Raw genomic sequence first — 144179 nt, 5'->3', positions numbered from 1 at the left:
ATGTTGTATGTTCTTTTTAGTGTATTGCTGGATCTGATTTGCTAATATTTTGTTGAGGATTTTTTTTTTATTGCTTAAAGTATTACAAAGAGCATTACATATGTCTTTTTCCCCCCCGGCCCTTGACAATCCCCTGGCCTCCCCTACCCCCCAGTGTCTTATGTCCATTGGTTATGCTTATATGCATGCATACAAGTCCTTTGGTTGATCTCTTACCCACCCCCCTCCTGCCCTCCCACCCTCCCCGGCCTTCCTGCTGTAGTTTGACAGTCTGTTCGAGGCAGCTCTGCCTCTGTATCTATTTTTGTTCATAAGTTTATAATGGTCTTTATTATCCAGAAATGAGTGAGATCATGTGGTATTTTTCTTTCTCTGACTGGCTTATTTCACTTAGCATAATGCTCTCCAGTTCCATCCATGACGTTGCAAATGGTAAAAGTTCCTTCTTTTTTACAGCAGCATAGTATTCCATCGTGTAGATGTACCACAGTTTTCTAATCCATTCATCTACAGATGGGCACTTAGGCTGTTTCCAGATCTTAGCTATGGTGAATTGTGCTGCTATAAACATAGGGGTGCCTATATCCTTTCTGATTGGTGTTTCTGGTTTCTTGGGATATATTCCTAGAAGTGGGATCACAGGATCAAATGGGAGTTCCATTTTCAGTTTTTTGAGGAAACTCCATACTGTCTTCCATAGTGGCTGCACCAGTCTGCATTCCCACCAGCAGTGCACAAGTGTTCCTTTTTCTCCACATCCTCTCCAGCACTTGTCGTTTGTTGATTTGTTGATGATAGCCATTCTGACAGGTGTGAGATGGTACCTCGTTGTTTTGTTTGTTGAGGATTTTAACATCTATGTTCATCAGTGATACTGGCCTGTAATTCTCTTTCTTTGTAGTGTCTTTATCTGATTTTGGAATTAGGATAATGCTGGCCTCATAAAAAGAGCTTGAGAATATTGACTTTTCTGGAATAGTTTGAGAAGAGTAAGTGTTAATTCTTCTTTGAATGTTTGGTAAAACTTTCCTATAAATCCATCTGGTTCTAGACTTTTGTTCATTGGCAATTTTTTGATTACTGACTCAATTTCATTAGTTGTTATTTTACTTAGGTTTTCTGATTCTTCCTGATTCAGTTTTGGGATATTGTATTTTTTTAGGGATTTGTCCATTTCATCCACATTGTTCAGCTTGTTGGCATATAGTTGCTCATTTTTCATATAGTTTCTTACAGTTCTGTATATTTCTGTGGTGTCAGTTGTTATATTGCCTCTTTTATTTCTGATTTTATTTATTTGCGTCCTCTTTGTTTTTTTGTTTTGTTTTTTTTTTTTGTTTTGTTTAGTCTGGCTACAGGTTTATTAATCTTGTTTATCATTTCAAAGAACTAGCTCTTAATTTCATTGAAGTTGTGTATTGTTTTTTTTTTTAAATCTATATGTCATTCATTTTCATTCTGATCTTTATTATTTCATTCCTTCTACTTACTCTGGGCTTTCCTTGTTCTCTTTCTAATTATTTAAGTGGTAGGGTTAGATAGTTTATTAGAAATTTTTCTTGTTTTTTTTTTGAGGTAGACCTGTAAGTGTTATAAACTCACCTCTCAGGACTTTTTTTTGCTGTGTTCCATAGATTGTAGGTTGTTGTGTGTTGATTTTCATTTGTTTTCAGGAAGCTTTTTATTTCTTCCTTGTTCTCATTAGTAACCCATTCATTGTTGAATAACATCCTATTTAGTCTTCATGTGTTTGAATATTTTTGAGTGTTTTTATTGTAGTGGATTTCTAGTTTCATTCCATTTTGATCTAAGAAGTTACCTGATATCATTTTAATCTTCTTGAACTTGTAGGGACTTAGTTTGTGTCCTAACATTTGGTCTGTCTTTGAGAATGACTCATGTGCACTTGAGAAGAATGTATATTCTGTAGCTTTAGGGTGAAATGTTCTAGTAAATGTCAATTTTTTCCTCTGATCTAGGGTGTTATTTAAGTTCTCTTTTTCCGTGTTGATTTTTTCAGTTGCTGCTTGTGGGAGCCTGGCCAGCCCTATCGTGCCTCTGTACTTCCTACCAGTCTTGATGTGGCTTCCTTTTTATGTCCTTGGTTATAAGGGTCCTATACAACTAGTCTTTAGTTGGTTAGTCAAGATGATTTTTCTGTATTTTAGTTGTAAATTCAGTTTGGTCCTGGGAGAATGTCAGTCTTACTCTGCCATCATCTTGGAATCTCACATTGTGGTTTTAATTTTGATTTCTGTATTAAATTGTGAAGTTGAGCACTTTTTAATATGAGTATTAGATACTTGGATATCCTCCCTTATCTGTTATTTTATGTTTTTTTAAAAAAATATTTTCAAATATTTTTCTGTTGAGTCATCTGATTTTCATTGTAGAAGCTTTTTTATATCCTTTATATGAGTCTACCTGTATTATAGCATATATATATTGCAAATGTCTTTTTTCATTCTTAGGTTTGCCTTTTTTTACTTTAATTTCTTAATAACAGCTTTTAAAAAATTTTAATTTTTTTTATTGTTGATACTATTGCAGATGTCCCTCCTATCCCCCTCTATTTGGTCACCTCAACCCCAGCCTTCTTCCCTACTTTCCTTCTTCCCTCACCACACTATTATCTGTATCTATGGGCAATGTATATATGTTCTTTCTTAATTTTAATCGAGTTCAGTTTTTCAATATTTTCTTTTATGGCTAAAATTTATTTTAAAAATATTTATTTTTTCAGGGTCATTAAGATAGTCTCATATCTTTTCTAAAACTTTATTATTGCCCTAACCGGTTTGGTTCAGTGGATAGAGCGTTGGCCTGCAGACTGAAGGGTCCCGGGTTCAAGGGCATATACCCTGGTTGCGGGCACATCCCCAGTGGGGGGTGTGCAGGAGGCAGCTGATAGATGTTTCTCTCACATCGATGTTTTTAACTCTCTATCCCTCTCCCTTCCTCTCTGTAAAAAATTAATAAAATATATAATAAATAAGAAGGAGAGAGAGGGCAAGATATTGAAAACCTTTTTGAAGAAATAATGACAGAAAACTTCCCCTACCTGGTGAAAGAAATGGACTTACAAGTCCAGGAAGCGCAGAGAACCCCAAACAAAAGGAATCCAAAGAGGACCACACCAAGACACATCATAATTAAAATGCCAAGAGCAAAAGATAAAGAGAGAATCTTAAAAGCAGCAAGAGAAAGACAGTCAGTTACCTACAAGGGAGTACCCATTCGACTGTCAGCTGATTTCTCAACAGAAACCTTGCAGGCCAGAAGAGAGTGGCAAGAAATATTCAAAGAGATGAATAGCAAGAACCTGCAACCAAGATTACTTTATCCAGCAAAGCTATCATTCAGAATGGAAGGTCAGATAAAGAGCTTCACGGATAAGAAAAAGCTAAAGGAGTTCATCACCACCAAACCAGCATTATATGAAATGCTGAAAGATATTCTTTAAGAAGAGGAAGAAGAAAAAGGAACTCTTACCATTTGCCACAGCATGGATGGAACTGGAGAGCGGATAAATACCACAGGATCTCACTCATTTGTGGAATATAATGAACAACATAAACTGATGAACAAGGACTGATCCAGAGATGGAGAGGCATTGATTGGACTGTCGGGCCTTGGAGGGAATGTAGGGGAGGGTGGGGGCAAGGGGGAAAGATCAACCAAAGGACTTATATGCAAGCATATAGGCCTAACCAATGGACACGGACAACGGGGGGGTGAGGGGATGAGCGGGGGGGGGGGGGTAGAGGGTACACATATGTAATATCTTAATCAATAAAAAATATTAAAAAATAAATAAATAAATAAATAAAACTTTTAAAATTTAGATCGATGGTCCTTCTGAAATTGAGTTTTGACCATGAGTATCCAATTGAACCAACAAGAAGTCCTGAAAGACTATTTTTAAATATGTTCATGACAAGTACTGATATTTCTTTTCTTCTAATATTTTATCTTTTTGTTAGCAAGGTAATTATGGCATTTAAAATCTTTTGAGAAGTATTCTCTCTTTTATTTCATGGAATCATTTGTTTAGATTTGGCATAATTTCTAGGTTGTAATTTTAATGATGTGTAGGATGTGTGCATGGTTGCAAACTATCTCCCCACAGAATGCTTATTAATTTCCAGAGAGAATAAAATACAACATAAAATAATTTTATAGGAGAGGAATTGAACAATACCTTGAATAAGTGATCAAAATTAACATCACCAACAGGTTGAGATAGTGTAAACTTTTAGATGTGAAACCCTGAGAAAGGAATATCACCTATGCAGTATTATAGTTGAGAATGAATAATCTGAATTTAAATTCAAACTGAAATAAGGAGCTTTCTATTAAAAACAAACAAACAAACAAACAAAAAACAGTGGGACAGAGGAACAATATTCTATTAAAATGCTGATGTCCAAAAAATTATTTTTGAAGAAATTTATTTCCCTGAGTTGTTAATGTTATTAGTATAATGTTAATAACATTTTCTTATTATCCTTTTAAGGTCTTTTGGATCTGTAGTGATGCCTCCTTTTTTATTTCCCAGGCAATGAAAACCAAAGTACCTTTTAATTCCGTTTTCTTCACCAAATTCCTCTAATTTGTATGCCATCTATACATCCTTTTTAAGAGTCTCATGCTCTACCGACTGAGCTAGCCGGGCGCGGTATATACATCCTTTTTAAATTCCATATATTTGATGTTATAATTATTATACACTGTCAAAATTGAAGTAGCTTGACCTACATATTTACCATTTTTGCTTTCTGTTTATGCCTTTGACATCTTTGCTCTTTCATGTGAGATTTTTTGTTGTTGTTCTGCTTGAAAATACTTCAGTATTTTCTTTAGGTCTGCTGCTTTTGAGGTGTCTCAGATTTGAATATATATAACCTTTGTACTTATAGAATATATTCCCTTGGCATAAAATTCTAATTTGGCAGCTATTTTATTTCAGCAGTACCTAATGGTTTCATTGCTATTGAAAAGTCAGCTTCAGTCTAATTATTGCTTCTTTAAAGATAATTGGTCTTTTTCAGGGGAAATATCTCAGTCTTTACCTGTTCACATGTTATTTCTGTCTTGTCTCTCTCCTGAGACTCAAGTTTTATCTATGTTGGACCTTCTTACTATGTTTTCTATTTCTTCCCCTCTCTTATTTGTTTTCCATTTTTTTGTCATTCCATGTTCCTTCTGACTTTTTTTCCAGTTACTTTTTTTCCCAGCTGTATGCAGTTTGCTATTGAATACATCATTGATGTCTTAGTTTCAGTTGTTAATTTTAAAATATTATCCTTAATATTGGGTTCCTTTTCAAAAACAGAAGTTTTTTCATTTAGTTCCTAAAGTTTTCAATTTGTCTTTTATGCCTTAGAGTCTTTAATTGTTAATGTCAGTATCTGGAACTCCTTTGTCTGTTTCTATTATCTGTTAGTTCTCTGGCTTCAGTGTTGAGAATATATTGGATTGATGGATAGTAAGAGTGGAAATAGGCTTACGAGGCTGTGGCAGTAATCAAAACTAATAGTGGTAGCTTGGACAATGGTACTGGCACTGGAAAATGAAAGGGGCCAGAACAGCAAGGTTGATGATGAACACACTTCAGAGACAAGTGAGAGATATATGTAAAAGATTATTAAGTTCTCAAACTGCATAACTACATATTGGTGGCATTATCTTTCACTGGAGAAAGAACAATTGAAAAGGTTCAATTTTTGTTAGTGGGGATGGGTAATTGTTTAGGAAATATTATGAAAGTTTTTAGCTCAAATTTGGTTATAATAAAGTTGAGATAATTGTGAGAGATCTAAGGGGAGGTATGTAGTAAGAAGTTTTCTTGCAAGAAATAGTTGACATGTGTGTCAGAGATCTGCATTTATGATTTATATGTGTATACATATATTTGAAGACTTGGGTATGGATTACGTTATCTGGGGAAATATTGTACATGTTGAGGAGAGAATAATTCTTAGAATTAAAACTTTTATTTTTTTAAATTTTGTTTTATTGCTTAAAGTATTACAAAGAGTAGTACATATGTCTTCATTTCCCCCCCTTGACCTTCCGCTGGCCTTCCCTAACCCCCAGTACCTTGTGTCCATTGGTTATGCTTATATGCATGGATACAAGTCCTCCAGTTGATATCTTACCTCTCTGCACAACCCTTTCCAGCCTTCCTGCTGTAGTTTGACAGTCTGTTCGATGCTACAGAGGCAGAGAATTAAAACATTTAATATTTAGGTAGAGGTAGAAGATCTGACAAAGGTGATAAGAATGAATATGGGATGATAGGAGAAAAAAGGAGTGGTGTTCCCTGGAAGCCAAGATGAGACTTTCAATAGGGAGGTGGTGATCAACAACCCGACATACTTTGGAGAGATCTACAGTCAAACCTTGGTTCTTGAACATCTCCCTTCTCGAACAATTTGGTTCTCCACCAGGTTGTTCACAGAACAACTGTCTCAGTTGTTGGGCAAAACTTTGGTTCTCGACCTTACATACTGATACTGTATCTATATCATCAGTCATGAGTCTCTCAGGAGAAAAAGAAGCGAATGTTCATGTATGAGTCAGTTTACCACTAAACCTTGCATTGTTAACATCTCAGGAAATTGTGCTATGAATATTTTCATGTTTTTTTCTTTTTTTTGCTTTTGTTGCTTCTTCTTATTAAATACATACAGTAAGTCACTATGGGTCCTATGAAGGTTATTGATAGCAGCAATGAGAAGAGGAAAGTTGTGAGAACAAATGATAGAGCTTAAAAATAAATAATTGCTAAGTATGATAGAGGTGTATCTGTGTCTGATCTGGCTACTGAGTATGGCATGGTGAAATTCATGATTAGCACAATTTTAAAACATAATGAGGAATCAGGATGTGATATTGCTAAGGGTGTGAAAGTCCTCACTAAACAACAATTACAGGCAATCGAGAAAAGATAAAATGGAATCATTTGGGGGTTTGGAATGGTTAATTCAATTTACATTATTTCTAATTGGAAAAATGATTTTTTTTAAGGAACAGCTTCTAGAGCATCCTCTGGAACAAATTAAGTTAGAGAACCAATCTTCCACTGTATAAGGAAAGTAAGACATTTAAAAAATCCAGTTGGATTTAGTGACAATGAAATCATTGGTAACTTTGGAAAGAAACATGAACATTTTATTGCTGGGTTTTAGCCAGTATCCAGATTTGAATAGGGTGAAGAGTAAAGTGGGAGGTGATCAAAAGAAGACAGTAAACAGTGGAGACAACTCTTTCAAGAAATTCTTCTAAGAAGAGAGAAATGGGTGGTATCTGGAGCAGGTTGTGAGGATGAAGGCATATTTTCTAAAATGACTGAGACCTATTATGTAAGAGGGAGAAGTTGAGTAGATGAGAAAGAGAAAGGGCATGGTAGAGCTAGGGATCTAAAGCCTAAATAGAAGGAATGGCTCCCTGTTACCACACTATGAAAAGAACATCAGGTATGCAGAAGTGGTGGATTGGTCTGTTATACAGCAAGAAGACAAGAGAATTCTACCTGATGGCTTTAATTGTTCTGTGCAGTGCAGGCCAGTCATCAGCCTAGTGAGAGTGAGATGCAGATGGAAATGTTAGAGGTTTACGAATATAGGGAAGAGTTGATATAAACTTCAGGAGGTGTAGGACAGTAATTGAAAAAAACCAAATCCACTAAACCACATTCACAGACCATTAGAAGTTGATGTATATTGGTCAGGACTAGGTACAGTTGTGAATAGCCAAAAAACTTAAAACATCAATGGCTTTAAAAGCTGTAAGTTTATTTATCACCTATGTAAAAGTCTGAGGTAGACAGTCCAGGCCTAGAATCATGGCTCTGCTCCAAGACGTTTTTATTGTTTGCTTTTTATTGCATTTATTTGACATATAACATTGAGTAAATTTAGGGTATACAGCATTTTAATTTGAGATCAATGTACCAAATCACTACAACATGATTACCATTGTAGTGATATTTAGCACCTCTATCACATTACATAATTATTCTTTCTTTTTAGTGGTTAGAATAATTAAGGTCTAGTAGTGTCTTAGCAAGTTTGATGATTATAGTACAATATTGTTGTCTGTATTTATTATACTGTGCATAAGATCTCTATGGCTTGTTTACTACTTGTTGCAAGTTTGTACCCTTAAACAATATCTTTTGTATTCCCCCAAGAAGTTTTAGGACTCAGACTACTTCTAGTTTTCCACTAAACAACCTCAAAATGTTGTCCCCATGGTTCAAATGAGGCAGTAGCCGTTTACAATTTCAAGAAACATGATAGAAGCAGAGGACAAGAAGGATTGAAGAGGATAAAAGGTTATTTTAAGGAATCTTCCTGGAAATTGATATTGATATTTCTACTTCTATTCCATTAGCCAGAGATTAGTCACATGGCCATTCTTAAGTGCAAGGAAGGCTGGGAATATTTTCTTTATTCTAGATAGCCATGTGCAGCCAAGTAAAACTCTGAATAGAATGATATATTGGGATAACAAATTGTTCCTGCCAAAGTGATTATTAATTTTGAATGAATTTATTTTGTCCTGTAAATTGTTCCTTGGTACAAGGTACAAGAAAAGTAGGTTGATAAATTCACTCAGTATTGCGGTTTGGCCAAGTGAGTAATGAAAAGAAGCAAGGTAATGAATTTGTTTCAGGTTAAAGCAAACAAATAAACACCAAGACCAAGGAAACAAACACTGACTCCTTAGAAATAAAAATAAAATAAAATAAAATTCTTCCATGTAACAAGTAGGTAGGTAAAGTACCCTAAAGAATTTTGAAAATAGTGAAAATAAGAATCCTATGTATGTGATATAGTTTAAGTGATACTCAGTGGTAAATCTGTATTCTTAAATGCATTTACTAATAAATAAGAAAGAAAATAAATGAACTAACTGTACCCCTTATTGTTAACATTTTTTTTTCATATTTTATTTGAACTTCACCATCCCTTTCCCCCCCTCTCCCCGCCCCCGGCATATGTGTTCTCTTTCTGTTTCAGAATCCAGTCCAGGATATTACATTGCATTTAGTTTGTATGTCTTCCCTGTCTCTTCTGGTCTGTGACAGTTCTCAGTCTCTCCTTGTTTTTCTTGACCTTGACAGGCTGAGGAGAAGTGTCTAGGTATTCTATAGAATGGCTCGCAATCTAGGTTTGATGTTTTTCTTACTATTAGCCTGGAGTTATGGGTTTGGGGAGGAATATCACAGAAGTGAAGTGCCCTCTGGTCATATGTTAAGGGGCCTATGATAATATTATCCTTCATTACTTGGTTAAGGTGGTGTTTGCCAGTGTTTGTTTTTCTGCTGTAAACTTATTTTGCTTCCCTTTCCTTACTCCTGTCTTTGGAAGTGAGTCACTAAGTATAGTTCACTCTCATATGTGGAGAAGGGAGGCAAAATTAAGCTCTACCTCCTAGAAGATGGAATATATATACACTATTTGGGATTATTCTATAAAGAATATTTCTCTCTTCTCCCTACTTATTTATTTATCCAATGATTTGTGTGGACTTACGTATATTTATCTTATACATTGTATTGTAATTTAGTTGTTATGTTATTTACTTGATAACATAAAGGAACCTTCCTGGAAGCTGATATATGATATTTCTACTTCTATCCCATTGGCCAGAGATTAGTCACATGGCCATTCTTAAGTGCAAGGAAAGCTGGGAATATTTTCTTTACTCTAGATAGCCATGCGCACAGCTTAAATAAAACTCTGAAGAGAATGACACATTGGGATAACAAGTTGTGCCTGCCAAAGTGATTATTAATTTTGAATGAATTTATTTTGTCCTGTCATTTTTGCTTGGGGACAAGGTACAAGAAAAGAAGGTTGATGAATTCATTTAATGTTGGGAGCTCTTTAAGATTGACTCCTTTGACATACCCCATCCTTTTGTTTTTTTCAGCACTACGTTACTTAATTGCATTACAAGATACTCCAGGCTTATGTTGCATTTTCCCTGTCCCAGCCCTATATTCAGCCATTTCTCTAAAGGGCTTTGCTTTCTTTTATTGGAGAACTAGTGGCATAGTGCATGAAATTTGTGCACAAGAGGGGGGGTGTCCCTCAGCCCGGCCTGCACCCTCTCCAATCTGGGACCCCTTGGTGGGTTGTCTGACTGCCAGGTTAGGCCTGATCCCTGGGCCTAAACTGGCAGTCAGACATCCCTCTCACAATCTGGGACCACTAGCTCCTAACTGCTTGCCTGCCTGCCTGATTGCCCCCTAACTGCTCCCCTGCCATCCTGATTGACGCCTAACTGCTCCTCTGCTGGCCCAATAGCCCCCAACTGCCCTCGCCTGCTGACCTGATTGCCCACAACTGCCCTCCCCTGACGGGCTGATCATCCACAACTGCCCTCCCCTGCCGCGCCCCGCCTACTCTGCCAGGACCTGCCTCCTCCACGCCATGTGGAGCTGTGGGACCCCCTCAGCCCGGCCTGTGCCCTCTCGCAGTCTGGGACCCCTCAGGAGATAATGACCTGCTGGCTTAGGCCTGCTCCCGGGTGGCAGAGGGCAGGCCCAATCCCTAGGTGCAGCCCCTGGTTGGGCTCAGAGCAGGGCTGATTGGGGAGTTGAGGCGCCACCCCGTCATGCACAGAGCAGGGCAGATCGGGAGGCTGCGATGCCACCCTCAGTCACACTCAGGGTAGGGCCGATTGGGGGGTTGGGGCACCGCCCCCTGTCAAACCCAAGGCAGGGTAAATGGGGAGGTTGCGGCGCCACCACCTATCGCGCACAGAGCAGGGCCAATCAGGGGTTTGGGGCGCTGCCCCCTGTCACTCACAGAGCAGGGCCCATCAGGGAGGTTGGGGCTCCGTACCCTGTCATGCACAGAGCAGGGCCCATCAGGAGGTTGGGGAGCTCCCCCCTGTCACTCACAGAGTAGGGCTGATAGGGGAGTTGGGGCACTGCCCCTGTCACACACAGAGCAGGGCGGATCAGGGGGTTGGGGTGCCGCCACTGTCACACTCGGGCAGGGCCAATGGGGAGGTTATGGCTCTACCCTGTCACACACAGAGCAGGGCTGATCAGTGGGTTGGGGCGCTGCACCCTGTCACACACAGAGCGCTGGGCGATCAGGGGGTTGGCGAGCTCCCCCCTATCAGGCACAGAGCAGGGCTGATCATGGGGTTGGGGCGCCTTCCCCTGTCAGGAACAGAGCAGGGCGGATAGGGAGGTTGTGGCCCCGCTCCCTGTCACACACAGAGCCGCAGGGTGATCAGGGGTTTTGGGCGCTGCCCCCTGTCACGCTGATCCCGGTGCCGGGAGGCCTCGCGGCTCCGCTGATCCTGGTGCTGGGAGGCATGTTACCTTTTTACTATATAGGATAGAGGCCTGGTTCATGGGTGGGGGCCAGCTGGTTTGCCCTGAAGGGTGTCCTGGATCAGGGTGGGGGTCCCGCTTAGGTACCTGGCTAGCCTGGATGAGGGGATGATGGCTGTTTGCAGCTGGTCACATACCCTTCAGGGTGGGGGTCCCCACTGGGGTCCCTTGCCAGTCTGGGTGAGGGGCTGAGGGCTGTTTTCAGGCTGGCGGGTGACTGAAGCTCCCAATGGCTCCTTTTTTTCTTTTTTATTCTGGGCCAGCTTTAGCTCTGAGGTTTGGCTCCAGCTCTTAGGCCTCGGCTGCTGAAAGCAGGTATCTGGTTTGTTTGGGTTCTATAATCGAAACACTGTTTCAACTCCATCTCTGAGATCCCGGTGGGCTGAAAGCAGGTTTCTGGGGTTTTGTTTAGCTTCTATATTTGTAACAATGTTTCAAACTGCAAGCTCAGAGGCTGGCAGCAGGAGGTGGGGAACGTTGGAGTCCTCTATCACTGAAGCAAGCAAGCCTCATGTTCGCTTCAAGCTTCCTGGCTGCTGGCCGCCATCTTGGCTGGCAGTTAATTTGCATATCCCCCTGATTAGCCAATGGGAAGGGTAGCGGAGGTATGGCTAATTACCATGTTTCTCTTTTATTAGATAGGATAGTATTTAGAAACTAAGATCTGGGTATTGGGCATGTTTTTGCTATTATAGTTTCATTGTTCCTAGGCTTTGGATATTTCTTTTTAATATGTTGAAAAGTAATCACATAGTTTAATGGAATCAATATTTCTTGAAAATCATGTAAGAAGATAATGAGTTCTGGAAACTAACAGAAGTAACCAGTACATTAAATGCTGAACCTGTGTCAAGCACTGTACTGAATGCTTCATGCCTGGGCTGACCGGCAGGTCCTGAGTGATGGATGAATGATTACTCTGACACACATCTGTGAAAGAGAGGCTAAGGGGCTGTTTTGCTTTAGGAACAAATAGCCCTGTTCACCTGCCTCCTTAGGCTTTTACTTGAACAACAGCTTGAACTAAAATTAACCTCTAGATACAATCAGCAGGGTAAGTATTGCTTGAGAAAGCACCTGCATCTGTAGTGTCTTTCAAACAAGGACCTTTTGAAGTCTAAACATAAAGATTTTAGTAAAACACCTGGGTTCTCAAACTTATTTGGAAAAGTCAAGGCAGAGTCTGCTGCCTTCAGCAAGGTCCCCCAGAAGCCTCTGACTTTTCAGAGAATCCTCCTTACAGACATTACAACCAAGTCCCATGCTTCCCCACAGCTTTACCTTTAATACCCCATTTAATAGTAACATCCTTGTGTCATAGGCACTGTTAGTATTTCTGTTCTATAGATGATGAAGGTGAGACATAGAGAGATTAGGGAACTTAACCAACATGATGCCACACATAAATGACAGAACTACAATCAAAGAGGTGAAATGAAAGTATGAAATTACAGTATGACCACTGGAAATGATTATGTCTAAAAACCAAGAGGAAGGTTCATAAAAATTGTTTGAGTTGATCAAACAGTAAATTTTGAGGAGACTGAATTTATCTTTCATGCTTTTTGTGTACTAAGATGTATTTGCATAACTTCAAATTACAGATACTTTCTCCTGTTTATTTTTACAGTTTTCTAGCTTTGGCTGTTACATTTAGATCTGTGATTTATTTTGTTTCTTTTCTTAATGGTGTGAATATAACAATTGTGCTTCTTTTTATTTCATGTGGATATCCAGTTATTCTAGCATTACCTTTTAAACATCTGTACTTTCTCCATTAAATAATCTAGGCATCTTTTCTAAAATCAATTGAATAAATATGTGTAGAATTATATCTGGAAAAATTATTCTGTTCCATTGATCTATTCTTATTCCAGTGTCATAGCATCTTGATTAATATAACTCTGTAATAAGTCTAGAACTCAAGTGGTATAAGCCCCCAGTGTTATTTTCTTACAAAATTGTTGTTGGTATGATAGGCCCTTTTGCAGTTCATATACATTTTAGAACTAGCTTATCTGTTTCTAAAAAAAAAATTCTGAAGGAATTTTGATTAAGATGACATTGAATCTATAGATCAGTGTGAGGAGATTTGATGTTCTAACAATACTAGAGGCCCTGTGCATGGATTCATGCACCAGTGGGGTCGCTAGGACTGGCCTGCACCCTCTTGCAATCCGGGACTCCTTGGGGGGATGTAGGAGAGCTGGTTTCAGCACGATCCCTGCAGGCCAGGCTGAGGGACCCCACCCGTGCACAAATCGGTGTACCGGGCCTCTAGTATGCATATAAGATCTTTGGTTAGTCTCTTCCTGTCCTTCCCTTCTCTCCTCCCCCCTTCTCTCTGAGATTCATCAGTCTGTTCCATATTTCCATGCCTGTGGTTTCTGCTCCACCCTGGTGGTCAGTGCACATCATAGTTACCGATCAGCCGGTCGAATGGTCGGTCAGTCACTTAGGCTTTTATATATATAGATTAAGCCTTCCAATATAAAGACAATATGTAACTCTCCCTTTATTTAGATATTTCTTGTTTATTCAGGTTTTTATTTTTTAATTTTTAAAATTAAAATTTTTCTTTATTTTTCCTCAACACGATTTATTCCCCTCATGACCTCTTCCATCTCTTCACAATCACCACAACAATCCTTTCTAATTTTCAGTGTTAGGTTTTTTGCATTATTAAATTTTTTAATTTTAATTTAGATTATAGATTTATTTACAAGTATTTAGACTTTTTGCATTATTAAATTTTAATTTTAGATTTTTCCCTGCTAACATACAGTAATACAATTAAGAGTTTTATACTTTTTTCTTTAGCAATAATTTTTTCTTTTCATTCTTGCTTCACATTACTGGCTAATACTATCTTAGTGAAATGTTGGAAAAATGTGGTAAGAGCATACATGTTTAACTTGTTCCAGACCTTTGGGGGATACTTCAGCTTTTAAATCTTAAATATGTTGTTAGTCATAGGTTTCATGCAGATGTCCTTTATTACAGGAGAGGATTCCCTTTAGTTTGTGAGGTGTTTTTTTTTTTAATGGGAATTGCATTTTCTCATTTTTACATCTGTTGAAGATGATTATATATATATATATATATACACATCAACACTAATAAAAGAGAAAAATGGTAATTGGCGTACGACGATACCCTTTTCATTGGCTAATAAGGGCTATATGCAAATTAACTGCCAACTATGATTGGCAGTTAACTGCCAACAAGATGGTGGTTAATTTGCATATGTAGGCACAATGCAGGGAGGCAAAAGGGAAAGCAGGAAGAAGCCCCCTGCCACTGACAGTGATCGGAAACCCAGGGGGGAGCTAAGAGCTGGAGGGCAGGGCAAAGGCGGCCCTGGGGCCGCCTTTGCCCTACCCCCCAGCCATGATCGGAGAATCAGGAGCCTTTGCCGCCCTGGCCAGTGATAGCAGGAAGTAGGGGTGGAGCCAGCGATGGGAGCTGGACACGGTCAAAGCTGGCAGTCCCGGGAGCTAGGGGTCCCTTGCCTGGGCCTAAAGCGGAGCCCACGATCGTGGGGCCGCTGCAGCTGTGGGTCCCCGCTGCCCGAGCCGGCCGCCTCAGCCAGAGGCGTTAGGCCTGGGCAGGGGCGGAGCCTGCAACCGCGGGGAGCTGGGGTCCCCTGCTCAGGCCTGACACCTCTGCCGGAGGCCTCAGGCCTGGTCAAGGGGCCGATCCGGTGATTGGTGATCGGAGGGTGATGAGGGTCAACTCCTCTGGCCGAGGCATCAGGCCTGGGTGGGGGGCAGAGCCGGGGATTGGGGGGATATGATGGTCCCCTTGCCCAGGCCTGAAGCCTGGGTCAGAGGCGTCAGGCTTGGGCGGGGGGTGGAGCAAGCGATCAGAGGGAGATGGGGGTCCCCTGCCCAGGCCTGATTCCTGGGCCAGAGGCCTCAGGCCTGGGTGGGGGCCAGAGCCAGTGATCGGGGGGAGATGGGGGTCCCCTGTCCAAGCCTGACACCTCTGGCGGAGGCGTCAGGCCTGGGCAAGGGGCCAATCAGGCGATCAGAGGGTGATGGGGGTCTACACCTCTGGCCGAGGCATCAGGCCTGGGCAAGGGGCAGAGCCAGCAATCGGAGGGGTCTGGGGGTCCCCTGCCCAGGCCTGATGCCTGGGCCAGAGGCATCAGGCTTGGGTGGGGGGCAGAACCAGTGATGGGGAGAAATGAGGGTCCCCTGCCCAGGCCTGACACCTCTTGTCAGAGGCGTCAGGCCTTGGCAAGGGGCCGATCCTGCGATTGGAGGGTGATGGGGGTCAACGCCTGAGGGCTCCCAGTATGTGAGAGGGGGTAGGCTGGGCTGAGGGACACTCCCCCCCCCCACACACACACACCCAGTGCACGAATTTCGTGCACCGGGCCCCTAGTATATATATATTGATTTTAAGTATAGTATTATAGTGAATAACACTGATTAACCTTCAAGTCTTAACCAACTTTACATTCTTGGACGAGCCCTATTTGGTCATGATGTACTGTCATTTTCATATATTTATGGATTTGGTTTGCTGACAATTTTAAAGGATTTTTGCATGTTTATCCATGAGAGGATGTTGATCTGTAGTTTTCTTCTAGTATGTTTGATACTGTATCAAAATAGTTGTTAGGAATGGAAATATGTTCTCCCAAAATTCATATGAAGTCCTAATCTCAATGTGACTACCTTTAAAGAGGTTATTAAGGATAAGTAACTTCTTAACGGCAGGGGCATAATGTAATAGGATTAGTGTCCTTATAAGAAGAGGAAAAGACATGGTGGGTGTGCATGCACAAGGGAAAGGCCACATGAGAAGCAACCATCTAAAAGCCAACACAGGGGAGTTTTACCAAACATTCAAAGAACTGAAACCTATCCTCCTCAGACTATTCGAAAAAATACAAGAGGAAGGCACACTTCCAAGCTCTTTCTTTGAGGACAGCATTCCCCTAATCCCAAAACCAGATAAAGAGATTACAAAGAAAGAGAATTACAGGCCAATATCTATGATGAACATAGATGCTAACATCCTCGACAAAATTCTAGAAAATCGGGCCCTGACCGGTTTGGCTTAGTGGATAGAGCGTCGGCCTGGGGACTGAAGGGTCCCAGGTTCGATTCCGGTCAAGGGCATGTACCTTGGTTGCGGGCACATCCCCAGTTGGGGGTGTGCAGGAGGCAGCTGATCGATGTTTCTCTCTCATCGATGTTTCTAACTCTCTATCCCTCTCCCTTCCTCTCTGTAAAAAATCAATAAAATATATTAACAAAAAAATTCTAGCAAATCGGACCCAGCATTACATTAGAAAGATCATACACCACAACCAAGTGAGATTTATTCTGAGGATGCAATATCCACAAATCAATAAAAGTCATATATCACATAAATTGAGAAACAAAAATCACATAATCATACCAATTGATGCAGAAAAAGCATTTGACAAAATCCAACATCCTTTCTTGATAAAAACTCTCAGCAAAGTGGGAATAGAGGGATCATACCTCAACATAATAAAAGCCTTCTATGATAAACATACAGCCAACATCATACTCAATGGGCAAAAACTAAAACCATTTGCCTTAACAATCAGAACAAGTCAGGAAACCCACTTTTACTACTCCTATTCGACATAGTACTGGAAGTGCTAGCCATAGTGATCAGACAAGAAGAAGAAATAAAAGGCATCTAAATTGGAAAAGAAGAAGTAAAACTGTTGGTTTCACAGATGACATGATATTGTACATAGGAAACCCTAAAGACTCCATAAAAAACAAAACTAGACTTAATAAATGAATTTGGCAATGCAGAAGGTTACAAAATTAACACCCAGAAATCTATGGTCTTTTTATACACCAATAATGAACTCACAGAAAAAGTAACTATAAAAACAATCCCATTTACTATTGCAACAAAAAACATTAAGATACCTAGGAATAAACTTAACTAACGACGTAAAAGACCTGTACTTGGAAAACTACAGGACATTGAAAAAAGAGATAGAAGAAGCCATAAACAAAGAATATACTGTGTTCATGGATTGGTAGAATCAACATCATTAAAATATCCATACTGCCCAAGGCAATCTATAGATTCAATGCAATCCCAATTAAAATACCAATGGCATATTTCACAGACCAAGAACAAACTCTCCAAAAATTCATATGGAGACCCCAAATAGCCACAGCAATTGGAGAAAGAAAAACAGAGTTGAAGGGATCACAATACCAGATATCAAGCTGTATTACAAAGTCACTGTTCTCAAAACTGCCTGGTACTGGCACAAGAACAGACATATAGACCAATGGAACAGAACAGAGAAACCAGAAATTGACCCAAGCCATTATGCTCAATATTTGACAAAGGAGGCAAGAGCATGCAATGGAGTCAAGATAGTCTCTTCAATAAATGGTGCTGGGAAAATTGGACAGATACATGCAAAAACAACAACAACAAACAAACAAAAAAATGAAACTAGACCACCAATTACACCATACACAAAAATAAACTCAAAATGGATAAAGGACTTAAACCTAAGATGGGAAACCATAAAAATCTTAGAGGAATTCATAGGCAGCAAAATAGCAGACATATGTTGTAGCAATATCTTTACCAATACAGATCCCAGGGCAATAGAAACTAAGGGGAAAATAAACAAATGGGACATCAAAATAAAAAGCTTCTGCACAGCAAAAGAAATCATCAACAAAACAATAAGAGAGCCCAGTGCATAGGAGAACATATTTGCCAATGTTATCACCGATAAGGGTTTAATCTCCAACATTTACAGGGAACTCATACAACTTAACAAAAGGAAGATAAACAATCCAGCCAAAAAATGGGCAAAGGACCTAAATAGACACTTTTTGAAAGTAGACATACAGAAAGCCAAGAGACATATGAAAACATGCTCAAAGTCACTAATCATCCAAGAGATACAAATTAAAATGACAATGAGGTACCATCTCACACCTGTCAGAATGGCTACATCAACAAATGAACAAACAACAAGTGCTGGCTAGGAAGTGGAGAAAGAGGAACCCTCGTGCACTGCTGGTGGAATGCAGACTGGTGCAGCCACCGTGGAAAACGGTATGGAGTTTCCTCAAAAAATTACAAATGGAACTCCCATTTGACCCAGTGATCCCACTTCTAGGAATATATCCCAAGAAAACAGAAACACCAATCAGAAAAGATATATGCACCCCTTTGTTCATAACAGTGCAATTTACAATAGCTAAGATTTAGAAACAGCCTAAGTGCCCATCAGCAGATGAGTGGATTAAAAAACAGTAGTACATCTACACAATACTACCTGCTATAAAAAAGAAAGAACTCTAACAGCATGGGTGGACCTAGAGAGTAGTATGCTGAGCGAAATAAGCCAGTAGGAGAAAGATAAATGTCATATGATCTCACTCATTTGTGGAATATAATAAACAACATAAACTGGTGAATAAAAATAGATCCAGAGACACAGAAGTATCAAGCAGACTGTCAAACCTCAGAGGGAAAAAAGAGGGTGGAAGGGTGGTGGTAAAAGATCAACCAAAGGACTTGTATGCATGCATATATGCATAACCAATGGACTAAGACACTCGCAGGGTGAGGGCCTGTGCTGGGAGTTGGGAGTGTCCAGGGAGAGGTCAGTGGTGGAAAAAGGAGACATTTGCAATACTTTAAATGATAAAGAATGTAAATTAAAAAAAAAAATAAGTAAAAGCCAAGGATAAATTCCTCAGGAGAAACCAAACCTCCCGGCACCTTGATCTTGCATTTCCAACCTTCAGAACCGTAGTCTTTCATTGACATTTCTTAATATATATATTTATAAAAATGTATATGTTATAATAGTTTATAATTCCTATTTGATTTCCTTTTAAACACATGCAAGAATGTACTTTTTAGTGTTCAAAGTATTTCTTTACTATATTTTTATTGATTTTGTAATATGCTGTTACAACATTTCTAAATTATAATATTTAAGGCTGCCATGATATGGGAAACAGTAGTCTGAATGCTCAATTCTAAGATCAGAGAAAAATCTCTCTCTGGGCTTCTATCTGGAAGATTCTGTGCAGAAGAATTAACAGGGTAATTGGCAACACTCTTGTAATACAACCAGCAATGGGTTTTCTAGGGATGACTCATATTATGTTTTTCAATAAAGACTATAACAACTTTCTATATACATTTACATATTGCTAATTTATTCATTAATAATAATACAAAACATTATTTAAGTATGTGAGACGTATGTAACATTTTTTATCTAAGAAGTAGACTCTGAAACAGAATTCTTCAATAGATTACAATGCATACTTTCTGTAGGTTGTATATATTTAGGACTTACCTAAAGAATACGTTCTTGAATAATATAGAAGTAGGAACAAAGGGACTTCTCAAAAATAAATTTCCTGAGGATAATCCTAGAAGAAGGGTCATGTTTGCTATGTTAGTTTTTCAAAGCAGAGAGAAAAGTGATTATAATCTAGGAGTTAAAGATGAAATAAATCTAAAATAGGAAAGGTAGGTGTAAATTCCCTTCACCCAGCTTGACTTTTCTCATTCAGACTCAGTCTTCCTTTCTGTGTAACCCTTTGCATTTGATCAATTCTTTCCTTTTCTTTGTTCAGGAAAAGGTCAGCAGGAAGGTGCCTCTACCACAGAAGACCTGAATTCCTGGACGCATTTGCCCTCATCCAGTCAGGAAACGGCACATAGATCAGTGACTAATGAGGTAAAACTAGAAAAAGAGGCACCTCTGATAATTAACTGTGGCTGGTACCCCAAATCACTGACTAAGCTCACTAAGAAATGGGTTTAAAAGAGTGGGACTTTTTCAAACTCTAAAGAAAACTCTTTTAGATGCTGTCCTGGAAATTTTAATTATTTGGGTATCTATTTCATTTTGTTAGTAACAGATACAAAATAAATTTCACATAAAATTTGAAGCAACTTTAAATATATTGATGAAATTTTAATTGATAGAGAAAGTGTGGCACAGTGTCTCCAATCTATGGTGGTAAAAAATCTGGGGCAAAAACTCTCACCTTGATATATTACCTTCCTTGTGGAGATACCACCAGGTTTAGAGTAAAAATAGGAAAATTTTCATCTTGTGGGTGCCTTGCAATTTTCTCTTACCTCACTCATCTACTGGAGCTTTAGGACTTCCATCATGGTGCGGTCCTCGTAGTCACTTCTTGTAAATTCCAGCATGAATAGAGATAAAAATCAGTATCAAGAATAAGCACTGCTTCCCTTACTTTCCAATTGGCTGCCACCTCCACTCAGGGATGACAGTTGTGCTGCTTCTTTGAAAAACAACTTCGAAGATTGGTAGATTTTTGTGTGACATGTCAGGTGGCCTTATCAATGGCACCAATGTATCTCTGACCAGCAGTGTCTGACTCTTAGTGTGCTGCTGGGCTGTCAGCCCACTGTTGATACTTTTCTCTGATCTGAATGGCAATTTGGAAGTGAATAATTTCACAGAATATCCTGAGTAGATCCTTTGTATAAGTGCAATCTACAACTGAGTATATTTTATTTATTCATTCATTCATTCATTCATTCATTCTTTTTACTTGACTTACCTAAAGTGAGTTTTGATATACTTTAAAGTTTCATTTTAGAAAAGAGATCTTAGTACACTTCTGCATGGCTTTCAGAGTATGTTGGGAAAATCAGCTGATTTTTTTTAAAATCAGAATTTATTTGCTTTTTTAATATTTCACAAAAAATGAAATAGCCACTTGATGGCCTTTCAATTGTGATGATGTTCCTAGGAATTGTATAGATGTGTAGATGTTAAATTGGAAGGTAGACTAAGATTTTTTATTTATTTTAGAGTGAAGAAACTAAGTCCTAGAGAGAACTGAAATGATTCATCTGTGACATACAGCTCTTCATTATGGAGAAAAGCCTAGAAACCAGGCTACTATCTTATAGAATTATCTTGTTTTCATAAAATCCTTGGCATATGCAGTGCAGAAAAGCTAACTTAGCCTGCTCAGAAACATTTGTCTAGTCTAGCCTTTTCTCTAATTTGACATTAATTTGATTTGGTCAACAATCTATGAGAAGATCTGGCATCTTGTGCCTTCTTGACATTGTTATTAGCCAAGTCACATGTCATTCATCAGACGTATTAGAGTCCTAATGAGCCTTCAGTCTGAACTGCAGCCATCTAGAGCAGTTTGCTTCTTTGATAAATGTACTCAAGTTGATTTGAAGCATGACTTGAAATAAGTCTCAGGTTTAAATTGTGCTAGCACTTCTTACTCAGGTAATGTCACTTTCTTTGAGTAAATGAGTTGTATGCAAATGCCTTTTTAAATGTGCTGTGCTAGAGATAGGAGGGATCCTGTTGATGTGATAGCAACCACCTCACTTATCCTCTATCTCATCGCAATCACAATCTCCACATTTCTGTTTTAATTATTCAGAAATTAATTTTTAGGGATTTGTTTTATGAACTATTAATAAACTAGTTTTCAGGACTAAGTTAACTCTATAGAACTCATTTAATTTATTAGTCACCCATATAGTTTAATGAAAAGAAATCTTTGGGAAACATTTTTCCTTGATATTTTAAAGTAAAATGAAGAAAATACACAAAACAACACTAAGAAAAGAGAGCTGTTGTAACTATAGTAATAGCAGACAAAGAGGCAAAAGCAAAAAGCATTAGGCATTGCGAGGTCACTATGTAATACTGGAAGGGTTAGTTCACAAGGAAGATATAAAACTCTGAATTTATAAACACCTAATTACAGCTTCAGGATATATAAATTAATATTTAACAGAACTACAAGGAGAAATAATTAATAACTTTACTATGATAGTAGGCCATTTAAAAATATATCCTATCAATAGATTAGACAATTAGTTAAGAGTGTAGAAATTACCAAAAAACAATTAGCAAGCTAGGTATAATAAACATAAATAGAACTAGTTTTTAAAATTAAAGAACACACATTCTTTTTAAGCATACAAAATTTATCAGATATCAAATCAAAATATCTCTCAGCAAATGTCAAATAATCTTATAGTACTGACTGTGGTCTCTGACATAAAGAAACTCAGTAAGAAGTCCACCACAAAAGGGTAAAATGTACATTTAAAATTTAAAGAGACATACTTCTAAACTCATGGGTCAAAGAAGAAATTACAAAGGATTTATAAAATATTTAGACTAGAATAAATACAAAATTATATGAAAACTTGTTTGCTCATTCATTATGCAGTGGTTAGCAAATATAATGGTATAATCTATATCATTACATTTACAATGGCACCAGCTAGTAAGTATATAGGAGTAAATATAAGGAAAGTTGAGAATTGCTGTTGAGAATGTCATAAAATATTATAATAGCTATATCATATAATGGATAATAAGACTTAATATAATAAAGATAATAGGTATCCTCAATTTAAACAATAATTTCATAATTTCAAAGCTTGTGTTGTGTGTTTGTTTGTGTGCATGTGATTTGATTGGCTGACTTAAAAACTTGGAAAAACATAAGACCAAGATTAGGTAAGACAGTATTAAGTAAGAAAGGAAAAGTGTGTATATGGTAGGAATGCTGGGTAGTTGTTTATATCTTTCCATTAATGTGCTTAGTTTTAAAATCTCTTTTGTTGGGTTCATGTTCTGGAATGATGGTTGTATATATGCCCACAAGAGGTATTCCAGGACTAGAAAGTTTTATGGAATCAATCAAAACACATACACCTGCAAGAGGGGAAAAGATTAATATGTTTTACAAAAATAAAAGTCACCAAATAACACTTCAAAAAGATGAAAAGACAGAACACAGGCTGTGGCTGGATATGCTGCATGAGAAATAGAGAGACATGAGGTGAGGGTGGGAAATTAGGCAGCGTCCGTACCAGGGAAGGCTGCCCGGGAAGCTGGGCCTGCTCCTTCTTTCTGCTCAGGATGCTTCTTTGCGTTGCCCTTCCTAGTATTTTTTAGGTACATGGCTATTGTGTATCACCATACTCTGCCACTGCATTAACACTTATCACCAGCTGTAATTTTACATGCTTGCTTGTGTATTTCCTCTCTCCCCATGGGAATACGTAGCTCCACGGGGCAGGACACAAGCCTCTGTTGTTCAGTGTTTCATCGGGAGCATTTAGAACAGTGTATTCACATCATAGGCCCCCAGAAAAGAATCGTCAAATGAATAGATTAATTGAAACAGAATTGAGAGCCAAAATATTGATTACTGAATCTTAATTTTAATGACGTTTCCCCTTCCATTATATTCAGTTCTGTTTACTGGTGGGCTAGGTACTGTACCGGAGGCTGCGAATGCTACAAGTGGCCTAAGGGCCATCAGGCAGTACTAACTCTCATGGCAGAGACATGCTTAGAATTACTGTATTAGATTACGCAAGTTCTAAAATAAAGATAAATACATTGTTGGGAATTTTATATTTACAATAAACTCAATACTCATTGTAAGAATTTCTGGGCTGAAGTCATAATCGTTTTTTTTTTTTTAAAGAAAAATGAAGCTTAACCCTGGCTAGTGTGGCTCAGTTGGTTGAGCATCAGCCCGTGCACCCAGAGGTTGCTGGTTTAATTCTTCATCAGGGCACTTGCCCAGGTTGTGGGCGGTGTTGTTCAGGAGGCAGCCGATTGATGTTTCTCTCTCCTTGTTTCTCTCTCTCCCCCCCCTCTCTCTCTTTCTAAAAAATCAATGAAAAAAATGCTATTTAAAAAGAAAAAAAAGAAATATGAACTTATTTTTTACTTACTTTGGAAAATAACTTGGGTGATTCAATAAAAATCACTTGTATATGCATAGTACTCTATAGTCTGTCTTGACGGATTGGAAAATATTTACTAGGGAGAGACACATTTCAAGTGATTTTCTAGGAGTAAAAATCATGTGATTATGGTTTGATTCTATTATTTAAGATCTTATTTTTAAAAATATTTAGAAAAAATTTAAATTATAATTGACATACAATATTAAAATAGTTTTCAGGTGTACAACATAGTGATTAGACATTTATATACCTCACAAAGTGATCACCATGGTGTCACCATCTGACACCATGCATAGTTATTACTATACTAGAGGCCCGGTGCACAAAAATTTGTGCACTCGGGGGTTGTCCCTCAGCCCAGCCTGCGCCCATTCACAGTCCAGGACCCCTTGGGGGATGTCCACCTGTCGACTCAGGCCCACTCCCTAGGGAATCAGGCCTAAGATTGCAGTTAGACATCCTTCTAGCAGCCAGGGAGCCCTTGGGGATATCCGACTAAAGGCTTAGGCCCCCAAGGGATCAGGTCTTAACCGTTAGTTGGACATTCTTAGTGCTGCCACGGAGGTGGGAGAGGCTCCTGGCACCACCACTGCGCTGGCCAGCCATGAGCCAGCTTCTGGCTGAGTGGCACTCCCCATATGGAAGTGCACTGACCACTAGGAGGCAGCTCCTGCATTGAGCATCTGCCCCCTGGTGGCAGTGCGCATCATAGCAACCGGTCATTCTGCTGTTCAGTCAATGTGCATATTAGCCTTTTATTATTAGTAGTAGTAGCCCGGTGCACAAAATTCGTGCACTGGGGTGGGTTGGGGGGAAGGGGCCCCTCAGTCTGGCCTTCAACCTCTCCAATCTGAGACCCCTCAGGGAATGTCCAACTACCTGCTTGTGCCCACACTTTTAACAGATAGCAGCTCCATTGTTGTTTCTTTCTTATGCTTAAAACCATTGGAATTAGTAGGTATTCAAAGTGTGTATACATTTTGGGGGGACACCCTGTATATCTCTAGTCAGTGGTGAAAGAAACCAACAGCAGATTTGGAACCCCCAGACAGGGAACCTCGCTCACTCCCCACATGTCTCCCCACTTCACTTTCCACCTTCGTGGGCAGCAGGAGAATCAACGTTTTCTCTCATTAATTCAGAAAAGCACGTCCTGTCACCCGCTGCCCGGCATGAGTGTGCTACGCCCCAAGCAAGCGAGGCTCAGTCAGGGCAGCCTTCGCTCATGGGTGCTGGCACCCAAAGTGCACATTCCTTCTCTACAGTTGCCCCGACTATCCCACTGTTTCACTGAGAGGACGGAATTCCTCTCCGCCTCTGGGTTCTTGATCTTGAACACTGACCGAAGGCACCTCAGCGAGGGCCGCCCGCGCCCACCAGGTGTGTGTGTCTACACCTGCTCATGCCTCAGCACCTGCACTAACCCCCCAGAGGTGATCTCGTAGCTGCACTGGCCTCCGTGGGAATAGGGCATCACCACTCCGCCCTCTCACTGTCATCTCACAGGCGCCCACCCTCAGCACCCAGAACACCCAGACACTCTCCAAAGGACGTGAGCGCATCAGAGGGGATGTGTGCATATCCTGTGGGGGTGTTAGGCATGCTGGGTTGATGGAAGTGCAGTGGAGAGGCGGGGGGGGGGGGAACTTGTGCACGCCTTGGTTTGCAACTGTTGTAGGCGCGGGAGGGTGACAGTGTGCTGGGGGATGTTCGCATGCTAGGGGGGATGTGCACACTGGAGGCCTCTGGCTTTGCAGATCCACAAACCCCCGTGGTGTGGCCAGGAGGATGTCAGTCTGGCCCGCCATGGTGGCTATCCCTGCGATCCTGCACCTTCTGGGCCAGGAGGCGGATCTTGCACAGCCACTCCTGGGTGCTGAGGGCCTGCAGGTGCTACTTCAGCTCAGCCTGCAGGCTCCGCTTGGTGTGCTCACAGCTGTCACCACCACCATGTGGGGAGTACAGGCCGCCCTCCGCCGGCCTGCCTCCCCTGTCCAGAGGCTCTCTGCACTGAGCACCTGCCCAGAGTGACTGGGGCTGGGCGGAAACCAGGCGTCCTGCCCTGCCCAACCCCAGCCGATCCGCCCCTGTGTGAGCTGTCGCCCCTCCAGGAAGGGCCATGGATCTGGTCCCGGGACCGCGGACAGTCTCAAATGCTGCCCCTCGCCCGGCAGGGTCACAGATCCGTGTCTTGGTCCCATGGACAGCCTCAAGCGCTGCCCCCCGCCCGCCAGGTCATGGATCTGGGTCCCAGACAGCGGACAGTCTCAAGCACTGCACCCTGCCTGGCAGGGTCACAGATCCGTGTCTTGGTCCCATGGACAGCCTCAAGCACTGCCCCCCGCCCGGCAGGGTCATGGATCCGGGTCCCGGGACCACGGATAGTCTCAAGAGCTGCCCCTCGCCCCGCAGGGTCACAGATCCGTGTCTTGGTCCTGTGGACAGCCTCAAGCGCTGCCCCCCGCCCGCCAGGTCATGGATCTGGGTCCCGGGACCGCGGACAGCCTCAAGCACTGCCCCCTGCCCAGCAGGGTCACAGATCCGGGTCCTGGACCGTGGACAGCTTTTCCCGCTGCCGCCTGCCTTCAGTATGCAAATTAGCCGCCATCTTGTTGCTTCAGGGTGGGGGTCCCCACTGGGGTGCCTGGCCAGTCTGGGTGAGGGGATGGTGGCTGTTTTCAGGCTGGTGGGCAACTGAGGCTCCCAACCACTCCTTTTTTTCTTTTTCCTTTTTTATTCTAGAATTTATTTACCTTCTATGGCTGTCACTGGAGCTGAGAGCCGGTTTTAGCTCTGAGGCCCGGCTGCAGCTCTGAGACCTCGGCTGCTGAAAGCAGGGATCTGGGTTTGTTTGGGTTCTATAATTGTAACACTGTTGCGATCCTGCTGGCTGAAGCCCTGCTGGCTGAAAGCAGGTTTCTGGGGAATGTTTACCTTCTATATTTGCAACAATGTTTCTTAGAGTTGCAGCTCAGAGGCCGGCAGCAGCAGGCGGGGAACCTTGGCTTCCTCTATCACTGGAGCAAGCAAGCCTCCTGTTCGCTTCAGTGCCTGGCTGCCGGCCACCATCTTGGTTGGCAGTTAATTTGCATATTGACCTGATTAGCCAATGGGAAGGGTAGCAAAGTTACGGCTAATTACCATGTTTCTCTTTTATTGTATAGGATATAGGATGTCCCTATTTCTCCCCTTTTTCCCCCTCTACCCAGCTCTTGCCCCCCACTTCTCTCTGGCCATCACCATACTGTTGTCTGTGTCCATGGGTTGTGCATATATTTTCTTTGGCTAATCTCTTCTTTAAATTCACTTCTTTAAATTTGTATTTTAAGATAAGTGCTTATAACTGCACTATTATATATTTTCTATTATATCATTTAGAATTAAGATATTTTTTAATTGAACCCTTGTAAATTTTAGCGCAATTTATTAAATTACGCTAGAAGCAATTAGGATATTTTTCATATAATGCAGATACATTTCAATTAATATTTTATTTTTAAATTTTTAATATTTTAATTTGAAATAATCTCATACATCTAAAAAAACTATAAAATATTACAGCATATTATATGTACCCTTCACCCAATTTCTTAGGTGTTAATAGTTTAAACATAACCATTATACAACTAACAGAATTTGGAATATATTTTTCTTATAATCTCTTTAATGTTACTTAATCCATTTACTTTGTTTTTGTTAATCTTCACCCAAGGATATTTTTCCATTGAATTTTAGAGAGAGTGAAGGGAAAGGGAGAGACACATTGATTGGTTGCCTCCTGCACATGGTTTGATAGGGACTGGGGATCAAGCCGGCAACTGAGGTACATGCCCTTGACTGGAATTGAACCTGGGACCCTTCAGTCCATGGGCTAATGCTCTATCCACTGAGCAAAACAGGCTGCAGCTTAATTCATTTACTTTTAATCTATATGTGTCTTTATATTTAAAGTGGGTTTTGTTTTTGATTCACCCTCATAATCTGTCCTTTAATTGCTGCATTTATGCCACTGACTTTCAGAGTGCTTACTGATAGAGTAACTACCATATCAGGCAGCCTCTGGGTCTTCTGGGTCCCGCCCTGCCTTGCCTTTTTTTCTTCTTTTTTTCTAAGACATTTCAATTTATTTAAAAGAAGTCAATATTCAGGATATAAAGGGTATGATATTTACAACAGTACAATAAATAGGTTGGTTTCCCGATAGGATCAGTAGTCTTTCAGTGAGTATTAACCCCTTTCCCCTTGATGCTCGACCTAGCTGGCAGACAAACAGCAACAGTGGGGTGGGATGGGACTGCAGGATAGAAAGTCTCCCTGAAGGGATTAAAAATCACGTAGATGCTAAAATGTCCACGAAGGGGTCTTCAGGGTGAGGGGTGCCTCTGCCTCATTCCTTTGAGGTCTTGGCAGCAGGAATGCTGGGGGATTTGCCCCAAGCTACCACATGGCCCACCCTGAGCCTGTAAATCTTTCACCCATGGAATATTCCCTTCCTGAGAGAATCAGCCCTAATCCCTCAGCCAGTGCCTGGAGGAGCCGCCCAGGCTGTGGGCTCAGCCAGGACTGTGGACATTTCGTGGCCTTTCCACTCCCACTCCAGCTGCCTAACAACTCTGCACTGCTCCCCTCGCCCACCTCCCCCATCACTCCATCAGGAGGCCGTGCACAGGAGGGGACACTGGTTTTCCCATGCACATTGGGAACTGGCTGTTTCTGTTTTCTGGGATGAAAAGGCTCCTGTGGGTTGGGTAAGGTCTCTGCTTGGCAAGAAGTTCTGTAAAAGAGCCACTGAGCACACCCACCTCCTCTGGGCATGGAGCAGCTCCGGCCCTCAGAGCTCATCTCTCCAGCAGAACTGAATGGAAGACCGTGTATACCCTTCTGTCCCTCACCCTTCACATGCCCAGAACCATCAGTGTCACACTTCCTAATTCCTATCACTGTATTTCATTAGTTCCATACTGTTTTACTAATCATGACTCTAAACAGATTGGTTCAAAAGGATATCCTTCTATTTTTAAAGTAGCTGGGGCTTCTGGGGGAAGGCCTTGCGCTGCAGCCTGGACCCACTGATGAGCAGATCCCAGGCCCCAAGGCAAGACTCACTGCAGGGGCTTCTGGGGGTGGGCCTTGCCTTGCAGCCTGGACCCGCTTATGGGTGGATCCCGGGCACCAAGACAAGACCCGCTGCTGGGGGCAGGCCTTGCCTTGCAGCCAGGACCCGCTAATGGGCGTTTCCTGGGCCTCAAGGCAAGACCTGCTGCTGAGGCTTCTGGGGGTAGTCCCCACTGGGGTGCTTGGCCAGTCTGGGTGAGGGGCTGAGGGCTGTTTTTAGGCTGCCCGCACCCCCTTTAGGGTGGGGGTCCCCACTGGGGTGCCTGGCCAGTCTGGGTGAGGGGCTGATGGCTGTTTTTAGGCTGCCTGCACCCCCTTTAGGGTGGGGGTCCCCACTGGGGTGCCTTGCCAGCCTGGATGAGGGGCTGAGGGCCGTTTTCAGGCTGGCGGGTGACTGAAGCTCCCAACCTCTCCTTTTTTTCTTTTTTTTTTTTTTATTCTGGGATTTATTTACCTTCTATGGCTGTCATGAGCCGAGAGCCGGCTTTAGCTCTGAGGCCGGCTCCAGCTTGAGGCCTTGGCTGCTGAAAGCAGGTTATCTGGGCTTTGTTTAGCTTCTATAATTGAAACTCTGTTGCCATCACTGGTGCTCTAAGCTCTGAGCCCACTGACGGCTGAAAGCAGCTAGCTGGGCTTTGTTTAGCTTCTATAATTCCAACATTGTTGCATCCGGAGCTCAGAGCTGGGCTGCCGCAGGCCAGGAACGTTGGCTTCTTCCGTCACTGGAGCAAGCAAGCCTCCTGTTCGCTTCAGTGCCTGGCTGCCGGCCGCCATCTTGGTTGGCAGTTAATTTGCATATCCTGCTGATTAGCCAATGGGAAGCATTCGGAGGTATGGTCAATTTGTATCTTTCTCTTTTATTAGTGTAGATTACTGACTGTATATCCTGTGCTATACTTTTCATTCCTGACTGTTCGTATAAAAGTCAATTTGTACTTCTTGTTGTATTTTAGGAAGCTACAGAAGTCATATTTTGAAACTACATGTTTTTGAAATCTTAGCCATAATTTTGTATTCTTTCTTATTTCTATAGGTTTTTACAAATCAAATTAACTTAGATAAGGTACTATTCTCTTTTTCGGATTACAAACATAGTGATTTCGTGGATCTTTTTCAAGAATCTACAGAAAGGTATGACTAATGAGCTTATTTAGTTTTCTGTTTATGCCTGTTAATAGCTATATCTCCTCTGAGTGGAGATAATGAATCATGGCTCTCAAATGTTTGGTATATTTCAAGATGTAGCTCTTTGTAATAAGTACAAGCTGATTTGGCTAGAAATAGAATGTATTTACGATCTCATAAATATGGTATTAACACAAGAAAAAGATATGCCTACAGAATTTCATTTTTGTCATCTCAGCAATTCCACGGTTCCCAAGCTTTTGTAAATGTGTCTGGAGCTCCTGAGGTAAGGTAAAGCTTGGTGCACAGTGACATTTTATTAGAAATTATGGCTGGTTCTATAAAGAAAATAATATGCTAGAAACAGTGGGACTCAGCTTGGTGAATTTTTTGTACTTTGTATGAAAAAAATTAAAGAATCAAGAGAAAAATAAATTTACATCAAGAAAAACAAAGAAACACTGGTAGCAGCTCTTATGCTCATAAAATGTTCAGATTTAGGTGTTATGTGAAAAACCATACCAAATAAGGAAACATTTTATTGAGTCATACTTCCATAGAGATTGCTTAGTAATATTACCTATAGTCACTGGGATAATACTATAATAATGTGTACAGTATAAATCTTTTATGTTCAACTTTCAGAAGTACATTAAATGAAAAAGCTATATTCTAATAGCATGTCCTAAGCAGTAGGTACTAATCCTATCTAATAAAAGAGAAACATGGTAATTGGCGTACGACCGATACCCTTCCCATTGGCTAATCAGCGAGATATGCAAATTAACTGCCAGCCAAGATGGCGGCCGGCAGCCAGGCAGCTTGAAACTAACATGAGGCTTGCTTGCTTCAGTGATGGAGGACTCCAATGTTCCCCGCCTGCGCTGCCGGCCTCTGAGCTGGCAGTTTGAAACATAGTTACAAAAATAGAAGCTAAACAAAACCCCAGAAACCAGCTTTCAGCTAGCGGGGATCTCAGACCTGGAGTTGATAGAGAGTTTCAATTGTAGAACCTAAACAAACCAGATACCTACTTTCAGCAGCCGAGGCCTAAGAGCTGGAGCCTAAGAGCTAAAGCTGGCTCAGAATAAAAAAAAGAAAAGAAAAAAAGGAGCAGTTGGGAGCTTCAGTCAGCCTGAAAACAGCCCTCAGCCCCTCACCCAGACTGGCCAGGCACCCCAGTGGGGACCCCCACCCTGAAGGGTGTGTGACCAGCTGCAAACAGCCATCATCTCCTCATCCAGGCTGGCCAGGCACCCCAGTGGGGACCCCCACCCTGATCCAAGAAACCCTTCAAGGCAAACCAGCCAGCCCCCACCCATGCATCAGGCCTCTATTCTATATAGTAAAAGGGTAATATGCCTCCCAGCACAGGGATCAGCGGAGCCGCGAGGTCTCCCGGCACCGGGATCAGCATGACAGGGGGCAGCGCCCAAACCTCCTGATCGCCCTGCGGCTCTGTGTGTGACAGGGGGCAGGGCCACAACCTCCCTATCAGCCCTGCTCTGTTCCTGACAGGGGAAGGCGCCCCAACCCCCCCACCCCACGGGCCCTGCTCTGTGTGTGACGGGGTAGAGCCATAACCTCCCCATCAGCCCTGCCCTGAGTGTGAGAGTGGCGGCGCCCCAACCCCCTGATTGGCCCTGCTCTGTGGGTGATAGAGGGTGGCACCTCAACCCCCCCACCCCACGGGCCCTGCTCTGTGTTGATGGGGTAGAGCCATAACCTCCCCATCGGCCCTGCCCTTAGTGTGACAGTGGTGGCGCCCCAATCCCCTGATCGGCCCTGCTCTGTGGGTGATAGAGGGTGGCGCCCCAATTCCCTGATCCGCCCTGCTCTGTGCGTGACGGGGGGGAGCTCCCCAACCCCCTGATGGGCCCTGCTCTGTGCATGACAGGGGGGAGCTCCCCAACCCCATGATGGGCCCTGCTCTGTGCGTGACAGGGGGGAGCTCCCCAACCCCCTGATCGGCCCCGCTCTGTGCGTGACAGAGGGGAACTCTCCAACCCCCTGATTGACCCTGCTCTGTGCGTGACGGGGTGGCGCCACAACCTCCCCATCGACCCTGCCTTGAGTGTGACAGGGGGCGGTGCCCCAACCCCCCCAATCGTCCCTACCCTGAGCGTGACTGAGGGTGGCATTACAACCTCCCAATCCGCCCTGCTCTGTGCATGACAGGGGGCGGCGCCCCAATTCCCCAATCGGCCCTGCTCTGAGCCTGTTCAGGGGCTGCACCTAGGGATTGGGCCTGCCCTCTGCCACCCGGGAGCAGGCCTAAGCCAGCAGGTCGTTATCTCCCGAGGGGTCCCAGACTGCGAGAGGGCACAGGCCGGGCTGAGGGACCCCCCTCCCCCCCCGAGTGCACAAATTTTTGTGCACTGGCCCTCTAGTCCTATAATAAATGCCTAATATGCTAAGTGTCGGTCTGGTCTTCTATTCAACCAATCAAAGCGTAATATGTTAAGGCTGCTCAACTGCTCGCTATGATGTGCAATGACAACCAGGGGCAGACAGTTGACCAGTCGACAAGTCACTATGTTGTGCACTGACCACCAAGGGGCAGATGCTTCAACCAGTATGTTAACTCACTGCTGGGATCCTGCCGATTGGGACTGAGCAAGATGGGACAGACGTGCCCTGGACCCCTCCCATGGCCCCTCCCTGGCTGGCCAACCTCCTGCGCCCCTCCCCGGCTCCAGTTGTGCATCGATGGGATCCCTCGGCCGGGTCTGCACCCTCTCGCAATCTGGGACCCCTGGGGGGATGTTAGCCAGTTTTGGCCTGATCCTGCAGGCCAGGCTGAGGGACCCCACTGGTGCATGAATTTCATGCACCAGGCCTCTAGTGTAGGATATACCGTAATGAAAAATGTAAACTGATGAACAAAAACAGATCCAGAGACATAGAAGCATTGACAGACTGTCACACCTCAGAGGAAATGCCTCAGAGGGGAGGGTGGGTGGTTGGGAAGAGATCAACTAATGAACTTGTATGCATATATGCATAACCAGTGGACATAGACAATAGGGGGATGGAGACCTGGGCTATGGGGTGTGGGCAGGCTGGGAGAAGTCAATGGGGGAAAACGGGGACATATGCAATACCTTCAACGATATAGAATAAAAAGATAAATAAATAACTTAATTTTTTAAAAAAAAGAGGAGACAGGGACCACATTGCCAACATGCTAAAGTTATGTGTCCAGGAAGGAGCCTTTGTTTATTCTGAAGTTGGTAGACAGGTATAATTAAATTCTAATGGGAATTTTTTTCTGGACATTAAAGATTAGACTCAGAAGTCAAATAATAGGAGGCTTCTGTTAAGTGGGTTGTGAGTGTAAGTACAGCAGGAGCCAAGCAAGTAGCACAAGAGAAGAAACTGAGTCACAGTGAGAAGTTGGGAAGCAAATGGAAACGAGTGTGGATTTGTATTTGCAAAGTCTGTTAGAAATAGAGCAGTAGTTAGATTGAGATAGAACCTTTGAAGGGTTTTCTATCTTTACAATGAGGGTGAATCAAGTATCCTTATAATATTAAAGAATTTTTAGGTAGGGAGAGATTTTATATATATAAAACACACACACACACACAATATATATGAAATTTTAGAAAAACGTCTCATGAGACAGAAGGCATTGTACTTGAGAATATGGAAGGATAACTTTTGAACAGGAAGAAAGGAAGGAGTAATGAAGAATGTTGATGCATCTAAGTACAAATTTTAAAAGTAAGTTGAAAGAGTTCTAGTTTTCTGGCCTGCATTTTCTAGAAGTGGCTGCATTTTTACTACAGCAGAGGGTTAAGATCAGAACTACATGCAGGTGGTAGTTCAGGATTAGCTGCAGTGGAGGAATGGTAGAGAAAACCAGTGATATACCAGTGTTTTCCAAAGGGCTCTCTGTTGATATGAGAAAGCCGAGTGGCCCTAGTGCTGTCCTCCCACAGCCTAGGGAAAGGAGGAAAGCAGGTGGGAGGTGGATAGATCCGAGGCAGCTGGTTTACAAGCCAGGTAAAAGTTGGAGGAGATGGAATTTGTGATCAGACATTGGGATTTTGGAATTCTCTTTGGAAGTGGGCCAGCTCCAGGCACTGAAAATGGAATTAGGTGGTGGAACAGAAATGTCGGTGAATGTCAATTAATAACTACTGTAGATTATCAGAGATTCTTAAATGCATAAGTCCTTTGATACCATGAACAAATATGTGCATTTATTTTCTAGTGAGAATGAACATGGTATGTGCACAGCCAATGACGCCTACCTCAGAGACAAGTGGATCAGCGATGATGAGCTTGCAGGGCCGTCGCACGCTGTACCCCCGACTGGGCATGGTATGACTGCACCCTGTTCTGTTGCAGGTTCTTGAGCAGGCTGGTTTCAGCGCCGTGCACAAAGGCTTTTCTAACACAAATGCAGGAGAGAGCTAGGCAGACCTTTTAAAATCGGAAAACATATTTTGGGGGATTTTCTTGCTGCACACTCCACATTCATAAGGGCGAATTTCTATTCTAACTTTAAATATTTTAATATGTAAAACATGACATTAAAATGAGCTATTTTCTTAAACTAGCAATTATAGATTTGTATAGACTTGAATATGACCTTCCTCATCCACCTAATGTTAATTTGTTGCATAGTATGTACTTTGTAAATAAAATAATAATTTTGGATTACACATAATCACATATTGTGGAGAATAAAGAAAATATAAGTACGTATAATAAAATAACAATACTGAAGAATATTCCAATTATTTTCTTTATATATATATATTTAAATATATATTAAGTACCAGAATTTACTTTTTTTCTCTGCTCAATACCATTCCACTCCATGACTACACCAGTTTTATTAGCCATTCACCAGTTGAAGGACATTTGGGTTGATTTCAGGTTTTGGCAGTTATGGATAAAAGCACTACAACATTCACATTCTGTTGGGCTCAGTGACACCACCAGTTTTACTGGTGCCATTACCTTGTGGAAAATGGCATGCCAGAGTGTTTACCTCAGTGGTTCTCAACCTTCTGGCCCTTTAAATACAGTTCCTCATGTTGTGACCCAACCATAAAATTATTTTCGTTGCTACTTCAGAACTGTATTGTTGCTACTGTTATGAATCGTAATGTAAATATCTGATATGCAGGATGGTCTTAGGCGACCCCTGTGAAAGGGTCGTTCAACCACCAAAGGGGTCGCGACCCACAGGTTGAGAACCGCTGGTTTACCTTAATGTCTGTTCTACCCTTTACTTTAGGTCTCCCCATTGTACCTGCACCTAAGAGAAGGTTCCTATCTAGGATCTGGTCCACTCCTTAGCAATAGAGTGCTCTTGTTGTAATTCTGTTGCGTGCGCATTTGGTTGGAGATGGGATTGGCATTCTCTGTTGTCCTTGTTCAGCCTTATCAGGGCATTCCTGGCATGGTGCCTTTTCAGTTATTCTGCCCTTTCTTCAGGTTTGGGGGAGGTGTTACTGTCTGAGTCCAAGATGCTTTCCTACCTTCTCTAACCCCAATGTAGGGGGTCAACCTGTGCTTTGAGGGTAATAGGGTTTGCTGCCTTTTTCCCATTGTCTTATGCTTTGGATCCCTAGGGACTATAGGGGGAAAGTACTTGGGTAGGGCTTTATGCCTTTCCTGCAGAAGTGGCTGCTCCACTGTACAAGCTTGCACCGGAGAGAGGATTTATTGAGTTCTTTGCCTTATCTCCAGGTTTTCTCCTGAGCTTCTGATGAGGTCATTACATGCATTATCTTTTGTTTTTCCCCTTTTCTTATTTTTATTAATTTATGTACACCTGTCTTTGTCCTATAAAGAAGTTAATTTTAACTATATACCATATTTATTGCAGTGTTGGATTAATTCTTAGTTCTATAATCATGTGCTTTTGACATCTAATTTATTTTTACCTCATTCTCTTGTTTCATCTCATTTTGCCCTGTTATTTAAAACTGGAGGCCCGGTGCATGAAATTCGTGCATGGGAGGGGGGTGTCCCTTAGCCCGGCCTGCACCCTCTCCAATCAGGGACCCCTCAGGGGATTTCCGACTGCCGAGTTAGGCCCGATCCCTGCAGGACGTCCCGGCAGTTGGACATCCCTCTCACAATCTGGGACTGCTGGCTCCTATTCACTCACCTACCTGCCTGTCTGATTGCCCCCTAACCACTCCCCTGCTGGACTGATTGTTGCCTAACTGCTTCCCTGCCAGCCTGATCACTCACAACTGCCCTCCCCTGCAGGCCTGGTTTCCCCCAACTGCCCTCCCCTGCCAACCCAATCACCCCCAACTGTCCTCTCCCATTGGCCTGTTCACTCATAACTGCTTTCACCTGCTAGCCTGATCGCCCACAACTGCCCTCTCCTGCCGGCCATCTTGTGGCAGTCATCTTGTGACAACATGAGGGTGGTTATCTTGTGACTACGTGAGGGCAGCCATCTTGCTCAAGGACGTCGTGCGAGGGTGTGATGCCACCTAGGCTTTTATTATCTACACTAATAAAAGAGAAAAATGGTAATTGGCGTACGACGCTACCCTTTTCATTGGCTAATCAGGGCTATATGCAAATTAACTGCCAACTAAGATTGGCAGTTAACTGCCAACAAGATGGCCGTTAATGTGCATATGTAGGCACAATGCAGGGAGGCGAAAGGGAAATCAGGAAGAAGCCCCCTGCCACTGACAGTGATCGGAAACCCAGGGGGGAGCTAAGAGCTGGGGGCCCCCCACCCATGATCGGAGAATCAGGCGCCTTTTCCCTCCTGGCCAGTGATAGCAGGAAGTAGGGGTGGAGCCAGCGATGGGAGCTGGGCACGGTCGAAGCTGGCAGTCCCAGGAGCTAGGGGTCCCTTGCCTGGGCCTAAAGCGAAGCCCAAGATCGCGGGGCCGCTGCAGCTGCGGGTCCCCGCTGCCCAGGCTGGACGCCTCAGCCAGAGGCATCCTGCAGGGGCAGGGGCGGAGCCCGCGCGATTGCGGCACCCCCCGCTGCCACTGCAGGTCCCTGCTGCCTGGGCCGGATGCCTAGGCCAGAGGCGTTAGGCCTGGGCAGGGGTGGAGCCTGCAACCGCAGGGAGCTAGGGGTCCCCTGCCCACGCCTGACACCTCTGCCGGAGGCCTCAGGCCTGGTCAAGGGGCCGATCCAGTGATTGGTGATCAGAGGGTGATGAGGGTCAACTCCTCTGGCTGAGGCATCAGGCCTGGGCGGGGGACGGAGTCAGTAATCGGAGGGGGCTGGGGGTCCCCTGCCCAGGCTTGATGCCTGGGCCAGAGGCATCAGGCCTGGGTGGGGGGCGGAGTCGGGGATTGGGGGGATATGATGGTCCCCTTGCCCAGGCCTGAAGCCTGGGTCAGAGGCATCAGGCTTGGGCGGGGGGTGGAGCAAGCGATCAGGGGGATATGGGGGTCCCCTGCCCAGGCATGATTCCTGGGCCAGAGGCCTCAGGCCAGGGAAGGGGCTAGAGCCAGTGATCGGGGGGAGATGGGGGTCCCCTGTCCAAGCCTGACACCTCTGGTGGAGGCGTCAGGCCTGGGCAAGGGGCCGATCAGGCGATCGGAGGGTGATGGGGGTCTACACCTCTGGCCGAGGCATCAGGCCTGGGCAAGGGGCAGAGCCAGCAATCGGAGGGGTCTGGGGGTCCCCTGCCCAGGCCTGATGCCTGGGCCAGAGGCATCAGGCCTGGGCTGGGGGCAGAACCAGTGATGGGGGGAAATGAGGGTCCCCTGCCCAGGCCTGACGCCTCCTTCAGAGGCATCAGGCCTGGGCAAGGGGCCGATCCTGCGATTGGAGGTTGATGGGGGTCAACGCCTGAGGGCTCCCAGTATGTGAGAGGGGGCAGGCTGGGCTGAGGGACACCCCCCCCCCACCCAGTGCACAAATTTCATGCACCAGGCCCCTAGTATAGGATAATTAACATTCTTATTATTTCTTCCTAAGATGGTAGAGCTACCATTTAGTTTATGTTCCATTCAGGGTGGATTGAAAAGTTTTGCATATCATATTGCATTACTCATTTTTCCTCACATCTCATATTTTATTTTCATCTTGTTCACTAACATGTATAGCTCTACATTTATTTGATTTTTATAATTGAGCATGAATGAATTCTTCTAGACTCTCATTCCATAAAACTTGAAACTAAAATCTATCCTTATAAACTATATGATGAGAGTTGGATTTTGCCTGAGGACAGTGACAAGTGTGTAAAGGGTTAGAGAAAGGATGTGGTTGATTGTTGTGTGGCATATATTATAGATCAGTCTATCCAACATCACCTACACCTTCCTCCTAGCGTACCTCACTGTATGGTTCAGGCAGAAAAACTAAAAATGACATTTCTCAGACATCCTGGTAGCGAGGCTTTGACCAATCATATGCACTTAGCTGAGACTGAAATGTGTGGAGCAGCATCCATGCTGCTGGCGCACAGCATAGCAGGCGAGGCATTCCCAGTGGTGTGACTCTAATTCCTCCACGGTTGCTCAGGTAGTGCCATCAGGAGCCAGTGGTTAGAGCTGTGATGTCCAGCTTCCTCAGATTCCTCATTCTGGCAAAGGCGGCACTTTTCTTGGCAGACCGTTCTGCTGTGTTATTTTTGAATCATAATGGGGGAAGCACCTGCTCTTTGAATCCACCCAATGAGGTTGTCAGCACCAACTAGTAGATAACATATCTTTCTGTAACGATTGCCATTATCTATAGCTGAAACCGAACTTATACACCTTGTTGGCATTTTTGGACCGGCTCCAATAAAATGAAACCAAATTCAAAATGACATTAACAATAAACAAATACGTTTTCTCCTGTAATGGAGGCCAAAGATAGAAAATATGCCAGGTTCATTGTGAGCTGCTCAGTGAGCTCATCCAGAACATAGGTTCTTCATGTGTCTTTTTTATCCTATTTGCTATACTCAGCTCATTCCTTTTATGGTCACAGTAGGCCTTATGCTTATGTGCGTGTGCCTGGGCAGGGAATGGAGGCGGGACAGAGGCTTGATTCTCTTGCCTGTAAGGCCTGGATAAACTTCTCCTTGCTTCTCATTGGTGCAAATCACCTACCTATTGCTGATTATTCACTGGCAAAGGAATTATTGTGGAATGATTAAAAATGGCTTTAATTAATTACCAGGGTGGAATCAGTGTCGGGGAGTCAACAGCTGTGTCAGTTGAAGTAATTCCATCTTTTCTGTCCTTTCTCCTCTGCCTTCACACAGCTTCTCCCCAGCAAGGCTCTACGTATTTTTCTTAGATACTCAAGGGTGATCAAATGGCTTCTGCTCTTGTGGGCATTCCATCTCCCTTCCTGGGCTTCCTAGACCTCTCACACTAAGACTGGAGTATTTGTGAAAAATTTTAGGATTTCTGTGGATATCTCTCCCAACCAACAGTCCCTCACTCTCACCTCTCCAGAAAGCTTTTAAGTGTAGGAGTGTTCCAAGACAAGATGAGATCCCAAGGCTGTGTAGACTTTTAGTAACTTCCACATTTTATATTTATGCCCATTGTTCTGCTTAATTGCTTCTTGTATATTTTTTCTGGCATTAACTTAATTTTAGTTCATAATATTTGGCTTTGCATAGATTTTGAGAACGGTTTCACTTGAGCATTTTACTTCACAATTCTGAAATTTTAAAAATATTCTTTTAATACTTCTAGATTTATTACATTTTGGTCAATGGTAATGATCTGTATAATTTCAGATATGTGAAATCTAGACTGTCTACATGACCTAAAATGTTATTTAAAAAGAGATTCCACATGTACTATTAAATAGAAAGTATTCTCTTCTGTTATAAGTGTATAACTATTTAATACCTGTCAATTATGTGTATTTATAATATATCTATTTTTTAGTTTTATTGATTATACCATATATTATTCTTGTATGTGTGTGCATATGTGTGTGTACACACATGTCTGTGCATTCGATCCATTTTAATAAGAAGTGTGTTGGACTCCACATCCTCTAATCTCAGACTCCAGGGACTTCCAAACACTTGGCCACAGGGAGGGGACCGGTCTCTGTTTCTCCCACCCAGGTCTTGTACATGCTTGTCTGGAATAACTGTCGGTACAGACACCCAGTTCACATTATAAATCAGAACACTTCTAGGTTTGCTGCATCTGTTATATTTATTGCACTTGCACTTACAGTTTTCTCCAAGAGCAGTGGGTTTGGTGTAATTTCAAGGTATATAGTCATGATTTTTTCAAAACAAGGATACTTTCTTTCAAATAGACTCTTCACCTCTGAAAATATAAACTCCCATTAATCCTTAAGTGGATGTGTATTTACTTAATAGAAAACAACAACAATAAAATCTCCTTTCACATACATACACGTAAGTTACAAGTATGAATTTCTCTCTTCCTTAGGTATACAGATTATTTCTGAAAGGGATTTAGCTCAGTTGGCTCTGATTCGGCCATTAAAATTCAGTTTTCACGAGCAATCAGACATCAAGAATGATTTTCAAATACTTCAGAAAAGGATAGAAGAACAAGAAATCATTCAGGAGTACATGGTAAATATTTTGGTTTTAACAAAGGTCTATATGTGATTTATTTCTCACATCACTGCAAGGGGTTTTCTTTTCTTTTTCTTTTTCTTTCTTTTTTTTTTAAAAAAGATTGAGCACATTGTTTTTGTCTTTAAATATTAAATTTATTTTTGAAGTCACAGGATTACAGGGTAAAAAGTAAAACAGCATATAAGGTTATGAAATGGATAAAGTCTCCCTCTTGTTCTTCCCTCACTTCTTGGGTCCCCTTTCCACTAGTGAAGCTTCTCATACAGACTTCCAGAAAAATTGTTAGCTTGTACTTTACTTACTGTTTTCCCTTAAAAATAATTTTTCCATAGAAGATATGATTCCCAAATATAATGTCAGCACAAATAGCCCCAGCTCATTCTTTTGTGTGCATGGTGGTTACTTACCTGAATAAAGACCTTTTCTTTGGAAAGTCACCTGGGGTGGATAGCTGCTAGATCAGTCTCGTCTTGGCTGTTGTGAACAGCATCCACCCCTTCACATGCCTGTACATACATGTGTGTGTTCCTTAGAACAAACTCCTAGCAAGCAACCAGTATTTAATGCTACTAGGTTTTTGGATCATTGCTCATTTCTTAAATGACAAATGATTTCTTACTGATGATCTAATTGACATTTATTTGAGACCACAGGAATAGCTCTATGTATTTTTTAAGCCTTTAATATTTATTTTTAGTGAACTGCTAGTTCCAATTCTTTGTCCAATGTTCTGTTTATTCCTTTACTTATCCATTAATAAGCTTAATAATAATGAAGAATTGATCCCTTTTGTATGTGTGATAGATGGTAAATTTTCCACTTTGTTGTTATGTTACACACATGTGTGCGCATACACATTGACTAAGAAAAGACAGGTATTTTTAGTGGTCAAATATGGCAAGCTTTTCTTTTTGGACTTCAGGGATCTCTGTGTCTTTTAAGAATTCCCCTTTTACTTTAGGATCATAATAATTATTTCATGATTATTTTCTAATAATTTGATGATTTTTCAAATCTAAATCTTTGATCCAGCTAGAATTTTATTTATTAGAAGGTATTGTGTAGGCACCCAGCATTATATAGCTATCCAGGTGTCTCAGGATTGTGTGGAAACTTCTCTTCAGTGATATAAAATGCCACCTTTAGCGTATACTGAAGCCCCACATGCACTTTAATTTATTCTTGGACTTTTTCCAGTGATTTGTCTATTCATATACTGGTATCCAACTCTTTTATTTATTTATTTTTATTTTTTCCATCGCTATGTATCCTCTCTATGCCCTCTTCCAGCTCCACCCCTAAAGCCCTGCAATCACCACACTATTTTGTCTATATCCGTGAGTTGTCCACTCCTTTAATTAGCGTGGCTAGATAGTGTTTTTACCATCTATTAAGACTAGTCTTTCCTCATTGCTCTTATTTTTCGAAATTGCTCTGGTTCTTCCTACAGATTTTTTTCTAGGTTAATTTTAAAATTGGTTTGCAAAAAAGATTAAAAAGATAATCTGATTATATTATCCAACTGCTTAACACCTTCACTGTGCCTCATTACCCATGGCAGGAGTTGCCAACACCTATTTAAGGACTGGTGGTGCCAAGTTGGCCACCCAGGAGTTACTGAAAAGCTTTGAAAAGTATAGGTTTTATCCACCAATATTCTAATAGAAAACGACTAGCTATATCTTGATTTCTTTTGTAATGAAACAAGGCCTTCCAGGTAGTTTCGGTTTCCCATTGGGCTACAACATGTGTTCTGTGATCATGTTGGGTACTACCCACTATTTCCCTGAGAGGACATGTATACCTCAATTTTGTTATTCTTGTCCTCCTACCTGGAATGATAGCCACTCACCTCTGTTCTTTTCTTACACACACACACGCACAGACCTTCATGTGAGTAACTTCTAATGACTTTGGAAGGCTCAGTTCAAGTACTCATTACTTTATAGAGCTTTCCTTCCATACCTTCAGGTATGATCTAGTGCTGTCATTTATTCCAGTGTTGATATACATGTTCACGTGTGCACCCCTCTAGCCCCATATCTTCAGTTAAAGTCTAGTGCTATCAGTCAAATTGGTGTCTTTGTACTTGTTCGTATGTCTGCCCTCCAATCGAACACCTTCAGGTAGAGTCCAGTGGTCTCATTCATACTGGTGTATTTGTACATGTTGTATGTCTTACCAACCAACCCCATACCTTCAGGTAATGTCTAGTGCTGTCAGTCATACTGGTGTCTTTGTACATGTTCACATGTCCGCCACTTAAACTTCTCCTGTAACTCATGTAGGATGAAGCCATATTCACATTCAGATTCATCTTTGTATCCTAAAGTTTAGAACAGTACAAATACATTCTAAATGTCCAATAAACATTTGTTAGATTTATACTTGGTAAATAAATTATTTTGATAGGAAGAATTCTCTAATTAGTGTCCCAGCTGTAATTTCTTTTTGGGGCAAGTAGTAAATTGTGAGACTATTTATATTTTTTGTTTATATGCTTATATATTTTTGTTGCTGTTATTTTTGTCTATGAAATGATAGATTTTGGGTAGATCCTAAGAAGTGATTATTCTATATTTCCTTTTTTTAAAGGAAAATTAAAAGTTATTGAAGTTCTAACAAAAGAAGAATCTCTAAGGGTTTAACATTTCCTTATCAAGCCACTTGTTTATTGATATCTGAAGTTTGAGATATTTCATATGATACTTTTAAAAGGGGGTTTGATTTTTCCATTATTCATACAACACATTAATATCAGGTCATGTCATATAGAGTGTTAAGGATCATGAACAGTAGACAAAGGCAGATGTTTTTTGTTATAGCAAATACATGACTTATATTTCTTACCTCCAAAGGCTTTGGACAATAAGAATATGCATTATGAGTTCAACTGTGGAAATGAACTATGCAACAGAGACAAAAACAGATATCGAGACATCCTTCCATGTGAGCTAAAAATGCTTTTGATTATTTTCCTGTTTACATTTGGGGGGAAAAATAAAAAGTGGTTTGTATGGCTTTTAGGCATTTTGATCTGTGGCCATAATGAGGAGTTAGCAGTCGGTGGCCTGGGTATATGTTTTGGATATGCAAGAACATGGTAAAGTTCAAGTCTTTCAATCCAGGTACTTCTTTCAGCCACAGCCACAGGGTTATTCACAGAAGTCCTTCAACCTCTTCTTATGCCTTTATTGTTATTTTTCAGGACATGAACCAGCTAAAACATAGTCTAATAGTTTAAGACATCTGTCACTTATAGTACAAGAAGCCCTGACCAGCTCCCTAGCCATTTTGTTCAGACACACAAATAAATGGTGCTGTTTATAGTCTTAGTCCTGGACAATAAAGTTGCCAATAGGAGGCTGCCCTTTGTCTCCAAAGGGCCCTACACATTGCTTCCCTTTGCTGAGTGAATGTAGTGCCACTTCCCTCCCCACCCGGCTGGTTCCTCATAGGATTTATCTGTCTCAGGCCATGCAAAGAGCAGAAAAACACACAGAGGCCAGCTCATTCTATGCCTTACATTCCTTTAAAAGTCAATAGTTTTTGTTTTTTTAAAATATATTTTATTGATTTTTTACAGAGAGGAAGGGAGAGGGATAGAGAGTTAGAAACATCGATGAGAAAGAAACATCGATCAGCTGCCTCCTGCACAACCCTCACTGGGGATGTGCCCACAACCACAGTACATGCCCTTGACTGGAATCGAACCTGGGACCCTTCAGTCCGCAGGCTGACACTCTATCCACTGAGCCAAAGAGGCTAGGGCAAAAGTCAATAGTTTTTAAATTAAATTACCATATTTCCTTTCAATTTGATCTTCCTTTATTATATATATCTTATTTAATGCAACCACCAAGCTGTCAGACCAGAAAATTCCAAGTCACCTGCAATATCCAAAAGTAGTCACAGCACTCTTTTGATTCTACCTGGTTAATACCTCTAGAATCCTCTCCCATCTCTGCTGCTGGCTTCCAGTGAGCCCGCTGCATCCCAGCTGGTCTTCTCTGCACTGCCCCCACTCCGTCTTTTCACAGTAACTCCAGAAATGGTTTTTCTGAAATGCAGATCAGAACAGGAAAAACTCCTTTTTAAGTCCGCTTGGCCTCTCTGTTCCTGTCATGGCAGAGTTCTTTAACATGGCGTACTTGTCACCTCTCTAGCCTCAGCTCTCCCATGGAACTTCTTCTGGTTTCTGGAATTCATCATTCTCCTTCTTTTGTCTCCAGGCCTCTGCACCTGTGGTTCTTGTAAGAACCGTCTATCCTTCTTTGCTGAGGTAATTGCTGCAATCTTTCAGACATAGCGCGGCCAGACCTTCCTTGTTTTCCTCAAAGCTAGGTTTGGTATTTTCCAAAAGTCTCTACCATCTTGTGACTACCCTCCCCCACTTACCAAACTGTGATTTAATTAACTATTTATGTTCTTGTTTCTGTCACTAGGCCTGAGGTGTTTATTATAAAAATCAGAGTAGAACACAGCAGCTGCCACCTTGAATAAATATCTTCATGTTTAGTTGATCCATTCAGATCTCAAATAACTTTATGATTATAAAAGTAATAACCATCCCAAGTTAGTAAAAATAATTTATTCTATCTTCTATAAGGATAGTGCAGAATGCATTGATGACGATTTCTGAAATCAGGATGATGAATCATTATTAGACAGTTTAAGAGATAATGCCAACAATTTGGTGTTACTCTAAGAAGTTAGAGGTTCAGTGTTATAATTTCTGCCCTACACATGCCATTAATCGAAGCACACTGAGTCACGCAGGCCTAAATAAGCCTCTGGAGCTCAGCAGAGACTCATCATGGGATAGGGGTACATTTAACATTTGATCTGGCTGAACTTTTATTCTGGGTACAAGAAGAGTGACAACTAAAGAGACGCAAAGATATGAAATAGTGAAGTGAAATGATTAAAACTAAGGAAAATTATTTACAAGTTTTTTACTTTTTCTGAAAAGGAAATAAGGTGTTATTCGTTCAAGTTCTATTTTGAAGTTCACTGATTTATCTGTCTCTTACCACAGTGTAACTTAATTTAAAATAAACTCACTTAACCCTTTGCGGTCGTATTAAATTTGGACATGGGTGTCGTACTGGTCAGAATTAATTTCCATTGGAAGAACAGTGATACATAACATGCAAGATTATGAAGGATAAACAAGATTTATTAATTCTTTTTTGAACATTAGATGTATGTTTAGACAATAATGTGTTTCAATGACATGTTTTTATGTAAAAATTATATTTTATATTTCTTCATTGTGTGGTATCTTTGAAAGCAGTCTCCAATATGCAGTCCTGGTTTTCGACTACATGTATCGCAAAAATAATTAGTTTGGCGCCTTCCGCCCTTAATCTTTCTGTTCGAACATAAAGAGCAATCTTTACTTTTCACACCTTCACAGTGCCGCAATATATGCAGTTTCCCATTAAGCCTTTCATCTTTATCTGAGGCTGATGGTCTTCCTGCCAAAATAAAACTCTTCATCGTTACTTTCAGATTCGCAATACACTTCTTTCGGTAACTTTCTTTTTGCCATTTTGGAGTATTATTTTGAAATATCTTAACAAGCGAGAATGCCTAATTACAGATAAACGTAATCTGTAAAGCTTTATTTGAAATTCTGCGAAGTATCTCCGAAGCTTGTCGATTTCTTCACTCTCAAAAGGCGACTGACTCGCCACGGTGTTTTGCATGGTGAGTGTGGAACGACCGCGTTTGTTTATATTGAGTTTCGATATCTCCGATTTGTCGGGGCAGTGTTTTGGTTCGTGACAAGATCGCTTAGACACTTAAGAGCTTTCAGAGAAATTATGAACTGATACATGAATGAATAGAGTTAAGATTCATACGGTTCCTTGCTGTGGTGGCTGAGAGTAGACAAACGACCGCAAAGGGTTAAGTGACTGTTAGGGTTGCCTAAGAAGGAATGCACAAGGCCAAAAGGGGTGAAGAGTTATGACTATATTAGGTCATCTGGAAAACCAGATGGGCTGAGCCCCAAAATGGTGCCAGCACCCAGGGTTGGGGAGTAAGAGATTGTAAAGAACTCGAGGTGGGCTTCTGCTTGGCAGAGCATTCTCTGAGCAGGCCTGGATCCTAGGAAGGTCTGGAGGGGAAGGCTAAGGTCTTAGTGAAATGGAATGCGGTCTAAGCGAAAGGGAATGTCCCTTGTGAAGTGGCCTAAAGGTCAGTTCCCAAGGGATATTGATTCAATTATTTGATCAGACCTAACAGTGACAGTCATATAAAGTTTCTTTGATTTCTTCACCATAATTTTTTGGAAGTAACAGAAAAGGTCCATGAAGAATTACATGAAGAAAGCCAAAGAAATAACATCTTCCTTTCTCTTCAAATGCTGAGACCACTAAATGGGGAACTCATGCATCCTGGGACACTGCAAGTGAAGGCAGTCCTCACTTTGCATGGCTCCAAGATGCACAAATTTCAGTTACTGTTTCTCATTAGGTAACAACCACTCCTCAAAAGCATGATTCAAATTTCAGTAGTGTCACTATATTAATTATGAATAATTGCCTAAGGTGTAAACTTCACTTCTACCTCTCCTGTCCACAGATCACTATGTGAGTACAGATGCACATCCTGATCAGTGACCAATCATGTCACTTCTTTTATGATAAAAATTTTTTTTATTGATTTTTAGAAAGAGAGGCAGGGAGAGAGAGAGAGAGAGAGAGAGAGAGAGAGAGAGAGAGAGAGAGAGAGAGAGAGAGAGAAAGAAAGAGAGGCAGGCATCAGTGTGTGAGAGAGAGAGGCATCAGAGAGACATTGATCGGTGGCCTCCCGTACAGGCCATGACTGGGGATCCAATCCGAAACCTTAGGCATGTGTCCTGACCAGGAATCAAACCCACAACCATTTGGTGAATGGGATGGTGCTCCAACCAACGGAGCCATCAGGCCAGGACTCACGTCACTCCTTTTAAATATGTCAGTAGTTGCTCACTGTGTGCTGGTCACTCAGTTCATGCACCGACAGCAAAGCAGGTGGTTGTATTGCCTCCTCATCTTTCAGTGATAAACCGACATAACATTTTACGGGATATGGATAATCAAAAGACGACATTGACCAACAAAAATGACACTGAGGCAGAAAAAGGAAAAGTGGTAATTCTGGCAAAAAAATTCTAATAGAACAGAAATAGTTACAGAAGAAATGGCTGACCAGGAAAAGGCTGACATGGCCACTACTGAAGTCAGCCCAGATATGAAGCCGGAGGAACTGGTCTAGAGGAGTTCATTAGCATAAATGAGGAAAGTGTGACAGGAGAGATGGGCGTGTCCTAGAGGAAGTGATGCTGGCAAACAGCTCCACATTAAAGGTGCTCTCGGTGCTGCTCCACAGCAGCGTTAAGCGCAGAGGATGAAGTGGGGACGTGAGCTGCCTGGGACGCAGCGTGGCAGGTCACGAGGGGTAGGGATGCTCAGTCAGCTTTTCGTTATGTGACAAAAAGAAGAGGCAAACACTGTTCAAATTACTCTTGATAAGTTTTTTTGTTTTTTTTTTTTACAAAATAATTGCTCTGATTTTCAGTCTTCCTAATGTTTTAAATTCCAGTGTTCTAAATAATTATTACTGCTGTTTTTCCACTTCCCTTACATTTATAACCAACAGTAAAAGGGTTTCTAATGTCAACATTCAGAAGGCAGTCATAATTTGTACCTTTGGTTATTAGCATTTTCTTGCACAGCTTCAGCTTGCAGTCACTTATGTTCCTGAAAAGTGAGAATGGCCTGATCATGTTGTCCAGGGATCTTCATGTGTAAAGACAATATCTTGCATTTCTGTAGCACTTTACAAGTTATGAAGCACTTTAAAAATGCATAATCTAGCCCTAACCGGTTTGGCTTAGTGGATAGAGAGCGTCGGCCTGCAGACTGAAGGGTCCAGGGTTCGATTCCGGTCAAGGGCATGTACCTTGGATGTGGGCACATCCCCAATAGGGGGTGTGCAGGAGGCAGCTAATCAATGTTTCTCTCTCATTGATGTTTCTAACTCTCTATCCCTCTCCCTTCCTCTCTGTAAAAAATCAATAAAATATATTTTTAAAAATGCATAATCTATGTAAAATTCCTGTAAAGTAGAATAGTCAGATATTGCTATTCTTATTTTATGGATGAGGGAATAAGCTCTGAGGTTAAAAGATATTTTGAAGGCTAATAAAAGAGGGGTGTGTGTACCACAAGTCAGGTTCTCTGACTCCTGGCCTACTGAGAACTGACTAATGATGATGGTGACTTAGATTTCTATGAGCTTTCCACTTTTCAGAGATGTTTACATGTTTCATCAAATGTTTTTCTACAGTTGCATGAGGAGGAGGGAGCCAGTGTCTTTCAACAAATAGTTCTGGACAATTGCATATTCTTATACAAAAAAAGGAACTATGACCCTACCTTTTACAAAAATTAATTCAAAATAGATTATTGGCCTGAAGATAAGAGTTAAAACCATAAAACTTCTAAAGGAAACCGAACAGAAAAATTTAGTGTCCTTGGGTTTGGCAGAGTTTTTCTAAATAGGGCACAGAAACCTTAAACTATAAAAGAAAAAAACAAATTGGACTTTATCAAATGAAAACAAAAAGCTCTCCAAAGCACACTGTTATAAAAATTAAAGGGTTTGTAACAGACTTGGAGAAAAATACATTCTCAACATTCATTTGACGAAGGACTTGCATTTATATATATAAAAATTCCTACACCTGATGAGAGGACAAGTATCCCAATAATAAATGAGCAAACTATTTGAGCAATCACTTCACCAAAGAAAGTATACAAGTGACAAATATGTGAAAAGATGCTCAACATTGTTAGTCATTAAGAAAATACAAATTAAAACTCTAGTAATATATTACCCCTCATTACAGAAGAGTTTAACAATTTCTTATAAAGTTAACCATCTACCTACCATATGACTTAGCAGTTCTACTCCTGTGTATTAAGAGAAAGAGAAACATATGTCTGCATAAAGACTTTTTTTTTTTGCAGAGTACAGGTAATTGTTCTAATTACCTGCTGGAGGCTAAAGCAAACAGCAATTAGCACAAAAGTGCAAAAGAGACATTGGAAGGCCAACAAGTCTGCCCTGATGTGATTGCAATGGCTCAAGTCAATTTCCTGAGCTGATAATCTTTACATTGTATACCAAAATTTACCTTTGATTGCCTGTATGCATTGCTAAAGAGCAAATGTGTATTCAAAGTGAATAAAAGCAAATGGACCAGACTTGGTGAGCCTCTTCATGAAAGAGGTTTCTACCTGGCCCCCTATGCCTTCCAAAATTCATATTTCTTGTATAGCGTATTCATTGTGTCATTGACCCTCCTGCAAGTCACCCTGAACCCGCTGCACAGGTCACGGCAAGTGGTGCCTAGAACAGGGACTTGAGGAGAAGGTTCGCCAGAGTGAAAAAGAAGTGGAAGTGGAAGTCAGCCGAATGCACAAGCCTGTGCCAGCTTCAGAGTCATGACCATAAGTGGACAGGGACATTTCTGAAATCAGCCAGGTTATAATGGGGAAATATTCGAGTAAAACACAAACCATTATTGTAGACTTTATCTCTGGGAACAAGTAGGTAGGAATTTAAGGAGAAATCAGGCTCAAGGAAAATGAGAACTGCCCATTATCCTGGAAACATTAGCCTTGTTTCCCAAACCCAGCCTGTATATAATGGACCACACTCCAAGGTTGACTCCCTTGTCACCTTTAACTATGGGCTCTTGTTTGAGCTGTATATTGCCCACTGCATATTGAGGATCAAAAACCTACAGAATGGCAGGAGGATTTGCCATCACCCCCTCCTCCTCCCAAAGTAGAGCCTGTAAAACTGTAATACCTAAGGCCCCCAATCCTTTGCCTCCAGTGTGGGAAGGCTTATCGACTAGAGAAAATGGGGCTAACAGTCCATTTGAAAAAGGGACTCCTTAATACTTTGTCTGAAAATTACCATATGACGCCTTGGGACTGGCAGATTTTAGCTAAAATGACTTTAGACTCCAGTCAGTGCTATGGGGAGCAGAATATGATAAGATCTGTAAACAACGGGGTGTTTGTGGGTGTTCACTGGGACCCCACCTGCGAGCCCTCTGGGCCACATTCTGGCTGTAAATCCGGGCAATGTAAAACATCTGAAAGTTCCATGAAATGAACTCTGATTTATTAAGTCTTGCCTATGGGTTATGCATGCTTGTGAGTATCATATATAAGAGTGTCTGTTGATTGTTGTTTTATCTGTCTTTGTTGTTTGGTTTAATTTGTTTATTGTTAGTCCATTCAAAAAAATATTCCAAAAAAGATATAAATTAGTAAGAAATTTTAGAGACTGTCTCAGAACTATTCTGAAGTTAATAAATGCCTACACTCCATTTTCACCCCTGTAGGAAGCATGCCTCTAATTTATCTTCATAGAAAAGAAACTGAATTTTCCCAGAGCAAACAGAATGTGGGAGTGGAGAGAGAGAACATCAGCAGTACATATGGCTGATAACACAGGTCCTAGGAAAATTCCCCTAGCTTAGACAAAGGGAGGTAAAGATAGCTAAAAAAGGTCCCAGCCCATTAATTACTAGGTCTCTTGCCTCTCGCCTTTATTGTGGTAAAATGGGCTCCCGCTCTCAGGAGCATTCTTAAAAGTCTCATTTTTGTCATGTTTTTGTTTCCTGGTCTGTCATTTGAAATTTAGATAAGTGAGCCATTTCTCTCAATTTGGGGATGCATCTGGGACTTCTATACCCATGAAGAGAAAAAGGATAGCTTAAGAGAAGGCGTGCCCCACCTGATTTTGGGTGGCCTCTTGGCCTAAGCCCCATCTCTTCATGGATGCTATAGAATAGGCTCCAGACTGTTTTTCTTTGGAAGCTGGTGAAAATGACACAAGGAAAATATACAGGCTGGGTTTGGACAACAAGGCTAATGTTTCCATGATAATGGACACTTCTTGAATAATAATGGGCCACATTCCAAAGTTGACTCCCAGGTCCCAGGGGCACTCCTATTTCCCTGTTTTTTTTGTGTTTGTTTTTTTATAAAGAAAAATAAAATAAAATAAAATAGTACTTTAATATTAAAACCACTGAAAGCCAGTGAGTTATCTCTGTTACAGAATTTGCCAAGGAAAATGCCTTGGGTAATAATAATTGGCTTTAAGATCTCAAAGTGGTTAAGGCAATATATATATATATATATATATATATATATATATATATATATATATATATAACTAAAATAAAGGGTATATGTTAAATCTTTTTCAGTGGTAATTTTATATGTCTAAACAAAGTTTTCTAAAGTCTTTGATAACTTAAAACTTTGGACTTTGCTGAATAAATAATAAAAATTATTAAATATCTAGGTATTTTGAAGTGACAGGATACTGAAACATTAATTAATCTGAATTTGCCTCATATGGAGAATCCAGAGGATGAATTAAATCTATTAATTGAATATGTCTTGTATTTTATTTGAAATATCTCTTAAAATATGAATATATTACTAATCTGAGAAATACTAAGTATTTAACTTACCACCAAAAATTTGAGGCTTCTAAAAGTTAAAAGTTCAAATTATGTTGGGAGAATTTATATGGTTTTGGTAATAGAATACATAAAGTATAGAAATTCATTTTTGAGGAAACTAATTCTTGCATTTTCTCTGGAAAAATTAGTAGTTCAAAATATATTATAGTCTTTATGTGTCTGTGTGTCTGTGTACTATGTATGGTAAAATTTCAACCTAGTATATAATTTTTTATTGGCCTGATTAAAAAATGAGAATTCTATGGTCCAAACCAAATTTTTAATATTAATTTAAATTTCAAGACTTTAACCAAGAGATAGCTTTGGGACATTTCAAGGGCCCTGGAATAATTCAAGGATTTATTCTCTCTTCTTAAAAGAAATATTTTTGAACTAAAGTAGGCTGATCTAATACACTTGAAATCAAGTGGGAAGCTTTGTCAAATAAAAATTAATAACTGTGTTCTATTTCTATACATGTGTTTTAAATGTTATAAAGGTTTCAGCCTCTAAGCTTGGCAGGAAACCAGAATATTCAGCAATGGAATTTCAAAACAGGAGCATACATAATGCCTCAGACCCCTACCCAGCTGGTCTTCAGATTGGTTGGGGGTGGGGTGGCATCTGTACTTCATGTATCAAATATATAAGTTTGCTTACTTTGCTTTTTCAATAAAGGTGCATACTTTAATTACTTATTAATAAGTTAGCTTTTCACAATATAATCAAGGTCTCATATAAACTTATTTATATGAGAAGCCAATATTTTATGAGCAATTGGTTCTAATAAAGTCCAAAGTAAAATTTGCATATATATGCAAATAAACATTATCCAAAAAGAATGCTGTTTAAAGTAAATTTAAGCTTAAAAAAGGAGAAATTTAAAAATCTCCTCCACTACTATTTTCTTTTTTTTTAATATATTTTATTGATTTTTTACAGAGAGGAAGGGAGAGAGAGAGAGAGAGTTAGAAACATCGATGAGAGAGAAACATCGATCAGCTGCCTCCTGCACACCTCCCACCGGGGATGTGCCTGCAACCCAGGTACATGCCCTTGACCGGAATCGAACCTGGGACCCCCGAGTCCGCAGGCCGACGCTCTATCCACTGAGCCAAACCGGTTTTGGCTACTATTTTCATAGTAAACTGCAAGTTATTATTCAAGCATTAAATCTCACCATTAATTAGACCTATAAGTAAAAAGAAAGTTACTCTTTCTTGAGATGTATGCATTGCAGTATTGGCCAGCATGTCTCTCTCCTGCTAGTTTTTCTGGAAGGCAGCCAAGTTGGTTGTTCTGTTTGAAAGAAAGTAAAAGTCTTTACTGTAGCAGTTTATGGCAAGCCCACAGGAAAAGCAGACTTTAGCAATGTTTACCCAATTAGGAAAGAAATTCCCTAAATAGGGCTTAAAGATTGCTCCGGAAAAGATACAGAGAGAAATTCCCTTCAAAAATCTAGGAAAATAATTGAAAACCAATGTATTAGGCCTTAACAGGTAGGAATACAAAAAGATTGCCTTAAGACCTTAAATGGCTTTTAGAAATTATTATGGGACATTAATTGGTTAAGACATTACCTAAAAAATCTCTATGGGAGAAATGACAAATTTATTCAATGTGCTTAGGGGATCCTGAGGAAGCTTTTATTAAACGAATGCAGGGATGACAGAATCATTTTCTGATTTCATGGCTCACCTCACTCGAACAGTGAGACAGCAAATACGGCATAAAACAGCAATTTGCAACCATCTAGAAAATCTAGATGCCAAGCAGTTTGAGGTCATCTAATAAATCCTATCTTTCCCAAACCAAGGACACTTAAGAGTAAATGCTTTGCATTTTGCCTCCCTAAACGGAGGGTAAATAGCTTATGTCAATGTACTCAGGAAGACTAATAGCAGAAATCCAACTAGTTCATTTGCTGTCCACACGCAAGGACAAATGAAGTTAGAAAATAAACCTTATTTCAGACTGATTTAAATTGGCAAGTTGAAATAAGTGTATATTCAGGGGGAACTTAGTTGTCACCTACTAAAAAACAAATTACTACAGTTTTATATTATACCACTATTATTATACCAAAAAAATACTAGGCAGGAACCTATTCCTGGAGCATTAACTGTTGTTTTTACTAACAGTTCCTCTAATGGCAAAGCTACTTATCATATAGTAAATTCAGACCAAGTCATTCAGACTAGTCACACTTCTGTACAAAGGATTGAGTTAGAAGCTATCAATGCTGCATTGCAGGATTTCCAGGAGCCTCTCAATATTATTTCTGATTCTGCCTAAGCTACTGGCCTGGTAAACAGAATTGAGACTGCTCAATTAAAATGGCACAGTGACCAAAGTCTATTTATACTATTTAAACAGGTACAGCAAATTGTACAGCAAAGACAATATCCCTTTTATATTACTCATATCAGGACTCATACATCCTGTCTGGTCCTTTAACAAAAGGAAATGCATATGCCAATCAATTAATTGTTTAGTTACAATAAGCCACAGAATCTTACCAGCTTTTACATCAGTCTGCCAAAATGTTATCTAAACAATTCTGAATCAGTCAACAGCAGGCTAAACAGAAATCAAGGAATGTCCCACCTTGTATGTTACATCTGCCTCAAGGGCCTAATACAGGAATTAACTCTCAAGGATTGATATGGGACCATATCTGGCAAATGGATGTAACATATTATACTCCTTTTGGATGCCTTGGGGCATTGCATGTCTCTGTAGATATCTTTTCAAAAGTCCTTTGGGCCAATGCATCTTCAGGGAAAACAGTGAAACAGGTCATTAATCACTGCCTAGCTGCTTTTGCTATCATGGGAATTCCAAAAATTATTAAAACTGATAATGGACCTGTATACAAAAGCTGTAATTTCCAACAGTTTTGTACAAAATGGAAAATTCAACACATTATGGGAATACCATACAATTCCCAGGGACAGGCAATTATAGAATGCCAACATCAGCGGCTAAAATCTCAACTTGAAAAACAAAAAAGGGGGGATATTAGAGAAATTTCCTGTAAGTAGACTATATCATGCCTTAATTACCTTAAATTTTTTCACTTGTACTGCTGATGGCAAGACACCATAATGAGCCAAAGGAAAAAGGCTTGGTCAAATGGAAGGATCCTGAGTCTGGTTTATTATTTATTTTTTTAAAATTAAATCTTTATTCAGATGATTACAGTTGTTCCTCTTTTTCCCCCATAGCTCCCCTCCATCTGTTCCCCCCTCCCCGCTCCGCCCTTCCCCCCCCCCTCCGTCCTCATCCATAGGTGCACGATTTTTGTTCAGTCTCTTCCTGCATCCCCCACACCCCTTTCCCCCCCAAGGATAGTCAGTGCACTCCTTTTCTATGCCCCTGATTCTATTATAATCACCAGTTTATTCTGTTCATCAGATTATTTATTCACTTGATTTTTTAGATTTACTTGTTGATAGATGTGTATTTGTTGTTCATAGTTTGTATCTTTACCATTTTCTTCTTCTTCCTCTTCTTAAAGGATACCTTTCAGCATTTCATATAATACTGGTTTAGTGGTGATGAACTCCTTTAGCTTTTTCTTATCTGTGAAGCTCTTTATCTGACCTTCAGTTCTGAATGATAGCTTTGCTGGATAAAGTAATCTTGGTTGTAGGTTCTTGGTATTCATCACTTTGAATATTTCTTGCCACTCCCTTCTGGCCTGCGAAGTTTCTGTTCAGAAGTCAGCTGACAGTCGTATGGGTACTCCCTTGTAGGTAACTGAGTTTCTTTCTCTTGCTGTTTTTAAGATTCTCTCTTTGTCTTTTGCTCTTGGCATTTTAATTATGATGTGTCTTGGTGTGTTCCTCTTTGGATTCCTTTTGTTTGGGGTTCTCTGCGCTTCCTGGACTTGTAAGTCTATTTCTTTCAGCAGGTAGGGGAAGTTTTCTGTCATTATTTCTTCAAATAGGTTTTCAATATCTTGCTCTCTCACTTCTTCTGGCACCCCTATAATTCGGATGTTGGTACGCTTGAAGCTGTCCCAGAGGCTCCTTACACTATCTTCATATTTTTGGATTCTTTTTTCATTTTGCTTTTCCAGTTGGGTGTTTTTTGCTTCTTCGTATTTCAAATCTTTGACTTGGTTCTTGCGATCCTCTACTCTGCTGTTGGGGGTCTGTATAATATTCTTTATTTCAGTCCGTGTATGCTTAATTTCTAGTTGGTCCTTTATCACAACATCGAGGGTCTCATTAGATTTCTTGAGGGTCTCATTAAGTTTATCAGCAGTTTCTAGAAAATTCTTGAAAAACCTTAAAAGTGTAGTTTTGAACTCTATATCCAGTAGTTTGCTTTCCTCCATTTCTGTCATTTGTGTCCTATTTCTTTGTCTCGATAGAGTGGCTTTCTGTGTTAGGTGTCCTATAGGGCCCAGTGGCTCAGCCTCCCCAATTTCCTGAGGTAGACACTCTTGGTGCACCCCCTTGTGGGCTTTGTGCACAGTCTTGTTGTAGTTAAGCCTTGATTGTTGTAGGTAACTCTGGGAGGGATTGACCTCCAGGCCAATTGGCTGTGAGAATCAGCTGTGTCTGCAGTGGGAGAACTTCTGTGCTGGAGACACCCCTCCGGGGCAAGACTTGCTTCAATGGGGCTTTGGTGCTCACTGAGTCTGCCCCCTGAGTGTGTCCTTTATGAATCCGAGGAACTGCAATCTGGATGGTCCCACTCCGACCACTGGGCACACTGGCTCCTGGATCTCTAAGGAGGTGCTAATCTAGCCTCTGCCTGAGGCTATCCAGCAGGAGTCAGCTGTGATGCAATCCAAGTTGCCTGGGGCCTTGGGCCAGCTGCAGTTTGTTAGGTAATTATCAGATTGCAAAGGGCCAGGCTTTTCATATGCAAAAGCCTCGTGGCTTGGGCGGGGCGGGGTCCCAGGGGATCAACAGGGCAGAGCGAGCAGTTATGGCTGCTCTCAGTCCTGCCCTCAGAGGCCCTGCTTCTCAGTGTCCTGGCAATCACTGCAAGCACCCCCAAGAGAAAGCTGCCCTCGAGTTCCGCCTCATGCCAGACAGCCCAGTTTCTCCCGTAGGAGTCTGGGTCCTCAGAGACTCGCCTGGAACTGGAGCTCAGAGCTTGAGACTCCCTCCCAATTGAAAAAGAGAACCATGTCCTCAAGCCGCCAACCCTCTCCGCATGCGCCTCTGTACCTCTGTATTTTACTTCTGCACCTCCTCTGAGTCTCGGTATGCTTTTCTCTTTCCTTCTAGTTGTAGAATTTCCACTCAGCCAGCCTTCCTGTGGTTCTGGATGATGTCCATTCCATCTTTTAGTTGTATTTTTGAAGTGGTTGTGCGAGGCAGCAGTCTCCAGTGTTTACCTATGCTGCCATCTTGGTTTCTCCCTGAGTCTGGTTTATAGAAAGGTCCTGACCCTTTATTAACCTTTGGTCAAGAATATGCTTGTGTATTTCCAGAAAACTCCTCCAAGCCCATGTGCATTCCTGAAAGGAACATCAAACTTGAATTCACAGGAGGAATTGACCAAACTAATGCGGACCTTGCACCTGGAGCAGGGTGGGCAACCTTTTTGTGAGTGCGTGCCAAAACCAGCAAAATCTCTGACTCAAAATTCTTCTGCGTGCCAACCCTAATTTTTTGAGAACATGTTACACCTACTTGATAACTCTTAAGGTGTATGTATGTGAAGAACCTTGAAGAAATAATAAAATTCATTCGAGCAACAAAAAAACAGTATATGATGATGAAAAATACATTTATTTTATAATGTATACATGTACACTGATAGTCCAACAGAAAACTTTATGACTCTGTTTCATATTATCAGTGGGACTTTTGCTGCTGCATCGCTGATGACAGAGATTTTACATCAGGTTTATATTTCGTGACCTTCAGAGATATGCACGAGCTACTACTTTCATCTGTCAGGCTACTCCTATTAGGAGACTTAACAAAATTCATCACTGAGAACAATGATTCACAAGTGTATGTGGATGAAAACATGGAGAGTAACGCTGTTGCAAATTTTTTTAAACAGAAAAAATTTTCTGGAATGGCATTCCAAGTCCTCAATAGTTTGTTTTCGACACTTCTCTCTGGTACTCCTGTCTCTAATTGCGTTTTTGCAATATTTTCCAAGTCAACTCTAAGGTCAATAAATTTCTATTTCCAAATTGAGCTACTCTGAAATTCTATCAACTGCATTTCAAAGTCTGCCATGTCTATCCATGAAAACATTTGTAAGTTTAGTTCCTCCAGTTTCATGCTGTCTGGAAACCTCATGAATTTTGCTGTCTCTTCCAGTTCTCTGAATTTCACAAATCTTGAGAAGAAGTGCTCAATAGTTGACTCGATGATGTTTAAAAACAGCTTTTGAAGGCTTTGACAGTCTGTTCTGTCATCTTTTGGGAGGTCTTTGATGTGCCTCTTGAGGTTTGGGAAATATCTAAATCTCTCACCATCCACATCCCTTTTAAAGACTTCCAGTTTTTTTTTCAAAAGCCTTTATGTAACCAAACATAACATCAAGTGTCTTGCCAGTTCCTTGTAATTTAACATTTAAGTCATTCAAATGTTCTCAAAAATTGTAAATGGAAGATTATAAGAGAGGGTTTTGTGTGCCAGCAAAAGTTACTGGCGTGCCATGTTTGGCATGCGTGCCAGGGGTTGCCCACCCCTGACCTGGAGCCTCAACCTGTACTTGTGGCTGCAGACAGATGACTACTCCCAGCAGCCGCAGACAAACTTACAGACTAGTTCCTTAGATGCCTGGCAGCAATTTAAAAAAGACATGAAAGAATTCAGTCCTTTTTGTTGGATCTCCCTACATTTGTCTCTTAGCATAACCACTATTGTATGTTAATTTCTAGTCTGCAGATGCAGAATGAAGAGTCTTAAAAACAAAACAAAATTCTAGCCCTACTGAGGGCATACGCTTTTCAAGATTAATTAAGAAAACAAAAAGGGGGAAACGCCGGTGGCTATAGCAAACAGAAATTAGCATAAAAGTGCAAAAGAGACATTGGAAAGCCAATTGACTGATATTCAGCAAGGCTGAATATCAGCACAAGTCTGCTCTGTTCTGATTGCAATGGTTCAAGGCAATTTCCTGACCTGGTAATCTACATTGCATACCAAACTTTACCTTTACCTTAGCCTGTATGCATTGCTAAAGGGCAAATGTGTATTCAAATTGAATAAAAGCAGATGGACTGGACTTGGTGGGACTCTTCATGCCTTCCAAAATTCATATTTCTTGTATAGCGTATTCATTGTGTTGTCGGCCATCCTGAACCTGTTGCACAGGTCGTGGCAGTTACCATTTATAAAATTGTTAAGTTGCTTCAACATTGTAATTGCTAATACAGAAGTTTCTGGGATGATGAAATTGTTCTGGTGGCAATTACACGTATGTGTTAAAATTCTTACAACTTCATACACAGTTCAATTTTACTGTATATTAATTTTAAAAAATTTTAAAAGAAAAAAAGTAGTCTTATTAATTTAGTATTATCACTTAAGGAAAAAGACAAGGTGACATTCCTACTACTTTTTTTCCCAGGTATCTTACAGAATATCTTATAGAATATAACAGAAGGGATGGATTACTTTCACTTTTTTGAAGTAACTTCCAGTTACATTTACCAAATGGAGTAACTAGTACCTACTTCATAGATTGAGGATAAAATGAGAGAAAATTACGTGTGAAAGTACATGTACCAAGGCACTCAGTATATGCTTACGATATAGATAACATTAAGAGAAAAAAAATCAACCTTGCTCTCCCATGAAAGAATAAACCATGGAAGCCCTGAGGGCTACTGGAGGGACGTTTTCAAACATGAAAACTTTATACCACTCTTTTTTTTTTTTTTTTTTTTTTACACAGAGAGGAAGGGAGAGAAATAGAGAGTTAGAAACATCGATGAGAGAGAAACATCGATCAGCTGCCTCCTGCACATCTCCCACTGGGGATGTGCACGCAACCCAGGTACATGCCCTTGACCAGAATCGAACCCGGGACCTTTCAGTCCACAGGCCGACGCTCTATCCACTGAGCCAAACCGGTTTCGGCAACCACTCTTGTTACATGATAAATACCATGTTAAATCTTTAATAAAATTCCATTAAAAATTATGTCATATTACATGCCATGATTAGCTTTCTAAAAACAATTTTGCTTTCTGTATACAAATCAGTGTCAATGAAATAAAAAAATAAAACTATAGTAGGCAAATAACTTTATTAACCTGTTTCAAACTTTATTCCCAAACTTCTTCAGCTTAATTAGCTGTAAAGAATGATTTATGTATAAACTAAAACTGAAAAGAGCTGTAAATGTCCAGGGACACTGGGCTAAACAATATTAGAGATCTATATTTTAACAGATCCATAAACAAATTTGAAAAAGTAGTCATAATATAAGATAGCAGCTCCCAGAAACTTCTTCAAGTTTATCTTCTTTTGAGTTGACTCAATTCAGTTTGCTTCATTCTTGGAAGCCTCATCACATCCTCACAAGATCTGGAACTTCATCATCATCATCATCCTCTCCAGTAGCAAGCAGTGCTTTTCCACCCACAGATTAATTGGGCAGAACTTCATCCAGCCTCCTTACACCAGCCAGACTGTCTGTCCAAGCTGGTTTAAGATGCTGGGTAGCATTTCTGTCAGCTGCTTTGTCTCAGCATGGCCTGTCATGGTTTGTGAACATATTTACCTCTTCAATACCAGAGATACTGTTTACCCCTGACTTCTTTAAGGGGAACTGAAGCTTTTTTTTATCATCTGCTGTAGCTGTTCAGTGAACCACCACCTTCTTTCTATGCACCGTTCCTTTCCCACCAAGGCGCAGTTGTGCCTGTAGTTGGTGAGTTTCTCTTGGTTCATGATAGTTTCTTTCATCTTGTTGGAGAGGAAACAGGGCCACGTGGGGGGCTAGGGCAGACACTCAGGAGGTGTTGGGCAGACCAGCTTGAGAATAAGCACACACATGGGTCGCAGGATGGCAGCTTCAGCAATGTCTGCATAAAGACTTGCATACAAATGCTCACAACAGTTTTATTTGCTATAGCCCCAAACTAAAAACAACTCAGTGTGGATAAAATAAATGTGGTATGCCCACACAATGGAATTACTACTCAGCAATAAAAAATAGCAAACTAATGATGCATTCAACAACATACAGCAATGTTGTATGCATTCAAAATAATTATCTGGAGTGAAAAACCCAATCAAAGGAGTATATACTGTACATTATAGGCTGAATTGAGTTCCTCCAAAATTTGTAAAAGTCCTAACCCCCAGGACCTCAGAATGTGAGTGTACTTGGAGATAAGGCCTTTAAAGAGGTAATTAAGTTAAAATGAGGCTCTGGGATTTTGAAGCAAAGCCCTAACAATCTGTTTATAACTACTTTCATATATATATATATTTCCGCCTAATATGCAAATTATCCCCTCGGGAGTTCAATTGGGAGACTGGAAGTTTAGTCACTCACTATGATGTGCGCTGACGGGGGCGGGGCGGGGGAGGGCGGCATGGAACAAAGGAAGGCCCTGGCCAGCCCGCAGCCAGCAGCCAGGGAAGGGAGGCCCCAACTGGCAGCCAGAAGGCCCCAATCAGCCCTGATCGCTGGCAAGCAACCAGGCCTAGGGACCCTCCTCATACATGAATCTCATGCATGGGGCCTCTAATATATATATATATATATATACACATATATATATACACACGCGCGCGTGCGCGCGCACACACATATACACATATACATACACACACACACATAATGCGTGTGTGTGTGTGTGTGTGTGTGTGTATGTGTACTAGAGGTCTGGCGCACTAAATTCGTGCATGGGTAGGGGCCCTAGGCCTTGCTGGCAATCAGGGCCAATCTCTGGGGCAACCGGCAGGGAAATTGGGGGGCCCCAATGGCATCTGCCTTGGCCCACCTGGCACCGTCTGCTCACCAGCCCTGCGCCCCCACCACCGCTGGTCGCCTCCCTCTGAGGGGCAACCGGCGGGGTTATCAGGGGACCCCCGCTGGCACCCACCTTGGTTGGCCTGGGGCCTGTGGGCTGGGTGCAGCTCCTGCATTGAGCATCTGCCCCCTGGTGGTCAGCATGTGTCATAGCAACCAGTCATTCTGCTGTTTGGTCGATTTGCATATTAGGCTTTTATTATATAGGATATGTATATATGTGTATATATCTTAATGTTTCCAGTATTACAGATGTCCCCCAGTTTTCCCACCTTCTTTGCCTCCCTCCACCAAGACCCTATCCCATTCCAGGCCTCCACTACACTATTGTCTGTGTACCTGAGTTCTTTAGTTAATTTCTTACTGTCTTCCCCCTCCCTCCCCTCTAAGATATGTCAGTCTCTTCTATGCTTCTATGCCTCTGGACCGATTTTATTCATCAGTTTATTATGTTCATTAGATTCTACAAGTAAGTGAGATCATGTGATATTTGTCTTTCTCTGACTGGCTTATTTCACTCAGCATAATACTCTCCAAGTCTCTCCATTCTATTCAACAGGAACCCATACAGTGGGTTCTCTTTTCATTTTGATGCTGGTTTCCTTTGCTATACACAAGCTTTATAGTTTAATGTAGTCACATTTGTTTATTTCCCTCTTTGTTTCTCTTGACCTAGAAGATGTATCAGTGAAAATTCTGCTACATGAGATGTCTGAGATTTTGCTGCCTATGTTTTCTTCTAGGATTTTTATGGTTTCCCAACTTACATTTAAGTATCTTACCTGTTTTGGGTTTATTCTTGTGTATGGTGTAAGTTGGTGGTCTAGTTTCATTATTTTGTCTGTACTTGTCCAGTTTTACTAACACCATTTATTGAAGAGACTGTCTTTTCTCTATTGTATGTTCTTGCTTCCTTTGCCAAATATTAATTGAACATAATGATGTGGGTTGATTTCTGAGGTTTCTATTCTGTTCCGTTGATCTATATGCCTATTCTTGTGCCAGTACTAGACTGTTTTGACTACAATTGCTTTGTAGTATAACTTGAGATCTCGTATTATGATCCCTCCAACTTTGTTCTTTCTCAAGATTGTTGTGGCTATTTTGGGTCTTTTTTAGTACCATATACATTTTTGGAATATTTTTTCTAGATCTGTGAAATATGCCATTGGCATTTTAATAGGAATTGTGCTGAATTGATAGATTGCTTTGGGTATTAAGTACATTTTAATAATATTATTTCTTCCATTCCATGAGCATGGTATATTCTTCCAATTGTTTATATCTTCCTCTATCTCTTTTTTTTCAATGTTCTGTAGTTTTCTGAAGGTCTTTTATTGCCTTGGTTAAGTTTATTCCAAGGTATCTTATTTTGTTGTTGTTGTGATGGTAAATTTTTATTTAGTTAGTTAGTTTTTCTTTTTGAGATCTTATTTTTGGTGTATGGAAATGCCATCAATTTCTGGATGTTGATTTATATCCTGCTACTTTACCTAATTCATTTATTAATTCTAGTAGAATTTTGGTGGAGTCTAGGCTTTTCTATATACAATATCTTGTCATTTGTGAATAATCATAGTTTTATTTCCTCCCTTCCAATATTTTTTAATCTTTTTTTCTTGTCTAATAACTGTGGCTAGGACTTGCAGTATTATATTAAACTAGAGGCCCGGTGCAAAAAATTTGTGCACTCGGGGGGGAGGGGGGTCCCTCAGCCCGGCCTGTGCCCTCTCGCAGTCTGGGACCCCTCGGGAGATAATAACCTGCTGGCTTAGGCCTGCTCCTGGGTGGCAGAGGGCGGGCCCAATCCCTAGGTGCAGCCCCTGGTCGGGCTCAGAGCGGGGCCGATCGGGGAGTTGGGGCGCCGCCCCGTCATGCACAGAGCAGGGCAGATTGGGAGGTTGTGATGCCACCCTCAGTCACGCTCAGGGTAGGGCCAATTGGGGGGTTGGGGCACTGTCCCCTGTCACACTCAAGGCAGGGTCGATGGTGAGGTTGTGGCGCCACCCCCTGTCACGCACAGAGCAGGGCCAATCAGGGGGTTGGGGCGCTGCCCCCGTCACACACAGAGCAGGGCTCATCAGGGGGTTGGGGCACCGCCCTCTATCACCCACAGAGCAGGGCCGATCAGGGGGTTGGGGCGCCGCCACTCTCACACTCAGGGCAGGGCCGATGGGGAGGTTATGGCTCTACCCCATCACACACAGAGCAGGGCCCGTGGTGGGGGGGTGGTTGGGGAGCTCCCCCCTATCACGCACAGAGCAGGGCTGCTCAGGGGGTTCGGGTCCCGCCCCCTGTCACACACAGAGCCGCAGGGCGATCAGGGGGTTTGGACGCTGCCCCCTGTCACGCTGATCCCGGTGCCGGGAGGCATATTACCCTTTTACTATATAGGGTAGAGGCCTGGTGCATGGGTGGGGCCGGCTGGTTTGCCCTGAAGGGTGTCCTGGATCAGGGTGGGGGTCCCCACTGGGGTTCCTGGCCAGTCTGGGTGAGGGGCTGAGGGCTGTTTTCAGACTGGGAGTGACGGAAGTTCCCAACCGCTCCTTTTTTTTCTTTTTTTTTAATTTATTCTGGGCCAGCTTTACCTTGAGGCTTGGCTCCAGCTCTTAGGCCTCCCCGGCCTTTGCTTACAATGTTGTGAATCTGCCGGCTGAAGTCCGGCGGTATTTGTTACAATGTTTCTTAAACTGCCCGCTCAGAGGCCTGCAGCCCCAGGCGGGGAAAGTTGGTTTCCTCCAACGATCCTCCATCACTGAGGCAAGCAAGCCTCATTTTAGTTTCAAGCTGCCTGGCTGCCCGCCGCCATCTTGGCTGACAGTTAATTTGCATATCTTGCTGATTAGCCAATGAAAAGGGTAGTGGTCGTACGCCAATTACCATGTTTCTCTTTTATTAGTGTAGATAAGAGTAGTGAAAGTAGACATTCCTGTCTTGTTTCTGCTCTTAATGGAAACGCTTTTAATTTTTACCCATTGAGTATGATGTTGGCTGTAGGTTCTTCATATATGGCCTATATTATTTTAAGGTATGATCCCTGTAATCCCACTTTCCTGATATTATTTTTATAAACATATGATTTTGTCAAATGCTTTTTGTGTGTCTATTGATATGATCATCTGATTTTCGTCTTTCATTTTGCTTATTGGTTTGCGAATATTGTATCAGCCTTGCATACCTGGACTAAATTCCTCTTGGTCATGTTGTATGATATTTTTAATATATTACTGGATCCAATTTGCTAATACTTTGTTCAGGATTTTAGCATCTATGTTCATAGGGATAGTTGCCTATAATTCTCGTTCTTTGTAATATCTGTATCTGGTTTAGGAATTAGGATAATGTTGGCCTTGTAAAATGAGCTTGGAAGAAGTCTTCCTTCCTCTTGAAATTTTTTGAATAGTTCGAGGAGGATAGGCATTAGTTTTTCTTTGAATATTTGGTAAAAGTAGCCTGTGAAGCCATCCATTCCAGGACTTTTGTTTGCTGGGAGATTTTTTATTGCTGCTTCAGTTTCATTAGTTGTTATCTGCCTATTCAAGTTTTCTTATTCTTCCTGATTAAGTTTTGGAAGATTATATTTTTCTAGGAATTTGTCCATTTTGTTCAGGTCCAGTTTGTTGGCATATAGTTGTTCATAGTATTTTCTTACAATCCTTTCTATTTAGATTGCATCAGTTGTTATTTTGTTTCTGATTTTATTATTTATTTGTTTGTTTGTTTGTTTATTTATGAGTCTGGGTAAAGCTTTATCACTCTTGTTTATCTTTTCAAAGAACTACCTCTTGGTTTCATTGATCTTTTGTATTGTTTATTTAATCTCTATGGTTTTTATTTTTGGTCTAATCTTTATTATTTCCTTCCTTCTACTTACCCTGGGCTTTTCACATTATTCTTTCTGATTTTTTCCATAGTATTATTAGATTTTTTGAGCTTTTCCTTGTTTTTTTGAAGTAGGCTTGTAATGCTCTGAACTTCCCTCTCAGGACTGCTTTCACTGTGCCTCATAGATTTTGGATTGTTGTGTGTTCCTTTTTATTCATTTCCAGGAAGTTTTTTATTTTTTCCTTAATCTCATTAGTAATCCATTCATTATTTAATAGCATGCTATTTAACTTCCATGTGTTTGAATGCTTTTGAGGTTTTTTTTATTGTAGTTGATTTCTAGTTTCATGCCACTGTGATCTGAGAAGATGCTTGATGGATTTCAGTCTTCTTTAATTTGTTAAGGGTTATTTTGTGTCTTAGCATATGATCTATCTTTGACAATGTTCCATATGTATTTGAAAAGAAAGCATATTTTGATGCTTTTGGATGAAATGTCCTATAAATATCTACTGTTTTGATTACTGTAGCTTTGTAGTATAGTTATAAGTCAGTGACTGTGATACCTCAGGCTTTCTCCCCTCCCCCTCTTAGGATTGCTTTGGCTATTTGGGTTCCATGTAAATGTGAGGATTTTTTTTTAAATTTTATTTTCTTGTTTAAAGTATTACAAATAGTAGTACATATGTCTCCTTTGTTTCCCCCATTGACCTTCCCCTGGCCCCCCCTACCCCTCGGCACATGTCCTTATCCCCCCCCCCCCAGTGTCTTGTGTCCATTGGTTATGCTTATATGCATGCATATAAGTCCTTCGATTAATCTCTTACCCTCCCCCCCCCCCCAACACTCCCCAGCCTTGACAGTCTATTCAATGCTTCTCTGCCTGGCTTATTTCACTTAGCATAATGCTCTCCAGTTCCATCCATGCTGCTGCAAATGGTAAGAATTCCTTCTTTATAGAAGCATAGTATTCCATTGTGTAGATGTACCATAGTTTTCTAATCCACTCATCTGCTGATGGGCATTTAGGCTGTTTCCAAATCTTAGCTATGGTGAATTGTGCCACTATGAACATAGGGGTGCATATATCCTTTCTGATTGGTGTTTCTGTTTTCTTCTGATATATTCCTAAAAGTGGTATTACTAGGTCAAATGGCAGTTCCATTTTTAAATTTTTGAGGAAACGCCATATTGTTTTCCACAATGGCTGCACCAGTCTGCATTCCCACCAGCAGTGCACGAGTGTTCCTTTTTCTCCGCATCCTCTCCAGCACTTGTCATTTGTTGATTTGTTGATGATAGCCATACTGACAGGTGTGAGGTAGTACCTCATTGTTGTTTTGATTTGCATCTCTGGGATGATCAGTGACTTTGAGCATGTTTTCATATGTCTCTTGGCTTTCTGAATGTCCTCTTTTGAAAGGTGTCTATTTAGGTCATTTGCCCATTTTTTGATTGGGGTATTTATCTTCCTTTTGTTAAGTTGTATGAGTTCCCTATAAATTTTGGAGATTAGGCCCTTATCAGATATGACATTGGTAAATATGTTTTTCCATGCACTGGGTTTTCTTGTTGTTTTGTTGATGGTTTCTTTTGCTGTGCAGAAGCTTTTTATTTTGATGTAGTCCCATTTGTTCATTTTCTCTTTAGTTTCCAGTGCCCTAGGAGCTATATCAGTGAAGAAATTGCTTCGGCATATGTCTGAGATTTTGTTGCCTTTGGATTTTTCTAGAATTTTTATGGTTTCTTGTCATACATTTAAATCCTTTATCCATTTTGAGTTTATTTTTGTGTATGGTGTAAGTTGGTGGTCTAGTTTCATTTCCTTGCATATATCTGTCCAATTTTCCCAACACCATTTATTGAAGAGACTCTCTTGGCTCCACTGTATGTTCTTGCCTCCTTTGTCAAATATTAATTGAGCATATTGGTTCGGGCCGATTTCTGGGCTCTCTATTCTATTCCATTGATCTATATGCCTGTTCTTGTACCAGTACCAGGCAGTTTTGAGAACAGTGGCTTTGTAATACATCTTGATATCTGGTATTGAGATCCCACCTACTTTGTTTTTTCTCAGGATTGCTGCAGCTATTTGTGCTCTTTTTTTTATTCCAGATGAATTTTTGGAGAGTTGGTTCTAGATCTGTGAAGTATGCCATTGGTATTTTAATGGGAAGTGCGTTGAATTCATAGATTGCTTTGGGTAGTATGGACATTTCAATGATGTTGATTCTACCAATACATGAACACGGTATGTTCTTCCATCTGTTTATGTCTTCCACCATCTCTTTTTTCAACATCCTGTAGTTTTCTGAGTAGAGGTCTTTTACCTCTTTAGTTAAGTTTATTCCTAGGTAGCTTAATTTTTTTTGGTGCGCTGGTAAATGGGATTGTTTTTTTAGTCTCTCTTTCTGAAAGTTCACTATTGGTGTATAGAAATGCCTCAGATTTCTTGGGGTTAATTTTGTATCCTGCTACATTGCCAAATTCATGTATTAAGTCTAGTAGTTTTTTGATGGAGTCTCTAGGGTTTTGTATGTATAATATCATGTCTGCAAATAAGGACAGTTTTACTTCCTCTTTTCCAATTTGGATGCCTTTTATTTCTTCTTGTCTAATTGCAATGGCTAATACTTCCAATACTATGTTGAACAGGAGTTGTGAGAGTGGGCATCCCTGTCTTGTTCCTGTTTTTAGGGGAAATGGTGTTAGTTTTTGTCCATTGAGTATGATGTTGGCTGTGGGCCTGTCATATATGGCTTTTATTATGTTGAGTTATGATCCTTCTACTCCCACCTTACTGAGAGTTTTTATCAAAAATGGGTGTTGAATTTTGTCAAATGCTTTTTCTGCATCAATTGATAAGACCATGTGGTTTTTTTCTTTCAATTTGTTTATGTGATGTATCACGTTTATTGATTTGCGGATATTGTACCATCCTTGCATCCCTGGGATAAATCCTACTTGGTCATGGTGTATGATCTTTCTGATGTACTGCTGGATCCGATTTGCTAAGATTTTGTTGAGGATTTTGGCATCTATGTTCATGAGGGATATTGGCCTGTAATTCTCTTTCATTGTGTTGTCTTTACCTGGTTTTGGTATTAGGGTGATGCTGGCTTCATAGAATGAGCTTGGAAGTGTTCCTTCCTCTTGAATTTTTTGTAGTAGTCTGAGGAGGATAGGTTTTAGTTCTTCCTTGAATGGTTGGTAAAACTCCCCTGTGAAGCTGTCTGGTCCTGGGCTTTGGTTTGCTGGAAGCTTTTTGATGACTGCTTCAATTTCTTCCATAGTTATTGGCCTATTGAGATTTTTAGATTCTTCCTGATTTGATTGAGTTTTGGAATGTTGTATTTTTCTAGGAATTTGTCCATTTCCTCCAGGTTGTCTAGTTTGTTGGAGTAGAGCTGTCCATAGTATTTTTTAACAATCATTTGTATTTCTGTGGGGTCTGTTGTTATTTCACCTCTATCATTTCTGATTTTGTTTATTTGGGTCCTCTCTCTTTGCTTCTTGGTGAGCCTGGCTAGAGGTTCATCAATCTTTTTTATCCTTCCAAGGAACCAGCTCTTGGTTTTGTTGATCTTCTGTATTGATTTTTTAGTCTCTGTTTCATTTATATCCACTCTGATCTTTATTATTTCCCTCCTTCTCTTTTGCTGGGCTTTTCTGGTTGCTCTCTTTCTAACTCTTTGAGTTGTAGGGTTAGACAATTTATTACCATTCTTTCCTGTTTTCTGAGGTAGGCCTGTAGAGCTAGGAACTTCCCTCTCAAGACATCTTTCACTGTGTCCCATAGATTTTGGATTGTTGTGTTTTCATTGTTCTTTGTTGCCATGATGCTTTTTATTGCTTCTTTGATCTCTCTGGTAACCCAGACATTGTTTAATAGCATGCTATTTAGCTTCCAGGTGTTTGATTTTTTTTATTGTTTTTATTGTAGTTGATTTCTAATTTTATGCCATTGTGATCTGAGAAGATGCTTTATATGATTTCTATCTTCTTGAATTTGAAGAGACTTTGCCTGTGACCCAATATATGATTTATCTTTGAAAATGACCCATGTGCACTTGAGAAGAATTTATATTCTGTGGCTTTAGTGTGAAATGTTCTGAAGATGTCAATTAATTCCATTTGATCTAGTGAGTCATTTAGGATTGATGTTTCTTTGCTGAGTTTTTGTTTAGAGGATTTGTCCAATGGTGATAGTGGGGTATTAAAGTCCCCTACTATTACTGTATTGCTGTCAATCTCTCCCTTGATATCCTCCAGAAGTTTTTCATGTATTTGGGTCCTCCTGTATTGGGTGCATATATGTTTACCAGAGTCATTTCTTCTTGTTGGATTGCTCCCTTTATTATTATGAAGTGGCCTTCCTTATCTCTTGTTATGTCCTTCACTTTGAGATCTAATTTGTCAGATATAAGTATTGCTACCCCAGCTTTTTTTTTCATTTCCATTCGCTTGAAAAACCCTTTTCCATCCTTTCACCATCAGTCTTTGTGAGTCCTTTAGTCGGAGGTGGATTTCCTGTAGACAGCAGATATGTGGGTCATGTTTTCTTATCCACTCAGCTACCCTTTTTCGTTTGATTGGGGCATTTAATCTATTTACATTTAAAGTTATTATTGATAGGTACTTGTTTGTCACCATGTTTATTCTTTACCCCTGTGTTTCTTCTCCGCTTCCTATTTCTTCTTTTTACAGTAGACCCTTTAGCATTTCTTGCATTGCTGGTTTGGTGATAATAAACTCCCGTAGTCCTTTTTTGTCTGTGAAGCTCCTGATTTTACCCTCAGTTTTGATTGATAGCCTTGCTGGGTACAGTATTCTTGGCTTCAGACCCTTCCTTTGCATGACTTTGTATATTACATTCCATTCCCTTCTGGCCTGATGTGTTTCTGTTGAGAAATCAGTCGCTAGTCTGATGGGGAATTCTTTGGGTAACTTTCTGTCTCTCTCTGGCCGGTTTTAAGATTCTTACTTTGTCATTGGTGTTTGCCAATTTAATTATAATGTGCCTTGGCATTGGCCTCTTGGGGTTCATTTTGTTTGGGACTCTGTGAGCTTCTTGGATTTGTGTGTTTTTTCTTCCCTATATTAGGGAAGTTTTCTGTCATTATTTCTTCAAACAGGTTTTCTATTCCCTGCTCAGTTTCCTCTTCTTCTGGCACCCCTGTTATGCAGATGTTGTTTCATTTTATGTTGTTCCAAAGTTCCCTTAGGCTCTCCTCCTGTTTTTTACTTTTTTTTTCTAGATGCTGCTCTGCTTTGGTATTTTTTCCTACCTTACCTTCTAGCTCACTGATGTGGTCCTCTGCTTCTTCTACTCTACTGTTGATGCTTTCTATTGAGTTCCTTACAGCAGCAATGCCATTTTTCATTTATTCTTGGTTCTTCCTCATTTCCTCTTGATTTTTACACATATTGTTGAATTTGTCTTCCATTCTTTTCAGTGACCTTTTGACCATTTCTCTGAATTCTTTTTCTGACATATTGCTTGCCTCTATTTCATTTACTGCCTTTTCTGGTGATGCCTCCTTTTCTTTCATATGTGGGCTGTTTCTTTGTCTCTCCGTGATGTCTCTTCTGCGGGCGTCTGGTTTTGTATTTCTCTCTCTCCTGTGTTGATTTAAAGGCAAAAAATACAACACAACAAGGCACAATGCACAAGGCACTGAACAAAGTGTATTCATGATACGAATAACCCCAAATAAAGGTGACCTTCAGAGAAAAGAGAATTAGGGGATACGAAAATAATGGAGTGCAAAAATGATATTGGGCAAAGAAAAAAAGTAAGAGAGAAAATAAAGAGAGTGAAAACGAAGGAGGGAAAACTATTTCTATGGGGAGAATACTCATATAGAACAACCACTAATCCCAAAAAATGCAAAGAACAAACACCCAGAGTTGAATGAAAACTACAAACAACAACTAATAGCAAGTGAGGAGAGGAAAAACAGAAGCAAAAAATAAACAGAAACAAAAACAACAAAAGAAGAGAAACAATTTCACAAACAAGCACAAAAGAGAACCAATCTAATCAACAATCAAGCAAACAATAGGACAGAGAGAAAGCAAGCAAAATAAAACAAAATAAAATACAAAAACCTATAACAAAAAAACAAAACAATAACAATAACAACAGCAGCAAAAACAAAAAAGGTAATAGAGAAAAAAGAAAAAAAATTGTGAAGAAAAAGGAGAGAGGTGTGTATGGACTTAGTGAAGGGGATCGGAAATTAGATATATAAGTAGGATGATTTTTTTTAACAGGGTAAAAAAGAATAGTTAAAATATAAAGCAGGAATAGGGTAAGAGAAACTGAACAACAAAATGGGGAAAGTGAGGAAGAGAGTGTTGGCATAAAGGTAATGTTGAGATAGAGTAAAATGATACTAAAGGAAAAATGAAAATAGAATGTAGAACACTATTTCCAAATTAAAGAGAAAATAAAATACTTTTTTTTAAAAAAAAGGTAAAATAGTGATAGTAATAATACTGATTAAAAGTAAAAATTTAATAATTAAAAAGGTAAAATCAAGTCATGAAAAAAGAAAAAAAAAAGGTTTCTTAAGTAAAAAATGAAAAAATAAAAATGAGTAGTAGTGAAAGTCATTCACTTCCTTTACTCTACTATTTGTCATGCCTGTTTCCTGTAAGTGGTCAGGACAGTATTGAAGTTCCCTGTGTTCCACTGATCCTCTTATTGTAAGCCACAGTCCTGATTTTCAAGCAGGCTGTGTTTCTGTGTTTCTTAGATTCCTTTGTGTTTACACAAGGGTCAATTTGTGATTCAACCCCTGGGTGGCAGTGTTTCTAGATTGACCTCTGTGGCTATAAGTCCTCTCTAGCCAGTATTTAGCTTTTGTTTTCCCTGTTGCACTTATACTGGTTTGGGGGAATGGATTGCCCCAGAGCTGGTTCTCTGATAATTACTCCCCACTCCGATCCCCAGGTTCCACAGAAACAACTTTCTCCTGCAGTCTCTAAGAGTGTCCTCAATTGGGTGATCCTATGTACTGGGCTTAGTAATCAACAGCAAGGATTTAAAGAGAAAAAAAGAGCTAGAGTAAGTGCGCAAACTCACGACTTTTACCCTCTGGGACTGTGCGCTTTTTCCCCCTGGCACTAAGCAGCCGGGTTACTGGTAAAATTTCAGGGTGCTTTTTTGCACCCAGTCCCGCTATGGGTTGAGTTTTAGAGTTCCCTTGTGCCAGCAGCCCTGCGGATCCCCTTCCACATTTGAGGATCACGCTAGCCCCAAAGGCCGCGGGTTTTTGTGGGGCACAGACTTCCCCAAACCTAGATCCAGTTCGCACATTTCTCTCTCCTGCCTGGATCGCAGACCTCACCTTTTCCTATGTGAAATCTGACCTTTCTGAGAAGGTGGAGAGCTCCTCCGAGTCAGCATCCCTGCTGCTGGAGATCCGGTGTTCCTGGGTTCGCAGCTGTTCCCTGGGTGTTTTTGTAGATTCCCAGGATGTATAGGTTTTCGGTAACAACCACGCTCCCCTTTAAGATGGTGCAGTCTCCACAGCAGAGCGGGCCACTCCAGGAGAGATTTCAGCAGCAGTGGAGGCTGCCAGGTCAGGGCAACCCCAACAGTCCTTTGGAGTATAGCTGTCCCTTACCCACAAATATATACTCCTTGTATGTCCACATGCTCTCCTTTTGTTCTCTCATTCACACTATCTTGCAGTCTGCCTTCCCAATGGCAGCCATCTTCCAAAAAAAAAATTTTAATGTGAGGATTTTTTTGTTTTATTTTTGTGGAAAATGCCGTTCGGATTTGGATGGAGATTGAATTAAATCTGTATATTATTTTAGGTAATATGGCCATTTAAAAATGTTAATTCTTTTAATTCATGAATGTGAACTATCTTTTCAATTTTGTGTCTTCCTCAATTTTCCCCCACAATGTCTTGTAGTTTTCAGTGTACCAGTTTTTTGCTTCCTTTTTAAAGTGTAATCCTAGGTATTTTATTCTTTTTGTTGCAATTGTAATTGGGATTGTTTTCCCATTAGTTGCTCTTTCTGATATTTTGTTGTTAGTATATAGGAATGTAATGGATTTTGTAATGATATTAACTTTGTATCCTGCAACTTTACTATATTTTTTATTGTTTTTAATATTTTGGAGGAGTCTTTAGGGTTTTCTATATAGAGAATCATGCCATCTTCAAAGAGTGACAGTTTTAGTCATTCATTCCCAATTTTGCTGTCTTTTATTATTTTATTTTATTTTTTGCCTGGTTGTTATGGCCAGGACTTACAGAACTATGTTGAATAACACTGGTGAGAGTAGACACCCTTGTCTTGTTCCTGATCATAGTGAAAAAGCTTTCAGTTTTTCATCATTTAGCTGAGGGGTTGTCTTAATGGCCTTTTTTATGTTGAAGTAGTTTCCTTCTATACTCATTTTATTGAGTGTTTTAATTATAAATGGATGTTGTATCTTGCCAAATGCTTTTTCTGCACCTATTGATATTCTCCTACCATTTTTACCCATTATTTTATTAATGTGGTGTACCACAATGATTAATTTGTGCATATTGAGCCATCCTTGCATCCTGGAATGAAGCCCATTTGATCGTGATGTATGATCCTTTAATGTATTATTGTACTTAGTTTGCAACTATATGTTTAGGATTTTCATATCTATGTTGATCAGATATGTTGGCATTTAATTTTCTTTTTGTTGTTGTCCTTGCCTGGTTTGGTATCAGGGTAATGTTGGCCTTATAAAATGAGTTAGGAATTGTTCCCGCGTCTTCAATTTTTTAGAAGAGTTTGAGAAGGATAGGTATTAAATTTTCTGTGAATATTTGGTATGATTTACCAGTGAAGCCATATGGCCTTGGACTTTTATTTTAGGGGAGATTTATTTTTTTTAAATTTCCTTATTGATTAAGGTATTACATATGTGTCCTTATCCCCCATTACCCCCCAAGGCCCCCCCCTCCTGTCCTCACCCTCCTGTTGTCTGTGTCCATTGGTTAGGCTTATATGCATGCATACAAGTCCTTTGGTTGATCTCTCCCCCTTACCCCTCCCCTCCCCTGCCTTCCCTCTGAAGTTTCACAGTCTGATCGTTGCTTCTCTGTCTCTGGATCAGTTTATGTTGTTCATTATATTCCATAAATGAGTGAGATCATGTGATATTTATCTTTCTCTGACTGGCTTATTTCACTTAGCATAACTTATTATTGCTTCAATTTAGGTTTTTCAATTCTTTATGGTTCAGTCTAGGAAGCTTATATATTTACTAGTATATTTATAAGAATTTGTCCATTTCTATGAAGTTATCAAATTTGGTGGTATATAGACTTTCATAGTATTCTTATATAAATCTTTGTATTTCTGTAGTGTCAATGATAATATTTTCCCTTTTATTTGTGATTTTATTTACTTGAGTCTTCTTTTTTCCTTCTCATAAGTCTAGCCAGAGGTTTGTCAGTTTTGTTAATTTTTTCAAAGAATCAGCTCTGTTTTATTATTTTTTCATTGTATTTTTTTGTTTTCTATTTCATTTATTTCTGCTCTAATTTATGTTATTTTTTCCTTCTACTGATTTTGTGCTTTGTTTTTCTCTTGCTTTTTAAAGTGTAATGTTAGGTTATTTGAGATTTTTCTTGTTCTTGGGTTAGGCCTGTAATACTATAAACTTTCCTCTTAGTACTGTTTTGCTGCATCCCCAAAATTTTTGTATGTATTATTTTCATTTTCATTTATTTCTATGTATGTTTTGATCTCTTATTTTATCTTTGATCCAATAGTTTTTCAGTAGCATGCTGTTTAATTTCCACAAATTTGTAGTTTTTCCACCTTCTTTCCCCCCCCCGCCCCCACCTTTCTTCTTATAGTTAATTTCCAGTTTCATACCATTGTGGTGAGAAAATATGTTTGGTGTGATTTCAATCTTTTAAAATTTATTGAGGTCAGTTTTGTGCCTCAACATATGCTCTATCCTTGAGATGGTTTTGTTTGCACTTGAGAAGAATGTATATTCTGTCATTTGTGGATGCAAAGTTCTAATAATATTGATTATATTCACACTAGTAACCCAGTGCACGAAATTTGTGCACATTAAAAGGGAATTAATTGCCCTAACCAGTTTGGCTCAGTGGATAGAGCGTTGGCCTGCGGACTCAAGTGTCCCAGGTTCAATTCTGGTCAAGGGCATGTACCTTGGTTGAGGGCACATTCCCAGTGGGGAGTGTGCAGGAGGCAGCTGATCGATGTTTCTCTCTCATCAATGTTTCTAACTCTCTATCCCTCTCCCTTCCTCTCTGTAAAAAATCAACAAAATATATTTTTTAAAAAAGGGAATTAATTAGCAGAGATATTTAAATGTTGCTATTTGCCCTTTCTCTATAATAGAAGTGTGAGAGATGAAAGGAAATTAGTAAAATGTATATGAAAATCATATATAAATTTATTAATAAATAAACAGTAACAAAAGGATATAACAACAGAGGCATGATATAAAAACAACAAAAACATGATATGAAGACAACAGAAACATGATATAAAAACAACAGTGATGCAAACAATGACTGATAAAGTGATTAAACTTATTCTAATATCTCCCTGTACACCACATTAAGAGTGAAAAAACTTTCAGAGTGCTTGACTAATTTCCCTTGTGATGAAGTACTTAGAACTTTAACTGTACATCACATACTCTTCAAACTCGAGAGAAAGCAACATATAACTGACCATGTGCAAAAACGGGTTCAGGTAGGAACATGCCTACTCTGTCTAGAGTTTGTCCTTGTGATTTATTAATAGTCATCACAAATGCTGGCATCACGGGAAACCATCGTCGAATCAATTTAAATGGGAAGCCAGTGTCAGATGGGGACAAATTAATTCTTGGAATCAGAACAGCCTCTCCCTCTGCAGATCCTGTAAATATCTTGGTCACGCCCTTACTTTGCCTGGTAGCATCTGCTATAAACTAAAGGCATGGCTGTGGGCGTGGTCGCTGTCTCTCAGAGAAGCAGCATCCCACTGAGACCTGGCTTTCATTCTCTTGTCTGTCTTTTCTAATCCTTTCAGCCGCCCCACTCAGGTGTGCTGGCGCGCACACTTTAGAAAGATCTGCCTCCAAGCTCCCAGGGCGGGTTCCTGCCTCAGACTCCGCCCTTACAGGAAACAGCTTGGGGGAGGGCACAGCTCTTGCCAAGACAATCCCTATAGGACTGTGACGAACACCACCCATGGTTTTTTTATAAGTAGATGGTCTAATGTGTCATCATACACACACACACACACACACACACACACACACACACATTAGAGGCCCAGTGCACGAAATTTGTGCATGGGAGGGGGGTCCCTCAGCCTGGCCTGCACCCTCTCCAATCTAAAACCCCCTCAGGGGATCTCCGGCAGTCAGACATCCCTCTCTCAATCCAGGACTGCTGGCTCCTAATCGCTCACCTGCCTTCCAGCTCGCTCCTAACCACTCACCTGCCTGCCTGATCACCCCTAATTGCCTCTGCTTGCTGGCCTGATTTCTCCCTAACTGGTCCCCTGCTGACCTGGTTGCCCCCTAACTGCCCCCCTGCCAGCCTGGTCACCCCCTAACTGTCCGGAAGGAAGTCAGATGTCCGGAAGATGTCTGGTCAGCCTGTTCTGGTCTAATTAGCATATTACCCATTTATTATTTCAGAGAGGAAGGGAGAGGGAGAGAGAGAAACATCAATGATGAGAGAGAATCATCGATAGACTGCCTACTGCACACCCCTCCACCCCCACTGGGGATCGAAACCACAACCCGGGCATGTGCCCTGACCAGGAATCAAACTGTGACCTTCTGGTTCATAGGTCAAAGCTCAGCCACTGAGCCATGCAGGCCAGGCTCTAATGTGTCATTTAAAGTTGATATTTCCTTATTAATTTTCTCCTTGGATGGTTGATTCATTGTTGTAAATGAGGCATTTAGGTTCCCTACTATGATTTTTGTCAATTTCTCCATTTAGGTCTGATAGTAATTGCTTTATATATTTTGGTGCTCCCAGGTTTTATGGGTGTGTGTGCACGCGCGTGTGTGTATTCTATATAATAAAAGGGTAATATGTAAATTGACCCTAACAGCAGTATGACTGGGAACAACTGGTCACTATGACACACACTGACCACCAGGGGGCAGACGCTGAATGCAGGAGCTGCCCCCTGGTGGTCAGTGCGCTCCCACAGGGGGAGCTCTGCTCAGCCATAAGCCAGGCTGACGGCTGCCAGCACAGCAGTGGTGGTGGGAGCCTCTCCCCCCTCCTCAGCAGCCCTAAGGATGTCCGACTGCAGCTTAGGACTGCTTTCTACTGGCAAGTGAACATCCCCTGAGGGCTGCCAGACTGCGAGAGGGCACAGGCTGGGCTGAGGGACCACCCTGAGTGCACAAATTTTTGTGCACCAGGCCTCTAGTGTATATATGTGTGTGCGTGTGCATGTGTGTGTGTGTGTGTGTGTGTGTGTGTGTGTAAATATCTGAGTGTTATGTCTTCTCTGGATGCCATTTGCTTAGAGTACCATATTCCACCTCTTCATTTTAGTCTGTGTTTATCTTTGGAGCTGAGATGGATCTCCTGTAGGCAGCAAGTTGGGTCTTGTTTTTTAATCTATCCTGCTGCTCTATGCCTCTTGATTCATGAGTTCAGTCCATTTTCATTTAGGGTGTAATGATATATGAAGACTTGCTAGAACTATTTTTTATTTTTTTCTTATTGCTCTCTGTCTCCATTGTTTCTTTGCCTTGTGTTTCTGTCTGCCTTTTTTAGTTTTGTTAGTTCATTTATAATTTTTTCTCTTTTATGTTTTTGGTTAATCTCACCTGAGGATATTTTTCCATTGTTGTTTTTTTTTTTGAGATTGAGAGAGAGAATGGAAGGAAGGTGGAGAGGGAGAGAGGAAAAAAAACACCGATGTGAGAGAAACACATTGGCTGGTTGCCTCCTGCAAGTGCCCCAACTGGGTCTGGGGATCAAGCCTGCAACCAAGGTACTTGCCCTTGACAAGAATCAAACCCAAGACCCTTCAGTCCACAGGCTGACACACACTAACTACTGAGAAAAACTGGCTAGGGCTGGTTTTTTTTTTTTATATTATCTGTCTCAGCTACAGATTTTTGTTTTGTGGTTACCATTAAGTTTATGTAAAAAATTCTTCATACTTACACTAGTCCTTTTTCTTCTGATTGTATCTCATCTTTATTCACTTATCAAGTTCACTCTTTTTTTTCCTTCCCTTTTCTATTTTTGTTGTCATAAAGTATGGCTTTTTATGCCGTGCATTTGTTTAGAAATTTCAGAAGTTATACTTTTTTTAAAAAAAAATTATTATCCCTCTTTATCCTTCATGCTATCGTTAAGTATTTAATACTCTATTCTGAAAAATTTTGCATTTTCCTGCTTCTGTCACCTGAAAGTTTTGTATACTTTTGTCTTTTTCTTTCAAGCAAAGAGCTCCTTTCAATATTTCTTGTAATGCAGGTATTGTGGCAGTAAAAATCCCTCAGCTCTTATTTTATGGGGAAGTTTTTATTTCTCCTTCATATCAAAAGGATAACTTTGCTGGATATATTATTTTTGGATGGTGATTTTCCTCTTTCAATAGTTTGAATATTTAATTCCACTCTCTCCTGGATTGTAAATTTTTTTTCTGTAATGGGGTTGCCTTTGTAGGTTACAGTCTCCCTCTCACCCCCTGGCTGCTTTGAAATTTTTTTCTATATCATTAACTTTTGATATTTTTTATATGATGTGTCTTGAAAAAAAGTCTTTTGTATTGAGAAAAATAGGTTTTCTGTTAGCTTTTTGGATTCAAGAATCCAGCTCTTTCCTTTGGTTTGGGAAGTTCTTATTGACTATTTGTTTGTATGACTATTTAACTCTGTTCCCTACTCCCTCTCTTCTGGTATACCCTTATGCTTATGTTGCTCTTTGTAATGGAGTAAGATTGTTCTCATAAGTAGAGTTCCTTTATTATTTTATAAACCCTTAGTTCACTTTCTTTATCCGCCTGGGTCATATCCAAGTTCCTACTTTTAAAAAGTTACTGCTTAGTTTACTATTAAATAGAATGCTAGAATCATATTGGGAGGACTCAGTTATTTTAGGAATGAATCAAGACAATAAGGGATGAAATCCTGCCCAGAGAGGACAAATGAAGAAAGTTGTGTAAGATTTGAAAGTACTGGTACTATTTACAGTATTTCTCATGTTGTCTTCCTACGGGATAAAACAGAGCATCTCTCAAAAGTCCTTCATGTTTCTGTTCCACTGGTTCTTGAAAAGTCTGTCCTGGAGCTGGAAACAGTGCCTACTTGATCTTGCAAATGTAGGAGGACCGAGCACATCTAATTCTAGAAAGAAGAGCCGTGATTGATCTTTGAATTCACTAATTCTCTTTTCCACCTGGTTTGCTGTTTCAAATATTCTTCAATATGTTCCTCATCTTATTTATTGAGGTTTCAGCTCCAGAATTTTTGTTTGGTTCCTTCTATACTTACAATCTCTTTGGTAAAATACTGCATTTGTTCATTAGTTTTCTTCCTGAGTTCAATGACCTTTTTCTCTAAGTTCTGTTTTTATCTCATCGAGCATCTTCATAACTGCAATCTTAAACTTTGTCATTTTAGTCACAGTTTTCTAGGAGTTTGAGTTTGGTTTCTGGAGACTTTTCTTTCTGTGCTTCCGTGTTACCTTTCTTGTTCATGTTATTTGATGGATTGTTTCTCTGCGTGGACAATCGAGGTAGTGGCCCATTTTCTTCATTAGATATTCTTTTGCTGTCAGTAATTCAGCAGGTTAATATATAGGGTACTTTGTTTTGTTTTCCAGTAGATAGTGTTAGCACATATTTTGTTTTCTCTTACCTGCACTATTTGAGCCTCACTTTTAAGGTAAATGCTGTGTATCCAGTGGGAAAGTAGGTGTTCCTTGTGTCACCAGTTCACCTTAGTTATAGGGCACTATCACCATGATGGGAGTTTGTGGTAGGAGGTGGAAAATGGTTTTATGAGCTCTCACTAATGGTGCTGGCCAGGCTGTGTTTTTGAAGGCATCTCTTCTGCCTCTATTGAGCTCTGCCAAGATGAGTAGGGTGGAGGTGGGGGTGGGGGTGCGGGGTGAGTTCATTATTTTACAGCCTCATTGAACTATTTAAGGCATCTCAGTTTTCTCTATCTGGCTCTGCTAGGGTGGTAAGGTTGAACTCCTGCAGGTCCACCCTCCTGCCAGCAGTGGCCATGGGCACAATGCCCTGTCCAGGTCTTCTCACCTTTCTTTATTGGGCTCTGTCAGGATGGGTTAGGCTATGGAAGCATGTGTGGCGCCACCCCTCTTCCAGGAGTGGCTATCATAGTTGCTCTTGTTTGAAGCTTCCCAGCCACCTCTGCAAGGGGTCTGCTGTAACGGGGAGAGAGAAAAGGTGATGCCTTTTCTTGGGAGACCACTGCTTCTGTCCCTCTTACACTCCAGGCTCCAGTGTGAGTCCTGCATCCAGCCCTCCACTATTGCCCTCTCTGGAGCCTCAGTGCGTGCTGGGCTGCATCTGCAGCAACCTCCCCTTCCTTCCCTGTCCACCCCTCCTGCTCATTCAAATCTTCCCACCTTCAGATGTTCTGACAGGTGGCTTTCAGGTCAGGTATCTTTGTGTGTTGAGCAGGGGGTCCTTTGTTGAGTTATAATTGTCTAACTTGTAATTTTAAGAAGAGAATAAAGGAGTCTTCTCACTCCACCATGATGCTGACATCACCCTCTGAGTTATTGTGGTTTTTATCTAAAAGCAAGCTTTTATTATTTTTATCTCCCTTTTGAAAATTAAAAAAATGCTTTTTTTATCATAAAGTAGTACATATTTTCTATAAAAATCCTATATAATAAAAGGGTAATATGCAAAAAGACCGAATGGCAGAACTGAACAACCAATCAAAGTGTGATATGCTAATAATATGCTAAGGTGCTCAATTGCTTCTATGATGTGCACTGACCACCAGGGGGCAGACAGTCAACTGGTTGACCAGTCGCTATGATGTGCACTGACCACCAGGAGGCAGATGCTCTGACTGGTAGGTTAGCTTGCTGCTGGGCTCCGGCTGATTGGGACTGAGCAAGATGGGCCAGATATGCCCTGGTGCCCTCCCGAGGCCCCTCCCCGGGAGATTGTGCACCGGTGGGGTCCCTCAACCTGGCCTGCACCCTCTCACAATCTGGGACCTTCTGGGGGATGTCGGAGAGCCAGTTGTTTGTCTTGTTGGTGTTGACTTGTATAAGTTTTTTATATATAAACAAATCGGAGTTTTTAAGTCATTCTTCTATTTTAGAAAGGAGGACATTTGCTCTGATTTCTCAGAATGGTCTCCTTTTGTGAAGTACTGTATATTTTTATATACCTAGTGATTATTTTTCCAATTTATTCATATTTAGAAGGGATGGTTTATGTTTACTGTGTTGGAATTTGAGAAGGATTCTGTTGGAAATTGTGTAAGCCCCTTGCCAATTATTTTGTCATAGTATATTTGTTAAATAAGCAGTCCCCATGACTTGGGGTCATAGGAACAGACTGCTGGTGTGATGGCTCCTGGCTGGGCGGGCAGGCTCCTCCTTTGTTGAGGGTTTCATTCTCTTCTCGAGGAGCCATGGGAGACTCAGAGCTCCAGGTGTCACTGTAACTCCACTCCTGGGCTGGTGGACTTTGTTAGTGAGTCAAGTCACTGCTTTTCCCTCTCATATTTGTAATTCTTCATGTCAGACGAGTCCCATGTTGCTTGGAACAAATCCCCTTCATAGCATCCGTTTCCCATAATTCCTCTGCTTTGATTAGAAATTGCCGCTTCACCAATGAAACCGAGGATCGACATTCAGATGGCTGGCTGCATGTTTGTGGCATTGATAGAAATCTGTTATGCTAGTGTTTGTATTTGATCAACTACCTCAGTTCTCAGTTGTTATTGCCGAATTTTCCCCTGGCTCTGCTGTTTTGGGCTTCCAGGTTCCCCAGATTTCTGGGAATGCTCTCCACTTGCTCCCTCCGAGGGCTCCTCCTTGGCTGTGTTCAGTTGCAGACTAGTAGGTCCCTCTTTTGACCTAATCCTACCTGTGCCCGCGTAACAGAAATCCCTCAGTATCTGGATACTGGTGTCATCCTTCTCTGTTTAGTAGAAAATGATTTAAAATAAAAAAACTTCCCTAATTGTATATTTCTTAGGTCATGCCAGTAAGTTTTGGGGAGGGAAGAATTTAAATATATGGACTCAAATGTATGCCATCTTCTCTATTGGTCCAAGAGATCAATGGATTTATCTGCATTAAGTGCTTTCAGGAAGTCTGAGTGTATTGTGTCTTCTGCTTTTCCTTATCTACCAGATGTTTCTGTTTTGTAATAGATGATTCAACACGTGTTCCTCTTGGAGAAAACAAGGACTACATTAATGCTAGTTATATTAGGATAACCAATTCTGGAGAAGAGTATTTCTATATCGCTACCCAAGGGCCACTGCCAACTACCACAGATGACTTTTGGCAAATGATTTTGGAAAATAACTCTAATGTTATTGTCATGATAACCAGAGAGATAGAAGCTGGAGTTCCCAAATGCCATCGTTACTGGCCCATTTCTACGAAGAAGCCTTTGGAACTGAAACACTGTCGTATCTTCCTGGAGAACTACCAGATACTTCCATATTTCACCATTCGAATATTTCAAGTTGTGAGGAAGTCTGTAAGTTTTTAAAAATCAGTATCAGATACATATTTCATTATATAAGCATGCATGTCAGGATGAGAAGTTAGGCATAGGGTAGTGTATAGACCAGGATACTTTTTAAATAACTTAGTTTTACTTCTCTCTGGCATTAGAAACTAAGACCTCACCACTTCCACTTGTGCTTAATCAAACTCTGGCTGGCGAGAGGAAGGGATGGAAGGGGGGAATGGAGTGAGAGAGTGAGTATTGGAAGTTGCCTAATCCTGGGATGTACTTGGGCTGCTTCTGCCAATATGGTATTGTGACAGATGTGTATTGAGTCTTTAAGGTATGTTAGTTATGTGAAGGCATGTTAGGAATGTGTCAGGCACCCTTACAGAGTGGTGGAGAGTTTGGTGTGCTCAATGGTAATGTTGCGATCCATGTGGAGGGTTTGGGAGCTTTGGAGGGAAGTACTTAGCATTACTTGTGGTTTTGGGAAGGTTTTTTGGAGGCAGTGGCATCTGAATTGAGAATTGGCCAAATGAGAAAGATGGAAAGAGGGAGTAGATTATCAAGATATAAAATGGAACGCGGTATATATAAAGAAATATAAGTAGTTAAATGTTTCTGGAACATAAAATTGCAGTGCCAGGAAGTAATGAGAGATGAGATGAGGTTATAGAAAGTAAGCAGGGGCAAACCAGAACATGAAATTTCTTGGATTTTAGTGAAGGAGCCAAACGTTATTATGAAGATAATTGAGAGACATTGAAAAATTTTAGTAAGAAAGTGCCACTGTCATCTAGGGAAGTTGGCATTGAGATGGAAAGCAGAGACTTTGGTGTTTTTTAGATAAAATTGGCAGACTTATATGCGACTTATGACTTTTGACTTATAAGTGACAGAAAGAGTGGTCAAAAGTATGCTATGTAATATGGTAGCCACATGTGGCTATTTAAGTTTAAGTTATTTAAACTTACATAAAATAACAAATTTATTTTTCACCTGCAGCAGTCCCATGTTACCAGAGGCTACCATATTGGGCAGCACAGATATAGAACATCTGCGTCATAGAAAGTTTTGTTGGGAAGTGTTGTCTGGAGTAATTCACAGATTTCTTGCTCTGATAGACTCAGAAAATAGAAAAGCAGTGATTTATAGGAGGAAGTGATGAGTTAACTTCTCTAAGTGGATTTGATTAGCAAGTATGTGATACATGTGTTCCACAGGAATGAATGGGATGGGAGTTAAACAGGAAGCTTGAAAAAACGGGATGATATTTGGAGTCATCACCAAAGAAGTTGACTTGATTAGAGCACAATGACTAGGAAAAGGGTTTCTGGAGGTGCTGAGGTTGGAACCTATACATTTTTAATTGCAATAAAATAGGCAACTATGTGATTATTTTCTCCCCGACAGCCAGACTATGGGATTTTTGTTCACTGGTTATGGGACTGGCCCAGGGTAATCTGGCAAGACTCAAATGATAAAGGGAGTTGACAGTTTGTAAGAGAATGATTCTGATAATTAGTCATGAAGTCTTAATTTAGGGAGATGAATGGAATCGGACCAGTCAACTAGGAGTACGTGGAGGACACAAGGGACAGGAGAGTGCATTTGGTTGCATTGAAGTGACGCACAAATGAGGTGCTAGCATATAGGCTTCTGGTCAGACAGTGGCGGTGGATTTTAAGAACTGGAAGCTTTTTGATCCCTGACATAGCAGGTGGTGCTCCTCACTGTGAGGACTAGGAGGAAGGAGTCTCTCCTCTGCAAGACAGAAATAAAGGTGCTGTGATTCAGAAGGTCGGTGGCCCTGTGGGGACCCTGACTGTGCCCTGGATGGCGTCAGAACCTGTGGTAGGGAGAAGGTCGGGATGTTCTGTGAATGTAGCAGAAGAAGCAGGAGGTCTAGCTAGTGGGTTATAACAATGAAGAGATGAAGCTAGGAGGTGTGAAGCTCAAAAGGAAGAGAGCTTTGTTTTTTCAAGGAGAAGGAATAGTGAATTGGAAACGGGAGTCGGCAGCAAGCAGTATGTAACCTAGTCTCTGTGCTCTGTGATACCTAGGGCCTCGATCAGAGCGCCAGAGACAGTGACGTGCCTGTGGGAGGCAAGGCAAGGCAACACAAGGAAATGGAAGAAACATTTAGGGAGGTGACTAGGGTTTCTAAGATATGATTGTGGGATGGTGGCCCTGAGTGCAAAGGGAGAAGTTGAGAGAGAGAGAGAGGAGTAGGAAGGGATGGGAGAGGCAGATTTGCGAATGAGGAGGGTGTGAGCCCAGAGTGAGGAGCAGGATGTCAGGAATAACAATGGCTGACATGGATGCAGAGCTTGCTGGCTCTGTGCTGGGCACCATGCTTGTTCTGTGTACCTGGGGACTCGCCTGATCCCTCATTCCCTTGATACCTGTTGATTCTGTCCTGTTAACCAAGTAGCATGTCAGGGGTTGGGGATATAAAGAGACACAGTCTCAAGTCTTAGAGTACTTTCAGGCTAGCATGGGAGGAAGACACCAGCCCTAACCGGTTTGGCTCAGTGGATAGAGCGTTGGCCTATGGACTGAAGGGTCCCGGGTTCGATTCCAGTCAAGGGCATGTTGCGGGCACATCCCCAGTGGGTGATGTGCAGGAGGCAGCTGATCGATGTTTCCAATTCTCTATTCCTCTCCCTTCCTCTCTGTAGAAAATCAATAAAATATATTTTTTAAAAAAGATACCAGCCACATCAGTTCCAAATGGGGTGTGAGGCCTGCCGCGGCAGGAGAGGGCAGCATGCTTGGAGAATGTAGGCCAGGCGGGAAGCACAGATGCATGGTCTGTCTGCATGGACTCAAGTTCTGGGATCCACTTACGGAGTTTTGGCAAGGGAGGCCAGGACGGTGGCCTTTGGGCTGAGGCCCACAAGCCTCAGACCCATGTGGTTCTGTTTGGAGAACCTGCATCAGCGGCCTGTCTTCATGGCACTGGGTCAGTCAGGAAAGCAACTCCATGGTCAACAGCAGCAGGAGAGATTTAGTCCTTGAAATATGTGATAGGGTGAGAGTTACCCTAAAACTCATGCCTTCGCAGGATTTTCAAGGATTGTTTTCATCACTGACTTTTAGGTGCTGATGATTCAAACTTGAGCTTTCTATTTGGAACTTAGGAAAACTGGTGCACTAGGGCAGCAGGAGAGGAGTGAGAACCCACCCTGAGTGTTCCCCATGGGTCCCCAGTGAAATTAAATGTGGGCGCACCCTGGAAGAGGGTGATCCCTTTGGAAGGGATGATTGGAAAACTCAAAGTGCTTAATCTGTCAGTCTTGAGGAGTTTCATGACTCCACATCCAGGGGCTCAGCACAGGTCATCAACCACCCTGTCCTCATTGGCAGAGGGCATTGGTGCTCCCGGTCAAGCAACTTGATAGCACATATCTGTTTTAATTAAACTTAATGATATTTAAGCTAAGAAAGAGTGCTATTCTATATTATTCATAACATGTTGGGCCATCTTTGAATTCCTGTTTTTTTCTGCAGCCTCATGGTGCAGAAGAAAGATAGTAGACTTGGATTCAGGAGGCCTACTTGGTAGTCTCAGCTCTGGACCTGTGAGCCTTCTGACCTATTTTGCATCTCTCAGTCATGCTAATCCTGACTTCTTTATCTCTAAAACGAGGGCAAATAGTGCCACCTCCAAACACTGATGTGAGGATTAAAAGCGATAATGCACAGTACCTGGAACAGAACAAGTGCCCAATTCATGTTTCCTGTTGGTATTCATATGTTTATTATTGTAGTACCTATAGCCACTATTATTATTATCATTATTATTTCTGGTATATTAGAAATTAAAATGATATCTTTAATATAAGAGGTTGATATATCTGTCTTCTCTATCTCTCCCCTTCTTCTCTCTCCCTCTCCTACACCCTTTCCCTCTCTTTCCCTTTCTCAACAGACAAGAACTAGGCACTTTATAAAACAGTTGCAGTTCACCAACTGGCCAGACCACGGCACTCCTGCGCCACCAGAGTGTTTCATACAGTATGTCCGCTATGTGAGGAGCAGCCACCTGACAGGACCCATCGTGGTTCACTGCAGCGCAGGCGTGGGCCGGACCGGGGTGTTCATCTGTATAGATGTGGTGTTCTGCGCCATTGAAAAGAACTTTGCAGTAAGTGTGGGAATTAAGTAGATAAACCCATATCAGTAAAACTCTACTTTCAACAGTCTTCCAACAGCTGTTGTTTAGTTAGTTATTAAGAGCAACTTAGTTACTAGGAGCAACTTAGTAAAGAGACATGAGCTTTGGGAACCTGTTCCTTAACTGCTGCAGGTTCCTGGAGGTGGTTGTGAGGACTGAAGTACATAATGAAACGAATGGCTTCAAACATAGTACCTACACACTGAGTGTGAGTTCATCTACCTTCCTCTGCCTTCCACCCCCAGGGGCCTCTTCCCGGCCTTGTTGGAGAAGATTGGTGGCATGTGCCTGTTTTGAATGGACAGAACGACATGCATGTAGCACATTGAAAACAATGCAGACTTCAGAGCGATTGAGAGGCTCGGGGTGTGACTGCCAGTTTTGCCACATACTGTAGACTTTTGGCGACTTTGTGCAAATTGTTCATCCTCTCTGCAACCCAGTTTGCTCATATATAAAATATGGATAATAATATTGTTGGATTTGAGTTATTCATTAGCAATTCTTTACTTTCCTCTTAATTTAGACATGTGGTGATTATACGATTGCCTTTATTATTGGTTACACTGATGGGGGAATGTGACTTTAGATCTGTGGCCAAACAGGCTACTTCCTGAGTGTTCTGCGCTGCAGCAGTGAGGGTGGGCGTGCGTGCACTGAGCAGGCGGGGCTCTGACCACAGTCAAGCCCAGGAGTGTGACCCTGTGGCTTAGTCTAGGCAGGCTGTGGGCGTGCCTGGCAGACAGCGCTGCAGTCAGGCTGTTGTCGGAACAGGTCTCAGACTCTCCTCCTCAGACTCTGGGTAGTTGTACTCGACAGTGACAACAGATGCCACTTGGGCCCTGGACCTCAGGGTGCATGATGTGGGAGGATAGGAAAATGGCCTCTCCTGGTCACTCCTGAAGGAGGGGCAAGCAATTTTCCATCTTTTTAGAATCTTGAGCCCAGTACCTCCTAGCATTTCACTGTTTCCGATTGAGTTCCTATTGAGGCTGCCCCTTCCCTGAACTAGTCCCTGTGGGAGATGCTGGTTAGTGTAGGCCAGTCAGGGCTGCTCCAGGCCTTACCGGTTGAGAAGAGGAGAGGAATGATTTTCCAGAGTAAACTTAGGGCTTTATCACATAGAAAGAATGTAAACTGGCTGGCCCCCAAAAAGACAAATGTTCTAAAAAATGCTAAGTGTGTCTGATGTTACCTTTTGTCCTGTTAGCAGAAAATGCATTAGTATAATTTTTCTTTTATATATTTTTCATCATAATTTCTTAAGTAGTTTGTTTATATTTACCTTTATTTTATATCCCTTGTAGAAAATGTAAAACTGTAAATATTCTATTTCATAACCCTAAGGAGCACTGTCTTTTTCCCACATTGTACCTTCTTTAGATCCTAAATGTGTTTTATAATGTCATCTGTTTAATTGACAGTGTGTATAAATGATGCATTTTACAATCATGAATGCCTTAGATTTGATGAAATATAGTGGTTCAAAAATAAGAAATACACTATTTTTTCCTTATTGGTTTTCCATAAAGCCTTGAGCTGTCACATATTCGTACTGATGCCCCTCTCTACTCTTCAGAAATGCTTTCCACCAGAGCTCTGGGAGGTGTGGCCTTGGGCCAGCATCAGTCTGTGGATGTTTGATATCTGCAGAAATTGCTTTATAGGAATTGAGAGGAAGCTTTTAGAAGCACTCAGGGCAGTTTGGTGCATTGCTATATGGTCTAGAACCGTGGTTGACAAACTGCGGTTCGTGAGCCACATGCGGCTCTTTGGCCCCTTGAGTGTGGCTCTTCCTAAGCCTTAGGAGTACCCTAATTAAGTTAATAACAATGTACCTACCTATATAGTTTAAGTTTAAAAAATTTGGCTCTCAGAAGAAATTTCAATCGTTGTACTGTTGATATTTGTCTCTGTTGACTAATGAGTTTGCCGACCACTGGGAAGCATGAGCAGCGTGCTGGTCGCGTTAGCAGCTACAGACCACGTGCGTGCTGGGAATTCGCATAGGGAGGCTTACATGTTGCAAGCTGCATACAGCCACATGTGGCTGGACAAGTGTGATCTCTGGCATTTAGGATTAACTTACTATATGTTAAAGGACAGGAACATCTGAGAATATGTAACCATCTATTTCTTTCATTAATTGTTATTTGTAGAGCAATTTTCATAGTTAATCAAGCCTGCTTACAATCCCTGAAACTCTGGAGACACTTAGGTTGCTCTGAGTTCAGACATTCTGCACACAGCTTTCCCTCGCACACCTGCAGCAGTAGCAGCCGCTCACGGGCAGTCACCAGCTATCACATAGAAAAGTGAGTAGTCCAAATTTTTACTGCACCACTAAGCACACAGTTTAGATCATCCAGCAGGTGTTTTTTTTTTAATTTTATTTTTTTTATTAAAACTGTCTTGATGAAGCAGTGTGTTGATTTGCCTTCTGGCATAAATTCCTTAATCTGTGTCACTACCTTCGACTATTTTATGGTCATTGCAGCTCTACTACCAGAACATAATCCTTCACAAAACTTACACTCTGAGCAACAGTTGTTGACGATGTTGTACGTTGCATTTTTATACAGTGTAGAGCTGTATAATAGTGTTTGTCAGCAATCAAACTGAGAAAAGAGACTTCTTCTTTCATGTGTCATCATGTTCAAATCACACATATACTGAAAGAATTACTGTGTAAGCAATATCTATGTGTTTATTAAGTTACAGTGGTAAATAATTTGCTACTTCTGTTTCATGAATTAGTACCACTTCCATCATTAACCAGTCCCTGATCTTGTTAAGCTGTGGTGTCATAAGAAAATGGTACTTTAACTTTTCTGCCACATACAGTGGTAGGCAAAAGTAGGTTAATACTAATAAATAATAATACAGTGATTAATAAATAATAACACACATGTGGTTTTAGCAATTCACAATGAATAATGGCTGTAAAACTCCTTAAAGTATGTAAGGAATTATAATTCCAGGTAAAATTACTATGAGCTTTTTTGGCCTTTGTTTCTCTGCATCACTTCCCTGATCCTCATGTGGTCAGTCGCTGAAGCTCCATTCAGAAAGCTGTGCTTTCCCTGACAGCCCAGTCCAGAAGCTTGTTCTGCCATCAGTAAACTTAGGTTAAATAAATACAAATTCATTTTCACAATTGATCTAACCTTAAATTATAAATTTTAAAAACCCCACAGGATTTCATGCTGTTGGTGCCAAGTGTAAGTACTCATCAGCCTAGGTCCCAAAGAAGTTTCTCTCTGCTGTGTTCTCAAAGTTCTATAGTTTTATGTTTTACATTTAAGTCCATAATCTATTTGGGGTTAATTTTTTGTATAAGGTGGAGGTTTAGATCGAGGTTGACTTTCTTTCTTTCTTTTTATTGTTGCCCTATAGATGTTCAATTATTCTAGCACTAGAGACCTGGTGCATGAAATTTGTGCATGGGTGGAGTCCCTGGGCGTGGCTGGCAATCAGGGCTGATTGGAGAATGGCTGATTGAGGCCTGCAGGCCAGGGGCGGGGGGCGGGGGGAAGGAGGAGGGAGGGACTGCGGGAGGTTGGCCAGGTGACCAGGGGGGAGGGACTGCGGGAGGTTGGCTGGCTGCAGAAGGTTGGCTGTGGGAGCACACTGACCACCAGAGGAAGTTCCTGCATTGAGTGTCTGTCCCCTGGTGGTCAGTGCGCAGCATAGCAACTGGTCAGCTGGTCATTCCACTGTATATACATTCCAGTGTATATATACACTAATAAAAGAGAAACATGGTAATTGGCGTACGACTGCTACCCTTTTCATTGGCTAATCAGCAAGATATGCAAATTAACTGTCAGCCAAGATGGCGGCCGGCAGCCAGGCAGCTTGAAACTAACGTGAGGCTTGCTTGCCTCAGTGACGGAGGAGGATCGTTGGAGGAAACCAACATTCCCCGCCTGTGGCTGCAGGCCTCTGAGCCGGCAGTTTAAGAAACATTGTAACAAATACTGCCGGACTTCAGCCAGCAGATTTGCAACATTGTATGCAAAGGCCAGAAACCTACTTTCAGCAGCAGAGGCCTAAGAGCTGGAGCCAAGCCTCAAGCTAAAGCTGGCCCAGAATAAAAAAAAAAAAAGGAAAAAAGGAGCATTTGGGAGTTCAGTCACCCCCAGCCTGAAAACAGCCCTCAGCCCCTCACCCAGACTGGCCAGGCACCCCAGTGGGGACCCCCACCCTGAAGGGTGTGTGACCAGCTGCAAACAGCCATCATCCCCTCACCCAGGCTGGCCAGGCACCCCAGTAGGGACCCCCACCCTGATCCAGGACACCCTTCAGGGCAAACCAGCCGGCCCCACCCATGCACCAGGCCTCTACCCTATATAGTAAAAGGGTAATATGCCTCCCAGCACCGGGATCAGCGGAGCCGAGAGGCCTCCCGGCACTGGGATCAGCATGACGGGGCAGCGCCCAAACATCCTGATCGGCCCTGCTGTGTGTGTGACAGGGTGCGGCACCCGAAACCCCCTGCTCCCCCCAGGGACCTGCTCTGTGTGTGACAGGGTAGAGCCATAACCTCCCCATCGGCCCTGCCCTGAGTGTGAGAGTGGCGGTGCCCCAACCCCCTGATCGGCCCTGCTCTGTGGGTGATAGAGGGTAGCGCCCCAACCCACTGATCTGCCCTGCTCTGTGTGTGACAGGGGACGGTGCCCCAACTCCCCTATCGGACCCACTCTGTGAGTGACAGGGGGGAGCTCCTCAACCCCCTGATGGGCCCTGCTCTGTTCGTGACAGGAGGGAGCTCCCCAACCCCCTGATGGGCCCTGCTCTGTGCATGACAGGGTACGGAGCCCCAACCCCCCGATGGGCCCTGCTCTGTGTGTGACAGGGGGTTGCGCCGCAACCTCCCCATCGACCCTGCCTTGAGTGTGACAGGGGGTGGTGCCCCAACCCCCCAATCGGCCCTGCTCTGAGCCCGACCAGGGGCTGCACCTAGGGATTGGGCCTGCCCTCTGCCACCCAGGAGCAGGCCTAAGCCAGCAGGTCATTATCTCCCGAGGGGTCCCAGACTGCTAGAGGGCACAGGCTGGGCTGAGGGACCCCCCCTTCCCCCCGAGTGCACAAATTTTTGTGCACCGGGCCTCTAGTATATATATATTAAAAACAGTATACCGATTCTGGCAAATAATGCTACAGTTTCTTTAAAACTTTAAACTAAACTTAACCACATAACCCCAACAATAGCACCCTTGGTTAATTATCTCAGGGAAATGAAAACTCATATTCACACAAAAACCTGTACACAAATGTTCACTGCAGATTTATTCATAACAGCCCCAAACTGGAAACAACCTGGATGTCCTTCAGCAAGTTGATGGTTAAAAACCTGGTACATTTCCATACCCTAGAATACTATTTAGCAACAAGAAGGAAAGATCTGTTAATATGCAAAACAATTTTGATGAGTCTCAAGGCAACTAAGATGCATGAAAAAAAGTCCTTTTCAAAAGGTTAGATATTTCATTATTCCATTCATATAATCCTTTTGAAGCAAACTCTAGAGATGGAGAACAGATTCCCTGGTTGCCAAGGGTGAGGGGTTGTGGTAGATGGGAGTTCTAACAGATAGCATAAGGAAATCTGGTGGTGTAATGGTCAGGGATCTTGATTGTGGTTGCAGTTACATGAATTTTCATATGTGATAATGTTGCACAGAACCAAAAGTACACAAACACACACACTCACAAATGATCGCATATAAAACTGGCAAAATCTGAATAAGCTTTGTGGGTTGTACCAATGTCAGTTTTCTGCTTCTGATGTTATACTGCCACTATCTTGGATGTTATAATTTGGGGAAACTGGGTGAAGGATACACAGGATTTCTTGATACGTATTTTTGGCAACCTACTTTGCATATATAATTATTTCAATATAAAAATTTTAAGGCTAAATTAGATTTAAAATTATTATAAAAGTGACATGTTATAAAGGTAAAGGAATGCTTATATTCTCTGATTTTTACATACTTTTGGGTTATGGTTGACAAATCTTAAAATTTTCAGGTGTCAACATGGTCTTACAGCACATGGCTGGTCCTCAGCTTGCACCAGATGTGACTTCAGGAAAATTGAGCAGCGCCCTAGCTGGTCTGTGCACTGTTCCACTGATGACACCTCTTAGCCTGTGCCAGTGGCAGACTGCCCTAAGAGTTTCTAAAACGTACTGCTCATTTCTGGACTGATTGCTTTGTGGCCCAGCAACAGCCCTTTGCAGGCTGCCCCAGGCAGCGACTACTCTGGGCAGAGCAGCTCTCCATGCACACATGTAGAATCTGGCGTCGGGCCGGCTGTTGCTCAGGGACTCCGTTTGAGTCAAGAGGACTTTCTTTATGAGAAACAGCTGTGCTATTATTGTGGCCAGAACAAGTCTTCTATGCATCAGACTTCACTAGAGTTATAGTGCCGCTTTAAGGTCTCTCTTTGGAGAACAGAAAGTATACACAGGGGAAAATTTGTTGTTATTTCTTTTGGAGAGCATTTCTTGTTATTTGATTGCTTCCTGCTTTTTCCTGGATACAAGTGTTGCTTATCCATTAGACTAGGTTAAAATAGTGCAATTTCTTATGACTGAAAATGAGACCTTTCTGGTTAAATCTTGGCATCTTTTTTACTAGAAAGCAATTTGAGTACTCATTTGGCAATTGTGGGTTTATGTTTCGCTCTATATGGATAACGTAGAATTACTGTCATCCTGTTGCAGTTCAACATCAAAGATATCGTTGCCCAAATGAGAGCACAACGTTATGGCATGGTTCAAACAAAGGTAAGCTCTCATGTCATAATTCTAATTTGAAGAATAATGAATATAGAGATTCACTGTATAGATTATTACAATTTATAGAGCTCTTTTCACCTACATGAGCTCACTGAGTTCTCACTTTTGAGGTAGACATTACTGATGCAGACCTTCAAGTTCAGAACAATTCAGTCTTTTCCATGAAGTAACTTCATTCTGATAGCGAACGGAAGAGCTGAGACTGAGGCCAAGTCTCCCCGTGTCCACACGCAAGCTTCGTTAGAGAAACATGTCTCCATGAATTTGCATAAATTTATGGATAGCAATTCTGGGATATTTACTTGCCATTAAAATATTAATCTCATTAGTCATGATAGTCATAAAACTATCATTTCATTCACAGGTTAATTATTAGTCATGTTGGGGGGTTAAGAGAGTATGGATAATGAAAATAGGTACCCCCGAATCTTCAGGCTGACCTGTTTTTAGGCCAACATTGAGTAATATGGAGCATTTTATTTGAACTATTGTTGTCTGAGAGACTGGAGGCTATATCTAAAAAAAGTTAAAAATGTGATTCATCCAAGGAAAACATAAGCAGAATGAGTTTGAGAGTTAGTTTCCCCTCTATTCAGTTAAGCCTTTAGTTCTAGACCAAGAACTATATTGTGATCATTTATGTTTCTGATATTTTAAAAAATATATTTATGTAGAGAAGTTCTTAGTTAAATGTGTGCTCTTTAGGAACTTTCTCTGTGGCTGAAAATTACAAATGTGTTTTCTGAAAGTGGATATTGGTATTCAGTTACTTAACGGTCTGTTGTTTATATGTCTACAGGAGCAGTATTGGTTTTGTTATAAAATTGTGCTTGAAGTTCTTCGGAAGCTTGCGACTTTGGATTTAGAAAGACTGAAGTTGCATCACACTTGACATACCAGGTGGCCTGGAGCTTCCTCAGACAGAGCATGACAGGTTGTGCTGAAGGAAGGGCTCTGCTGTGCTCACAATCTGCTCTCTCGGTGTATCATTTGATTTCCTTTCTGACAACTCCTGAAGGCAGCATTCTTTGGTTTGGGGTGAATAGTGTCTACCCACTGATTTTACTTAGATAATATCAAAATACCCTCCCACATTTTCCAATAAAATAAAAGTTTCTTAAAACAACTGCAGCCTATTTGGTTGAAGGGATTACAGAGCCCAATAAAGGACTTAAACTATATTCATTAAGATTTTATCTGGAAAGATAGCTAAAGGGAGCTGAGGATTTCCCAGACCTTAGCAAGCCTTGATTCTGGGAGGACCTAGAACCAGTAAACTGACTTCTTACAGGCATTTTCAAGACAGATATTTATCCATGGTTATTAGCTAGAATCTATACTATTAGCTGGCATTTGAATAACTCAGTTCACTGAAGATTCCTATTAGGATGGTTTAATGTGTTATGCAAATTGGACTCCATTTTTCTGTACCTCCAAGTCCCATGGAGCCCCAGGGAGCTCAGAGGACCAGCTGCCTTTCTAGAACCACTGGACAAAGACCTGTTGGTGTGGGGAGCTTTTTGTGGGTGGGCAGACTTCCTTCCTCCATCACATGAGCACACTGAGGAACAGTCCAAAACTAAAATAGCTGTTTATAGAGAAGGTCCAAGAGGAAACTTTTGCCTGGCTTGAGTTCTTTCCTATCCCACCCTAACACTTAACATATTACTCAGTCTGCTTTGTTGAAAGCAAATATTACATTCTACTTGCTTTTTAGTTTTTGCCCTTTAGCTAACTAATAGACTTTGATATAAGCATTTTATGTAATTTTGAATCTCTTATGCCAGATATATTTTTCAAACTAAGATCTAGGAGAGTTATTTTTTCTTCAGAGTTCTATTAAATCATTTATTTTTATCCCCCCCCTCCCCACCTCTGCTGTAACATTTAGAAACTGGCTTTGGGAACCAAATTTTGGAAAACCAAATTCATAAAATGAAAACTTCCATATTCTGTTTTTGAAAAGATTGTGGCCATTATTACATTCATCTTATTATAGGACTTTGCCTCATACAATTACAGCGATAATTTTATCAAAGAATTTTAGTGACCAGTTAGATTTTATCTTAAGCTATAAAGCACTTGAATATACATCTTTGTAAAGTGTAATTCAGTAAAGATCAGAATATTCTATGTATTATATTAAGAAAATTTATAATATTAAGCTGTAGATCTTGAATTTTTAAGAGGCTTATATTGTTCCCTTGGCTGAATGAATACTTGAATTGGATGAATTAAAATGATCATTCTCATTTTTAAAATAATTAATTATATGCCAGAAATCTATTTTATATTAAGTCAAATAGATGATTCTACCTATTTACATTGTTCATATAAATAGTCCATGCTAAACATTAATTTTGATGATTGGCCTTTAATATTTGTATTCCTAATCTATCTCTCTGTTTTTATAAAATAATAGACAACAGTATTCCTGAGGATTTCATGCTATCTAAATGGAAATATTTACTATGTATTGTCTCTTGCATTTTTATTACTTGGGCCTTATAATATTCTTGTAAAGAAAAACTCAATTTTTGACTTTTTTTAAAATATATTTTATTTATTTCTTACAAAGAGGAAGGGAGAGAGAGAGAGTTAGAAACATCGATCAGCTGCCTCCTGCACACCTCCTAGGGATGTGCCCGCAACCCAGGTACATGCCCTTGACCGGAATAGAACCTGGGACCTTTCAGTCCGCAGGCCGACACTCTATCCACTGAGCCAAACCGGTTTTGGCAACTTATTTTTCTTTAATGTGTGCCTTATATTTTTATAGCTGGACTAATTTTTCATTTGTCAGGGAAGTTAAATAAGTAAATATGAGAAGACGGATTGTATTTGTTTTGATTTTATTTTGGGGAAGTGAATTTCAAATTGAAAACTTTTGACTAATTGAAATACTAAGTTTCATAAAACAACAAATCAATTTTTGCATATGATATGAATATGAAACTCTCATTGACATCTTTGTGAGTATATGAATGCTTATTTGGGAAAAATTTAAAAATATCCTATACTAATAAAAGAGAAAAATGGTAATTGGCGTACGACCGATACCTTTTTCATTGGCTAATCAGTGAGATATGCAAATTAACTGTCAGCCAAGATGGCGGCTGGCAGCCAGGCAGCTGAGAATAGGAGGCTTGGTTGCCCCAGCGATGGAGAAAGTCAAGGATCCCCGCAGCTGCAGGGCTCTGAGCTCCTGAAGCAACAACTCCAAAAGATACAATGTTTCGATTATAGAAGCTAAAAGATGGCGGTTAATTTGCATACTCAGGCTCCAAGCAGAGCGAAGCCAAACAGCCCTGAAGCAGCAGGGCAGAGAGGCCTCAGGGCCTGGGATCAGCAGAGTCGAGAGGCCTCCCGGCCCCACGATCAGCAGAGCCGAGAGGCCTCCCGGCCCCGAGATCAGCGGAGGCCAGAGGCCTCCGGGCCCCAGTGATCAGCCAAGAGGCCGCCCGGCCCGCTGCAGGCCCGTGATCAGCGGAGTCGGAGGCCCCGTGATCAGCGGAGCCGAGAGGCCTCCTGGCCCCGAGATCAGCGGAGGCCAGAGTCGGCCCAGCCCCGCGATCAGCAGAGCCTAGAGGCCCCCCAACCCGGGTTATCATCCGAGCCGAGAGGCCTCCCGGCCCCGCGATCAGCGGAGTCGGAGGCCCCGCGATCAGTGGATCCGAGAGGCCTCCCGGCCCAGGTGATCAGCGGAGTCGGTAGGCCTCCCGGCCCAGGTGATCAGTGGATCCGACAGGCCTCCCAGCCCAGGTGATCAGCGGAGTCGAGAGGCCTCCCAGCCCAGGTGATCAGTGGATCCGACAGGCCTCCCAGCCCAGGTGATCAGCGGAGTCGAGAGGCCTCCCAGCCCAGGTGATCAGTGGATCCGACAGGCCTCCCAGCCCAGGTGATCAGCGGAGTCGGAGGCCTCCCGGCCCCGGTGATCAGTGGATCCGACAGGCCTCCCAGCCCAGGTGATCAGCGGAGTCGAGAGGCCACCCAGCCCAGGTGATCAGCAGAGTCAAGAGGCCTCCCAGCCCAGGTGATCAGGGAGTCGAGAGGCCTCCCAGCCCAGGTAATCAGCGGAGCCGAGAGGCCTCCCAGCCCCGGTGATCAGCTGAGTCCAGAGGCCTCCGGGCCCCGGTGATCAGCCAAGAGGCCGCCCGGCCCGCTCCAGGCCCGTGATCAGCGGAGTCGGAGGCCCCGCGATCAGCGGAGCCGAGAGGCCTCCTGGCCCCGAGATCAGCGGAGGCCAGAGTCGGCCCAGCCCTGCGATCAGCAGAGCCTAGAGGCCCCCCAGCCCGGGTTATCATCCGAGCCAAGAGGCCTCCCGGCCCCGCGATCAGTGGATCCTAGAGGCCTCCCGGCCCAGGTGATCAGCGGAGTCGGAGGCCTCCCGGCCCCGGTGATCAGTGGATCCGAGAGGCCTCCCAGCCCAGGTGATCAGCGGAGTCGAGAGGCCTCCCAGCCCTGGTGATCAGCGGAGTCCAGAGGCCTCCGGGCCCCAGTGATCAGCCAAGAGGCCTCCCGGCCCGCTCCTGGCCCGTGATCAGCGGAGTCGGAGGCCCCGCGATCAGCGGAGCCGAGAGGCCTCCCGGCCCGCGATCAGCAGAGTCGGAGGCCCCGCGATCAGCGGAGCCGAGAGGCCTCCCAGCCCAGGTGATCAGCGGAGCTGAGAGGCCTCCCAGCCCAGGTGATCAGCGGAGCCTAGAGGCCTCCCAGCCCCGGTGATCAGCAGAGCCGAGAGGCCTCCCAGCCCCGGTGATCAGCGGAGTCCAGAGGCCTCCCAGCCCCGGTGATCAGCGGAGTCCAGAGGCCTCCCAGCCCAGGTGATCAGCGGAGCTGAGAGGCCTCCCAGCCCCGGTGATCAGCGGAGTCCAGAGGCCTCCCAGCCCCGGTGATCAGCAGTCGAGAGGCCTCCAGGCCCGGTGATCAGCGGAGTCCAGAGGCCTCCCAGCCCCGGTGATCAGCCAAGAGGCCTCCCGGCCCGCTCCAGGCCCGTGATCAGCGGAGTCCAGGTGATCAGCAGAGCCAAGAGGCCTCCCAGCCCCGGTGATCAGCGGAGCCGAGAGGCCTCCCAGCCCCGGTGATCAGCGGAGTCCAGAGGCCCGTTCCAGGCCCGTGATCAGCAGAGTCGGAGGCCCCGCGATCAGCGGAGCCGAGAGGCCTCCCAGCCCCGGTGATCAGCAGAGTCGAGAGGCCTCCCAGCCCCGGTGATCAGCGGAGGCCAGAGGCCTCCGGGCCCGGGTGATCAGCCAAGAGGCCTCCCGGCCCGCTCCAGGCCCGTGATCAGTGGAGTCGGAGGCCCCGCGATCAGCGGAGCCGAGAGGCCTCCCGGCCCCAGTGATCAGCGGAGTCCAGAGGCCTCCCAGCCCCGGTGATCAGCAGAGTCGAGAGGCCTCCCAGCCCCGGTGATCAGCGGAGCCGAGAGGCCTCCCAGCCCAGGTGATCAGCGGAGCCGAGAGGCCTCCCAGCCCCGGTGATCAGCGGAGTCCAGAGGCCTCCCGGCCCCGGTGATCAGCTGAGAGGCCTCCCGGCCCAGGTGATCAGCGGAGTCCAGGTGATCAGCGGAGCCAAGAGGCCTCCCAGCCCCGGTGATCAGCGGAGCCGAGAGGCCTCCCAGCCCCGGTGATCAGCGGAGTCCAGAGGCCCGTTCCAGGCCCGTGATCAGCAGAGTCGGAGGCCCCGCGATCAGCGGAGCCGAGAGGCCTCCCAGCCCCGGTGATCAGCGGAGTCCAGAGACCTCCCAGCCGGTGATCTGCGGAGCCGAGAGGCCTCCCAGCCCCGGTGATCAGCGGAGCCGAGAGGCCTCCCAGCCCCGGTGATCAGCGGAGCCGAGAGGCCTCCCAGCCCCGGTGATTAGCGGAGTCCAGAGGCCTCCCAGCCCAGCTGATCAGCGGAGCCGAGAGGCCTCCCAGCCCCGGTGATCAGCGGAGTCCAGAGGCCTCCCGGCCCCGGTGATCAGCTGAGAGGCCTCCCAGCCCAGGTGATCAGCGGAGTCCAGGTGATCAGCAGAGCCAAGAGGCCTCCCAGCCCCGGTGATCAGCGGAGCCGAGAGGCCTCCCAGCCCCGGTGATCAGCGGAGTCCAGAGGCCCGTTCCAGGCCCGTGATCAGCAGAGTCGGAGGCCCCGCGATCAGCGGAGCCGAGAGGCCTCCCAGCCCCGGTGATCAGCAGAGTCGAGAGGCCTCCCAGCCCCGGTGATCAGCGGAGTCCAGAGGCCTCCGGGCCCCGGTGATCAGCCAAGAGGCCTCCCGGCCCGCTCCAGGCCCGTGATCAGCGGAGTCGGAGGCCCCGCGATCAGCGGAGCCGAGAGGCCTCCCGGCCCCAGTGATCAGCGGAGTCCAGAGGCCTCCCAGCCCCGGTGATCAGCGGAGCCGAGAGGCCTCCCAGCCCCGGTGATCAACGGAGTCCAGAGGCCTCCCAGCCCAGGTGATCAGCGGAGCCGAGAGGCCTCCCAGCCCCGGTGATCAGCGGAGTCCAGAGGCCTCCCGGCCCCGGTGATCAGCTGAGAGGCCTCCCGGCCCAGGTGATCAGCGGAGTCCAGGTGATCAGCGGAGCCAAGAGGCCTCCCAGCCCCGGTGATCAGCGGAGCCGAGAGGCCTCCCAGCCCCGGTGATCAGCGGAGTCCAGAGGCCCGTTCCAGGCCCGTGATCAGCAGAGTCGGAGGCCCCGCGATCAGCGGAGCCGAGAGGCCTCCCAGCCCCGGTGATCAGCGGAGTCCAGAGACCTCCCAGCCGGTGATCTGCGGAGCCGAGAGGCCTCCCAGCCCCGGTGATCAGCGGAGCCGAGAGGCCTCCCAGCCCAGGTGATCAGCAGAGCTGAGAGGCCTCCCAGCCCAGGTTTTCAGCAGAGTCGAGAGGCCTCCCAGCCCAGTTGATCAGCGGAGCCGAGAGGCCTCCCAGCCCCGGTGATCAGCAGAGTCCAGAGGCCTCCTGCCCCCGGTGATCAGCCGAGAGGCCTCCCGGCCTGCTCCAGGCCCGTGATCAGTGGAGTCGGAGGCCCCACGATCAGCGGAGCCGAGAGGCCTCCCAGCCAGGTTATCAGCAGCCGAGAGTCCTCCTGGCTAGAGATCAGCGGAGCCGAGAGGCCTCCAGGCCCCAGTTATCAGCGGAGCCGAGAGGCCTACAGGCCATGGTTATCAGCAGCCGAGAGGCCTCCAGGCCAGGGATCAGGGGAGCCGAGAGGCGTCCTGGCCCTGGGATCAGCAGAGCAGCGAGGCCTCCCAGCACCGGGATCAGTGTGACAGGGTGCTGAGCCCCAACCCTCTGATCGGCCCTGCTCTGTGTGTGACAGGGTACAGAGCCCCAACCCCCCTGATGGGCCCTGCTCTGTGCATGACAGGAGTGGCGCTGCAACCTCCCTATGGACCCTGCCTTGAGTGTGACAGGGGGTGGTGCCCCAACCCCCCAATCGGCCCTACCCTGAGCGTGACTGAGGGTGGCATCGCAACCTCCCAATCCGCCCTGCTCCGTGCATGACAGGGGGCGGTGCCCCAACTCCCCAATTGGCCCTGCTCTGAGCCCGACCAGGGGCTGCACCTAGGGATTGGGCCTGCCCTCTGCCACCCGGGAGCAGGCCTAAGCCAGCAGGTCATTATCTCCTGATGGGTCCCAGACTGTGAGAGGGCACAGGCCAGGCTGAGGGACCTCCTCTCCCAACCCTGAGTGCACAAATTTTTGTGCACCGGGCCTCTAGTTTAAATATAATCATATATGCATTTATTACCTTTCAACTTTAAATACATATTTAAAAAGTTTTATGTGCTTAATGGACTTAACATGTTAGACCAAATCTTCTCAGATATAAACATTGTAGGCTTTATTTTCATATAAGTCTTAGTAATTTATTTTCTTTTTCCCACCATGTATTATTTATTCATTCTGTTTTTCTCTTTTCTCCTTCCATTCTTTCTTCCTTTCTCCCTCTGCACCTTCCTTCCTTTTAAAAAATCTTTATTGTTGAGATTATTGCAGATGTCTCTGGCCTCTCCTCCCCATTGCCTCCCTCCGCCAGGATCCTACCCCACCTCAGGCCTTCACCACCCTATTGTCTATTTCCCTGGGTTATGCACATAAGTTATTTACTTAATCTCTTTCCACCTTCCTTAACCCTTCCTCTCTGAGTTTCTTCAGTCTGTTCCATGATTCATGCCTCTGATTCTATTTTATTCATTAGTTTATTTTTTCATTAGAAGAATCCTTGTTCATTTATTTTGGTTTTTAGACTCAATTGTTGATAGATATGTATTGTCATTTTATTGTTCATATTATTTATCTTTTCCTTCTTCTTAAAGAAGATCCTTTAACATTTCATGTAATGCTGGTTTACTGGTGATACATGCCTTACCTTTTTCTTGTCTGGGAAGCTCTTTATCTGAACTTCAATTCTAAATGATAGCTTTGCTGGGTAGAGTAATCTTTATTGTAGATCCTTGCTTTTCATCACTTTGAATATTTCTTGTCACTCTTTTCTGGCCTGCAAAGTTTCTTTTGAGAAATTAGCTGACAGTAGTTACCTACCTCTGTTGTAAGTAACTAACTGCTTTTCTCTTCCTGCCTTTAAAATTTTCTCTTGGTCTTTAACCCTTAGCATTTTAATTATGATGTGTCTTGGATGAGCTCCTTTGGGGCCATCTTGTTTGGGACTCTCTGTGCTTTGTGGATTTGTATGTCTAAAATTTAGGGGAAGTTTTCTGTCATTATTTTCTCAAATAGGTTTTCAATTTCTTCCTCCTGCTCACAACCCTGAAGGAAACAGGAACCTCAGTGTCACAAACACAAAGCCCAAGATTCTGCTGAGCCTGAAGGAGCCCTAGATGGGCATGCAGCAGGCTGGCCACAATTTTAGCCTGGAGAGACCCCGGGCAGAGGACCCAGCCAGCCGTGCCTGGATCCTGACTCAGGAAACTGTGAGATGAGACATTTCTATTGTTTTAATCCACTAACCTTGTGGCATTTTGTTACATTGCACTTAAATATAAAAGACCAATTACCAACTACCAAAAACACTTAAACTTTTTTTTCTTGGATTATATCATTCTTACCCATTTTAAAATAATTATATTAATGAGGTAGATATAATCATTTGCATATTATAATTTATCCCTTTTAACTCTTTTACATGTATATATTTATAAAAAACATTATATAAAACTATATATATATATATTTATATATAAATATAAATATAAAATACCATTATGTCAGTAATTCTCTAAGCATTGATATCTCAAAAATGTTTTCTAGTAGATTCCCTTGGAAGGCTTCTTAGAAATAGTTTTCTCTGACCTCTTGCATGTTGACATTCATCTGCACCCTCTGTACATCATGATACATTTTACTAGATATTAAATACTTGAATCATATTTTCTTTCCTTGAAAATCTTGAATATATTACTCCTATTTTCTGTCATAAAGTGTTATTGTACAAAAGCATGATAACCTGATTTTATTTTCTTCACACTCTTTGTATAGATGCCAAAGGATATTTTTCTTTTCAAACTTCACTAATTTTACTAAAAATAAATTCTTGGTATTGCCTTTGTGGGTAGCTCAGTTGATTGGAATATCATTCTCAGGAATATTGAGAAAGAAGAGCAAAGTTGTAGATATCATGCTACCTAATAACAGACTATATTACAAGCCTGGGAATCAAAACAGTACTGGCATAAGAACAGGCATATAGAACAATGGAACAGAGCAAAGACCCCAGAAATCAAACCACATCATTATGGTCAATTAATATTTGACAAAGGAGCCAAGACATATGAAGTAAAGACAGTCTCTTCAATATATGATGTCGGGGAAATTGGACCGGTACATGCAAAAAAATGAAACTAGATCACCAACTTACATCACACATAATAATAAACTCAAAATGGATAAAAGACTTAAATGTTAAGTTGCAAAAACATAAAAATCCTAGAAAAAACAGGCAGTAAAATATCAGACATCTCGCATAGCAGTATTTTTTGTCAGTATATCTCCTAGGCCAAGGAAACAAAGAAAAAATAAACAAATGGGACTATGTCAAACTAAAAAGCTCTGCACAGCAAAAGAAACCATCAACAAAATGAAAAGAAATCCACCATATAGGAGAACATATTTGCCAATGATACATCTAAAAAGGGGCAAATTTCTAAGATATATAAAGAACTTATACAACTCAACAAAAGGTAGACAATCCAATAAAAAATAGGCAAAGGACCTGAATAGAAACATTTGGTTGGCCAATAGATATATGAAAAAATTGCTCACGTCACTAATCAATCAGAGAGATGCAAATTAAAACTACAATGAGGTATCACCCCACACCTGCCAGAAGGCTACCACCAATAAATCAACAAACAACAAGTGCTAGTGAGGATGTGGAGAAAGTGGTACCCTTGTACACTTTTAGTGGAAATGCTGACTGTTGCAGCCACTGTGGAAAACAGTAAGGAAAACCTCAAAAAATTAAAAATGGAACTGCCTTTTGATCCAGTGATCCCATTTCTGGGAATATATCCAAAACACCAATCAGAGAATATATGCACCCCTATGTTCATTGCAGCATTATTTACAAGAGCCAAGATATAGAAACAGCTCAAGTAGCCATCAGTAGACACAGTGGAATACTATGCAGCAGTAAAAAAGATGATCTCTTACTCTTTGCAACAGCATGGATGGAGAGTATTAAGCTAAGTGAAATAAACCAGTCAGAGAAAGACAAATACCATATGATCTCACTTTTATGTAGAATCTAATGAACATAATAAACTGATGAACAAAATAGATCCAGAGGCATGCATACATGGAACAAACTAAAAGCTGTCAGAGGGGAGGTGGGCATGGGGACTGGATGAAATAAGGTGAAGGGATTGGCCAAGAAACTTATATACATAACATATACACAGACTACATGTGTGATGGACAGGGGGAAGAGGGTGGCAAGGGCTGGATGGAGATGGGGAAATTGAGGGGAGGAAATGGGAACATCTGTAATAGTGTCTACAATAAAAATAAAGTTAAAATTTTTTATTAAAATATTGATATAAAATACATTATAACACTGGCATATTGGTCAAGAGGGATATAAATGTTTTTAAAATATTCTAAGGTCCTTGAATTACTTAAGAAAAGGGTAAATTTATCAATATTAGGTTTTAATAACCTTAAAATGCTTCTTATAATTTCTATTATAGCTGTTCAAAGAACAGTAAAAGAGTGTATAATTTCCACAAAGAGAAGGTAACACATGGGCAGGTTAGTAAAGAAAAAGAAACATAAGGAAAGGTACAAATTAAAAGCACATAAAAAGAAAATTGAAGCCCCAAAATATCAGTAATTACAATACATTATAAGTGGATCAGATGCTCAAGGTAAATGAAGAATATCAAGAAATCTAAAACAAAAATACAAGAAGGTTGAATATGAAGGAGTCTAAAAATGGATTCCAAAGCTAGCCTAAAGAAAGCTGGTGTGGTATATTACTTTTAGACAAAATGGAATTCAGGCTAAAAGCATCATTAGAGAAGTCCCCTGGAAATATATGACCAGTCTAAATTTGTGTCCACCCAATAAGACTTTAAAATATATAAGGCATATATACAAATAAAAGAAGCATATAAATAACAATTGAAAAATGTAAAGAAACAAGTACAAAGTAATAGTTGGGGATTTTAACCTATCTCTTTTAGTTATTAACAGAAAGCTCTGACAAAAATCTGTGAGCACAGGGAGAGACAGCCATCCACAAGCCAAGGAGAGAGGCCTCAGAAACCAACCCTGCCGACACCTTGATCTTTGACTTTTGGCTCCAGATATGTGAGAAAATAAGTTTGTTGTTTAAGCCAAATAAAGTAAAATATGAAAGAAAGAAAGAAAGAAAGAAAGAAAGAAAGAAAGAAAGAAAGAAAGAAAGAAAGAAAGAAAGAAAGAAAGAAAGAAAGAAAGAAAGAAAGAAAGAAAGAAAGAAAGAAAGAAAGAAAGAAAGAAAGAAAGAAAGAAAGAAAGAAAGAAAGAAAGAAAGAAAGAAAGAAAGAAAGAAAGAAAGAAAGAAAGAAAGAAAGAAAGAAAGAAAGAAAGAAAGAAAAGAAAGAAAGAAAGAAAGAAAGAAGAAAATAATGAGACTACAGGAGAACAACATGTGCCAATTGACCAAAGGGCACATATAGAACACTGCACACATTGCAGAGGGATACTGCAGAGTGTCTCTTTCCAGCTCTCCTGAGACACACCAAAATGCTCACACACTCCAGAATGCCCCCACACACTGAAATGCTCATTCTTGGGGCCATAAAGCAAATTTAAAATTATGTCAAAAATCCTATCTAATAAAAGACAAAAAGGGTAATTGACCATACCTTTGCTACACTTCCCATTGGCTAATCAGGGTGATATGCAAATTAACCACCAACAAAGATGGCGGCCGGCAGCCACGCAGCTGAAGGGAGCAGGAGGCTTGCTTGCTCCAGTGATGGAGGAAGCCAAGGTTCCCTGCCTGCCATGGCCTGGCTCTGAGCTCCGAAAGCAACAAAGTTTCAATTATAGAAGCTAAACAAACCCCAGATACCTGCTTTCAGCAGCCCGTGGCCTCAGAGCTGCAGCAAGCAGGAGCTGGCTCTCAGCTCCAGTGATGGCAACAAAGTTTCAATTATAGAAGGTAAATAAATCCCAGAATTAGAAAAAAGAAAAAAAGAGGCTGGGAGCTTCAGTCGCCGGCCAGCCTGAAAATGGCCCTCAGCCCCTCACCCAGACTGGCCAGGCACCCCAGTGGGGTCCCCACCCTAAAGGGGGCATGGCCAGCCTGAAAACAGCCATCAGCCCCTCATCCAGGCTGGCCAGGCACCCCAGTGGGGACCCCCACCCTGAAGGGGTGTGACCAGCTGCAAACAGCCATCAGCCCCTCACCCAGGCTGGCCAGGCACCCAAGTGGGACCCCCACCCTGATCCGGGACACCCTTCAGGGCAAACCAGCTGGCCCCCATTCGTGCACCAGGCCTCTATCCTATATAGTAAAAGGGTAATATGCAAACTGACCCTAACAGCAGAACCACTGGGAATGACTGGTCACTATGACACACACTGACCACCAGGGGGCAGATGCTCAATGCAGGAGCTGCCCTCTGGTGGTCAGTGCGCTCCCACATGGGGGAGCTCTGCTCAGCCACAAGCCAGGCTGATGGCTGCCAGTACAGCAGTGGTGGTGGGAGCCTCTCCTGCCTCCTCAGCAGCACTAAGGACGTCCGACTGCAGCTTAGGTCTGCTCCCCCTGGCAAGTGGACATCCCCCAACGGCTGCTGGGCTGCCAGAGGGATATCTGATTGCCAGCTTAGGCCCAATCCCCTGGGGAGAAGGCCTAAGCCAGCAGGTGGTCATCCCCCGAGGGGTCACAGACTGCGAGAGGACACAGGCCAGGCTGAGGGACCCTCCCCCCGAGTGCACAAATTTTTGTGCACCAGGCCTCTAGTCTATAATAATAAAAGCATAATATGCTAATTATTAGATTGGACATCCTTCCAGACGAAGCTGGGGCTGTGAGGGAAGCCCAGGTCCCAGGTGCCAGAGGGAAGCTGGTGCCGGCAGCTGGGGGAAGGAAGGCCTACTCTTGTATGGATTTTGTGCATCGGGCCTCTAGTATTGAAGTAATATGCAGTGTGGTTCCTAAATCAAGTGCAATTATGCTAGAAATTAGTAACAGAATGATAGCTGGAAAAGCCCCATATATTTGAAACTTAAATAAATAATGAGACAAAGGAAAAATATAATCAAAATGGAAATGCTTTAAATTGATAATGATAGTAGTACATTTAAAAATGTTTTGAGACAGTAAAGCAGTATATAGAGAGGAATTTATAGCCATAAATATTAGAAAAGGACAAAATTAGCTAAAGAAGCATCACTTTCAAGAAGCTAAAGAATATAAAAATTAAACCAAAGTAAAATAGAAGGAAGTAATAGAGTTCAGATTGGAATCAATGACACAGATAACAAATATGCAACATGGAGAATAGACTTGGCTTGACCAAAGCTGGTTTCAGCGCAGCCGTGTTGCTCAGTGGTTGAGTGACGACCTATGAGCCAAGAGGTCACAGTTCAATTCCTGGTCAGGACACATGCCTGGGTTTCAGGCTTGATCCCCAGTAGGGGGCCTGCAGGAGGCAGCCAGTCAATTATTCCTCTCTCATCATTGATGTCTCTATCTCTCTCTCCCTATCCCTCGCCCTTCCTCTCTGAAATCAGTAAAAAATATATATATATTTTTAAAAAGCTGCCCCCAGTGGGGTTCTGAGAGACGTCACAAATAAATAGCAGAATGAGAAAAAAAAAACTTATTTCATTACTGAAGACTTAAAAAAAATGGAATAGTTTATGAAAAAGTTTATGCCAATAAATTTGAAATGGACAGATTCCTAGAAAAGTGCCAAAACCACACAATGGAAATAGAAAACTATAATAGGTCTAAAAGTTCAAAGAAACTAATTCATAATTCAAACCATTCTACAATAAACACTTCAAGTTCAGGTAGCTCCACTGCAAGTTCTAAAATATAATTAATTAGGACTCCAACCTTATATAATTATTTGGGGGGGGGGGGATTTTTTAGCAAACAGTTCATACCAAAACCCCAAATGGAAACTGTGAGAAGATGGCAGGTTAGTTTCACTCTAAAACGTATGCATACATCCTAAACAAAGTACAGCAAATTGAATCCAGAAATAAACTGCCAGAAGATAATTTTTAAAGTATCATTATGACTTACAATATTTAACATACATACACCAAATATTTAATTCATCAGTTAATGAGGAAACTCATGACTGGTTCACAGGAAAAATTTTAAAGCCACACATAAATCCTGAAATTTAAAAATAGATGATAAACTGACATTTACCATGAATTTTAGGAAGAATTAATTGTTCCTTCCCTGGGTAGAGTTAACTGCCTATCTACAGATAGGAATCATTTGCATTGCTACCAGCTATCAACAATTCACAGCACTGTAAAATAGCTCAAAGACAATTCCCACAAAATCAGAAAACCTAAAATGAGAAAACTCCTTGTTTTCTATTAAGAATACCAAGTAATCCTTTTTGTCCCTTTCAAAGCTTATACTTTTTTTTCATTTAAAAATGATATTTCATGATCAAGTTGGGGTTTCTTCTAGGAATGTGAGATCAATTTGATAAATCAATGAATGTAATTCATCACACTAACGGATTAAAGAGGAAAACCCTGTAATAGATACAGAAAAAAGTTACAAAATTTAGTATCCTCTCTTGATTTTGAAAAAGAATAGAAAGTTCTTAGCAAACTAGAAATAGAAGGGAATTGCCTTCCTCTGCTCGTGGATAGGGAGGGCAGACTTGCAGCAGACAGCCATTGAGAGTGAAGCTGTTCTCCTCTGCGGTCAAGCCTGCCTTGACTTCTGGAATGTGGGTGGGAGCGGAAGGGGCCGATTCCACTGCCAGGCAGGCGTGGATGCTGCCCAGCCAACGACTGTGTCCCCTTCTGCAGGAGCGCAGGTCTTCCTCACTGGTGCCGATTCTTAACTTTTCTCTCAGTTATGGACAGAGCAGATTTGGTTAATCATACCCTGAGAGCACCTGAGAATTTTCTGTCCATATCCTTTCTGCTCAGGATCACTGCTGAGATGTTAGCAATCCAGAAACAATCCTCTCATACACCCGATGTGTGTAAAAATACCTCACACGGCAAACAGAAATGGCAATAACCTCCCGCAGAGCACGGTGCTCTGGCTAGAGGTGCCTGGTCACGGGCAGCCAGCCCCTAGCCTAGGAAGAAGCACGGCCAGTCAGCGTCCCCGGGCCACATGGGAGCTTTCCCGCAGGTAGAAACCTCACACAGATGCGAGGATGGGGGCCTGCCCACTGGAGCCAAGTGGCGCTCTACCCCTTGCCATGGCATTTGGGCCCCTAATGTCTCAGGTCATGTTGTGTCGGGGAGAGCCCTCGGGGGAGGGAAAAGACTGCCAAGGTGGGCAGGAAGGGGTCTGGCAGGGAGGCCTGAGTTTTCCTAGACCTCCAGGTGTCAAGTTGAGGATGAGTAGATGGAATGATAAACTGGAAAAGTGAAGCAAAATAGTACCATACGGACACATAGCCTGAAATGCCCTATTGGGTGTCCTCCGCGGTGTTAGTGAGGAAATGCAGCCTCAGCTCGTCACTGTGATGAGGAGGACAGGGTGGCTCCAGGGGTGCGGTGAGAGGGTTTCCCTTGGGGAAGCAGAGTGGGCTCCAGGAAAAGCAGAGCAGGAGGCGGGCGGGGGATCCCGCATAGATCTGAGCTGAGGAGCTTTGGCTAAAGTCTGCCTTTTTCTGTGGCTTCTGCTCCTGGTAAGTCACACAGATGTGCTTCTAGTCTCTCCGTTTGCTTCCACTCACCCGCTCTGGTGGCTCACAGCCACGCCATGGACATTCACACAGCTGCGTGTCTCCTGATGCTTCTCCCACCCCACCACACACCGGCCTGCTGAGCAGGGCCCGGGCAGTGTCACCTTCCGCCCATGGCCCTCTCCCAGCAAATGTGAGTGAAGTTAGGAAGCAGGTGCCCCTTTGTGAGGCGCTGGACACATTTCACAGCGAATGTGGGCTTCCAGGCAAACAGCATCGTGTCCGTCCTTATTGATGACTTGCCCATGAGCTGTCAAAGGCTCATCCTTGCTATTTTCTGTTCTGAGTGCTCTTACCTGGCAGGATGCCGACAGGTCCTCAGTAAAGGAAGAATGGAGGATGACTGCGTGGAGAAGGGATTCCTTCCTCCCCACGGAATACCCATATTTTGGGAGATTACTCATACCATAGGCATTGGTTTATGTCATGAATGTTTTATCATGAGATGCTATGCATGTTCTGCAGAAACTAGTCCTATGGGAGAGTCAATAAGAGAAGGGCTCTTTGACCAAAGAAGTTTGGGAGGTAGTTCCCAAATACGTTCCACTCTAGATGCCCTTAGAGTTCCCAGTGCAGATTAGCATCTGAAGGGCCCTAAGGGAAACTTGCACGTGCAAATGCCATCACATTCTCAGCCTCTGGTGTGAAGCTGTGACTGGCGAGAAGGGTGAGTGAATTAAATATCTGAATGTAACAGCAACTTGCTTTTTATGTCTTTAGAGGGCATCTAGAAAGTCCACTGGGATGATTAGAGTTCATCCTCTGAAATAATGTTTTCCAGGTGAATGTACAGGTCCTATAGTCCAGCGGTCGCCAACCTTTCGGACCTCATGGACCACCGGTTGACGACTGCTGCTCTAGTCCTTGATTTCTGGCAAACCTGAAAACCCCTGTGTGCATTTGTGACATATTGGCTAAGCATCAAGTTCCCGTGTCTTTCTTTTCTCACATGGAGGGTTTTGTGGCCATCGTTCCACTTATGTTCTCTTGGCATTGAATATTGTCATGGGGGAATCTATTGTGTTGAAAACATAATTCTTATAAAAATGATAGTGAGTGAATTCCATTGTTCTATTTAACTGATTAATGGTCAACCAGCAGGAAGACAAAAAGGTCTGGGTTGGATCAAGGAGGAAGAATTTTTCCCAGGCACTGTCGACTCACTTTTAAACACCCTTGCCTCTCCCATAACCTGTTGGTTTGATTTTTTGAGGGCCCCTCTCTCCTTTAGTCCGTTTGTGAGACCCTAATTCTCGCCTAGTGAGTATTCTTCAGCTGCCTTTTCCTTTCTTCCCTCTAGGATCTCTCGTTTCTACAGTCCTTCCTTCCCCCTTTGAAATGCAGCCCTCTGGGCAGGTCCCTGCTCCTCAGTTTCAAGTAGTTCACATTTCTGGATGCGTGGGTGATGCCAGTACCTGATTTTCCGGTGCGTTTCCCTGGTGTTTGGTGCCACAGGCACGCTTGCTCTTAGAGAAGCCAGTGCCCCACAGGGCCAAGCTGAAGCATCTTCCCAGAGGCCCTCAGGAGCCTTCCTTTTCCTGGGATGAAAAGAGACACATTGGCATTTCATTCTGTGATGCCGATGAGCTGTTAGGAGGTAGCACTCAATAATGCTGGTCCCATCTCTCAGGCCACTTTTCAAGACACGCGGGCTAGTGGTGACGAATGTATGCCACCATTGTGCCTCCCGCTGCTGTGTGCATAAAGTGTTTGGGGAAAGCTCTGCTAAACTAAGCCTTTCTACGTTTGGAGTTTCTGTTTGGCCAGCAGGTCCTGCCAATAACAGATGAGCCAAAGGTTACCAGTTAAAAATAAAGTAAGTCCCAGGGTATGTCAGCCCGTCATGTCATTCTGCTCTCCTGGTGTGGTTGCTCCAGTGTGGAAGCCCTGCCCTGTGTGCCACTGGAGGGAGCTGGCGGGGCTGCCATGACCCAGAGCCTCGCTCTCCCTGGAGCCTGGCCAGGGCACAGCTCCCCCTTTCCCCCCCACCCCACCCACCTCCCAGAACCACCTAAAGCAAGAACCCGCGGGGACTGGCAGGACAGACAAGCCCTTCGTCCTGCTGTGGGCAGCCCATTCTCCTGGCTGTGGACTGTGGCCTGGTGGCCCACACAAAGGGTCCTCCGTGGGTGTGGTTGGTGCGGGTGCCCCTCCCCAGGTGGCCCGGTGGGTCGCGGAGCTCCCTTCGGTGGAAGCAGCTGCTGGTCCCTCACAGACCGAGCGGATCCGAGGCCGCTGGCCAGCAGCATGGCTCTCCAGGCACCTCCCTGCAGAATGAGCTTTGGGGTGTCTTTCCTGGGAGGCACCAGGCAGCCTCAGCTCCTGACTCTGCACTGTCCAGGTGGCTTCCACTCAAACATGCCCTCCCCTGGGGAAAAGTGCCATGACTTTCACAGTGTTTCACCGCGAGCATTCCTCCTTCATTCATTCCTCCTTCATTCCTCCCTCCTTCATTCCTCTTTCATCCATTCATCCTTCATTCATTCCTCCCTCCTTCATTCCTCCTCCATTCATTCCTCCTCCATTCATTCCTCCTTCATTCATTCCTCCATCATTCATTCCTCCTTCATTTATTCCTCCATCATTCATTCCTCCTTCATTCATTCCTCCTTCATTCATTCCTCAGTCATTCATTCCTCATTCCTCTATGAAAAGCGCACTTGGGCTTTCTGCCTCTTGGACACATGAAGGGCGGGGCCACCCTGCATCAAGAGCCTTTTGCGCCATTTACCCAACAGGCTCAGTGGTGGTTCGGCTGTTTTAGCAACAAATTGTGAAAGCCCCGGCATGGCCGCTGTTTAGAGAGAGCGCTACAGGCCACAGCGCAGTGGGCACACCTCCAGGGGCCTGGGCAGCCGAGGGCCAGGTGTGGGGGGTGGAGGCTGCGTCTTCTGCAAGTCCTTTCTGCTTGGACTGGAGGCTGGAGGAGGCTCCTGCGTGGCCCCCGCTGCTACCCAGCCGGCTGCACCGCCCGGAGCCCGATACCAGCACGATGGTGCGGCTCAGGGTCTGCTAAGAGCAGCTTCCTGAAGCAGCGCAGGAAGTGGGGTGGAAGCCGCAGGAAGTGGGAGTGGAAGACGCAGGAAGTGGAGGTGGAAGCCGCAGGAAGTGGGAATGGTCACCTGTCTCCAGCCGGGACTGACCCAGAGTGACGGGAAGCTCCGGAGAGCGTCCGCAGTGAGCTGAGGGGGATGTGCACCGGCAGGAGAAGTCAGGAGACCAGTGGTCGGCATGGCCGAGTCCGACCCTTTGCAGCCACTTCTAAATGGTTTCCTTCCAGCAGCCCTGCCCCAGCCTCCCACTGCACCCCACTCACGTCCGGTCTGCAAGTGGGGGAGCTGGCAAAGTCTCCTTTGAGGCCTCTGAGTGAGTCTCTGGGACAGACAGGCCCTTATCACCTGGGCCCAGGCACCACGAGGGGCAGGTGGCAGGGGTCTGAGGCCAGGAACAGGTGCCCACAGGGCTTCCCACGTGGAAGGCCATTGCTCAAGCCAAAGAATCTCCAGGAAATGGGCCCTCCCTCTGAGACCTTCTAATGAACCATTAGCAACTCGGTGACTGGACAGCAGGCCAAGAGCTCAAAGCACTTGAAGGCAGGTCCAGCACATGGGGAGCCACGCCCACACGGGAGGACCCTCAGCCTGGAGGCCGTGAAGGCCATGCCTGTGCTGGGGTGCAGCGCCCTGGCCGCCTCTTCCAGTCGTGGCGGAGCTGAGCATGCTGCTGGCACTCAGCAGACCATAAGTCAGTGCTGTCAGCTGGGACAACTCACAGCTAGAGGAATTTTCTTCTTTCTCCCAAGCTTAACACATCATAAAACAGCCATCTGGGGAATGAGAACAACTAGGAGGTGTTTTTGCCTCTGCGGCTCCGTTCTGGGAACTTGGGAAGGTGAGGTTTGTAGTCTAACATGTCCTCACACCGCTGGCCTCACCAGCACGCGCAGAGAACAGCCGTTGCTGCAGGTCGCCAGGCTCTGGAGCAGCCAGAGCATGGAAAGGCCTCGGTGCTTCTCCAGGGCGTCTTGGATCTGTGGCATGTGGGCCACTGTGAGTGAGTGTAAGTTGGTCCTGGAATTCAGTAATGAATCTTCTCATCACTTTCAGAGTCTGTCAGCATCTGTACCTGGCTCAGGTGTCCAGTGTAATGCATTTCCTGTCCCTGGTCACACAGGTGTCCGATGCTGTTTCCTTGCCTTAGTGAGCAGAACACTGACCTAGACTCTTTCCCAAGGTGGAGCGCCAGGTTCCGAGTGGACAGTAAGTGCCTCTGAGGGGGCGGCCATCAGTTCCTGTCCTCCCCCTGCACTGCTTCACTGTCAGAGAATCACCAGCCCCAGAACTTTGGCTCAGGGCTGCATCTTTGACTTGCCTTGATCAAGAAAATGTGGATAAAGTGACAATTCTAAGCCAATCCTGGATTGGTCCTTAAGAAGACAGGCAGCTTCCCCTTTCCGGGGGAGCAGTGCCAGGCTAGGAAGGAGCTGGGCTGGGCTAATGAGTATTGAGAGGCCTGTGGAGCGAGCACCAGCTGTGAGACAGTGATGAGACACATTCACGGAAGTTGCTGTCAGGATTGGAGGAGTGCTTAGCCTAGAGCCAAGCACAGCCGCTAGCTGCTGGGCCAGTGCTCGCTCTCTTTCTTCGCCCCAGTTCCCTTGCCATCTGATTTTAGAGAAGCCAGCTTTGAGTCTGGCAGCCTGAGGGCCAACAGGATAAACTCAGATCAGCAACATTTGGCTGCTGCAGGCTGTGTGGGCCCAGCCTCAGTTCTGAGTCATGAAGGAAGATGCTTCTGACTGCAGTGCTGACACCCCACTATAAACCAGGGTGACCTGACTGGCAGGCATCACAGGGTGACAGTCACCTCTGATCCTTCACCAAAGCCCTTGCTTGGAAGTCTGAGTGAGCAGCATGTCCATGTACCAATATGAAGACAATAGCCTGCAATGCCTAGGACTTTCCCAAGGCAGCGACAGGAAACCTATAGGTCTAAGTGTGTATACCCCTGGCCTGTCAAAGGGAAAGCAAACTGACATTTGTCAAAACAGCAAGCCAGGTTTTATCTGAGCTACTTCACTATAGAATCGAGCTCAACTCCCAACAGAGCAAAGAGTGCTGGCAATTGAGATTTATAGCCAAAGGGTACAGTAGCAGAAAATTAGTGAGGGGCACTTTATTAGATATTGGCAGTTGGGATGGGGATGAGAAACTTGACTAAATATAAAGGTGAGGGTCAAGAGGGAGAGTCTCAATGAACTGGGCTCAGCAGGCCAAAGGCAAGGCCTCAAGTCAAAGAAGAGGCTCAAAGGAGCTCAACTAATATTTGTTCAGGGAGAGAATCTTTGCAAAGCTACAGCTTCCACAGATCAATTTCCAAATATGAGCTTTAAAACTTTCATTCACTTTCTCTTTTTTCCTTTTCTTTCATTTAGTAAATATTATTGAGCATTTCCTAAGTGTCAAGGGCAACCTAATATGCAGAAGTAGTTGTTCCTGTCCACATGGTGCTTTTAAACTCATCAGGAAGATTGTATGTAGTGAAAATCTCACAATGACTATTTGGGAAGATGAGAAGTATGAAAGGAAGAGGGTGCCAGGAGGACCTAGGTCAAAGGAACCAGCCTATTCTTGGGGTTCAGGGACTCATGAGTGCCATGGTGTCTGAGCCACGTCTGCAGGATGAGTAAGAGGAACTTTGCTGAGGGTGAAGCTGACTGCCCCACAGAAACCAAGCTGCCTGCAACAGGTGGTACATAGAGCAAGTGGCATGAGAGGACCTGGGAGAAGATGTGGGAGAGTAAGCTGTGTGAGAGGACCTGGGAGAAGATGTGGGAGAGTAAGCTGTGTGAGGGGACCTGGGAGAAGACATGGAGAGCAAGCTGTGAGGGGACCTGGGAGAAGACCGGCACTGGATGTGTGAGGGTGGAGGCAGGAGCTGAGGATGAGCAGGGCTGAGCTCACAGGCTCCAGTGGGAACTGAGAGCTCTTCCTGGAAGATAAGGGCTGGGTCTTCGTCTTGGAGTGAAGGTCATGGGTGATTTCAGGAGAATGGGGGTTGGAAATAGTGTGGAGGGCAGGAGAGCTTTACATATATTAGGTTTTATAATATATATATTCAGATGAAGCAAGTAGTGTGAAAAGGGATAGAGGTGAGAAACAGCAGGCTGTATTCAGGAAACCACCAGCTGATTAGCTGACTGGAGAGGGAGAGGGGGGAAGGACTGGCCCAGCTCATGTCCCAGGGGCGATCGAAGAGTGGGAGCAGGTGGGACACATTAGCTTCTCTGGACATAGGCACTTGTTGCACGCCAGTGAGACAGGTGATGGTGCGGCTGATGTGACATGCAGGCGCGGGAGGCCCCACCTGCTTACGAACGGCCCCAGCCTCCCGAGAGCACTTCTCTCAGACAATAGTGGTGTTTTTTAAAACCACCAGACCCAAAGGTCTGAGAAAAATAAAAGGCCAAGTAAGCTGAAAAACAAGCAAAAACCCCCCAAAGAAAACAAAAGACCAGCTCTCTAAACACCCTTTTTCTCCCTTTGGGAAGACTGTCTTTATTAAAGGTTCCTTGCTACCTAACTGTGAGAAGTGTTGCAGTTTGACAAAACTAACTTTGTGTACCCAGTGTCACCCTTGTTTATTCTGCATAATGCCTGTTACTGGCCCAGGAAGCCTGTTTCCTGTAATACATTTGGGAAACACTAGTGAAGACATCATGTTTCCCAAAGGCTCCTGTTCTCATTTCAATATGTTGCCAGGAAGTAACGCATTGGCACATTAAAATACATGCATTACTCTGGGGGATGCAGCCAAATCCGATCTAAGAGCAGCGTGGCTGTGCTCCCTGCTCCCCCGAGATGAACCGGAGAGAAAGCTCACACGCTGACAGGAGAGATGTACTGGACCGAAGGAGGCTGAGGACATGCTGGGAGGGCCCAGCCTGGGGGAGGAGACCGAGATGAGTTCCCAGGAAACAGCATTCTAGAGGTACCTTGGACGAAAGCTGGGTCTTTGGTAGGTGGAATGGGAAGAGGAAGGGTTCCAGGTGAAGGAAAGGATGAGAGTAAATGCAGTAGCAGGCAGAAGGGTAAACTCCAACTGGGGGTACAGGGGAACCTGAAGTTAAGATACAAAATTAGAACAGGTATGAGGTGTGTCCAGTCAGCATGAGGTGGGGGTTGGGGTGATGGTGTGCAAAGCAGTGGTTCTCACACGTGGGGATGTGGCACCTGCATCCACAGCTCTGGCTCACAAGGGTGCCCATTCTTCCCGGGAGGTATGGGGAGGGTGGAAAGTCTCACCAGTGACTTGGATAGATCCCTGTATTAGTCATGTCTTTTATCTTCTGCATTCTGATGCTTTGACATCTTGGGGCCTTGCTGCCCCACCCAGGACTAGCCAATTCCTGAATATCTTAAACAACTCACCCTAGAGCAGTGGTTCTCAACCTTGGCTGCACATTAGAATCACCTGGGAATCTTTTTAAAATCCTGATTTCTGGGCCTCATCCTCCGGAAGGAAATTCTGTTTCTTTGTTACTAATATTGTGACCTCACCCCATAATAAAGAAACAGAATTTCCAGAGGATGAGGCCCAGAAATCAGGATTTTAAAAAGATTCCCAGGTGATTCTAATGTGCAGTCAAGGTTGAGAACCACTGCCCTAGAGTGTGCTTTTCAAATGCAAACCAGCCACTCAGAGTCCACACCTCAACCACCTCCTTTATTGGCTCTCACAATTTGGGTCACGATTCCCCTGCCTTAATCATGCCCAGGCCAAGTATTAGACAATTAGGGACCCCCCTGTGTTCCAGAGCCTGCTAAAATTATTGAAACTGGCCAGCCCTAAGCTTGATCACCCTTCCTCGCCCAACCTTTCCCATGGAAAACACAATAAAGGCTCTTGCCCACATCTTCCTTCTCCCTCTGTGCCCCCCCCCCCCCCAGCCTGGTGCTTCCCTGTGTGGCCCTGAGTGGCAGGCAGTGCCTCCTGATTCTAGGGATCTGTGAGCACAACCTTCTCCCTTCATGACCATCCATGCTTTACATTAAAACAAACCTCAGGTAGGATGACCAGGACAGTTCTGCTTGACACCTATTGCCCTACCTAGTTATTAATGGCACTTCTTTCACTCTCAAAAGTGCCCCAGTTTTAAAGGGCTGTTCCTTCCCATTGAGAATCACAGGTGAAATGTAGCAAGAGAGGAGGGCCAAGGGCAGGATTCCAGAGATCTCTAGGAAGAAAACCAGTGACTGATGTGAGGAGGCAGGAGAGCCTGCATTTGTCACATCAGAGAAAGTGAGGTGTGGGAAGTCATCGCAGAACACATTGGAGAAGGTGACAAGAATGAGAACTGTGAAGGAGACACTGCACCTGCTCTCCCAAGGGTGTGGAGGGCGGGGATGGATGTCCGAGGCTGAGGGCTGATGCAGGGCAAGATGGAAGTGGTGATCACGTACTTCACTACGCAGCTTCCTGATCATGAAGGGACGCAGGGAGGAGATGGGGCAGGAATCTGAAAGGCACAAGGCACAGCACATGCTTTATTTTAAGTGGGTGAATTCGGTTTTCAGGAGTTTTGTGGAGGAAGAGGCAGTACAGGACATGACACAATGGGAAAGGAGAGTCTCCTGAACAAATGGTGCTGGGAAACGGCACACCGCAGGCAGATGGAAGAAACTGGACCCCATCTCCACATCATGCTATGAAGAGGCAGAGAACGTTTTGTTTACAAACCATCTACCTGGTAAAGGGTTAATGTCCAAAACATATAAGAACCTCCTATAACTCAATAGTAGAAAACCAAAGAACCTAATTTAAAAAACTGGCAAAGAACTTCAATAGACATTTCTCCAAAGTATACACACACATGGCCACCAGGTATGTAAAAAGGTGCTCAGCATTTCTAACCCTCAGGGTATCACACTGTTGGTAGGAACCGACCATGGTGTAGTCACTATGGAAAGCAGTATGGAGGTTGCTGAAAAATTAAAAATAGAACTATATTTTCTAGCAATCCTACTTCTAGATGCATATCCAAAGGCATTGGAATCAGGAACCTGAAGAGATGTCTGTATACCATGTCCATGACAGCATTCTTCACAATAGCCGAAATATGGACACTACCCAAATGTCCAAACAAGATGAATGGATAAAGAAACATGATGTAGATTATTCAGCCTTAGAAAAGAAAATAAATCCTGGAATTTGCATCAACATAGATGAACCTAGAACATTATGCCAAGTGAAATAAGCCAGTCACAGGAAGACAAAAATACTACGCGATCTCACTTATATGAACTATCTAATATAGTGAAACTCATAGAAGTAGGGAATAGAATGGTGTTTGCCAAGGACTTGGGTAGGGGAAAATGGGGAATTGTTTTTCAGTGGTTATAGTTTCTGTTTTGCAGAATGAATAAGTTCTAGAGAGATCTTATACAACATAGAGTTAACACATGATGTTATATTCTTTGAAATATGTTAAGAGGATAGAACTCATGTTCTCACACAAAAAAGGGAAGAAAAAAAAGAACACAAGGACATATTTTCATATTTTTGGAAGTGGTGCATATCTTTAGTGCCTTGCTGTCTTGGTTGTGGTGATGGTATCACAGGTGTGTGCGTATGTCCAATCTCATCAATATGTATAAATTAAATGTGTATATGCTTGTTTATATCAGTTATACCTCAATAAAACTAATAATTGCAAAGAAGTTTCAGGACAGGAAAATGGAAATTCAAGCAGGAATCAGGAAGCTGAGGGATCTAGAGTCCAGGGGGAAAGCTTGTCTGGAAAAGAGGAAGAATATTTCTGAATAAAGATCCACTGGGGGAAGATAGATACATTCTGAGGAAAAGGGGAGAGAATGTGAGAATGTTATTATTGAGTTAAATTCTCAATAAATTATGAAGTGCATTCATCAACCATGAGTAAAGGAAGTGGGGGTGGGTTTGTGAACTTGGGGAGAGGAGCAAGATTAGGCTGGGGAGTCTGCTGCAATGTCAGGGAGGGATGGATAACTGGCTCCTGCAGCAGCCTTGACGGGCCGGGAGGTTAGCAGAGACGAACTTGTCCAGGAGCCAAGGCACACAGTTACCCAGCCTCCCGCTGCAGCGCTGCATGGCCCAGGGGAGTGAGAGGAGGCCAGGTGGTGGCTTCTTCAGTGTTGGAGCTTGATAGGCAGAGACGGAAAAATATTGAGAAGCCAGGGTTTGGGAGCTGTCCTTGGGTGTAGAGTTCAAAATGATTTCAGGAGGGACTTGCAGGATGAAAATATGGGTGATCCTTAGGGGGATAAAAAGGCAGGTAAAGAAAGACTGAGGAAAGGTGGACAAGCAGGAAGAGTATAGTCCACAGGACAACATCAGAGGGCATGACCTCAGAGCTGGAGTGATTCCTGAGTGGTGAAGAAACCCAGTGATAAGGTGTCTATGTGCGTAACTGAACAGAGTGAAATCGGAAGTCACCAGAGGGCCTGGGAAGCAGCATTCCAGGAGGCTAGCAGCATGGCGGTGGATGTCCTGTCCTACCTGAGCTGAGAGAGTAATGGCAGGGGCAGCGTCGGAGGGGTCCTTGGGGTCTGGGGCTCCCAGCCTCTGAGAAGACAGGGAGCTTCAGGAGAGTAATGCACGTGTGGAAGGCAGGCGGGGAAACTGTGCTGTCAGCGCTTTTCAGTGATATGGCGACACACCATGGGGTGGAAATAGATATGGTGGGGCTGTAGCAAGAGAGAGGTTTTCTCAAATGGGAGAAAAACTCTGTCTTCTTTATGAGTGTTCCAAGTGTTAGTGCCAATTTACAGAATCATGTGTGTGATGGGACAATATATGAGTGAGTAATAGAGTCAGTTATTGGTAAAGTATTCCTGAGATGGGGACGTGGGAAGGTGGTGGGATTTAAAACTATAAAGCTCCAATGTGGTGGGCAAACGATGGTGAGAGTTGGGGGTGGCTATTGTAGTCACCATGAGCTGCTCCTGGAGATAGAAAGGAGCATTAGGGGTGACAGTTGTAACATAAACACTCAGATTGAAAAGCTGAGCAAGCTCAAAACTTGGAAAACCTAAATAAATCCATGAGAATATACATCACAGTAAGAAATATAAAAACTGAAGACAGAGCAGCAGCTTGGCAGCAGTCAGGACCAAGCCTTTTGTAGGGGGAGGACAATGAGACGCTGGGGACTTCCCATCAGAGACAACGGGGAACGAAGTGGAGCGACACACGTTAAGTGCTAAAAGGAAAAAACCCGTAGCTCATTTCCAGTGAAAATAGAGGGGAAATGAAAAGTGACAGAAAATGGGCCGAAGACATGAAGCCATATTTCACTGAAAAGGATATATTTGTGGCAAATAAGAACTGAGCAGATATCCAGCATCACCACCCACTAGGGAAATGCCTGTTAAACACAAAGAACATTGCAGTGAGTGAAAAAGGCCAATATCAAAAGGTTACAGACAAGACAATTTTATTCATAAAACATTCCCTGAACAATTATATTTTAGAGATAGAGTACAGATGAACGGTTGCAAGGAGTTAGTGCTGAGACAGGTGTGCGGCTGTGGCTGTAACTGGCTGTATTTGGGTTGTCGGGGTGGTCATACTCATGGACACCAGTGTTAAAATGGCATACAGCGCTGCACACACATTGTGTCAACATCAAGTTCCTCCTTTTGATATTGTACTGGAGTTAGGTAAGCTGAACCACTGAGGAGATGGGTGCAGGAATAGGAGACCTCTCTGTATTTGAAATTGTCTATAAATATGTAGCTACTTCAAAGTAAAAATGTAAAATCACTCAGTTACTCACTCAATCAATCAAATAAGGTAAAAGTAAAGAGAGGAAAGATTGCCTTTAAAGGAACAACAGTGTGACAACAGACTTTCTACCAGCAGCAAGAGACACTAAGAGCAAATGGAGTAATAATTTCAAAATGCTGATAGAAAATAATTATTACTCAACTTTCATATTATGCTAAACTGAAAAATGAAGGAAACATACAAAGCTACACAAAGACTGCAAAAGATGCGTCAGTCAGGTGTTCAGAAAAAGAGATATTACTAAAACATGTTCAGTCCTTGCTGTGCATAGGAGCATGGGACTCGAAAGATAGCCCTGCAAGCTGAACTCCTGACGAAGCATCTGAATGACCAATGCAACAAGCTACAGTTGTTCAGTGACCTTTAAAATTTTTTGTCAAGTCATTAAATAATATTCTTACTGTTTGTCGTCTCTATAGAAAAGGCGAATTGAAATGCAGTGAACAATTGCGACAGACCTTCACAGACATCACATGGTCATGGATCATGATTTGTGGACTGAGAGTTAGTAGCAAAGTTTACAGTTTTTTTGCAAATACTCACAGGTAATGTATTATGGTGACTTAAATTTGAACCATGCACTGCTGTTATTTCACACCCAAGAAATCCACAAGAAGATATATTGTAGTATAAAAAAATCTGAAAACTAGAGACAAAGAAATGCCTTGATAGTAGGGCAACTGAAATTCATTCCTATCAGAGCTGTGCAAAGTGGGGCTGCCTGAAATGTCACAGAATAAAAATGGCCTGAGAGGGGCCACTAGGATACAGGACACTCGGTGAGCACGGAATCTGTAACATGTCAGAAATTACGATTAGCTTTTGATTATAAAAATTAAAAGTTATTTTTCATAGTTAAAGATAACAAGCAAAACTGACTTCAGAAAGAAATTACAAATTGAAGAGAAGGGCTTAGTGGGTGGAAGTTAAGTTGGGCAAAGGCGTTGTTGTAGGTGGGAGGAGGAATAGAGATATGAATAATGTAGGTTGTTCAGAGAAAAATGTAGCTAGGTATGTAGGTTGGAATTTCAAGGGTAACAACTCCAAGAACAGAAAAACTTCCAAACCATAAAAGAAGCAAAAATTGACTAGGGAGGAAAAATTAAAAGAGAAGCAATGGAATATTATGAATGGAAAAGAGAAACCATAAGATAAACTAGCTGAAGTAAGTCTAAATATATTGATAATTACAAAAAAGTAGCAAATTAACCTGCCTATTAAAAGATATATAGCATCAAATCAAAATTACAACTAAACTACAGAATAACTCTCATTCAGAACAACCTGAAATCTAGCTGAACAGAAGCCCTACAACTAAGGAGATAAAAGAGAAGCCACATTGAGACTGGTAGGAGGGACAGAGATGTGGAACAGGCTGGCCCACACCCAGGTTTGGCAGATAAAAATCAGGAGAGATATCTTGACTGGGAGGTCCCAACTGAGGAGGAGAGGTATTAGCCCCATAACAGGTCCCCAGTTCAGGGTTCCAGGGCTCGGAAAAGAAGTCCCCATAACTCCTTGCAGTAAAAACCAGCAGGGATTGTGACTGAGTGAGACAGAGGGCTTCTGGAGTCCCAGGCAGTTTCTCTTAAGGGGACTGTACACAAACTTACTTTGACTCACTCCCTCTGAGTTCCAGTGCCGGGATAGCATCACGAAAGGTACCAAGGTCATACTGTGAGAAACAGAATTGTCTGGCATCAGGATGAGGGCTGGAGGGGCAGCTTTCTCCCACACAAAAATGCTGGCAGAGGCCGTGGTTCCTTTGACGAGCCTCCCCACACAAAGCAGACAGGTGGGCACTATCTGAGTCTCCATCAACCTAGATAACATTGTTTTCCCTGTCCTGGTGAGTCCCTGAGACCCCACTCCACCCAAATTTTGGGCCTGCCCAAGCTGTTTCCAGTGGCATTTTTATATAAATGGCCTGTTTTGGTACATGCTTCAGACTTTTCTAAAATTTCTCAAACAAGCAACATCTGGCCGTGACATGCCCTGTACTGCTTGATAAGTGGCCCCAGGCCTGGCACTAGCAACAGCTAGTTGTGGTTTTCAGCTTGGCCTTTCCTGGGCACCTCCAAGTTCAACACAAGTAGCAGCCATCAGTACATTGCTTTGTAGCTCAAGCCAGGTGGCCTTGGGTAGAACACAGCTGGTAGCTGACCTTGGCCTACACCTTCCAGAAGGCCTCAGAGCCAGTGCATCCAGGAGACCACATCAAGGCATCACCACCCAACCACCTCCACAAGTGGCGAACTCAGTGGGCACCACAGCTCCACTGAAGTAAGTTCTGCTCTGTGGGGTGGGCCCCTGCACAGCTGATCCTCCATGGTGATTGGAGATTGGTGGTCAGTGGTCACAACCAGTCCTTGCAAACAATTGATCTGGGGGGAAAACTCCTCCTATTGACTTGTCAATATTAATATTAATAACAGAGAAAATAGAATTTAAGGCAAATGACATTTTGGACATAATGTGGGACAATACATTATTGTAAAAGGGGCAATATGCAATTAGGAAGAGTGTGCACTTAACAATCTGGCCCTGGAATATCATAAAATATTGCCTCAAGATGCATAAAGAAAAACCCAACAGAATTACAAGAAATTGCAAAACTATAATCATGATACTTTTGGTTTGCTTTTTTTTAATGGCTGTTCTTACTTAGTTGTTACTCTTACAAAATCTCAGTTTTGACTGGATACAGCCTTCCAGTAGATGCTCTAAGAGAGGATGGTATGCCCCTTGGCCATCTGTCCCTGGCACTTTCCTTTGCCCCCTTAATTCTCTTAGCCCAAAGTTCAGCATATTCTGCGGCCTCTTCATTATTTTTCTTTGTACATTATTTCTTCTGACATTTGTGTTGCAGGACAAGATGCTGAATCTTGGGTGCTTCGGTCTGAGGTTTCTTACCTTCTTTGTTAAGGGGCTTTCTCACAACACAATGGCAGACGCCACCTTCCTTAGAGAAACTGAAAAGTTGGTGAGTTCTGCCAGCTCTTTTGGGCCCCAGGCGAGAGGCACAGTGGTATCTGCGAGACCAGGAGTGTCTCTCTCCCCTTTTCCACGATAACCAGGTGAGAATGCTGAACTTGGCACCAAGCAGATCTGTGCTTGTTCTATCCAGTCCTCGTTAGTCTGTGCCAGGGCTGCTCCTTACTCAGCAGCAGGCAGACAAGCCATGGATCAGGCCCCTGTTCATGTGGAAGCCTTGTCTGTCATCCCCACCACTGATTCGAACCACAGAACCCTTCCATGCTTCACCCAGAGTGTCAGCGGCAACTTCTGGGGCCACACGCTCTCATGAAAGGTACGCCGTTTGGGTTCATAGTCCACTTCAATGAGTCTCTGGCTGCCAGCGGCTGGAAAGAGACCCTCAGCTTCATCCTGAAGCAGCGACCACCTCCAAGATTGCAGGGTGAGTAAGAAAACGGCCCTGACTACATCTTAGTTTATCAGGTGAAAATGGGGGGATGTAGTTTGGATTCTTTATTTTCTTACTAATTGTCTTATCTCTATGTGCTTTCAGTTTATATGGAAGTAAATTAAAACCTGACACGGTGGCTGTTTTCGTGGTGCCAGGTGGGCTTCTAACTGGAGGGGTGGCGCTGTGGTAATAGGAGACCAGAATCACGCTCCTAGAACACCAAAGAAGTGCTTGCAACGATGTGAAGCCACTAGAGACCCCTCTGAGGGGGCGTCCTAAGTGCCACCTCTGCAGCAGTGCGCTGAGCCGCTCGACGCCCACCCAGGAAGTGGGCGTGGGGTGTGCTCTGGGCCACCTCCTAGGAGTGTGGCCAGGCTTGGGCAGGGTGGAGGTGAGGTGTGGGCAGGGTGGAGGTGAGGCGTGGGCAGGGTGGAGGTGAGGCGTAGGCAGGTGGAGGTGAGGCGTGGGCAGGGTGGAGGTGAGGCTTGGGCAAGTGGAGGTGAGGCGTGGGCAGGTGGAGGTGAGGCGTGGGCAGGGTGGAGGTGAGGCGTGGGCAGGTGGAGGTGAGGCGTGGGCAAGGTGGAGGTGAGGCGTGGGCAGGTGGAGGTGAGGCGTGGGCAGGGTGGAGGTGAGGTGTGGGCAGGGTGGAGGTGAGGCGTGGGCAGGGTGGAGGTGAGGCGTGGGCAGGGTGGAGGTGAGGTGTGGGCAGGTGGAGGTGAGGTGTGGGCAGGGTGGAGGTGAGGTGTGGGCAGGGTTGAGGTGAGGCGTGGGCAGGTGGAGGTTAGGTGTGGGCAGGGTGGAGGTGAGGCGTGGTCAGTGGAGGTGAGGCGTGGGCAGGTGGAGGTGAGTTGGGGGCAGGTGGAGGTGAGGTCTGGGCAGGTGGAGGTGAGTTGTGGGCAGGTGGAGGTGAGTTGGGGGCAGGTGGAGGTGAGGTCTGGGCAGGTGGAGGTGAGGCGTGGGCAGGTGGAGGTGAGGCGTGGAGAGGTGGAGGTGAGGCGTGGAGAGGTGGAGGTGAGGCGTGGGCAGGGTGGAGGTGAGGTGTGGCACAGTGGAGGTGAGGTGTGGGCAGGTGGAGGTGAGTTGTAGGCAGGTGGAGGTGAGTTGTAGGCAGGGTGGAGGTGAGGCGTGGGCTGGGTGGAGGTGAGGCTTGGGCAGGTGGAGGTGAGTTGGGGGCAGGTGGAGGTGAGGCGTGGGCAGGTGGAGGTGAGGCGTGGGCAGGGTGGAGGTGAGGCGTGGGCAGGTGGAGGTGAGGCGTGGGCAAGGTGGAGGTGAGGCGTGGGCAGGTGGAGGTGAGGCGTGGGCAGGGTGGAGGTGAGGCGTGGGCAGGGTGGAGGTGAGGCGTGGGCAGGGTGGAGGTGAGGTGTGGGCAGGTGGAGGTGAGGTGTGGGCAGGGTGGAGGTGAGGTGTGGGCAGGGTTGAGGTGAGGCGTGGGCAGGTGGAGGTTAGGTGTGGGCAGGGTGGAGGTGAGGCGTGGTCAGTGGAGGTGAGGCTTGGGCAAGTGGAGGTGAGGCGTGGTCAGTGGAGGTGAGGCGTGGGCAGGTGGAGGTGAGTTGGGGGCAGGTGGAGGTGAGGTCTGGGCAGGTGGAGGTGAGTTGTGGGCAGGTGGAGGTGAGTTGGGGGCAGGTGGAGGTGAGGTCTGTGTAGGTGGAGGTGAGGCGTGGGCAGGTGGAGGTGAGGCGTGGAGAGGTGGAGGTGAGGCGTGGAGAGGTGGAGGTGAGGCGTGGGCAGGGTGGAGGTGAGGTGTGGCACAGTGGAGGTGAGGTGTGGGCAGGTGGAGGTGAGTTGTAGGCAGGTGGAGGTGAGTTGTAGGCAGGGTGGAGGTGAGGCGTGGGCAGGGTGGAGGTGAGGCGTGGGCTGGGTGGAGGTGAGGCTTGGGCAGGTGGAGGTGAGTTGGGGGCAGGTGGAGGTGAGGCGTGGGCAGGTGGAGGTGAGGCGTGGGCAGGGTGGAGGTGAGGCGTGGGCAGGGTGGAGGTGAGGCTTAGGCAGGTGGAGGTGAGGCGTGGGCAGGGTGGAGGTGAGGCGTGGGCTGGGTGGAGGTGAGGCTTGGGCAGGTGGAGGTGAGGCGTGGGCAGGTGGAGGTGAGTAGGGGGCAGGTGGAGGTGAGACGTGGGCAGGTGGAGGTGAGGTGTGGGCAGGTGGAGGTGAGGCGTGGGCAGGTGGAGGTGAGGCGTGGGCAGGGTGGAGGTGAGGTGTGGGCAGGGTGGAGGTGAGGCGTGGGCAGGGTGGAGGTGAGGCGTGGGGAAGGTGGAGGTGAGGAGTGGGCAAGGTGGAGGTGAGGCGTGGGCAGGTGGAGGTGAGGCGTGCGCAGGGTGGAGGTGAGGCGTGGGCAGGGTGGAGGTGAGGCGTGGGCAGGTGGAGGTGAGGCGTGGGCAGGGTGGAGGTGAGTCGTGGGCAGGGTTGAGGTGAGGCGTGGGCCGGGTGGAGGTGAGGCGTGGGCAGGGTGGAGGTGAGGCGTGGGCAGGGTGGAGGTGAGGCTTGGGCAGGTGGAGGTGAGGCGTGGTCAGTGGAGGTGAGGCGTGGGCAGGTGGAGGTGAGTTGGGGGCAGGTGGAGGTGAGGTGTGGGCAGGTGGAGGTGAGGCGTGGGCAGGGTTGAGGTGAGGCGTGGGCAGGGTGGAGGTGAGGTGTGGGCAGGTGGAGGTGAGTTGTGGGCAGGTGGAGGTGAGGTGTGGCACAGTGGAGGTGAGGCGTGGGAGGGGGAGGTGAGGCGTGTGCAGGTGGAGGTGAGGCGTGGGCAGGGTGGAGGTGAGGCGTGGGCAGGTGGAGGTGAGGTGTGGCACAGTGGAGGTGAGGCGTGGGCAGGGGGAGGTGAGGCGTGTGCAGGTGGAGGTGAGGTGTGGGCAGGTGGAGGTGAGGCATGTGCAGGTGGAGGTGAGGTGTGGGCAGGTGGAGGTGAGGCGTGGGCAGGGTGGAGGTGAGGTGTGGGCAGGTGGAGGTGAGGTGTGGGCAGGTGGAGGTGAGGTGTGGGCAGGTGGAGGTGAGGTGTGGCACAGTGGAGGTGAGGCGTGGGCAGGGTGGAGGTGAGGTGTGGGCAGGGTTGAGGTGAGGCGTAGGCAGGGTGGAGGTGAGGCTTGGTCAGTGGAGGTGATGCGTGGTCAGTGGAGGTGAGGCGTGGGCAGGTGGAGGTGAGTTGGGGGCAGGTGGAGGTGAGGTCTGGGCAGGTGGAGGTGAGTTGTGGGCAGGTGGAGGTGAGTTGGGGGCAGGTGGAGGTGAGGTCTGGGCAGGTGGAGGTGAGGTGTGGGAAGGTGGAGGTGAGGCGTGGGCAGGGTGGAGGTGAGGTGTGGGCAGGTGGAGGTGAGGTGTGGGCAGGTGGAGGTGAGGTGTGGCACGGTGGAGGTGAGGCGTGGGCAGGGTGGAGGTGAGGCGTGGGCAGGTGAGGGTGAGGCGTGGGCAGGTGGAGGTGAGGTGTGGGCAGCTGGAGGTGAGGCGTGGGCAGGGTTGAGGTGAGGCGTGGGCAGGGTGGAGGTGAGGCGTGGGCAAGGTGGAGGTGAGGCATGGGCAGGGTGGAGGTGAGGCATGGGCAGGTTGGAGGTGAGGCATGGGCAGGTGGAGGTGAGGAGTGGGCAGGTGGAGGTGAGGTGTGGGCAGGGTGGAGGTGAGGTGTTGGCAGGTGGAGGTGAGGCGTGGGCAGGTGGAGGTGAGGCGTGGGCAGGGTGGAGGTGAGTTGGGGGCAGGTGGAGGTGAGGCGTGGGCAGGTGGAGGTGAGGCGTGGGCAGGTGGAGGTGAGCTGTGGGCAGGTGGAGGTGAGGCTTGGGCAAGTGGAGGTGAGGCGTGGGCAGGTGGAGGTGAGCTGTGGGCAGGTGGAGGTGAGGCGTGGGCAGGTGGAGGTGAGGCGTGGGCAGGGTTGAGGTGAGGCGTGGGCAGGGTGGAGGTGAGGCGTGGGCAGGGTGGAGGTGAGGTGTGGGCAGGGTGGAGGTGAGGCGTGGGCTGGGTGGAGATGAGGCGTGGGCAGGTGGAGGTGAGTTGGGGGCAGGTGGAGGTGAGGCCTGGGCAGGTGGAGGTGAGGCGTGGGGAGGTGGAGGTGAGCTGTGGGCAGGTGGAGGTGAGTTGGGGGCAGGTGGAGGTGAGGCGTGGGCAGGGTGGAGGTGAGGCGTGGGAAGGTGGAGGTGAGGCGTGGGGAGGTGGAGGTGATGCGTGGGCAGTTGGAGGTGAGGCGTGTGCAGGTGGAGGTGAGGTGTGGGCAGGTGGAGGTGAGGTGTGGGCAGGTGGAGGTGAGGTGTGGGAAGGTGGATGTGAGGCGTGGGCAGGGTGGAGGTGAGGCGTGGGCAGGTGGAGGTGAGGCGTGGGCAGGTGGAGGTGAGGTGTGGCACGGTGGAGGTGAGGCGTGGGCAGGGTGGAGGTGAGGCGTGGGCAGGTGAGGGTGAGGCGTGGGCAGGTGGAGGTGAGGTGTGGGCAGGTGGAGGTGAGGCGTGGGCAGGTGGAGGTGAGGCGTGGGCAGGGTGGAGGTGAGGCGTGGGCAGGGTGGAGGTGAGGTGTGGGCAGGTGGAGGTGAGGTGTGGGCAGGTGGAGGTGAGGTGTGGCACGGTGGAGGTGAGGCGTGGGCAGGGTGGAGGTGAGGCGTGGGCAGGTGAGGGTGAGGCGTGGGCAGGTGGAGGTGAGGTGTGGGCAGGTGGAGGTGAGGCGTGGGCAGGGTGGAGGTGAGGCGTGGGCAGGGTGGAGGTGAGGCGTGGGCAGGGTGGAGGTGAGGCGTGGGCAGGTTGGAGGTGAGGCGTGGGCAGGTGGAGGTGAGGAGTGGGCAGGTGGAGGTGAGGTGTGGGCAGGGTGGAGGTGAGGCGTGGGCAGGATTGAGGTGAGGCGTGGGCAGGATTGAGGTGAGGCGTGGGCAGGGTGGAGGTGAGGCGTGGGCAGGGTGGAGGTGAGGCGTGGGCTGGGTGGAGATGAGGCTTGGGCAGGTGGAGATGAGGCGTGGTCAGTGGAGGTGAGGCGTGGGCAGGTGGAGGTGAGTTGGGGGCAGGTGGAGGTGAGGCGTGGGCAGGTGGAGGTGAGGCGTGGGCAGGTGGAGGTGAGCTGTGGGCAGGTGGAGGTGAGGCCTGGGCAGGTGGAGGTGAGGCGTGGGCAGGTGGAGGTGAGCTGTGGGCAGGTGGAGGTGAGGCGTGGGCAGGTGGAGGTGAGGCGTGGGCAGGGTGGAGGTGAGGCGTGGGCAGGTGGAGGTGAGGCGTGGGCAGGTGGAGGTGAGGTGTGGGCAGGTGGAGGTGAGGTGTGGGCAGGTGGAGGTGAGGCGTGGGCAGGTGGAGATGAGGTGTGGGCAAAGTGGAGGTGAGGTGTGGGCAAGGTGGAGGTGAGGCGTGGGCAAGGTGGAGGTGAGGCGTGGGCAGGTGGAGGTGAGGTGTGGGCAGGGTGGACGTGAGGCGTGGGCAGGGTGGAGGTGAGGCGTGGGCAGGTGGGTTGAGGCGTGGGCAGGTGGAGGTGAGGTGTGGGCAGGGTGGAGGTGAGGCGTGGACAGGGTGGAGGTGAGGCGTGGGCAGGGTGGAGGTGAGGTGTGGGCAGGTTGGAGGTGAGGCGTGGGCAGGGTGGAGGTGAGGCTTGGGCAGGTGGAGGTGAGGCGTGGTCAGTGGAGGTGAAGCGTGGGCAGGTGGAGGTGAGTTGGGGGCAGGTGGAGGTGAGGTGTGGGCAGGTGGAGGTGAGGTGTGGGCAGGTGGAGGTGAGTTGTGGGCAGGTGGAGGTGAGGCGTTGGCAGGTGGAGGTGAGGCGTGGGCAGGTGGAGGTGAGCTGTGGGCAGGTGGAGGTGAGGCGTGGGCAGGTGGAGGTGAGGCGTGGGCAGGGTGGAGGTGAGGCGTGGGCAGGTGGAGGTGAGGCATGGGCAGGGTTGAGGTGTGGTGTGGGCAGGTGGAGTTGTCGTGTGGACAGGTGGAGGTGAGGCGTGGACAGGTGGAGGTGAGGCGTGGGAAGGTGGAGGTGAGGTGTGGGCAGGTGGAGGTGAGGCGTGGACAGGTGGAGGTCAGGCGTGGACAGGGGGAGGTGAGGCGTGGGTAGGGTGGAGGTGAGGCGTGGGAAGGTGGAGGTGAGGCATGGGGAGGTGGAGGTGAGGCGTGGGGAGGTGGAGGTGAGGCGTGGGCAGCTGGAGGTGATGTGTGGGCAGTTGGAGGTGAGGTGTGGGCAGGTGGAGGTGAGGCGTGGGCAGGTGGAGGTGAGGCGTGGGCAGGGTGGAGGTGAGGCGTGGGCAGGTGGAGGTGAGGCGTGGGCAGGTGGAGGTGAGGTGTGGGCAGGTGGAGGTGAGGCGTGGGCAGGTGGAGATGAGGTGTGGGCAGGGTGGAGGTGAGGTGTGGGCAAGGTGGAGGTGAGGCGTGGGCAAGGTGGAGGTGAGGCGTGGGCAGGTGGAGGTGAGGTGTGGGCAGGGTGGACGTGAGGCGTGGGCAGGGTGGAGGTGAGGCGTGGGCAGGTGGGTTGAGGCGTGGGCAGGTGGAGGTGAGGTGTGGGCAGGGTGGAGGTGAGGCGTGGGCAGGGTGGAGGTGAGGCGTGGGCAGGGTGGAGGTGAGGCGTGGGCAGGGTGGAGGTGAGGCTTGGGCAGGTGGAGGTGAGGCGTGGTCAGTGGAGGTGAAGCGTGGGCAGGTGGAGGTGAGTTGGAGGCAGGTGGAGGTGAGGTGTGGGCAGGTGGAGGTGAGGTGTGGGCAGGTGGAGGTGAGTTGTGAGCAGGTGGAGGTGAGGTGTTGGCAGGTGGAGGTGAGGCGTGGGCAGGTGGAGGTGAGCTGTGGGCAGGTGGAGGTGAGGCGTGGGCAGGTGGAGGTGAGGCGTGGGCAGGGTGGAGGTGAGGCGTGGGCAGGTGGAGGTGAGGCATGGGCAGGGTTGAGGTGTGGTGTGGGCAGGTGGAGGTGTCGTGTGGACAGGTGGAGGTGAGGCGTGGACAGGTGTAGGTGAGGCGTGGGAAGGTGTAGGTGAGGTGTGGGCAGGTGGAGGTGAGGCGTGGACAGGTGGAGGTCAGGCGTGGACAGGTGGAGGTGAGGCGTGGGCAGGGTGGAGGTGAGGCGTGGGAAGGTGGAGGTGAGGCGTGGGGAGGTGGAGGTGAGGCGTGGGGAGGTGGAGGTGAGGCGTGGGCAGCTGGAGGTGATGCGTGGGCAGTTGGAGGTGAGGCGTGTGCAGGTGGAGGTGAGGTGTGGGCAGGTGGAGGTGAGGCATGTGCAGGTGGAGGTGAGGTGTGGGCAGGTGGAGGTGAGGCGTGGGCAGGGTGGAGGTGAGGCGTGGGCAGGTGGAGGTGAGGCGTGGGCCGGGTGGAGGTGAGGCGTGGGCAGGGTCGAGGTGAGGCGTGGGCAGGTGGAGGTGAGGCGTGGGCAGGGTTGAGGTGAGGCGTGGGCAGGTGGAGGTGAGGCGTGGGCAGGTGGAGGTGAGGTGTGGGCAGGTGGAGGTGTGGCATGGGCAGGTAGAGGTGAGGCGTGGACAGGTGGAGGTGTGGCGTGGACAGGTGGAGGTGAGGCGTGGGCAGGTGGAGGTGAGGCGTGGGCAGGTGGAGGTGAGGCGCTTTGAGCACATGAAGCACCAGTGAGAGGGGCCGCTATTCTGGCACTGTCCTTGTGGATTTGGGTCAGAGAAAGTAAGAGATGAGAGAAGGCTGGGCTTACACAGGGAGCAGATTGAAGCAGCTGAGTCCAGGGTGTGAATGGCCTGCTGAGAGGGAGGCCTGAACAGGGAGCTGATCTTGTCCTGGAAACGAGGGAACTGAGACTGTCCATATCACCAGACTGCAGCTAACTAAGGCCGGGCTTTGTCACTGTAACAGGAAGTCTGGGAGCCTACAGCTGGAGGCAGCAGGTTTGACACTATATACCCCGGACCCCGGGGCCCAGCCTCGATGGCTCTGCTCCACCGCTCGGCTGGGGCAGCCTGACTAGGGCTGAGGGTCTGCTTCTACGATGTCCTCACTCCTGGTGGGCAGGCTGGAGGCAGGGCGCTTGGCCAGAGTGGGGGTCGGGGCCTTGGTTCCTCTCTGAGTGGGCCCCTCTCTGGCTTCCTCTGAGGATGGTGCTCAAGTTCAAGAGCAATGTCCCAAGAGGCAGGACACAGAAACCGTCAGTTTCCTGCAGCCTGCCCCCCACTGGCCAGCATCAGGCCTGCTGTGTTCTCTTGTCCGCACAGTCCAGGCCCAGATTCAGAAAGAGGGCATGAAGCATCTCTCAGTGGAAGGAGGTAAAAGAATTTGGGGATCAGAGAACATTTAAGAACTGCCACCTGGTCGTGTGACTCCGAGCCTTGGAGTTTGCTTTCCTTGTCTAGAAAGTGGGCCCACAACACTTTTCCTCCCTAGTTGCTGAGGGAGGGGGAATCGGGCAGGAACCCAGGTGGAGCCTGGCACACGTGAGGGTCTCAGGGTGAGTTCTTCATGCTTCATAGGCCTGGGAGCCAGTGCGCCTGACCGAGGGACAGAAGAAGAGGGGTCAGCCCCTCCCAGGTTGAAACCCAACAGCCCACCCTGAACACTGTTCCCAGGGTCCATCCTGTAGAGCCAGTTCCTCGGAGCTTCCCAGTGAGACTGGGAGGCAGGTGGGCTGGCCGGAGAGCCACCAGGGAGAGCCAGGGCTGCCTCCCACTCGAAGGAGGACAGATGGGTGCCCCTCCCCATGGCTGTAGGCGGTGGCTGGCGTCTCCTTGGGCTCACCATGAGAAAGGCAGTCAGCTTGCCCTTGGGACTGTCGGGACTTGGTCCAGAGAACACTCAACATCCAAGAGTTGGGGTCCTAGCCCATCGTTCCTGGAGGGGGCTCTATTCCCTTGAATAAGGAGGGCAGAGGTCAACAGCACCCCACCTCCCTGCCACTGCCCACTTCATGTGCTCAAGCTGCCTTCACCAGATCTGCCCTCCAGCCAGCTTCGGGGTTCAGATTCTCCAGGGGCCAGGGCTGGGGAGGGTGGGTGCTCTGTCAGCCCTGAAACTGAACCTGACTTAGGGTCCCCCCCGCCACCACCTGCTGTTGGAAAAAGCACCGTGTGAGCTGCCTGTAGTGTGGAAAGGAGACAGGAAATCTCTGTGCAGTTTCTCTGTGTGGCCAGCGCTGTGTTAAGCATGTCCCATGATCCTATCACATGATCCTATCCCTATTTCACAGCAGGGAAACGGGGCTTAGAATAACAAAGAAAAGGCTGTTGTGTTAGTTATTCATGGCTGTGTAACACATTCTCCACATTTATCCTGGCTGTGCGGGAGGGTGAAGCAGGTGGGTCAGGAATGGGGCCTGGCTGAGCGGGGTCTCCTGGCCCGGGCTCCCTCAGTCTGCAAACAGCATTGGCTGGGCTCAATGGGTCCATCTGTTTCGCTCTCGCTCAGTGACCGTTGGTGCCTTCATCTACCTGCTGCCTGTTGGCTGAAGCCTCTCCCACAGGCTCCTTGCCATGCGGCCTCTCCATGGCAGCTCACAGCGTCTGCTGGTTCCATTAGAACGAGTGCGTGGGGAGCAAGAGACAGACCCCCTCCCCCTCCTCCCCTAATTATGGAATTGGCAGCACATCACTTTTGCTGTATTCTGTGGACTAAAAGTCACTAGGCAAGCCCATGTCCAAGGTGTGGGATTACATAAGAGTGTGAACACCGGGAGGTGGTGCACATCCAGGATACCAGGAGCAAGGACTGCGCTTTGACACCATCTCACTCTGATTGAAGCATCTGTGTGGCAAACCCCATCCGACACACAGGTGCGCATTCCCATACACTCACACCACACATTCACACTCACACGCACACACACACCAGACACGCACACTCACACACCACACATTCACACTCACATCACACACATGCACACTAACATGCACACCACACATTCACACCACACACACCACACACAGTAACATGCATACTCATACACAGCACACATATACACATCACACACTAACATGTACACGCGCACACCACACATATACACTCACAACACACACACGCACACTCACATGCACACACACACCACACATGTACACTCACATCACACACATGCACACCACACATTCACACCACACACATACCACACACACTAACATGTACACTCACACACCACACATATACACTCACATCACACACATGCACACTCACATGCACACACACACCACACATGTACACTCACATCACACACATGCACACCACACATTCACACCACACACATACCACACACACTAACATGTACACTCACACACCACACATATACACTCACATCACACACATGCACACTCACATGCACACACACACCACACATGTACACTCACATCACACACATGCACACCACATATTCACACCACACACATACCACACACACTAACATGTACACTCACACACCACACATATACACTCACATCACACACATGCACACTCACATGCACACCACACATTCACACTACACACACTAACATGCATACTCATACACAGCACACATACACACATCACACACTAACATGTACAGTCACACACCACACATATACACTCACATCACACACATGGATACTAATATGCACCCTCACACATTCACACCACACACACTAACATCCATATCCACACACACCACACATGCATACTCATACCACACACATTCAGTCATACACTTACATACTCACACACACTCACACCATACATCACACTCATACCACACACATGAAGTCACACACACACACACTCATACCCCATATATGAACACTCATACACACTTGCACTACATACACTAAAACATACACATGCATGTTCACATACACTAACAGCACACATGCACACTAACACAGTAACACACAGGAACACACACATTCATACACATTGACATACCACTCATGCATGTTCATATGCTCATACACACACACACACCACATGCACACTCATATACACCTCACACTACATACACTAAAACACACATGCATGATCACACACACTCACACTACATACACTCATACTTGCATGCTCACACATACATGCAGACACACACACCACAGCGCCACACACATGTACACATGCTTACAGACACAGACCACATGCTCACACCATATATGCACATTCACATTCACTCACACACATATCATTTCATGTGCTTGCACACACACGCGCACATGCACACATTCCACTGCTGGGAGCAAGCTGAGAGCAGGGTAGGTTTGACAATGACTACTGAGAACTGGGGTCCTAGTGTCATATAACAAATCATCTTAGGACCAAAAATAGATTTATAGACCAAGTTGATTCTGTTTCCAAAATAATTCTAGTTAAGAAGGAAGTCACAGACCCATGGCAAGCGTTTTAGACCATGAGACAGGGTGTGGCATTCAGAGGACGGAAGCACCCACTGTGCAGCGTGGGGATCGGTCACGTGCTGGCCGCCGATCACGTTAACCTCCTGTGTGGCAGTGACAGCTCCCGCACCACGAAGCCTGGCACGTGCGACCACACCCTGTTGCTCATCAGACAATCTGGATGTTCCTCTCACAGGCACCAAAGCAGGTTTTGGAAAGAGAAAGGAAGCATTGCTTTATGGCTACTGACAACCAGCTCCAATTGGCACCCAGGAGAGAGAGAGGCTGAGGAGGGAGAGGGGAGAGGGGAGAACAGAAGGGGAGAAGACACCCCCATCACCCAAGCCCTGACTCACGGAGCCGACCCATCCACGGGGTGGCGCTGCCTGCCCGTGCAGCCGCCTGAGCTCGGAGGGAGGGCTCTGGCGCAGGCTCTCCCACTCCCACTCCCTCCACTCTCAGGTGCTGAACCTGTGTCCTCTGCTGTCTCTGGGGCAGGGATCTGTGGCCAACACATGACCCTCAGCTGGAAACCAGGGCATTCGACCCGAATCGATTTGACACGGGCTGAATATTCCACTTCCCAGCTGCACGCCTGGATTTCCGGGAGGAAGGGCCCTCTGCGCAGGCCCCATGCCCAGCACTTTACACGCCTTACTGCTTTGGCTCTTCACAAGCACCTGTCATCTGAGGAAATGGAGGTCAGAGAGGTTAGCAACTGCCCAGGGCCCAGGGCCTGGAGGCAGAGGCGGCCAGGCCTGCCTCCAGAGCCCACCCTCTTCATGTGCCCGGGAGGGGCGCCTGCCACGGGGTGGGGAAGCCTAGCCCCCGTCTGCTGGGCAGGCTGGCGGCTGCTTGCTCCCACCTGCTCTGGCCCCGGACCTAGGCCTAGCCCCTCAGACCCACTTCTCCTCTTAGCGCGCTTTCTCATCTGGACACGAGTCAGTGGGGCTGACCCTGGCCCTGTACGCCCTGCCCCACCCACAGAGGTGAGCACGAACCCCTCTTCGTATAAGGAAACCAGTCATATTTGACTAGGGCCCACCCTGGAGATTTTGTGTTCACTTACGTTTTAAAGATCTTATTTCTGTAGGACTGGACTTTAGGACTTCTGGGAATTTCACAGTTCAGCCCATAACGGCATCCCAAGGGGGAAGTGGGTCTCAGGGATTCAGGGAGCATCTTCCTTTGACAGCCTAGTGGGTCTGAAGGGGAGCGTGGGTGATCACAGGGTGACCCCAGCTCTCCCCGGGTCAGTTCCTGATCCCCACAAAGGCCCATAGTTAGATCAACTGAGGGTGGGATAACGGATGCCGCTCCAGTTATTCTCCTGTTTCAGAGGCCTGAGTGGACCAGCCTGGGCTCAGGCCGTGTTCGCTGGGGCAGGGACCATGGGGGCCAGCGCGGGGTCTTCTTTAGACTGAGCGTGGCCCTGGAGCATGGGAAGGCTTCGCAGTCCCTACTTGGTCAGTCTGAGCTGGTCCCACAGCAACACCTTCTCTAGCAGCATCTGGGTCTTTCACATCCTGTTTCCATTCTCTAACCTCCCTCTGTGAGAAAGGAATACTGTGTGCATTTGAGAGCTCTGACGCCTGCTGGCTTTTGTCCCCTGAGCTTGGCGGTGGCCTGGGAACAGGACATGGTAGCAGGAATCAGAGCAGTCGGAAAATCATAGAAACATGTGTTTTGTGATATTGTAAGCTCTGCGGTCTATAAAGAAATCCAAATGATGTCACGGGAATGAGTCTGAGGGCCCAGGCCCAGACCCTCCAATTACCACCTCTGCGCCTGGAAGGGATCCCAACTCCTCCGGGCGCACGGAGACCCTGGTCGTGGAAACTCAGATGGGCCACCGGCCTGTGGGGTGGGAACAATACAGCTTTGTCTGACTTAACATGTTCCAAGATTATTCATGCATATGAGACCTGGCCAACAGTCTTCAGGACTGGCTCAGGGACTGCGGTTGGTCAGAGTGTATGCTCTGGTTCAGCCATTTAGCCGTTCGGCGGGCAGGTACCAAGTCCTCTCTGAGTGCTCACTGAAGCCCCGCGCAGCGGTTCCCAGCGTGGCCCTGAGTCCAGCAGCATCAGCCCCGTTAAGAATCTAAAGTTGGAAGTGCCACTCGACTCGCAGGCCCCGCCCCAGACTCAGGTGGGGGTCCCAGCCCTCTGGGCTTTCACAAGCCCTACTGGGGTTCTGAGCACTCCCACCCCGGAGTCCCTGACAGCACGCTCAGTCCCGGGTGCAGGCCAAAGGGGGCCCACGGAGGGCCCCGGAGATGAGAAGGGTATTGGGAGCACAGCAGAGAGGCGAGGAGCGGGCACAAGGCAGTGAGCTTATGAGGAGCCACCGATGTATTTGAAGCTGGAATCATGTTGGATGTTTAGGAAGAGCATCCGGAGAACTGTGCCGGGGGTGGTGGCCAGGGATTGAGCTGGAATTAGAAGGACCTGGTGGGAGGGCACCGCCATATAGTCCAGACAGAAGGTGATGGAGTCTGAGTGAGAACAGACGCGGGAGACAGGCGCGCTGGGGCTCGGCAGCGTCAGGCACATGCGGCCCATAACGCTCTGCGGTCTGTAACGGAAGCCTGCTCGCTGCTCGGGGCAGGCAGCTCACTGACTTGCAGGTGGCCAGTGTGGGGCCTGGTGGTGACGTCATTCCTTATGGCGGGAATGGGGGTGAGTTTGGAGGAGTCGATGCTGAGTTCCATGGGGGACACAGTGAGCTTGAGCGGCTGGGAGAACCTGGGGATGGAGCCCAGCTCTGGGGCCAGAGGGGCTCCAGGAGCAGCAGGGCTTTGTGTAAGAGCAGCCCGAGGTCCTGGCCCTTCACCAGGCTGCTCTGGCCCGAGTGCAACGTGAAAGACCCGGGGCGCAGTGTGAGGGGTCCCCGCCAAGCTCCGGGCTCCAGGGCGCGGGCAGAGGGCGGGCGGGCTCAGTGTGGTCCAGGCGGCAGGGCTGCCCGCAGTGCCGGCGGCGCCCCTGCTCCCCCAGCCACCGAGGTGGACTCTCCCAGCCAGGCGGTGAGGCCTCTGCGAGGCGAGGCGGCTCACACCCATGAAGGTGGTGAATCTAGAGAAGTCTGAGAGGGAACGGAGGGGCCTGGCACTGCCGTGACCATGGCGAGGGCTGTTTCCGCCTGCAGAGCAGGGTGAGGGACAGGCCGACTGCGCCTGGCAGCCCGGCCTCAGGGACGCCAGTGGCTGAGAGGTCGCCTGGAGGCACCTCCTGGAGTGAGTGGCGAGGGGCGGGCTGCCAGCCTGACTCTGTTTTCCTTTCATTCACCTGCTTTTTGTTATGGTTCTGGTTTGGGGAGGAGCTCCTCTCTGAAAAGACAATCACAGCTGGGAGGCAGGGCCCTGTGGCTGACTTGAGGAGGAAGGGGGTGGGCACAGATTATGCCACCGTCACTCCTGCAGCGTGCAGGTCACTGTGCCCGGGACCCACGGGGGCAGGTGCTGGCAGACCCGCAGACACACATGGTCACAGTCCTGGTGGCACCTGGGGTCTGGGTGATGTTCGACGGGCACAGGGCAGCAGCAGGTGGGGCAGGGAGGGTCTGCGTGGGGGCTGGCTGGAGTGGGCGCAGAGGGCAGGCGCCGGGCTCCGGGCAGCTCGGATAGTTATGGGTAAAGGGAGAGGGAAGCCCCGCAGGCTGGGGAGCAGATGGTGAGGAAGTGGAGGCAGTGTGGCCCCTGGACAGGCTCATCATGACCGGACCGGGTCCCAGGAGTGGTGTGACACAGGGCTGGGGCCAACCCGGGCACCTGTGTGGGCCTGAGGGACTTCACTCCACTGGGAACAAAGGGCCTTAAATGACTTTTGTCGGGGAAGTGGTGCCATATGTATTTTAGCAGGGCTGTTCCCTGAGGGATGTGAGATGAGGTACCACCAGGCCAGGGCGGACGGGTTGGAGAGGGAAGGATGGCCAGAGAGGTAGTTAGGAGGGAGGGCCAGCAGGACAGGAGCTGACTGTGGGAGTCTCCTCCTGGGAAGGAACTGGCTTGGAAGATTGGGGCCTTTGTGCCCCGGGTGGTGAAGGTGCGCCCTGGGGGTCCATCCCAGGGTGAGGCTCTGAGGCTGTCGTTAGCCAACAAGGGACTTGCCCCAGGTCACAGCGTGGAAAGTGGGCTGTGACTCCAGCCTAGCTCTTGCTGACCCCAGCAGTCCTGATGCTTTCCACTCCTGACAGTCCTCTCATGTTCCAGCTCTAAAGTTCAGATTCACATTCACACACACGTACACACACACGCACACACACATGCACGCACACACATATGCACATGTGCATACACACAGCTACAGTTCACACACTAAGTAATCAGCCCTGTTTGAGTCAGAGGACCCACAGGGACAGCTGTGGTCGAGGCGATGGCTCCTGACCCCCAGTGGCCAGCACAGCAGCCACAGGCAGCCGGCCCGCTGAGTGAGGGGGTGTCCTGATGGGGAGGGGTGGCGGTGGGGTTCTTCCCTCATGCAGCTGAGGAGGCTGCTGGCAGGTGTTTAGGCAGAGGACCTGGTGAGGGATCAGGAACCAATCCATTTCCTCGGCTACAACATGGAAGAACCTAAGAATCCACCCTCACAGAGTTCCTGTGGGTGTGGCTCAGGCAGGGTCAGGCCACATGGTTGGCACACCTGGCCATGGCATCTGCCCCCAAAGTGGCAGGTTCATCAGCAGCACAGCAGCAGCCACTCGCTGCCTCATCTCACAGCCCCTCTCATCAGCCTCATCGCCAGCATTAACCTTCTGCCCCCTTATTTTACAGCCTGGCTGGCTGCCCCACCCTCCAGCAGCCTGTACCCTGGGACGGTGATCAGGAGAGCAGGTAATGACTACAAATCCCTCGGCACAGGCTCTGCTATGGCTATGGCTGCCCTCAGCACCTCAGCCTGGGGCCCAACCTCCCCTCTCCTCCCAGCAGAGCAGCTGTCAGGCCTGGAGAACGGCCCTGGTGGAGACAGAGGGCGCCTTCACGAGCCCCTGCTAGGCTGAGGCTGGGGCTGGGGCTGGGGCTGGGGCTGAGGCTGAGGCTGGGACTGAGGCAGTGGCTGGGGCTAGGCACAGGTGGAGGCTGGGTTTGAGGCTGAGGCTGGGGCTGAGACAGAGGCTGAGTGGAGGTTCAGTGGGAACTGCTCCCTGTGAGCTGTCTCCTGGGCAGGTGCTCAGTGTAATGTCAATTCAATGCGGAAGCTCAAGTTCTGGTCCAAGTTTTCAACAGAAATTCAAAGGTGATTTGAGGCCTGGGAAAGTGTGACTTAATTTCTTAAGTTTGTCTTAAAAAACAAGTAAAATTAATTCTTTTTAAAGTTTATTTCTGCTTTTGTGACTTAAAATGAGACAGAGGTCCAACAAACATGTCTGTCTGATACTCTGATCACCCATGTGGCTTCAGCAGGTGAAGCAGTCAGTATGGGTGTCGGGGGGCAGGGAGCCCCTGAGTCCGTTTCCCTGCACTCCCACCTCCAGGGGACAGGGAGCCCCTGAGTCCCTTTCCCTCCACCCCCACCTCCAGGGGCAGGCAGAGCAGCTCACCTGAGCGAGCTCCCCGTGTTAAGCACAGTCATAAGGAAGCCAAAGCACATAGACGCTGCCCTTGGCCCTGAATTGAGGAGTCCTGAATTGAGGAGAGCCCAACCTTTTCCTCCTAGTGTCTGGGCCATCGTCCAGCCAAGACAGGAGGCGGTGACACAGGAACAAGAGGCAGGAGGTATGATCCAGACTCGTCCTGTCCATGCAGCTTTAGCCTCAGAGTCACACTTCAGGCAGGAAAACTATCTGAGTGCCCAAGACCCTGCCAGATGGGCAGGAGTGCTGGAGACGGCGGGGAGCCTGCTCTGGCACCGTCCCATGCAGCTGCCCCTCTGCCTGCCTCGGCTGCGGCTGCCCTCAGCCTCCCCCACTACCCCTGCCCCTGTTTGCATGACCCCAACCTGGTGGCCACACCCTGCTCCTCCTGCTCTGGGGCCAGGCCAGCCACCACCAGCTCACTCTCTCTGCTCTTGACCTGGCCTCAGGCCCTACAGTGCCTGGGTCCCCATCTCCAGTGAGTGCCTGTGGGTGAGGCTGCCTGGCCTGGGTCCCCATCTCCTGGCAAGTGCCTGTGGGTGTGGCTGCCCACCTGCAAGCTGATGGGCACCTCCCAAGACCCCTCTCTTCCTCAAGGCTCCACACACGATTGAACCTCTCACTCTCAGTGCTGGAGCACCTGGCACTCCGGGGACTTGGCTGTTTTCCCTTAGAAGCAGGAGCTGGTTCAAGAGGCTGTCCTGGGGCCTGGGCATTCACTGGGCTGGCCCTGGCTGGGGACCAAGGGGGGCGGGGGTGGCACAGTCCTGCAGTGCAGGTGGTGGTGGCCGACTTCTAGAACAAGCAGCGTCCCTCCTTGAGAGGCCG

General features: G+C 45.1%; 1 protein-coding gene and 1 pseudogene across 1 annotated transcript; one reads left to right on the top strand and one right to left on the bottom strand.

Annotated features, from left to right (window-relative positions):
* The first annotated feature begins 30302 nt into the window (after positions 1 to 30302).
* Positions 30303 to 96452, top strand: PTPN20 (protein tyrosine phosphatase non-receptor type 20). The gene is made up of 8 exons (XM_059661890.1): positions 30303 to 30400; positions 34614 to 34723; positions 40765 to 40913; positions 43778 to 43868; positions 83663 to 83997; positions 87905 to 88120; positions 94883 to 94945; positions 95757 to 96452. The coding sequence occupies exons 2-8, from the start codon at positions 34630 to 34632 to the stop codon at positions 95847 to 95849; spliced, it is 1041 nt and encodes a 346-aa protein (XP_059517873.1). The 5' UTR covers positions 30303 to 30400; positions 34614 to 34629; the 3' UTR covers positions 95850 to 96452.
* LOC132214505 (transcription factor BTF3-like) lies at positions 60945 to 61435 on the bottom strand (annotated as a pseudogene).
* Positions 96453 to 144179: the final 47727 nt, after the last annotated feature.

This window comes from Myotis daubentonii, chromosome 13, assembly GCF_963259705.1.
Source record: "Myotis daubentonii chromosome 13, mMyoDau2.1, whole genome shotgun sequence".
Lineage (NCBI taxonomy): Eukaryota > Metazoa > Chordata > Mammalia > Chiroptera > Vespertilionidae > Myotis > Myotis daubentonii.
Note: the sequence above shows the minus strand (reverse complement) of the source record. Positions and strands in the feature narration are given on the sequence as shown.

Excerpts from the sequence above, each read along its gene's own strand:
- PTPN20 (XM_059661890.1), top strand. The coding sequence starts at position 34,630 with ATGTGCACAGCCAATGACGCCTACCTCAGAGACAAGTGGATCAGCGAT. Across the intron at positions 83,998-87,904 it reads TTCAAGTTGTGAGGAAGTCT|ACAAGAACTAGGCACTTTAT; the intron begins GTAAGTTTTTAA and ends CTTTCTCAACAG. Across the intron at positions 94,946-95,756 it reads ATGGCATGGTTCAAACAAAG|GAGCAGTATTGGTTTTGTTA; the intron begins GTAAGCTCTCAT and ends ATATGTCTACAG.